Source organism: Dama dama, chromosome 19, assembly GCF_033118175.1.
Source record: "Dama dama isolate Ldn47 chromosome 19, ASM3311817v1, whole genome shotgun sequence".
NCBI lineage: Eukaryota > Metazoa > Chordata > Mammalia > Artiodactyla > Cervidae > Dama > Dama dama.
This window is the reverse complement of record NC_083699.1, coordinates 60891992-61036170: the sequence shown is the minus strand read 5'-3', so window position 1 is coordinate 61036170 and position 144179 is coordinate 60891992. Positions and strand designations below refer to the sequence as shown.

The 144179-nt window shown below is 39.9% G+C and overlaps 2 long non-coding RNA genes across 2 annotated transcripts; one reads left to right on the top strand and one right to left on the bottom strand.

Moving 5' to 3' along the window:
- The first annotated feature begins 6252 nt into the window (after nt 1–6252).
- Nucleotides 6253–21937, top strand: LOC133073973 (uncharacterized). Its single transcript, XR_009697068.1, has 3 exons — nt 6253–6387; nt 16323–16485; nt 21736–21937. It is a non-coding gene; the product is annotated as an uncharacterized LOC133073973 (long non-coding RNA).
- A 40520-nt stretch (nt 21938–62457) lies between these two features.
- LOC133073568 (uncharacterized) lies at nt 62458–118221 on the bottom strand. Its single transcript, XR_009697005.1, has 4 exons — nt 118122–118221; nt 101941–102037; nt 66608–66715; nt 62458–63563 (listed from the first exon to the last, which is right to left on the bottom strand). It is a non-coding gene; the product is annotated as an uncharacterized LOC133073568 (long non-coding RNA).
- Between the last annotated feature and the right edge of the window lie 25958 nt (nt 118222–144179).

Below are 144179 nucleotides of genomic sequence, written 5' to 3'. Positions count from 1 at the left end.
TTGAAAGAGACACATGTACCCCTCATTGCAGCACTGTTTACAATAGCCAGGAAATGGAAGCAATCTAGATGTCCATGCAGACAAAAGGATAAGAAAGCTGTGGTACATATACACAATGGAATATTACTCAGCTATTAAAAAGAATGTATTTGAATAAATTCTCATGAGGAGGATGAAACTGGAGCCTCCTATACAGAGTGAAGTAAGTCAGAAAGAAAAGCACCAATACAGTATATTAACGCATATATATGGAATTTAGAAAGATGATAATGATGACCCTATATATGAGACAGCAAAAGAGACACAGATATAAAGAACAGTCTTTGGACTCTGTGGGAGAAGGTGAGTGTGGGATGATCTGAGGGAATAACATTGAAATATGTATATTATCATATGTGAAATAGATAGCCAGTCCAGATTCAATACGTGATACAGAGTGCTCAGGGCTGGTGCACTGGGACAACCCTGAGGGATGGGATGGGGAGGGAGGTGGGAGGGGGGTTCAGGATGGGGGACACATGTACACCCATAGCTGATTCATGTCAATGTATGGCAAAAACCACTAAAATATTGTAAAATAATTAGCCTCCAATTAAAATAAATTAATTAATTAAAAAATATTTAGTATGTGTCTTCGTCACAGAAACTAAACATGTTCTGCTTTGCTTTTGTGCAGACCTCAATTACTAAACTGCTGGTAAGCAGTTAGTTTTCACAAAGTGTATTTGATCAAAAGACTATAAAGGCAAAGCTTTATTCTCTGACGTAAGTCCCATAAGCCTGGTTGGTTTCCACAGCATGTTATCATCATGATACGGACTTAAGGAAAACTTTTAGAAACATGGTAGATTAGCAACCTCTAATCATTCCTGGATGGAGCCTACTCTCAAATGCAATCCAAAACTGACATCACAGAGAATCTTTTGTAGAAATTTCTATTTTCGTGGTTACTCTTGCAGTGCAAAATATTTATGTGAACTGAAATTCTTCAAAGTGACTATTGAAAGGATATTATATCATGTCTTCTTACGTATGTCTTCATGGTCTCACCTCAAATTTATGGACCTTTTATGTTAAGGGATCCTTGAAAGAAACATCTGCAAAGGGAATTTGGGACATTGAAATGCCCACTGTAAAAAAGTAAAAATGTACCTTCTAAATAGAGTTTTCTAAATAATTGCATCAATTAAATAGAAACAAAAGTTCCTTTTCTGATGGTAAGAAAGTAGTCCTTTCTTTGATGGGTCCCTATATACCCACACATAACTGCAGGGCTCCAGGTCAGTTCTGCAGAGTTCCCAGGTCCAGAGAGCTAAACACCCTTCAAGAACTGTAAGGGAAGGGAAGGTCCTTGCAAGTGCCTCTTGAGCCCTGTCCATCATCTTGCTGTCTCTGCCTGCATGTGATGAACACCATTTCCCTTCCTTACTATAGTCTTTAGGACCTCTCCGGATTTATAACTGTCATACACTTTGATGTTAACTGTCATTTCTTGGCCATCAAGTTTAACATCATTCCACTTCAGTTGCCTGGTTCTGGTCTTTGTAGACCTACTTTGTCCTTATTGCCTATTTGTAAACTTCTCTAGTCCCCCATTTCCACTGGAATTTCCCACTATAATAGCTATTTAATGCCTCCTCCTGCTCAAAGCAGGTATAACCCGAGGTGACTAACCCAGAGGAAGTTCATCCTTCAGATTTTGACAAGATATATCCAGTGAGTGTGGGTCTTCCCTGATGATTCAGTGGTAAAGAATGGAGATGTGGGTTCAGTCCCTGGGTAGGGAAGATTCTCTGGAGAAGGAAATGGCAACCCACTTCAGTATTCTTGTCTGGAAAATCCCATGGATCAAAGAGCCTGGTGGGCTACAGTCCATGGCATTAAAAAATAGTTGGACAAGACTTAGTGACTAAACAACAACCCAGTGAGTGCGTATTATAACAAATGCAGATAATGATTTTTGAAGTTAGTAGTCATCTAACTAGGGCTTCCCTAGTGGCTTAGATGGTAAAGAATCTGCCTGCAATGCAGGAGACCCGGGCCAGCCTATACTGCTTATACGTATTTTTTATTTTCTTTTCCCTAGGACTCTACTTGGATGTGTTGTTGGACATGGGGGAAAGTAGGAGATAAATGGGGACAGAGGATTTGACATTCATTGTAGCTGCAACCAGTAGGGATGATTCTCTAGAGAACCATGTGGATGAGAAGCAATTCTTCTAGAAGTTGAAACAGTTCTAGATTACATGCTGAATTGTCTACCACTTTACCAAAGACATAGTAAAATACATAAATGTTATTTTTCTTCCTTAATTCTAAATGAATATATGTGTGTATATGTCTGTGCGCATGTATAATTCTGAGTATGTTAACAATTCTTATTTTCTCATAAAAATTAAATGAAATTTCAATTTTATTATTATTTTTTACTTTAGTGATTAACCACAGGGAATCCAAAGATCCGAGTCCCTGGGTCTGTGTTCAATTTTAACTGTAGGTTCATCAGTTCTTTATTTCTAAAGGCAAATTCTCCAATAACTTCAAGTACTAGAAAGAAAAGTCTGTACACTTGAGACTAATACCTATTGTAAATCAACTATCCTCTAATAAAACATATATATGTATATATATGTTTGCAAAGTTGAAAAAAAAAGTACTCACACAGTAGGAGCCAAAACTTCCTGTTTGGAAACAAACAGTATGACCATGCATGCCTGCTCACTTGTGTCAGACCCCAAGAACTGTAGGCCTCAAGGTTCCTCTGTCCATGAGATTCTCCAGGCAAGAATACTGGAGTGGGTTGCTGTTTCATTCTCCAGGGTATCTTCTCAACTGAGGGATCAAACCCATGTCTCTTGTATCTCCTGCATTGGCAGGTGGGTTCTTTACCAGGTGGGGTCATAATGGGGTTTTTAAATATAATTTTTCCTCCACTGACTTCTTTTCAAATAAAATTCAAATTAATCAGTATGACATTGAGGCATATTTTGGCTCAGTCTGCCCTGGGCCCCAACAGTGCTCATGCTGAAATCTCCATTTGTAATTGTTCAGAGTTCCCTGGAAATGAAAAATATATGTATACAATTGTTCTGAGTTCTCTGGAGAAAAAGAAATCAAATAGGTACTTATAACCTAAAATAAATCTTGTTGAATGAGTGAAAGTAATAACCACTAGCATGCTGAACATAAGCAGAAATTGTGTGATTGTTGGGAGAAGCAAAGGGTCCAAAGGAGACCTGGAGTTGGAGGGGATGGAGGAGGATGGAGAAGAAATAGGGGAGCTGAGCATGTGGTGTGATTGCTAGGGAGACTGGTGATGGGTACATCCCAGCCCAACCTCAGAGAGTGAGGGCTCTCTGCTTCCTGGGAGGGTACAGGGCCAGACAAGACAGCTAAGCCTGGACCAGGGGAAGAAGCAGAGTGTGGGTACAGGCCACAAATTTTCTGATAGTCAGAGATAGTGACAAGCTGGTCTGGGACACTCAGTCAGAAATATCTAGAACTATAATTTGATAAATCTGAAGATAGACTGTGCTGATTCATATCCAATTTATAACTTTAGGTGTACTCATGATTTTCTAGGAAAAGAAATGATTACACAGTTTAATTGTCTCATTTTCTAGTCTTTCTTCAATGTTCTTTCTTAATTTTTAAAAAAGTATCTTAACCTTTAGCCACCTCGTAACTGTCTTCATTTTGAGGTAATTTTGTCCTTTTCTTCCATTGCTTTCCTGAATTCAATCAATACTCATTTCATTTCTTTCTGACTGTTTTTTTTCTTTTTTGGTCCACTTTTGCTTTGAATTTTTAATTTTTGATTCATCCCAAATACTGGTAAGCAAGGCTTGCAGGAGACATCAGGGGTTGGGTGTCAGGGTCCAGCCCCAGCAGGACCAGGAATACCCAAGGGATGAGTGGCGTCGGATAGGAAGAAGACAGACAGACACACACACACACACAGAAGGTTGCGTAGAAGAGGTAGCCTTTTTTTTATTTTTAGGATAGCTCAGTTTTTATGGAATGGACGTTACCTCCCCCTTAAGTCACCACATATTACATCAGATATTGGTTTCGTGCTTCTGTCAATATTTTTTTTCCCCATGTTTTTCCTTAATGCATCTGGAGCTTTTCTGATTACAGATTTTTTTTCTTAAATGTCCTGTACATAGTTTTCTTGCTTCAATGGCCTAACATTTTCACTCTAACAAAAACAATGTTCCATAGATTCCAGATATAGTATGAATTCTTTGGGTAATAAAACAATACATGAGAAGGGTCACAGTAACATGTTTGACATTTCTAAGAATAGTACCATGAGAAAACCCTGATATTTTTCTTTACCTGAAACCACAAAATCTCAATTTACAATGATTAACTATTAAACAGCAAAAACACCTCTAAAGCAGCAAAACACCTCTATTAATAGTGAGATAATGGCAGTGAAGCTGGTTAATATAAATCTTCTATTGAAATCCTATGTACCCCACTTTCTAATTCTACAAAAATACCCATAATATCCCATGTTGTTTAAAGAAAGGGAAACAATGAACAAATAGCAGCAAAGAAATAGCAATAATGAAAACCCTCTCAACCAAGGAGCAAGTAAACTGAAGCAGTATATCTACTTCCAAATCTAAATGCCTCTACTCTTTTCTGTTCTAGAACATTATAATCTTTTAAGCAAGCAGCCAAACTATACCTGTGGCCTTTTCTTTTTTGACTTGATGTTTATGGTCGTGTCCTGAGCCAAAGCAATCATGAGCATTTCCAAAAAGGCTTGGACTTTTCCAGGGAGGCCTTATTACTATATATTATATTTCCAAAAATTAATAGAAAGCCCAACAACAGTGAGACAGAAGGAGGAGAGGGACATACCAGGCCCCTGGGACAACCTTGAGGGGAAGAACTGCCTTGCAGGTTCTTCTCTCGTCCCGTGACCTTGTCATGGCCTAGGCATGTCCTGGCGGCTCCCGACAGTTGGGATGGGGGATTCTGGTGGGTAGCTGTGGAAGTCAGGGCCACACAGAGAATATTTGCAAAGGCATTCAGTTAGGTACAAACCTGGCTTACTTGAGGAAAAGCACCGAAGCTACTATGGGTCTTCCCAGGTGGTGCAGTGGTGAAGAACCCACCTGCCAATGCAAGAGACACAAGTTTGATCCCTGGATCAGGAAGAGTTTGGAGTAGGAAATGGCAAACCACTCCAGTATTCTCACCTAGAAAATCCCATGGACAGAGGAGCCTGGCAGGCTAAAGTCCATGGGGTCACAAAGAGTTGGACATGACTGTGTAACTGAGCACGCACACAACTGAAGCCAGCATGGGTGAAGCAAGGGAATAACAAGATTATGCTTTTTAAATATTAAATGTTTTGTCTTCATAGCAACACTATGAGCAAGATAGGATTATTAGCTTCATGTTACAGATGAGGAAGTGAGACAAAGAACCGTTAAGTTATTCACCCAAAGACACACAGAAAATAGAGCCAGGGTTTGAATCTGTGTCATCTGTGGAAAGAGGAGGAGGAGGAGGAACAAGAGGACATCAAAGGCAAGGGGGTACCCCACCATGGAAAGTCTTGCAGAGGACTTCTGGGACTCTGGTTTTTACTGTGAGTGAGGCGGGACACCATGGGAAGATTTCAGTCAATAGAGTGACATATTTTGATTTACACTGTAAAAGGATCTGCCTGGCTGATGGGTATAAAACAGACTGCAAACAATAGTGCCTGCTAAGCAGCTTTAAAATAAATATGGGTGAGGTTACCAGATCGCCTGATAATCATGAAACCTGATTTTTTTAATGTAAAATCTATTTTTTTTAAAAAAAGTTGACAACTAATTAAGACCTTTTTATACATTGTGACTGCTGATCTAAGGACATGACTGCTGACCTCTCTGCCCTGTACACACATCTTTGCTTTTGTAGGAGGGGCTCTGTGGCCTGTATCTGCTCCTCTCTACTTGAAAACGGATGTGCCACAAGTGAATCAGCTTAGTCATCACTGAAGTGAGGGGAGCGACCTAGCAAAGAAGAGGTGTAGCAAAACTGTCCCCTGGGGGATTTCACTTCCCTTACAGTGTTTATTCTGCTCCCCCACCTCACCCTGCATGGACTGCCTGAGAGAAGCCCCTGGTGCTTTCTCTTCCTCCTGATCTACCCCTTGCCCTTCACATGCAGTCTCAGAGAGGGAGTGGCTGAGGCATCCCAGACTGGTGTTTGAGATCATCTCAGTTCTTTTTTTCCCAGCCTTGGAGACTCAAGATCCTGAGTTACAAGCTTCCCCCTCTGCCAGTGCTGCCTTCACATTGATACCTATGTTTTGCCAGCCTAAATGAGGTAGCTGTACAAAGCTTATGGGAAGAGAAGCATGCAAGGATTTGGGAGGTGATTTGTATTTCTACTTTTTAAATTGGAGTTTAGTTGCTTTACAGTGTTGTGTTAGTTTCTGCTGTACAGCATGGTGAATCAACTTACATATACATATATCCCCTCTTTGTCACCACAGAGCTTGGAGCTCCCTGTGCTGTATAGTAGGTTCTCATTAGTTATTTATTTTATAAGTAGTAGTGTACATATGTGAATCCAATCTTCCAATTCAGCCCTCCCCACCTTTCCCCTTTGGTATCCATATATTTGTTCTCCATTGTTCTGCCCATAGTCCGGATCCCCGATCGGGAAAGAAGACTCCTTGAGACAATGCAACTTGCAATAGGGGAATTTATTACTGACTCGAGCCAGGGCCTCCCGCCCTCACCAAGGGTGTGAGGACGAAAAGGCCCCGAGCCCCAGCTGTCTCCGGTATTTATTGGGTACAATCGGGTAGTTGACGCAAGCGGATTGGTTACACAGTTGCAAGGCAATTTTTCTTGGCCCAATCCTTGTGGGCTTTCAGCTTTCCCCTGATAGGTTCCCTTTTTCTTGCTAGGCACATGTTGATTGGCTGGCTCCAGGTGGCCTGATAATTATGTTACTCCGGGAAACCAGGCCTACTCCTAATCTAGGCTGCCTGTCATGGCGTTAGCCGTGACAGCCTCACATCCATGTCTGTGTCTTTATTTCTGCTTTGCAGATAGGTTCATCTGTACCGTTTTTCTAGATTACACACATATATATTAATATACGATATTTGTTCTCTTTCTGACTTCATTCTGTATGACAGTTTCTGAGTCCATCCATATCTCTGCAAATGGCATGATTTTGTGTTTTGTTTTGTTTTTTGTCTGAGTAATATGCTATTGTATATATGTTCCACATCTTCTTTATCCATTCCCCTGTTGATGGACATTTAGGTTGCTTCCATATCCTGGTTATTGTAAACAGTGCTGCAATGGACATTGGGGTGCATGTATCTTTTGTAATTATGGTTTTCTCTGTGTATATGCCTGGGAGTCGAATTGCTGGGTCATATGGTAGGTCTATTTTTAGTTTTTAAGGAACCTCCATATTATTCTCCACAGTAGGAGCCTTTTTATCTCCTCCAAACAGAATCATACGAACTAATGCAGATGAGCCCGTTAGCCACTAGTGTATAACCGGTATTGGTCTGAGAAGATCTCAGTGGGATTCCTGAGGGGTCTAAGAGCTTTGGCTTTTGCATCAATACCCAAGGGCTGAGGTTCTATTTAGAAGGAAAGTCCTTGTCTGTTCTTCATGTGTTTCTTTTTGATATGGTCACAAAAGCCACACATAGATTCACCTTAGGAAGTCTGCCACGAGCTTGGAGACTTTACCTTCTCAGCAGCTGATGTGAGAGTTCCTAAGGTAGAAATGACAGGTTTTGACAGGCTTGTGAGGAGGCTGAAAGTCATGGTCTAGATTCTAAGTGGGCTTCCTAGGTGGCAATAGTGGTAAAGAACCCACCTGCCAGTGCAGGAGACATAAGAGACACAGGTTAGGTCCCTGGGTCAGGAAGATCTCCTGGAGGAGGGCATGGCAACTCATTCCAGTATTCTTGCCTGGAGAATCCCATGGACAGAGGAGTCTGGTGGGCTGTGCTCCGTAACATGACATGACTGAAGCAACTTAGCATGCAGCACGCACAGGTTTTAAGTAGAGAAGGAAGTTTTTATAAAGACTGGGACCAAGTCCTATAGGACAAGCATGAAGTGTGACAGGAGACTGGCTGGGGAAGGGGAGAGATTTAGAGAAGTTCGTGTTGCCCGAGGTGGAGGAATTGAGTAAATGCTGTGCACTTTGGCGTGAGCCCCTTTCCCATGAATTCCCAGATCTTCGTGAAAACTAAAAACAAAATTTTGGCTACTCTTAGTGTGATAGAATTTCTTGTGAGAACTGGTGAAGTGCCTTGAGCATCAAGGCTGGCCTGGGGCAGAAACAGTCAACCTGCACAACCCAGGGGAATAGTCAAGTTCTAGGCTAAGGTATTTGACACAGGAGGTGACATGAACCAGGTGGACTCTTGCAGGACAGCTGTGCAGACAGATCTGGACTCTTCCTGCACTTCATTCCATCCTTCCCCCTGGCTCCCTGGAGGTCTCTCTCCTAATCCTAATATTTCTATTTCAAGCCAGTAAGCTCAGTTCCCAAATATTTGAGACTTTTTTCTGAGAGGTGGTCAAGCGTGAACATAGTGGAGAAGTTCAGTCTGGATTGAGATCCTGGTTTGGCTAGTTTTAGCAGTGAGTCCTTGCTGGAGTCTATCCATGCCTCAGTTTCTCCAACTATAAAACGTTATAATCAGGTTATCAATCTCATAGGGATATTGTGAGTATTAAACAAACTGACACATGTAAAGTGCTTAAAATTAGGCCTTGCTCATGGTAAGCTTTCACTAAAGTAGATCTGTTTGTTATTACTTAATACTAGAAAGAATAAGGGAGTTAGCCACAATACCAAACTTTTATTTTTTTGATCACTGAAATTTCTTTTAAATTTCAAACTAGTCATAATTCTGTTATTTAAAAATTTTTGATTTTGAGGTATAATTGACATATGATAAACTGCACATATATGAAGTAGGCATTCTGATAAATTTTGAATATATATATATGTATAATGTATGAGGTTATATACACCCATGAAACCATCATCAAAATCAAGAAAGTGGACATATACATCACCCCAAAAAGTTTCCTTGTGGTCCTTAATAGTCTGTCCTTCCAGTCTTCCATGCTCTCCTCTACTCCCTATTACCAGCGAAAAGCTGTTACCAGCTTTTGTTGCTGTCACCACAGAATTTTTTGCACTTTCTAGAATTTTATATAACTAGAATCATATGTGCTCTTTTTTGGGTGTTTTCTTTCACTAAGAAGGATTATTTTAATATCCCTCCACGTTGCTGTATATATCAATAGTTCATTCTTTTTTATTGCTAAGTGGTATTCTGTTGTATAGATACACCATAATTTACCTATTCATCTGTGGCTAGAAAATTGGGTTGTTTCTAGGTTTTTACTACAAAAATAGTTGCTATGAGTACGTGCATGAACCTTTTGGTGTGAACATGGTTTTTGTTTCTTTTATGTAAATACCTAAGAGAAGAAACAGCTAGATCATAAATATATTTTTACTTTTTAAGAAGCTGCTAAACTGCTTTCCAAAGTGGTTTTGCCATTTTTATATTCCCATCAGCAGTTTCTCTTCCATGTTACATATTGTCAGTCTTTTTTGTTCTAGTCCTCCTAATAGATGTATAGTGTTAGCTCATTGTGACTTTATTTGCATTTCCTTAATGACTAACAATGCTGAGTGTCTTATCATTTACATACTTGTTATCTGTCTTTTTTGATGAAGGGAAATGACTGCTCAAGTACTTTGCCCGTTTTTAAAAATTGGATAATTGGCTTTTATATTATTGATTTTTGAGAATTATTTATATATTCTGGATACTGCTTTTTTCAGATATATCTTTGCGAATATCTCAAGTCTGAAGCTTGACTTTTCGTTCTCTTGATAGTGCTTTTTATTTTCTTTTATCTTTAATGAAAATTAATTTTTTTTTCTTCCTTCGGCCATGCCCCATGGCATGTGGGCTCTAGTTCCCTTACTAGAGATTAAACTCGTGCCCACCCCTGCAGTGGAAGCTCAGATTCTTAACCACTGTACCACCAGGAAGGCTTCTTCTTCTTTTTTTTTTTAAAGCTTTTTTTTCTTTTTTTTTTTTCATTTATTTTTATTAGTTGGAGGCTACTTACTTTACAATATTGTAGTGGTTTTTTGCCATACATTGACATGAATCAGCCATGGATTTACATGTGTTCCCCATCCCGATCCCCCCTCCAGCCTCCCAGGCAGGTTTAAGTGAAGGCTGCTGAGATAACCCCATCGCTTTGTCAAGCTTTTCTCTTGGCCTGTTTGGAGTTTCTTTAGACCCTAAGTTGGATTCTGCAGGCACCATGCAGCCAATGAGGCCTTGGTTCACCTTTCCTAACTGGGTTTCTTCCTGACTCAGTTCAGCAATCATTTGGTTGGGATAAAGTTAGTTTAGTTCAGTTCAGTCACTCAGTTGTGTCTGACTCTTTGTGACCCTATGGACTGCAGCACGCCAGGCCTCCCTGTCCATCACCAACTCCCGGAGTTTACTCAAACTCATGTCCATTGAGTTGGTGATGCATTCCCACTATCTCATACTCTGTCATCCTCTTCTCCTCCCACCTTCAATAATTCTCAGCATCTGAGTATTTTCAAATGAGTCAGTTCACATCAGGTGTCCAAAGTACTGGAGTTTCAGCTTCAACATCAGTCCTTCAAATGAATATTCAGGACTGATTTCCTGTAGGATGGACTGGTTGGATCTTCTCGAAGTCCAAGGGACTCTCAAGAGTCTTCTCCAACACCACAGTTCAAAAGCATCAATTCTTTGGTGCTCAGCTTTCTTTATAGTCCAACTCTCACATCCATATTTGACTACTGGAAAAACCATAGCCTCGACTAGATGAACATTCGTTGGCAAAGTAATGTCTCTGCTTTTTAATATGCTGCCTAGGTTGCTCATTACTTTTCTTCCAAGGAGTAAACGTCTTTTAATTTCATGGCTGCAGTCACCTTCTGCAGTGATTTTGGAGCCCCCAAAAATAAAGTCTGTCAGTTTCCACTGTTGCCCCATCTATTTGCCGTGAAGAGATGGGACCAGATGCCATGACCTTAGTTTTCTGAATGTTGAGCCAGGTTTTTCACTCTCCTCCTTCACTTCCATCAAGAGGCTCTTTAGTTCTTATGGCTTTCTGCCATAAGGGTGGCGTCATCTGCGTAACTGAGGTTATTGATATTTCTCCCAGCTATCTTGATTCCAGCTTGTGCTTCATCCAGTCCAGCATTTCTCATAATGTACTCTGAATATAAGTTAAATAAGCAGGATGACAATACTCAGCCTTGATGAACTCCTTTCCCGATTTGGAACCAGTCTGTTGTTTCATGTCCAGTTCTAACTGTTGCTTCCTGACCTGCATACAGATTTCTCAGGAGGCAGGTCAGGTGGTCTGGTATTCCCATCTCTTTAAGAATTTTTCACAGTTTGTGGTGATCCAAACAATCAGAAGCTTGGCATAGTCAATAAGGCAGAAACAGATGTTTTTCTGGAACTCTTGCTTTCTCGATAATCCAGTGGATGTTGGCAGTTTGATCTCTGGTTCCTCTGCCTTTTCTAAAACAGCTTGAACATCTGGAAGTTCATGGTTCACGTACTATTGAAGCCTGGCTTGGAGAATTTTGAGCATTACTTTGTGAGCGTGTGAGATGAGTGCAGTTCTGTGGTAGTTTGAGCATTCTTTAGCATTGCCTTTCTTTGGGATTGGAATGAAAACAGACCTTTTCCAGTCCTGTGGCCACTGCTAAGTTTTCCAAATTTGCTGACATATTGAGTACAGCACTTTCACAGCATCATCTTTTAAGATTTGAAATAGCTCACCTGGAATTCCATCACCTCCACTAGCTTTGTTCATAGTGTGCTTCCTACGGTCCACTTGACTTCGCATTCCAGGATGTCTGGCTCTAGGTGAGTGATCATATCACCGTGATTATCTGGGTCGTGAAGATCTTTTTTGTATAGCTCTTCTGTGTATTCCTGCCACCTCTTCTTAATATCTTCTGCTTCTGTTAGGTCCATACCATTTCTGTCCTTTATTGAGCCCATATTTGCCTGAAATGTTCCCTTGGTATCTCTAATTTTCTTGAAGAGATCTCTAGTCTTTCCCATTCTATTGTTTTTCTCTATTTCTTTGCAATGACCACTGAGGAAGGCTTTCTTATCTCTCCCTGCTATTCTTTGGAACTCTGCATTCAAATGGGTGTATCTTTCCTTTTCTCCTTTACTTCTTGCTTCTCTTTTTTTCACAGCTATTTGTAAGGCCTCCTCAGACAGCCATTTTCCCTTTTTGCATTTCTTTTTCTTGGGGATGGTCTTGATCCCTGCCTCCTGAACAATGTTATGAACCTCTGTCCATAGTTCATCAGGCACTCTGTCAGATCTAATCCCTTGAATCTATTTCTCACTTCCACTGTATAATCATATGGGATTTGATTTAGGTCATAACTGAATGGTCAAGTGGTTTTCCCTACTTCTTCAATTTAAGTCTGAATTTGGCAATAAAGAGTTCATGATCTGAGCCACAATCAGCTCCTGCTCTTGTTTTTGCTGAATCTATAGAGCTTCTTCATCTTTGGCTGCAAAGAATATAATCAATCTGATTTCGATAATGACCATCTTGGTGATGTACATGTGTAGAGTCTTCTCTTGTGTTGTTGGAAGAGGGTGTTTGCTATGACCAGTGCGTTCTCTTGGCAAAACTCTATTAGCCTTTGCCCTGCTTCATTCTGTACTCCAAGGCCAAATCTGCCTGTTACTCCAGGTGTTTCTTGACTTCCTACTTTTGCATTCCAGTCTCCTATAATGAAAAGGACATCTTTTTTGGGTGTTAGTTCTAGAAGGTCTTGTAGGTCTTCATAGACCCATTCAACTTCAGCTTCTTCAACATTACTGGTCAGGGTGTAGACTTGGATTACTGTGATATTGAATGGTTTGCCTTGGAATTGAGCAGAGATCATTCTGTCATTTTTGAGATTGCATCCAAGTACTGCATTTTTGAGTCTTTTGTTGACTATGATGGCTACTCCATTTCTTCTAAGGGATTCTTGCTCACAGTAGTAGATATAATGGTCATCTGGGTTAAATTCACCCATTTCAGTCCATTTTCGTTCATTGATTAATGTTCACTCTTGCCATCTCCTGTTTGATCACTTCCAATTTGCCTTGATTCATGGACCTAACATTCCAGTTCCTATGCAATATTGCTCTTTACAGCATCAGACTTTGGATCTATCACCAGTCACACCCACAACTGGGCATTGTTTTTGCCTTGGCTCTGTCTCTTCATTCTTTCTGGAGTTATTTCTCCACTGATCTCCAGTAGCATATTGGGCACCTACTGAAAGTTCATCTTTCAGTGTCCTATCTTTTTGCCTTTTCATGCTGTTCATGGGGTTCTCAAGACAAGAATACTAAAGTGATTTGCCACAAAGTTAGGAATGCCCTTATATCTCTGGTTGGTAGAGCTGAAGAGTATTCCAATCCTAGGAACATGATGAGATAAGTGGAAATGAATATAAGGTTAAATTTATTAGGTTACTTTATAAGAGCTGTTTTACAAAATTCAAATGAACATTAGAATAGATATGGTTGGATTTCTAATGGTGGGTTATTTTTGTTACAAGTTTCATTTCCTTATCTAGTATCCAGCTACACACACCCCTCCCCCCACTTACTGTGTTGAAATTAGAAAAATAAAACTTTCCCTTCCCTCAAAAGTCTCAGTGAACTCCCCCAACCCCCCAGTAACAGGGTTGCAGTTTTTCCTGGCTTCTGACAACCCATTAGAATGTTTCAGAATGTTTTATCCTTCTTCTCTGAAGCTTTTAGCTACAGAGTTCATAGAATAGTGTACTCAAATACTCTGAGGCAAGTATGTATCAGAGTCCATGTTGGGCTTATTTATCTGAGGAAATGTCTAAGCCAGTACAGTTGAGATCAAATTGAGCTCTGCAGATGGAAGGAAAGTGAACTAGGTAAATAGAACACATTGGTACCTAGAATACCCTGTAGGTTCTTCCTTTGGCATCCTGCTGCATGATTATGGTCAAATCAAAGAAACCCTTAGAGGCTTTGTTTTCACCACTTAGAAACAGGAAAATTGAGCCCAGCTAGAAAGGATCTTGTGATATTTGCCCCAAGTAAAAAGATTGCCATTTTTCTTTTGTTGTGTTCCTTTACCTGCTGACACCAAACGAGGGATTTGCTTTAGTTGTGAATATGTTTGACCCATAGTATTTCTCTGACTCAACGAATCAAGAACATAAATTAAATCTTTGATTAAAAGTTTAACTTCATATTAAATGTCAAGTTAGGGGAATTAATGTTTAGTTACAAGCTATACATAAGAAAGGGTTGTTAAAAGAATAGGATTTCAAAGAAACACAAATCTTTATATTGACATATAGACTGTTGTATATTTTAAAGTCAACCTTTGCAGTTAGCATTTAATCCAATCATTTAACTCTAGTTCAAACTCTGAGACATAAAAATAAAAGTCACCCCACTTCCTTTCTAGATTCAGAAACTCATATCCCAGACTGGAAATAGACATATAAATATGAATAAATAAACATACATATACACATAGTGACTATGTCCCGCATAGGACAAGATAATTACAGAATGTAAGAAACTTTAGATGCCATTTCAACCCCTTAACTGCTTCTGAGTTTTAAAAAAGCTGTTCTTAACAAAAAGGAAGAAGAGTAAACAAAAACTTTCTTGCCTGACCAGGAATGTGAAGGTTTTATAATTATAGGCCCCCACACTATCCTCTGTCCTTGAGGAGGACATAGTGCAGGTATCACAATGGCTAAAAGCGTTGGGTAAAAAAAAAAAAAAAAAAAAACGCCCCGAAGATAAGGACTGAAAACCACAAGGAGGCAGACAGCATCTGGAGGCAATTATTCTATAATGAGTAGATCCATACACTACCCACACTTCTACTTCCAAAGTCATCATATGGGAGAAGGGAGAAAGCCAATGTTCCTGCTCTCCTGTCTCTGCTCCACCACCAATTTTGATTGGAGGAAACTGAGATCTAGCCATCATGAGAGTGGTGAGGCATTATCTCTCACCAGCTCACTCACTACACAGTCTTAGTGGTAGTGTTAGTTGGTCAGTCAGGTTTGACTCTATGATCCCATGGACTGTAGCCCGCCAAGCTACTCTGTCCGTGGGATTCTCCAGGCAAGAATACTGGAGTGGTTTGCCATTCTCTTCTCCAGAGGATCTTCCTGACCCAGGGGTTGAATCCCGGTCTCCTGCACTGCAGGCGGATTCTTTACTGTTTGAGCTATAGGGAAGACCTTAAGAAGTCTCTCTCTCTCTTTTTTTTTATTTGTTTTTTTATTAGTTGGAGGCTAATTACTTCACAACATTTCAATGGGTTTTGTCATACATTGATATGAATCAGCCATAGAGTTACACGCATTCCCCATCCCGATCCCCCCTCCCATCTCCCTCTCCACCCGATTCCTCTGGGTCTTCCCAGTGCACCAGGCCCGAGCACTTGTCTCATGCATCCCACCTGGGCTGGTGATCTGTTTCACCATAGATAATACACATGCTGTTCTTTCGAAACATCCCACCCTCACCTTCTCCCACAGAGTTCAAAAGTCTGTTCTGTACTTCTGTGTCTCTTTTTCTGTTTTGCATATAGGGTTATTGTTACCATCTTTCTAAATTCCATATATATGTGTTAGTGGAAAGACCTTAAGAAGTCTCTTAATCTGACTGAGTCTCAGCTTTTTTATTCACAAAACCAGATGATTGCCCAGGTGGTCCTAACGTTTGTCCAAGCTGTCAGACATGGAGATCCCAGAATTGGAAGCAATTACCATGAACATATGATGTAAAATATTAAATAATAAATATAAAACAGAGACTCTTAAAGTAGTCAGTAGGAAAAACAGTCACAACGTGAAACACAACATGAAACAAATGACCAAGATTTATTTTGTAACCTGGATGAGCTCAGCTAGCTAGCATCTATTTCCATTACAGCTTATTATTTTCACTTTGCAATACTAATCATCCTCTTGATTTGGTCAACTTAGTTATTAATGATCTCAGAGACAGAAAACTTTCCTGGGGAGATTATTGTTCTATTTTTATGGATCCATGGCTGTTTTTATATTTAACTTTGGTCAGTGACCAAAGAACATCTGGTATTTTACAAAATGTCACCTTTGAATAGAAATTTGGCAATCACGTGTTGAGTTCTGGAAAATGACATACTGTCTAACTAGAGTCCATGTGTGGGTTCCTGTAACAGATCTGAAAGGAAAGTGATTTGATTCGACCCACCCAGAAACCCCGACTGAGAGCTCTCCTCTATGATGACTTTTCTTATGAGTGGACATATGCTGCCTTCCCTAGCACCATTTCAAACATAATCAACCCATGGATACCAACTGGTACCTGGAGCTGCCTGCCAGGTGAGAGAGAAAGGATAAAGGGAGGGAGAACTGGATTCCAGAGCTGCAGAGTATCAGGGCAGGTTGGGACACTGTGGCTTAGTTCTTGTCACTCAAATATGAAGCATGGCCACCTAGATTAAAGGAAAGACATTACTGATGCTACTTTACCTGCTTTTACACTCTCTCTTTTTTTCTGGTGAAAGTGAAAGCATGCGCCTCAGATTGGAGCTTGAATCATGGTCTTTTAATTATTAATAGAATCACTCACCTTGTAGCCAGACTTACTGAGGCTTGGGTTCTTTGCATCTCAGTGCAGAAAGAATTCAGTTTGAGACAAAGTAATAGGTTAAGAAGTGGATTTATTTAGAGAAATACACATTCCATAGACAGATGAGATTCCTCTCAAAAGGCTAGAGTGGCCTTAGGGTGTAGGGGTCATCTTGGAAAATGAGAGCAGTCAAGGGAGAAACACATTCCACAGAAGGCATCTCAGAAGGCAAGAGGCCCTGAAATATGGGGTGATTGGTTTTTATGGGCCAAGTAACTTCATAGGTTAATGAGTGGAAGAATTATTCCAACTATTTCAACGAAGTTGGGGGGGGGGGGGAGATAAATTTCCAAGAACTGGGTCACTGCCTACTTTTTGACCTTTGATGATCAGCATGAGAACTGTCACAGTGCTGGTGGTTGTGCCATTTGGATGCTAATGTATTACAGTGAGCAAGTAATGAGGCTCAAGGTGTACTGGAAGTTGAATCTTCCACCATCTTGGACCTTGTTGGTTCTAGCCAGTTTATGTTGTATCCTCAAAAACTCTTATTCTTTTAGAGGTTGTGCCCTGTCCGCTTCCCTCCTGTTTCAAAAGCATTTGGAGTATCTTTAGCCTCTGGAGCTAGACTGCCTGAATTTAACTCCTTAACCTGCTCTTGCTCACTATGAAAGCTTGAGCAAGTTACTGATCCACTCTGTGTCTTAATTATCTCATTTAAAAAATGGAAATAAACCCTGCAAGACACATGGCATGGCCAGACAAACAAAAAACTGATGTGTGTAAAGCACATATTATCTTGCTTGGCACAGCATTCAGTAGACAGTAGTTCTCATTAGCTATAGCCATTCTTTCCTGAAAGACTGGAAGGGGAAACCAGGAGAGGCCATGTTTCTTTCCTCAGACACAGCGAGCTTTGGGCTCAGCAAACTCTTCATCACTGCTCCAATTTAATCTATGATTCTATCACCCTGCTTCAACCTCTGGGGCTTGGATGGCTCAGAAGGCACAGGTAGCCCCAGGGTTCTGAGGAACACCAAGGCTCTGTTGAAAATTTCTGGGCATATCCAAAAGCTGGTGGAATACTGGCACTGGATCAGCTGTGAGTCCCAGAGAAGCACCTGTTCCTTACCAATTTATCTTCCTTTGCAGTGACTGCTATAGACAGAATGTTTATGTCCCCCTAAAATTCCTATGTTGAGATCCTAACTCCAAAATGATGGTGTTAGGAGGAGGGGGGATTTGATAGGTGATTAGGTCACAAATAGCTGTGAAAAGAGAAGCAAAAAGCAAAAGAGAAAAGGAAAGATATTCCCATTTGAATGCAGAGTTACAAAGAATAGCCAGGAGAGATAAGAAAGCCTACCTCAGCAATCAATGCAAAGAAATAGAGGAAAACAACAGAATGGGAAAGACTAGAGATCTCTTCAAGAAAATTAGAGATATCAAGGGAACATTTCATGCAAAGATGGTTTCGATAAAGGACAGAAATGGCATGGACCTAACAGAAGCAGAAGGTATTAAGAAGTGGAGGCGAGAATACACAGAAGAACTGTACAAAAAAGATCTTCATGACCCAGATAATCACAATGGTGTGATCACTCACCTAGAGCCAGACATCCTAGATTGTGAAGTCAAGTGGGCCTGAGAAAGCATCACTACAAACAAAGCTAGTGGAGGTGATGGAATTCTAGGTGAGCTATTTCAAATCTTAAAAGATGATGCTGTGAAAGTGCTGTACTCAATATGTCAGCAAATTTGGAAAACTCAGCAGTGGCCACAGGACTGGAAAAGGTCCATTTTCATTCCAATCCCAAAGAATGCTCAAACTACCGCAAAATTGCACTCGTCTCACACACTAGTAAATAAAGTAATGCTCAAAATTCTCCAAGCCAGGCTTCAGCAATACATGAACCGTGAAGTTCCAGTTGTTCAAGCTGGTTTTAGAAAAGGCAGAGGAACCAGAGATCAAATTGCCAATATCCGCTGGATCATCACAAAAGCAAGAGAGTTCCAGAAAAACATCTATTTCTGCTTTATTGACTACGCCAAAGCCTTCGACTGTGTGGATCACAATAAACTGTGGAAAATTCTGAAGGAGATGGGAATACCAGACCACCTGACCTGCCTCTTGAGAAACCTGTATGCAGGTCAGGAAGCAACAGTTAGAACTGGACATGGAACAACAGACTGGTTCCAAATAGGAAAAGGAGTACATCAAGGCTGTATATTGTCACCCTGCTTATTTAACTTATATGCAGAGTATATCATGAGAAATGCTGGGCTGGAAGAAGCACAAGCTGGAATCAAGATTGCCGGGAGAAATATCAATAACATCAGATATGCAGATGTCACCATTCTAATGGCAGAAAGGGAAGAAGAACTAAAGAGCCTCTTGATGAAAGTGAAAGAGGAGAGTGAAAAAGTTGGCTTAAAGCTCAACATTCAGAAAACTAAGACCATGGCATCTGGTCCCATCACTTCATGGGAAATAGATGGGGAGACAGTGGAAACAGTGTCAGACTTTATTTTTTGGGGCTTCAAAATCACTGCAGATGGTGATTGCAGCCATGAAATTAAAAGACGCTTACTCTTGAAAGAAAAGTAATAAGCAACCTAGGCAGCATATTAAAAAGGAGAGACATTACTTTGCCAACAAAGGTCCGTCTGGTCAAGGCTATGGTTTTTCTAGTGGTCATGTATGGATGTGAGAGTTGGACTGTGAAGAAAGCTGAGTGCCGAAGAACTGATGCTTCTGAACTGTGGTGTTGGAGAAGACTCTTGAGAGTCCCTTGGACTGCAAGGAGATCCAACCAGTCCATCCTGAAGGAGATAAGTCCTATGGGTTCATTGAAAGGACTGATGCTGAAGCTGAAACTCCAATACTTTGGCCACCTCATGTGAAGAGTTGACTCATTGGAAAAGACCCTGATGCTGGGAGGGATTGGGGGCAGGAGGAGAAGGGGATGACAGAGGATGAGATGGCTGGATGGCATCACCAACTCAATGGGCGTGAGTCTGAGTAAACTCCGGGAGTTGGTGATGGACAGGGAGGCCTGGCGTGCTGCGATTCATGGGGTCACAAAGAGTCGGATACGACTGAGGGACTGAACTGAACTGAACTGAACTAGGTCATGAGGGTGGAATGTTCATGAATGGGATTAGTGCCCTATTAAAGAGATCCAAGAAAGCTCCCTAGAGCTTGCATGTGAAGACACAGTGAGAAGATGATGTAACTTGTACTATGTGCATGCATACTAAGTCACTTCAGTCGTGTCTGATTCTTTGTGATCCAAAGGACCATAGACTGCCAGGCTCTTCTGTCCATGAGATGTTCCAGGCAAGAATACTAGAGTGGATTGTCATGTCTTCCTCCAGGGAATCTTTCCAACTCAGAGATTGAATCTGCATCTCTTACATCTCCTGAATTGGCAGGCGGATTCTTTACCACTAGTGCCAACTGGGAGGCTATGTACTATGCACTGTGCTGTGCTGTGCTTAGTCGCTCAGTCATGTCTGACTCTTTGCAACCCCATAGACCGTAACCTGCCAGGCACCTCTGTTCATGGGGATTCTCCAGGCAAGAATATTGGAGGGGTTGCCATGCCTTCCTCTCAGGTATCTTCCCAACTCAGGGATTGAATCCACATCTCTTATATCTCCTCCATTGGCAGGCAGGTTCTTTACCACAAGTGCCACCTGGGAAGCCCATGTACAGTTGAAAGGTTGTTGCTGAATGATAAGACGCTGGGATTCTTGGCCTCCGGAGGAGATGAATTCAATCCGGGGCCAGAGATGAGGCTGGATCTCTCAGAGCTTTTGTGTAACAAAGTTTTATTGAAATATAAAGAGATAGAGAAACCTTCTGACATAGGCATCATAAGGGGGCAGAAAGAGTACCCCCCTGCTAGTCTTCAGCTGGATGTTATATAGTCACTAGCAGTCTGTTAATGAAAAGAAAGGAATGTCTTAAAACTCAGAATGGCACCAGGCCCCTCATCCATAAATTGCATTCTGTTATAATTTTGGCACCAGATAATTCATCTCAGGCCATGAAAGGATTGACTTGAATCTTGTAGAAGGACAGATTATCAAACAAATGGTTTTGTTTACATAGATTAGGGGAACAATATCTGAGTATAACATACTGGTCTGTCAAGTAGTTTCTGAGCCATATGGCGGAACTTACAGAGTCTGGGGTAAATGCATAGCACATTAACATAGCTTAAGACACACATTTCCATAAGAGAAATGTATTGGTTAACTCAAGGTTTTGAGAATAGTTAGCTTCAGGTGAAACCAGGTGTCATGGCGACACAGCATTTTAAGAGAAACCTCCTTTTAAATTTGTATAGAGAAGGAAAAAACAATATCGCCAGTTTGCTTCCTCCTGCAGCTTAAGAGAGATAAAAACGTCTGGCACTTGCAGCCTATTTCCTCCATTTGGAGACCCCTGGCCTTCCTGTTACCCTTTCATTATGTACCAGAGACCAAATCTGCAGCACCACTTTGTAGTTTGTACTGCCCAGTCTACAGAGCTGTGAGAAAGAAATGTTTGTTGTTTAATACAAAAAATAAATAAATAAAATAGTACCCATTTATAGAGCTATTGTAAAACCTGAAGGACTTAATATATGTTTTTTAAAAAGCACTTAGATCAGTGTCTGGCACAGAGTAAACTCTATGTAAATATCAGCTTTTATTATACTAACCTTCAAAACAGAAAAGTCCTTGGTAAATATAAAATGTCTTGAATAGTTTGTTTGAAAGATTATCAGACTTAAGTTTATTTCCTTGGAGAATTCTTAATCCTTTTAGCATCTTAACTTCATCTGCTTCTATTTGCCACCTGCTTTTTTATGGATGAAAAAAAGCAGATGCTTCTTAGTCTTAGTAATGGTTTTTCTCACTAAGGTGCCTCTCTTTTCCTATGCTTCGATCTGCTCAGGAGAAAAAGCAGTTTATAGGTCTGAAATGAACATTTTCCTTCTGTTATGCAGCTCAAACAATGAAACTTTCCCATTGAAGATGGGCTTTGTCCTGCTAACCAGACAGAGTTGTGTCTGCCTGGGGATTGACAGCAACTGTGTTGGTGCTGAGCCACAAACCAAACAAAACTCCAAGGGGTTTGGAGTTTAGACAATAGCTGAATTACAAGGACATCGTCCCAGAAGAGACCATGCTTATTTTTGCAGACCTGTGCAATAAAATGGCTGTCTTTGAAACCAGTTGCCCAGATCTTTGCTTTACTGGGATGAGCCTTTCCCTTGACAGTAGAGAATTCCCAACATGGGAGAAAACAGGTTCCCTATCATAGTCCCTGGTATAGCTTGGATGACTATAATCATGATGTTAAATAGGTGGGGACTGATTCCACCATGCTAAGAAAAACAAATTGGACCAGGGAAGGTAATGTTGTTTTGACCTGCAATTCAGGCAAACAAGGAGATTATTGCAAACTCAGATGGGTGGAGAGTTTCCCAGAAATGCTGAGTAATGGCCAGAGGATATGCTATGATCTGAGATAAATACCTTGCCAAATGTAAGGTCTCACAAGAGTAGTTGATTTCAAGTAAAACACCCATGTAACAGTCCTAGAACCAGCCCTAGGGTTCAAATGGCAACGTTGAGGGCCACTCACTGGCCCTCAAAGTATTCTCATCACTCATCAAAATCCCCTTCTCTTAGAAGATTCATAACCTCCAGAGAGAAGAAAAGAGTGATAAAACCAATTTTTATTAAGATGTCCGGGCCTGAATGTGAAGCCCCATCCATGCTCCAGTTATCCAGTTTGAAAGAGAACTGAAAAATAAAAGAGTAATTAGTCACCTCCCATAGAAAATCTCAAAGCAGAATTTCAGGCCATGTGTAATTCATCATATTATCATCACCTATGTCACCACCTTCTCTTCACTCACAAAGCTAACCCTGCAGCAGTTCCCTGAACAAACAGTCCAATTCTGCAAACTTGTAAGTGTGGCAATGTGCAAGGACCTGTGATGCGAAAGTAGCAGAAAGCAGCACAGAAATTAAGAGCATTGGTTAGAGCTTAGGTAAAATCCTGGCTTCACCCCTTTACTGGCTCTGTGAGCAGTTTCTCAACCTCTACTTGAGTTTCAACTTACAAAACAGAGCTGAAAAATTTACTCCTTATTTGGCTGCAGTAGGTATTTCATAGGATGAAGTTACTTGCACAGTGCCTGGTCTGGAGTAAGGGCTCTGTAGATGTTACCAGCATGTGTAACAAGTGGAACTCAAGGGCGTGTAAGTGTAAGTTTCTTAAAACCCACTGATGACTGCCTCATGAAGGCCTAGCTCCTGGTACAGTGTAGAAAATAAATATTGTTGAATGATAAAGTTATGAGTTTTTCCCTGCTTCATCTACATTTGACCCCTGCCTCTTCCATCACAAAAGAACTTCTATAGACAGAGGAACAATTATTATATAGGTGATGTTGGATATGGTAATAGGGCTAGTGGAGACCAATGTTTAAAGCAAGATCCCCAGTTGGAAAATAGAAGCCAGGAGTAGCCAATGTCTGGGAAGGTTACAGCTAGGAACCAGGATTTGCTTGAGACTGAGGTGGGGGCCAAGTCCAGGATATGTGAATTCTGTGTGCTTCTTTCTCCAAGGATTGGATATGCTAGTAACTCTCACAAGTTAAGCTCACCCCAGCTAACATAAAGGCTTCTCTCAAATTTTGGCAGCAACTGTCTTATGACTCATCCCAGGTAGGATATAAAAGATCATGCTAAATAAGCAGACATTTATGCTTATGTATTTATGGGCTTCCAACCTCTTTCCCCCTGGATTCATTCACCTTCTTCCTCCAGGGTCTCTTCATTTACTGGTATGATGGGAAACAGAGGGGTGCCTGGGATGTTCTGTTTCCTTACATGTTTGGACTTGGGATGCCATCTACATCATGAATACCAATAAAATCCAGTGTTTTCTCCTTGTTTCTGTGAAAATGTATTGCAAATGAAACAGATTAAGTTTGTGTTTCAGGTAAATAAAACAAATGGTCTACACCCAGACACGTGGAGGCAGGTAGTGCTCGGATGATCAACTTATTACCTGTTAGTCTTGGTCTCAAATTTCCTTCACTCTAGTCAACCTTTTTGATGCACTCTGTCCTGAACTCTTCTTACCAGGGATTTTTTCATCAAGAGGGACGTTACTAGCCTTGGGTTTCAAAGCCTTCAGCTTGGAGGAGGAGGAGGAGAAAATATCATGTGGAAGTACGTTTTTCAGTCTTGCAGATGGTTGAAGATTAAAAGGCCAACCTGAAATAGGTGTATTTTTCTTAAGAACTGAAATTGCTTGTTGGTGTTGGCAAGTGGCCTAGTACAAAAGGATGAAAGAATTTGTTCCAGGCAGCTTTCAAACCCAGAGAAAGTCAGCCTTTGCTTTGCACACACATGCCTCTGAGGCTTTGTGGGCTCCTGCCCACAGTAGGCAAGCAGTTTACTCTTTGGTGGCAGCAATTCAACAGGCTTCAAAGGGTTTCTTTGCTGCTGATTCCTTACTCACTGTGAGTTCTCTGACTTATGGAGGTCTCCCTAAGACATCGGCATTAAGAGCCAACAATGACATAGATGCCAGAGGAAAAAGACCCTTGGCTTTTTTCACACCCCGTTGTTCAACTTTTTTTTTTTTTTTTTAACTGCATGAGTGGTTTGTTCCTGCTTCTGTTTTGTGGCTCTCTAATCCTGTAACTATTCTTTCTTCAACTTGTTAAGTAAGCATTATTTACACCTTCTCTTTCCTGCCACTTCCTAACAACCACTAAATGTTCATGTTTGCTATCACTATTAGAAAGAATATTTATGTCTGTGTTAAAACTACATAACCTGAGGGCACTACTTCAAACAAAAGCAGTCTCTTAAAGATTTTGGATGGCTAGCTCATGCAAAGCAAGGTTTCCCAGTGAAATGAACAACTGGCCTTCTCTTTGATATTCTCTTTTAAATGCCATGGTCCTTCTCTTGGACTAGAGCAGTGGTTGTCTACCACTGGCTGGCAATTTTTCCCCCCAGAGAATATCTGATGATGTCTAGAGACTTTTAGTTATCAGCTGGGAGAGGGCCACCCTATTGGCATTGAGTGAGTAGAGGCCAGAGATACTTTTACAATACCCAGAATTATTTGACCTAAAATGTAAGTGATAACATTGAAAATCCTGGGGTAGAGGAAGCAGGGGTGTTTACCCAGGGGAAGAAAAAATTTTAAAAGAGTCCTTGAGGCTATATGCAAATGTTTTTCTCTTCTTCATCGTAGCCTTGCTTATTTTATAGATGTGATGGCCTCTCAAAACTCTTAAATGATGCTGAATATATGTATTTTTAAAATTTATTTAATTTTAATTTAATTTAATTTTAAACTTTTTATTTGTATTGAAGTATAACCGATTACCAACGTCATGGTAGTTTCAGGTGCACAGCAGAGTGACTGAGACATACATATACATGTATCTATTCTCCCCCAAACTCCTCTCCCATCCAGGCTGCCACATAACATTGAGCAGAGTTCCCTATGCTCGACAGTAGGTCCTTGTTGGTTATCCATTTTAAATATAGCAGTGTGTATGTGTCCATCCTCAACTGCCTAACTATACCTTCCCAATATATATTTTTAAAGCTATCTTTCCCTAAAATTACATATTTCATCAGTATTTGATTCACCTATTTTTTGTTGTTGCTGTTTGGATTTTTTTTTTTTTTTTTTTGGACTCTGTTGCAGGGCATACAAGATCTTAGTTCCCTGACCAGGAATCACACCTGTGCCCCCTGCAGTGGAAGCATGGAGTCCTAACCACTGGACCACTAGGAAAGTCCCTGGTTCACCTGTTTTAGATGTTCTGCAAGCCCCTGGCTTTTTCAAATGCTGAGTGATTCTAGGCTGTCTGTCTGCATCTATAAACGAGGGTCTATGTCAGCTCTGGCTGCACATAAGGTCAGTGGACTCGTCTCTAGGGGAGGAGCCTATAGTTTTCTTAGATTTCTTAGGGGATTTAGAGACACAGTAATGGTTTAATTGGCTCAGTATCAGGAGTTGGAATGGTTTCCCTTGGTACAAATCAAGCTTTCTGCCCCTACTACATTTCTTTAGGTGAGTATAGATTTTGACTTCAGGATCCTTGAGAAGAGTTGCCAAGGAAGAAAAGGTTGATACTGGGATAAAAGCTGCTGTCACAGAGAACTTAGTTTTCAAGACAGGAAAAAAAAAACCCCAAAACAAAACAAAAAAAACCTAGCAATACCATGAGTGGGTGCGGCTGACACACTCATATTGGCTCATGGGTGCTAAGGCTCAGTATGGTAAGGGAAGCGTAAGGACAATAGAAACATTGGACCAAAAGCCTGATATAGAGAAGATCTAACTTTGTCAATTCACTTTCTCATCTCAAGGGCAAACCTCTATTCACTGAACCCACTTTTTTATGGAACCAGAGTTGACCCCTGCCTATCTAGCCTGGATATCCCTAGTTGAATGGAAAGTATTGGGTTTCTCTCTGAAGAAGTCTATTTACAGCCTACATCTACATTTGGAAATCTGCACACACTGCTAGTGGTCCTTGAGGCACTCACCTCTCTCTTCCACAGTATTGTCAACAGCAAACTGGGAAGTCAGCAAGGTCCCATATGTGGAGAGGAAAATGTGGGGAGATTAAATAATTGCCCAAGATGTGGCAATGATGCTAAAATAGTCAAAGTTTTTTAAATGGTTTTACAGACAACCCTCAAATCTCAATGACATAACATAATCAAAATTTATTCCTTTCTCAAGTCACGGGCCAACTGTATATTTAGTGAAGATCATTGTGCAGAGATTCAGAGCCCCAGTCTCCTGCTATGTGGTGGTTTGGTCAGTTTCTCTGCTTTCTGAATTCCTTTGTGGATTCTGCATCTAAGCAGATGACAATATAAGAGCTTAAAGCAGGGTTTTCTAACCTTAGCATTATTGACATCATGGGCTGGATCATTGTTTGCTTGCTGTCTTGTGCATTATAAGATGTTTAGTAGTAATATCCCTGGCCTCTGCCCACTAGATGCCAGTAGCATGGTCCCAGCTGTGACAGCCAAAATGTCTCCACTCTAACCCAAAGTTCCTGGGGTGGAGTGGGGAGGCAAAATTACCCACCAGTTGACAACTCTGGCTTAAAGGATCATTCCAGAGTTTCTAGAGAATACAAAAGTGGCCATATTCCTTTCATTCAAATTCTGTTGGCTGGGTTCTATGCATGATACAGGGTGCTCGGACCTGGTGCACTGGGATGACCCAGGGGAGGGAGGTGGGGGGGTGGGTTCAGGATGGAGAACACATGTACACCCATGGTGGATTCAAGTCAATGTATGGCAAAACCAAAACAATATTGTAAAGTAAAATAAAAAAAAAAATTCTGTTGGCTAGAACTTAACATGTGACTATACCAAACTGAGAGAGAGGGCTGTAAAATGTGCCCAAGAGGAAGATGAGATCTTAGAAGACCAGGTGAGCAATGTGGAACCTTCCTGAAGAATATAGATCCTAGAAAGCATACCAAAAACTTCAGAGAAACTTGCAGAGATTCACTAAGCATTCTAGACATTATTGGAGACAAAAGCACACCTTTATCACATTTTTTTTTCATGGCAAAACTCAGCACCCTATATAGGTCTCCAAGAATAAAAAGATAATTCAATAAGATGCTAGATGACATATTTTCTAGATTGACATTTTCATTAGGTAACATCAGAAAGCAATCAACATTTTGCAATGACCCATGAGAAAGTAAAGCACATGCAAGGCAAGAATGAGGCTCGGGTGATGGGAATGTTCCATGACACTGTCCGGTCCTAATTATATTCCAGAAAGATGAGTAACTGCAGTATATATGCCAGGAGTGCAAGGAAGACAGAAATGCACTTTTGGAAGATGGAGAAGGAGAGAATCTTTGGATAAATGTCACAAATGTTGGAGCTTCAGAAATAGGGAGAGGTGGTGGAAGAAGGCTCTTATTCATTTACTACTGACAGTTTCAAACAATATCTTGGCTCAGTGTAAAGACATGTTGCAAAACTGATTAACAAATGATGTTATTTAGAATCCCACCTGAAGCACTAGTATTTTTGTATTGTGAAGCAGGTTAGTTCATACCTACTCCATAGAGAAAATAATGCATACTTTTTATAAGCATCATCTAAATTGTGGTTGGCTCCTGTTGGTGCATGAAAAACCTTTAAATATCCCTTAATTTTCCCTGCTTTACAATAGCCTAATGAAGTCAAAATGCTTCTTGAGTATTTTTTATTACATGGTTTGAGGGAAACGATTTCTCAGCTGCCCATTGTGGACATTTTTCTCCTAACTATGTAATCATATTGAAAAGAACTAGAATCTCTCAAGTTTCTACCAACTGGCACCAAACTGAACTCAGAAGCCAATGCCATCTCTCCAACCACATTTGGCTCCCCTATACCCAATGCCTGCTCTAAGTAAAAGATGACCATATGACATCTCTGTGCTATAAAAATCAATCAAATCCAGCCTAAGTCACTGGGCTGAAGAAAAGTAATGCATCCAATACATTCATATAAAGGTCTGTATCTTATTAAAGTTTTTGATAGCCTGTGTCTTACTAAAGTTAATGATTATCTTTTATTCATTTGTAATAAGTTTCTATTTCTTTGGGAAAAAACTATTTGAAGAGCATGAGCGTGCATGTGTGCTCAGTCACTACAATCATTTCTGACTCTTTGTGACCCTATGAACTGTAGCCCGCCAGGCTCCTCTTGTCCATGGGATTCTCCAAGCAAGAATTCTGGAGTGGGTTGCTCTGCCCTCCTTCAGGAAATCTTCCCAACCCAGGGGTCAGATGCATGTCTCTTAAGTGTCCTGCATTGGCAGGTGGGTTCTTTACCATTAGTGCCACCAGAGAAGCCCATGTGAAGAGTACACCAAATTTAAAAATAGAGAGAGAGAAAGGATGGGTAAAAAGAAGGGGAAAGTTAGATATTTTGAGCAGTGGCTAAGTCAGAGTGAGAGAAAGACTCATTTCCAGTTTTACACAACAGTCCTCTTTAGTTACCATTTCTAGGGAGTGAAAATAAGGTCAGACAGAGTTATCAAATAACACCAGATTATAACCAGAGGTAAGACTAAGGACTAAGTGTCTTTAGTAAGAAACAAATTAGTAACCGCAACTCATACATACATGCATACATACATTAATTCACCAAGCATTTATCATGAAATGCTATAGGCAAAACATTGTTAGATTGGCAAGTGAGGGATAGAAAAGATGAGAAAAACATAATACTTTTCCTCAACAAACTTGAAATACAGTGAAGATGTTAGACAAGTATATAACTGAACAAAACACAAGAGAGAAGAGGAGAGGGAGGGGAGGGAAGAGGAGGAGAGGGAAGAGAAAAACGAGTGTAGAAAAAGATACTGAAGGATTGAAATTTCCTGTATGAGCGAAGAAATGTGGTATAGTTGAGATCTGAAGAAGCAGTGTTTTAAGGCAAAATTAAGAATGTCTCCCCTCTCTGGGCAAGATCATATTTTGGATTATGATGAAATGGAAATTTAGGGTTCTAAGAAAAGAAAACCATAAGATTTTTACAAGACTTTTATTACCCATCAAATGCAGTGCCAAGCCATCCCCGGCGATTACTCACAAGGCTTTCCGGTCTCTGCCTGAAATCAAGCTTCTTCATTTCTCCAAAGGCTCTGGGCCCCTGGCCTGACCTGGCTTGCTCAGTGACCTGAGGCAGATGGCAGAAGAGGATTGGCCTTGTGTAGCAAGGTGCCATCCAATCACTACTCTTCTGCCTAATTTGGAATACCGTGAGCAGGTTTCTCATTCCTCTTCAGAGATACTAAAACTAAGCAAGCAGAGTTTATAAGTCAAGAAGACTTTTTAATAGGGAACTCACCAATACTGTGTGTTCTGTCCTTAGTGCAATATGCAGTCATCTCTGAGACACCTACAGTGTAATGGTTCAAAGAACAGATTTTGGAGTTAGATAGCTTGTATATAAATTTCAGTTCTACCACCTATTACTGTGTGGTCTTGGACAAATATATTAACATCATCAGATTCCTCATCTATAAAGATGAGATAATTGTAGTACCTACCTCATAGGGTTATTATGAGGATTAAAAGAAATTAGGAGTTTGGGATTAAAATATACACACTACTATATGTAAAATAAATACCCAAAAGGACCTACTGTATAGCACAGAGAACTATACTCAATATCTTGTAATGATCTATAATGGAAGAGAATGTGAAAAAAGAATATATATGTATAGAAGTATATATATGTATCTATATCTGAATCACTTTGCTGTGCACCTAAAAATCATCTATATTTCAATACATTTTTAAAATTAAATTAAAAAAAAGAAGTAAATAGATGCAAACAATTTATGATAGCATGCCACAATAAGAATTCAACACATGCTGCTTATTAATAACGTTGCTTTAGAAAAATAGCTAATAATAGTATCATGTTAATTCCCTATGTTTTGGGATTTCCTTAGTGGTCCTGTAGTTGAGAATCTGCCCACCCTTGTAGGGGACACAGGTTTGAACCCTAGTCCAGGAAGAACCCACGTGCAACTATGCCCATGCACCACAACCACTGAGGCCTTTGTGCCCTAGAGTCTGTTCTCCCCAACAAGATAAGCCATCTCAGAGAGAAACCCATGCACCTCAGCAAAGACCTAGCCTATGCAAAATAAATAAATAAATACAATTATTTTTTAAATTCCCTATGTTTCCTATAATAAGAAAAAAGTATGGGTGTCAGGGCATCTTCAGGTCCCATGGACGAAACTTCCTGAGCAGCTACCATCACAGTAAGCAAACACTGAGTCAGTAATAACCCATAGATCTTAAAATACAATGCTGTTTTCTCCAGAAGGCTGGCGTTGTGACCCCAGAGTCTGTTCCGCCGATGCAAGTATCTTATATGCCACCTGTCAGAGGAAGATAGTGGCCCTAAGCTACTTAGGGATGCTACTATTTCTCTGGCTAGTTCCAAGACGTTATTCCTGATTTTCATTATCCAAAAGAGTGACAACTTACCCCAGATTTGTTTTGTAGAAAGTTGATGAGCTCTCTTCCCTTTACATTCTTCCCTTCCCTTTACATAATTTATTCAGGGTATTGATAAAATATCAGAGAGAATTTGGTCACAAAGATGTGGATTTCTCTGCAAGTGTTATTCAGTCCCTCATGCTCTGAAGAGATGTTATTACTTCCCTTCTATCAAAGCTCTCTCTCTCTTTCTGTCTCCCTCCTCTCTATAATTTGAACCCATTAGCTCATTTCACATTATCATATTAATCGTCCAAGTGTTTTTTTTTTTTTTTGTCACTAGACACCAACCTCCCCACCAAATCAATTGTTCTCCCATGTTTAATGGATTTGTGTGTATGTGTTGGTAAATGTACTTTTGAAATGTGTATAATTTTTTCATGCTCATGTATTATTTGAGTACACGATTGATAATTGTGCTATATTGATATATTGTGTTACATTGTGTTATATATTGATATTGTGTTTCTTTTTTTTTCCACTCAGTACCATTTTTTTAGCTCTATACAGGTTGTTATATCTATGTCCCGTCTGTTGTTTCTAATGGCTGCATGATACTCTGTGGTATTCATCCACCACATTTTTATTATCTCCTTTCCTCCAATGGACACCTTGATTGCTTCCAATTCCCTCCCACCACCAAAACGGCTGCAATAAATCTTTATGGGCCTGTGGGAGACTCTCTGAGTATTATATCCAAAATCCAAATGGCTGGGTTCTAAAATTTTTTTAAAAAGTAACAAATCCAAGAGCTGTCACTTTGCTTTCCAGCATGGCTGCACCAGATGGAGCAGTCTTAGTTATCACACTCCATAGCACACATTGCAATCATAAGTCCCATCCCTGTATGTCATCAAATGATGTTCATGAAATCACATTACTACCTTGCATTAAATATTCTATTAATTCATACCCATTCTTTATGGACTGGGATACACAATAAGGCAGGGCCATAAATCTGCTTATTGATTCTCTTCCCTGATGTTTTCTTATTATTCTAATAACTGGATAATTTGTTATGGTTTTTCCAATGTCCTACCACTTAATCACCAAAATTATAGAACTTTATTTATCCTTTTTTTTGGTCACCCTCATTTATATTTCAGGTTAAACTGTTTTGAAACAGGTTAGGAATTCTTCTGTCAAACACAGTTTTCCTATTCTCATGGGCTGCACTTCATCACTTGCCAAGGCTCAGATGTTCTGGCATGAAAAGACATAACCTAAAACACTTTAAAACAATTTCTGTGGCCAATGGTTCACTTCCCCAGTGCCTTTTTCTCTTCCAAATGCTTCAATTTGCAACCTGGACTTCAAAGCAACACATTCCAGATTTTTTGGCTCTTGTATTGTTCATTCCCAAAGAGATCAGCAAAACAGCCAAATAGTTGGTGGGTTTGAGATGAGAGTCAGTTGCTGCTACTTTTTCAGAAGATGCAATCACCCCTTCCTGAGTCACTTTCTCTCCATATTAACTACTTGATATTGGCTTCAATTCCATTCTATTGCTTGGGGGTAATTTTTTCCTCCTGACTTCTACCTTGGATTTCTTCATCCTGCACAAGTGGGTATGATGTTTCCCAATTACAACTGTCCACATAACTCAGGATTTAAAATCACAGTTTGATTCATAACTTTACATGAACCTTATTATTCCAAATCCCCATTTGTGATGGTGGCAGAAAATTAATTTTGTCACTTTCAAATACTTACTCTTATCTGGTCAAACTCCAAATTATTATCTCACAAACAATACAGTTTACACAAATGCTTCTTTCTCTTTTTCTCCAAGCCAGTTTGGGGTCAACTGCCTGGGAGAGAACAAAAAGGAGTGCCTCACCTTCTCATATCTATTCTGAACTCTCTGCAGGTTCTCAGTCTCACATAATCTGGTCCTGGAACCAGCACTTGACCCTAACTAGCAGGTGAAAACCGGCTGACCTGTGATCAGTTCAGTTCAGTCCAGTTGCTGAGTCATGTCTGACTCTTTGAGACCCCATGGACTGCAGCATGCCAGGCCTCCCTGTCCATCACCAACTCCCAGAGTTTACTCAAACTCATATCCCTTGACTTGGTGATGCCATTCAACCATCTCATCCTCTGTTGTCCCCTTCTCCTCCCATCTTCAATCTTTCCCAGCATCAGGATCTTTTCAAATGAGTCAGTTCTTCCCATCAGGTGGCCAAAGTACTGGAGTTTCAGCATCAGCATCAGTCCTTCCAAAGAATATTCAGGATGGACTTTTTAGGATGGACTGGTTTGATCTCCTTGCAGTCCAAGGGACTCTCAAGAGTCTTCTCCAATACCACAGTTCAAAATCATCAATTCTTCAGTGCTTAGCTTTCTTTATAGTCCAACTCTCACATCCATACATGATTACTGGAAAAACCATACCTTTGACTAGAGAGACCTTTGTTGGCAAAGTAATGTCTCTGTTTTTTAATATGCTGCCTAGGTTGGTCATAACTTTTCTTCCAAGGAATAAGTAACCTGGAATGTTAAGTCCACGAATCAAGGCAAATTGAAGTGGTCAAATAGGAGATGGCAAGAGTGAATGTTGACATTTTAGGAATCAGTGAACTAAAATGGACTGGAATTGGTGAATTTAACTCAGATGATCATTATATCTACTACTGTGGGCAAGAATCCCTTAGAAGAAATGGTGTAGCCATCATAGTCAACAAAAGAGTACAAAATGCGGTACTTGGATGCAATCTCAAAAATGACAGAATAATTTCTGTTTGTTTCCAAAGCAAACCATTCAATATCACAGTAATCCAAGTCTATGCCCCAACCAGTAATACTGAAGAAGCTGAAATTGAACGGTTCTATGAAGACCTATAAGACCTTCTCAAAAATGTCCTTTTCATTATAGGGGACTGGAATGCAAAAGTAGGAAGTCAAGAAACACCTGGAGTAACAGGCAAATTTGGCCTTGGAGTACAGAATGAGGCAGGGCAAAGGCTAATAGTTTTGTCAAGAGAACGCACTGGTCATAGCAAACACCCACTTCCAACAACACAAGAGAAGACTCTACACATGGACTTCACCAGAAGGTCAATACCGAAATCAGATTGATCTGTGATAGCCATCTTCTTTCCAAGAAAATCTGTGTCTTTAGCTGATTCCTTAGCTTTTTCCCCAGGTAGAAGTCATTGAGCATCCTCAGGTGTTTCTCTGTCTCAGTGGTTGGCCAGGTGGCCTACCAACTAATACCAAAGTCTTTTAGAGTCACAAGTAAATTACAAAGTCTCACAAACTGCCAACTTGGAGGGAAATTGGGGGTGGCAAATTGGAGAATCTTTCCTCCCTTTGAGCCTAGCTGCCCCGTTTCCACATGGCTTGCAGTTTTAGTATTCTCTATCTACTGCTCTTTGAAGAGATACCTATCCAGTAACCATCCCTCTGCCACCCAACACACACACACACACACACACACACACACACTCACCACCACCACCACCTCCTCTCTGTTTTTCATTTTAAAGCCTTCTCCTGAAGCTTGGCAGAGTCTCCCCTAGGGCAGGGGATGGAGGAGAAGCAGGCTCTGATTTCAAACAAAAGCAATAAAACCTGATCTCTGTTAATTTGAAGAAATGTCCTGATTTTAAATAATCGAATCCAAATATTTTGAATTACTTCTTTTTACTGAATTTGTTGTTTTCCTAGTTGATAACAGATTTAAAATATCTTTGTCTATATTATCATGCACTTGTATACACTGAAGGAAGCATTTATGGAGTTTTAAAAGTCCATTTATTATGAAGTCTAGTATTTCCCCTTATTAGGAAAATTTATGAAAGATTTTTAAATGGGCAGAGACTACTAGGTGTTTCTACTTGTTTTCTCCTACTATTGTAAACAATTACCAAAACCTAGTGGATGAAAACACAAATTTATCATATGGTACTTCTGGAGGTCAGATTTCAGAAATAGGTCTTACTGGGTCAAAATTAAGGTGTTAGCACCCTCTGGGGGATCCAGAGGATAATCTGCCTTTTCCAGCTTTAGAGGCCACCAGAAGTTCTTGACTTGTAGCCTCTTCCTATTCAAAGCCAGCAGCATAGTATCTTCAAACCTTTGACTGTGACCATCTCCTCTGCATCCCTTTTCCACTTTAAAGGTGGGCTCTATTGCACCCACCTGGATAACCCAGGACACTTTTCTTACATAAAGTTATCTGATTAGCAAACTTAATTTTCTCTGCAATCTTAATTCCCCCTTTCCACATAACATATTCAAAGGTAATTAGGACATGAACATCTAGGGCAGGGGGCATTATTTTGCCTCCCACAGTATTTTTCAATGGAATGCTCATTGTTGTCTCTGTATTGTACACTCTGGAGTTACCTGATTTTATACGAATATTCTGCTTGTTTTTGACAAGGCTATTTCACAGCTCTGTAAAGTGGAAAAACTGAGAGCAATGCAGATAATCTTGTCTCTATAGCAATACAAACGAATTATATCTAATAGACATGTAATTTATCTCTTCTTTGTAGAAAAGTTAATTCCAAACAATATTTTATTGCTGGATATTAAGTAGTTCTATGTCAGTTAGTAAATTAAGTTTTGCATTGCTAATTACCTAAATATGTGTCTGTTCTTCAGAGTTTCCTTTGGATCAGTTTTAACATCTTGCTGATTTCTTATTATATTAAATCTTTGGCAGGTGTTCATTTTTTTTAATCTGTATAAGAGTAATGATTTTATCTTTTAAAAATTAAAGTTTAACATATATATGGAATTTAGAAAGATGGTAATGATAACCCTATATGCAAAACAGAAAAAGAGACACAGAAGTACAGAACAGACTTTTGGCTCCTCCCCCAGACTTTTGAACTCTGTGGGAGAAGGTGAGGGTGGGATGTTTCGAAAGAACAGCATGTATGTTATCGATAGTGAAACAGGTCACCAGCCCAGGTGGGATGCATGAGACAAGTGCTCGGGCCTGGTGTACTGGGAAGACCCAGAGGAATTGGGTGTTGAGGGAGGTGGGAGGGGGGATCGGGATGGGGAATACATGTAACTCCATGGCTGATTCATGTCAATGTATGACAAAACCCACTGCAATGTTGTGAAGTAATTAGCCTCCAACTAATAAAAATAATTGGAAAAAAAATGGATTTAGAGCCATCAAAAAAAAAAAATTAAAGTTTAACATCCTTGAAATCACCCAATAGCTGAAAACTATCTATCCAGATAATATACCAGAAGCTGATATTCTTTAGAATAACTTTATCCAATGTGTGCTCATTCTAACACTAATTCTGCAAGCATTAATAAATGTTCTGTGAAAAAATGGTTTAATTAAAATAATTTGCCTGAAGTTTTTTATTTACAGAAATTCTCACAGGGCTAGTATTCGATGTGAAACATTTTAGATAGTTCTATTTCAGATTACTGGACTTTTGTCACATTGTAAACTAAAGCCAGTCAATTTCAAGGGAAACCAACCCTGAACACTCACTGAAAGGATTGATGCTGAAGCTGAAGCTCCAGTATTTTGGTCACCTGATGTGAACATTTTCATGGTGATGTGATGTGAACTTTTCATTGGAAAAGTGCCTGATGCTGGGAAAGATTGAGGGCAGGAAAAGAGGGTGTCAGAGGATGAGATGACTGGACAGCATCACTGATACAATGGACATGAAATTGGGCAAACTTTGGGAGCTGGTGAGGGACAGGGGAGCCTGGGGTCTTGCGGTCCATGGGGTTGCAAAGAGTCAGACACGACTGGGCTACTGAACAATACAAACTAAAACCAGTAGCCAAGCCTCTCATACAATTATAATGTTCACATCAAAACAAAAATTTATTTTCTCAGTTTCTTGGCCTCAATTTAACCAGCTTCAAAGTGCTCTTGTGTGTGTTTGACTAAAATCTGCTCCAAATCAAGAGGATTAAAAAGTGTATCTCAGAAGTGAGTCTATCTCTGATTTTCATTTAATCTGATTTTTTTAAGATATTCAAGAGATTGACATTGGAATTAGAGAGCCAAATTATTGATTTATAATACATCATCAGTGACTCAAATGTTGTTGCTCTTTAACTGGGCTTCCACCTTTCTGCTAACAGAGGGCCTGCCTGGTAGCTGATAGGCAGGTAACTCCTTGGTGACCATGAATCAGAGAGGGGAGATACGTAGTCTTTCAGATCAATAAACACCACCATTATTAAATGTTTACCATTTGCCAGGCCTTGTGCTTAACACTGTTCATAACTTCATTTAATATCTGAGCCTGCAATATCATTATCTTATCAAGGAAGAAACCAAAGTATGGAGTCAGTGAGTTATTTGTTCAAAGTCACATGACACATGAGTGGTTGAGCTGGGATCGAAGCCCACACGTATCAAGCATCACAACACTTAATCCTTTAGCTGATTGCTGCCAGATGTATTTCAGATTTCACAATTTTTAAGATTTTGGAGAAGTAAACAGTTCATTTACTGTCTGTAAAAACACCCCTAGCTAGGGGTTGGGAAGCAACTTGTGATCAAACATATGAATATATCTATAACACAAAATATTCACATTGAGATAAATGGAGGTTATAAATTGCCTTATATCAATTCATGTCACCTTTTGTCACTAAAAGAATTCTAAAACAGCTTCCATTTTTAGAGATTTCTTAAATTTTGGAATTGTTCATAAAGGATTCTGGACCTAACTTCTTTTCAAGTGCCCAGCTCTATTCACTAAAGTTAGTATCCCTCTCTTTCCTCAATAGACAGAATACTGGTGATCCTTACTCTTTTATTTTTGGGTTTGTGAGCCACCAGTTTTATAATACCAGGTTCCTTTTTTTGTCAGGGTTAAAATGCAATTAGCTTGTTAGATAAGCTCCAGGCCTCTGGTTTCATTCCCCCTTTTCACCACTGCCCCACACTCAGTGCTCAAGCAACTGGACATGTCAAGAAGGACTTTTATTGAGCCACTGTATTAAGGCTGTTGCCTCTTTTGCCCAGTATCTTCTTTCTTGGGAGTCTGCTTGCCTCTGCATACCTGGTACAGTGGATGACCAGGAGCAGCTCCTTTCTGAGGCCCACCCTGCCCTGAGAGGGTGTCTGGTGGGGAGTTTAAACAGATCAGTCTCCCACAGCCCTAAGGTGATACACACCAGCCCTCCCTTTTACTTGACAAGCTCTTGTACTGACTTTCCTTGGCATCAGTGTGGTACACTTGAGAAATCAGAGGCATTAATCTAAGCTCAGAAGAAAATGGACAAAACAGAACTTTAATAAATGTAGCAGACAGAGGCCTCTGCATCCTTGTCCTGAGCCACAGGTCACCCCATTGGAATTTGGGATACACGTTCACAGAAGCAAATGTATGTGTTCTGGTCTTGTACTTGATGTATATTTCTCATACGAGCTTCAGAGGAAGATGGCCATAAGCAGACTGTTTAGTTAGGTCCCTGGACAAAAGCTGTTTCATTATCATTGAGACATAATTTATAAGGATAGTTCTCTAGGTGTGGGCTTTCTTAAGTCACATTCCAGACCTGCTCTCTCCTGTTACACCTTGAATTTGAGTGTTTTTATACTTTCTCAGGCCCACATTTATAGGAATGTTTTGGGGTTTATTCTGAAGATAGCTCATTGCATCCATTTATATGTTGTATTTCACTAGTTTAGTTCTCAGAGGGTAACTGTGTACTACAGTTGGTATTCAAAACCCTGAACAAATGGAATGGCACAGGTACCAGCCAATCAGGACAGACAACAGCTACAAACAACAGAACGGGTGGTGTTATCCATGCTAGTGGAAACTCAGCCCGACTTGTGTGTGTCTGTATAAGAAGCTAGCCTATGATTCTATCCTAGTTTCTACTCCTTATTTGGCCTATTTGTGAACTATGTCTTCAGGTAATATGGAAGAAGGGCAGTCAGAAAATTTCTATGGCAATAAAACCATTCTAACATATGCTGCAGTGAGAAGAAATAAAGAACAAGTCAATGATGGTGCTAATTATTCTTTCTACCCACTTATGCATAGTAAGAAAGGAGCTCTTTTCTAGTAGAAGCTGATACGTCTCTCTGAAAGGCAGGATGTGGCCTCTAAGAATTTACATTTACCTCTAAGAGGATGGGTCCTAAGAGACTGCATCAAGCCTTCAGCTCACAAAAGAATTGTTTTGACCATTCAGATCATTCAGTCCAGAAAGCTCCAAAAATACATCTCCTAAACCTGCTGACTATAACTGTTACCGCCTGAGCTGGTCCCCAACACATGTCTTCCTCCCTAGTGTCACTCATGCCAATAGAATGAGACCAAGTTTGATCCAGAAGCAAAGGACAGTTTCTCTCTTTGATCAGGTAAAATGGTGAGGTGTGAGCCCTCACCCTAGAGCACTTGCTGTTGCCTCTCAAATGCTATGGGTGTGGCTACTTTATCAGGACACTGGACAGCCTCAGCTGGAAGGTGGCTGAGCTCTTGCAGGGCTGTGCCGTTCATGCTCGAGATCTCACGTTGGGGCACAGCGTCTCTGCACACCATCACTGCTGCCATCTTGAGTTTCAGTATCGGGCGCAGCTGTTTTGTGAGGAACTCTGGCCTGAAGTGTTGGCGTCAAGGCTTCTGCATGTGACACCCTATAGGCAAGTGAAACTAGAGGAAGCACTGAGTAAAGAAAAAAGGTTATAACTTATTTTATTATCTATTTTTATTCCCGAGGACTGTTAAGGGGCTTTATCAGTTACAAATCTCTGTCTTTTGTCCTGCTCCTTGTTCTTGAGGGGTACTGAGGGGCAAAGGGTTCATATCCCAAAACTAGTTCCTGCTGATTTGGCGTTACCGTTGTTGTAACTGTGGGGAGAGGAGCAGAACTTCTCCCAGCCTTTAGATAAGTTTGACTATCACCAGGCCAGAGCTCAACTGTTCATGTCCCTGAGCACCATCATTTGGAGTTTCATAGTTATTAGCAGGGAAAATATTGGTCATTAAGGGCCCAGGAAAGACAAAAAACCAAGTGATGCTATGGAGAGTTTGTTTTTCCCTACTCCAAATTGGTTCAGTCAAATTTGGCTGAAGAGTTTAACGTGGAGCCCCACAGTTGCTATTACCTTTTTTATGGTGACAGCGTGATATATGCTTCCTATAGCCAAGGTCACTAGCACCCTTAGGAGTGCAATGACTGTAATTAGTAGTTTTGGGTTGAGTGTGACAGATCCAACCATCAGTGAAGTTCGATCTGTCCTAAACATCCCTGGTCATACTTTTTTGTTTTTTGAAGCGAAACTTCAAGTCAGAGGGAGGTTCACACAAGTCATTAAAACATTGCCTCAGGTTGTCTCTCTGGAAGTTTGAGTTCAGGGGCCCTCCTTCACTCAAGTATGATGTGCACTCAGAGTGATCCCCTTAAACCTCAAGGCAGAAGGGGTGATTAGGGTCACCAAGTGGTGTCCATTCCACTTGGAAGTAAGCTGATCTTGTGGGCTGCATATTTTCCAGGTTTTTAGTTTCATCCAGTCTCCTGGCCAGAAAAGATGGTGGGCCAAGTTAGTGGGTGCAGGCAGCACCTGGTTACCATATTCCATGAGAGTCTCATGTTTTCCTCTACCTGGAGGGCATATTGAATTATTCCATTTCAAGAGAGTTAAAGTGTCCTTTCTCTCAGGCTTGGAAAATGAGTCTACCACATAAGTTCAAATACACTTTATTCCTTGGGGATAATCACATATGGAGCAGGGCAATTGAAAGTAACTTACTCTAATTTTCTTGAGTCTCCTGGCATAGCTTGGTTAAGGTTTATTTTAAGGTCTGATTGGATCTCTCTACTTTCCCCAATGATTGAGGTCTCCAGGCTGAGTGCAAGGTCCATTTTATGCCCAGGGTACTTGTTATCCCTTTTGTCACTTGAGACATGAATACTGAAGCATTTTCAGTTTGTAGGGATCTTGGGAGCCCAAACCTGCATATTATCTCTTTCAGTAATAATTTAGCCACTTTGGCTGCCATTTCAGTTCTAGTGGGGAACACTTCTACTCACCCTGAAAATATATCCACTAGCACCAGGAGATACCTGAAGTTGCCCGATCAATCTGCCAGTCTTTCCCAGGATATGTCCCTCTAGTCAGATGGATCTTATGTGGAGGCCTCCGGTGTCTAATATTAGGGCTGTTCATTGTACAGATGGAGCATGTCTCAACTTTCCGATTGATTACACTTTTCATGTCGGGAGTTACCAGGGCCTCAACTGAACAATTATACAGGGGTTCCTTCCGTTAGTGCATTCCTTGATAAACTTCCCTGATGGCTTGACAGGCTGCAGTTTGGGGAAACAAATATTGCTCACATTCATTAACTAGCCATTCAGGGTCTCCTAGATCTCTTTCGAAGCCCTGTTTCTGGGCTTTGTCTAATCATTCCTTTATGCAGACTGGGAAGTAATTGGTTGGATCTGGCCTCTTAGGTAGGATCAGAGCTCTAAGGTTGAGGTGTGGGCTATCAGCATGGCCTTTGTGCAAAAGTCCCTAGGAGGTAGGCTTTGTGCCTCTATGACTTGGGTTTGGGAAGTCACTGCATATCCCACTGATCTTTTTCCCTCTTTCATAAAACTGCTCCCATCTGTGAACCATTATGCATCAGTGTTTGGAAAAGTCTCACTTCTCAGGTTGGGGCTACTGGAATAGATCATGAATGTGGTTTCTTTACAGTCATGCTCCATCCAGGACTTCCATTTCTGTGGGTAGCAGGGTGATAGGATCTAACACGTGACAAGTTTTTATGGTAGCCACTATGTTGTCTAAAAGCACAAGTTGAACTTCAATTGACCTTCCAGGGGACAGGCATCTGTTCCCTTCAAAGCTGAACCTTGTATGGAGTCCATATAGTGACTGGCTGACCAGATGTTAACTTTCAGCCTCCTTCAGCAGGGTTGTAATAGCTGTTACTGCCCATAGGCAAGGAGGCCATCCCTTAGCAGTCTGAGCTAATTGTTTAGAGAAATAAGCAACCAGTGCAGTAAGGAGTCCATTGCTGACTTTTTCTTTCAGTTCATGACAAGATTATACAGCAATTGAGAAGAGCATTTAGAAATTTTTTCAGCAATTTGTCACAATAATTTTAATTTTCTTGAAGCTATTCATAAAAAGAGAGGGGTTTATACTTTGAGTATTCATCCATTAGCAGTGAGAATTTTAAAAAACTAATTTTTTTACTTCAGGTAGTTTGAGGAACACTATCCTAACTTGAGGTTTTCCAGTCGCCCAAGCAATGCTCTTAATCCATAATTATGTGATGATTAATTCTGACCTTCCAATTAGCAATGCCTAGAGTGCAAAATCAAGTGCAATGTCCAGTAAAAATAATCCATCACTGAATATCAGTATAATTTTTGTTTCTGTTAGCTTTGAAAATTTCTCATTTTAATTTTCATAATCATATAGGATGGGAAAGAAAATATTACCTACATTTTATATGTGATTTTACTGAATTCAGAGATAATGTGCCCTCTCAGTGACGACAAGCTGAAAAGGGCCAGGAGAGGGTAGAAAGGTTGCTTACTGAGTTAGCAATGTTGAAGAAATTGCTTAATCTCTCTGAGGTTTACTTTCCTTATCTGAAGCAAACAGATAGTAATACTTACCTTGCAAGTTGAAGTCTCCATGAAAAAAAAAGAGAGAAAAAGTGGTAGTCACTTTAAAAATTGTGTTGTTTGTCCTTGTCAAAGATCTCTTCATTAGAACTACAGGTAAAATAATGGTATCTCACAAAAGTAGGATAGCTTTTCCAGGGCCTGGCACTAATCAAATTTTCAGTAAATATTAGTGGGATGAATGACTAGATGAACAAACACAAATTTTTTCTTCCGTACTGAATCCTTTTTGATGCTCATAGAACATAACCAAGAGGAACATAATCCCACCAACTCTGTTCCCTATTACTATGTCACTTACTATTCCTGGGACTGTGTCCAAATATACCTGGATTTTGGATACTCAGCTTTGCAATCTTCAAACTCGTTTTAATTAAAGAACTCATTTTTCCAAATGAGAGCTCCACTTTTAAAGCAAACAATAAATATCTTGGTGACAATGTGGTTTGGTTCCTGACTTACTTAGCCTCCCTTGGGCCTCATGATAGCCTCTGAGACACCTTCTTAGACCCCTAGGGCACAGGCTGAAAACTACTGTCTTTCTAATAGTGGGCGGTATGAACACTTGGCAGTAGAAGCAGGCTTAACGAAAGTTACCAGACTGGCAAGAATTTTGCAAGTTAGAAAAAAATAAAAGGCAAATTTATAGACATTTAGGAGCATAATTATCTCTCCTGAAAATCTCTAAAAAGTGATGGCCAAAAATCAATTATTACATTTACCTTTGAAAGTCCAATCTATAGTGAGTCACCCATAACCTTCCTTTGTTCCACCCAATTATGCTTGCTATTTGCTTTAAGAGAAGTGCAAAATTTCCTGTTGAGTACTGTGGTTTTAGTTGTTTGGTTGATTTCGTGATCATCCAGGGGTCAGCTTTACTGGAATTCAAAAACAGGAAAACACAAGAAACCAATCAAGAAGTTACAAAGTTCTTGATAATCTTTGGACCTTACAAGGGTCAGGTAGTTGGAAATACTGATCTGATGAATCAGAAGAAGTGCACTTTTGGGGAAGTAAAATGAGATCTCTTCAGCAAAAAATATTTGAAAGAACATGTTATAACCTCAGGTTAGGTTCCGGGCAAGACATCAAAGGCCCCAGGAAATTTGCCTTGGCTACAGTGGTTGGTACTGCATGGGGAGGTTGGGCAAATGAAGACTCTGAAAAGGCAGAGTTCCAAGGGCTCATCCACAATTCAGAGTGGGTTCATATTACTCTTAGGTCTGCTGTCAAGATGAGGAGTTTAGTTTTAGCCGTGTTGAATTCATACAGAAGGTGGGGGTATGTAATTCATTCAAGAAGGTGCCAAAAGGTTGAAAGAATCTTTTCACAGCCATTTGTTCTAAACTTCCTATCCAAATTCTCTTGTCTGCATGGTAAGAGATGCCCCCTATGTGCTGCCAGTTAGTAGCATTTGAACTAGCAACTACTGCACCATGGTACTGTCATTCCATTTGTCCTCCACCATACATTTCTCTCTCTCTCTTTAATTGAAGAAACTTTAATATACACATTGGAAGGTTTTAATCTCTCTGTAGACATTTCTTGGGTCCTGGAGAGAATGGAGCAGGTGGGTAGGAAGACACAAAATATTCTAAGAAACCTAGGAGAACATCTTTTTAATGTCTGAGATGATAGTTACATTTGATTTCATTTTTCCTCTGCTCCAAATGATCTTTTTTTCTTCAAATCATGTGGATTTGTACATCTTAGAGCAAAGCTGTACAAAATGACTTGTGACATAGAGACAGATAATACAGGAGTTCATGATTGCCACATGACTTTCATCTAGAATAATCTCAGTGCAATTTGCAAGATCGGTATCACCTTCTAGCCATGGGTTATAAGTTAAATAATAACACTTTTGCAGTAGCCATTTAGAGAGAGATAACTTCAACATTTCAGATACAGACTCTAAAATCATATGTCTGAACATCAACTCTGATGTTAGTAAAGAAATTTGACAAATATATCCTTGATTTGAAGCCATAGGATATTTCATTAAGACTCTGAGGGTCTGGGGACCATTTTTTTTTCCACCTCATATGTAAGCAAAATTTAGTCCCAGAAATGTTAATGGCTGTTATAACTTCTGTTACTAGATCCCACATTTCCATATTACTGACTCTTTAACTAGCCATTAAGTCAAGCCTTTATTCTAGTGGGATTCTTTGCAGAGATAAGACTTTCCACAGTCTTTCATAGCACTCAATTCTCTATGCCCACATAGAGAATCAAAAAGCAGGTAAAATTAGACATATTCTAGGTCTAAGAAAATTGAGCCTGTTTTCAGTATGTGGGAATTTCCAAACCGAGTCTGTACTGTTCATGCATTTTCTGCTACCCTTAATTAATATTAAGTTTTGAGGGGAAGATATTTTTAATTATAATATTAGTTGTCTTTTTGGATTATTCTTATTTCAACTAGAAAACCTTTAAACTTCATGTGGACTCAATAAAAACTCCAGATGTTGCTAGCTCTGTCTTTGGGAGTGTTACAATTTTTAAATCATTTGCTTTTGATTACCTCCATGGAAGAGGTAAGATGGGGTGAGAGTGAGAGATTTGTGGGTCACAGGATCATGATAAAATATTCGTTTCCATATGGACAGCTAGAAAATGGACACTGGGAAAAAGTGATAAATTGCTTGATGGAATATCTTTTTTTTTTTTGATGGACTGTCTCTTGTGGAAGCATTGTGTCTGTTGGGCATTTAGTAACATGAGAGGAAGTCCACTCAGGTGGAACAGAGAAGAAATTCTTAAAGATCATATCAGATTTATTTTCATTCTCTTAGGCCAAGGGACAGAAGCCCAGAAGGGAAGAAGCAAACTGAGGTTTCCTCCACTAGAGTGAAGCAACTCATGTTGCAAATTATGCTACAAATTATTTATTACCATCATATAAAAAGATTTATGTACTTTTGATGAAAGCCTAGGATGGGCTTGGGATCACAGGGAGGTGAAATCTTTGGGATTCCTATCGACCTTTATGCTCCCCTCCTTTGGATCATAGTCTCTAAACCCAAGAAGATACATTTTACCAAAACTGACTCATCTTGAATGATAATGGGTATGAACCCTCCAAATTATGACTTTCTAATGGCTTTTCACAGCCATTACTAAAAATATGATAATTGTATTATATTTCCAAACTAACCAGGGTTTATACTGTTAGATTTCAGTTTGTAATATGAGCATTATGATCATGAAAGACAATATTCTCCCTATAACTTAACTTCAAAAAATATTCAGATATCACAGTTGTCTGTGTGTAGTTACTTTAGTGGCTTAGGGTCCTGGATTAATTATAGCAAGATCAAAAGTTTGATCTCAGAAGGTCTTTCTCAATTCCATGTCATTGCCAGGGTAAGAGCTGCTTAGCCCTAAACTATGTAGTTTTTGCCTTCTTATAGACCAACAGTCCTATAATCAATGCCCATAATTCTGGCTAGAGGTTTTACTTATGGATTCATTCAACAAATATTTGTTGAGCAATATGCTCCATACTATGCCCAGTACAGGGGATTAGAAGGTAAATAAGAAGAAAGGAAACAAATATTTGAGAGGATAGGCTGTCCCAGACATTGTGCTAACCAATTTACACATAAGAGGTCTTAACAGTGTACACATTGCTATCCCATTGACATTTTTTCTTTAAAAATAAAAGTCATTATTTTGAAAGTTAAAAGAATAATATATGATCATTATAAAGAGTATGGAAAATATAGAAAGATACAAAGAAAATTAATGTCATCCATAATTACAATCCCTAGAGGAAATTATTATTAACTTGGGGAATCTTTTGGGTATATGAATTAAGACTGTTCTGTGTTTGAAAAACTGTAGTGTGTTTTGAGGAGATTTTTTTTTTGGCAGAGTTGCTGGAGGGGATTAGAAACTGAAGCCTTAATGCCAACTTTGCTGTTTGTATGACTGCGAAATTCATCCTCCTCCCCACTCTCACGCCCATCCCACTTCATCCTCAGCTAGACAATTGCTCATCTTCCTTTAAGTCTAAGGACGTATTTGTTTTGGGAGTTCTTCCCTTACATTCCTCCCACATATTCACCCATAAGTTAGGTTCCCCATTCTCTGCTCTGGGGCACCTCAACTTCTTTTATGTAGCACTATTATAATTATAACAAAACAATCAGCTCCTGTTCATTTAATGCACACTTCTCTTTTGGCAGAAAGTGAAGAGGAACTAAAAAGCCTCTTGAGGAAAGTGAAAGAGGAGAGTGAAAAAGTTGGCTTAAAGCTCAACATTCAGAAAACTAACATCATGGCATCTGGTCCCATCACCTCATGGGAAATAGATGGGGAGACAGTGGAAACAGTGACAGACTTTAATTTTTTGGGCTCCAAAATCACTGCAGATGGTGACTGCAGCCATGAAATTAAAAGACACTTACTCCTTGGAAGAAAAGTTATGACCAACCGAGATAGCATATTAAAAAGGAGAGACATTACTTTGCCAACAAAGGTCCATCTGGTCAAGGCTATGGTTTTTCCAGTGGTCATGTACGGATGTGAGAGTTGGACTGTGAAGAAAGCTGAGTGCCGAAAAATTGATGCTTTTGAACTGTGGTGTTGGAGAAGACTCTTAAGAGTCCCTTGGACTGCAAGGAGATCCAACCAGTCCATCCTAAAGGAGATCGGTCCTGGGTGTTCATGGTAAGGACTGATGAGAGTGAAGCTGAAACTCCAGTACTTTGGCCACCTCATGCGAAGAGTTGACTCATTGGAAAAGACCCTGATGCCGGGAGGGATTGGAGGCAGGAGGAGAAGGGGACGACAGAGGATGAGATGGCTGGATGGCATCACCGACTCTATGGGCGTGAGTTTGAGTAAACCCCGGGAGTTGGTGATGGACAGGGAGGCCTGGTGTGCTGCGATTCATGGGGTCACAAAGAGTCGGACATGACTGAGCGACTGAATTGAACTGAACTGAACACTTCTGTTTTATTTATTATTATATCTTCACTCCCTAACAAAGTGTCAGGTATATAAAATATTCTTTGGATTAACTGAATGAATGAAAGGTTATGGTATAAAGACATTTTGGTTTTATAGGCATAAAACCTATGTCTTTGGGATAAAGACATAAAGGTTTTATAGGCATTCTGTCAGGACCAGAGGCTGTGAAAATAGGCTAGGAGCCACTGCTCTAAACTCGCACGCATACGTTCCTGGGGCAGAGTGTATGTCAAGATGAGAAGCAATATGACCAATATGGAACTTTGGGGAAGAGAATAAAGAATAGACCAATGAACCTAATTTACATAATGGAGTAATTTCTGAAATCAGTTTTTTTAAATTGTTTCATTTTCCTGTTGATATATACTATAAATTCCAAGACAGGAATATTCTCATATATACACAAATACACACACATAAAGATGTAAAATTAACATTTAAAAATTATATTTAAGAATGCTTAAAGATTTTCAAATGCAAGAGTATCTGAAAATAATATTATAACAGTCATAATCTCATACAATCTGTCAAATACTTTACCAGTCATAATCTCATACAATCCGTCAAATACTTTACCAACAGCAACATAGAGAACCTAGAGATACGGGAAAGAATAAACTTCTTATGTGAGAAACACTTAGGACATTAAAAAAAAAGTAGTCTTTAAAAGAACACTTTTGAGCAAATACTTTCTTGTGAAATCTTTTGCTTTTTGGCTGCTTTCTAAACCAGATGAGAAGTATCAATTGGGAGGCCTAAAGCCTGCTGCTGTTCTGCCCTCCCTACTGTCATTTGCCTTAGCATTCTTCACACTTTGTGAGTTTAAGAAGTGTCAGAATCAACAGAGCCATTGCAGTTGCCTGGTCCAGCTCCATTATTTTGCAGCTGAGGAAAACATAGGGATGATGCTAAGCACTCATACTAATTGCTGGCAACTAGAACTCAGGCCTCTGGAGTCCCTGTCCCTTCAGTGTCCTTTGCCTGAATCACACAGTCTTCCAGGACAAGCAGTCTCTGTATGTGTTTTGGGAAAGGAGGGTGAAGCAATGTCCAGAATTTGAGACTGACTAGTCACTTATGTGACCATGGCCACCATTAGGCCTAAAGGACCTAGACTCCCATGAATTTTAAAAAGCCAAAGGGAGTACAAAGTTCTAGCACAGAAATTGGCAAACTTGCAGTGCTGCTAAGTATCTGCAAAAGAGCTTCATACAGCTTGATGGACCTCAGATCTGTAGTCACTATTCTGAAATGAAAAAATAAAGTTACAGGAAAGGGATTTGGAATAACATTAACTCATTATTTAAATTGGATTTACAGAATTGGAGCGTCACCAAATTAACTTTTGGAGGGTATATTTTTCACCTTCTTTATAGAGTAATTTAGGAATATCTGCAATAATAAAAGTAATATTAGATGAAAACAGAGGACCTCCTCACATGTGTACCACTCCCATTAAATTCATAAAAGAAGATAAGATACAGAAGCCACACTTTGAAAAGAAGCAGTTGGATCATTTTACCATTTCAGTACATTCTGTGGGATTTGAGATACAGTTGGAACTCTTGTAAAACATGCAAATGACTGTAGGCTCACCACATATGACCTAATGAAAATGAAAATGTGAAAATAAGGTAGCCTATGATGAACAGCAATGCACTGAACCAGGTTCTCTTGTGCTGAGGAAATGTGGAGAGCAGACTTGCATCTTCCTATGAAGTAAAAATAGAATTGAAGCTGGGCCATGTGCCTGGCCAGCTCACCCCTGAAACTCAGCGCACCTGGGCTCTTGCTTTACAGAGAAAAGCAAGGAATAATATAATCTTCATAATCTCTGGCCACAGAGATCTTCAAACTCATTCTCAGTCTGTCAGGGTGCTAATCTTCCAGAAAGTCTTTCCAGAGTAACCTGGCCTTCCTCCAAATTGCCAACACAGCCTGACTTCTGTGTTCCTTCAGCTGGAATTCTCTTGCACACACATCTGGCTGCCTGGTTTGTTTGTTTCCCCACTAATTTAGAAGTTGCTTAACAAAAGTCTGACCCTTGGATATGATATTGGCCCATAATTTTCCTTTCTGTGTGGTATTTTTTCTGGTTTTGATACTGGGGTGATGGTGGCCTCATAGAATGAGTTCAGACATATTCTTCCTCTTTAACTTTTTGGAATAGTTTCAGAAAAATGGGTGTTAACTCTTCTATAAATGTTTGATAGAATCTGCCTGTGAAGCTACTGCTGCTGCTGCTGCTGCTAAGTCACCTCAGTCGTGTCTGACTCTGTGCGATCCCATAGATGGCAGCCCACCAGGCTCCACCGTCCCTGAGATTCTCCAGGCAATGTGAAGCCACTAGTCCTGGATTTTTGTTTGTTGGAGGTTTTAAAATCACAGACTCAATTTCAGTACTTGTGATCGATCCGTTCATATTTTCTATTTCTTCCTGTCTCAAATCTTGGGAGATTGTACCTTTCTAAGAATTTGTCCATTTCTTCCAGGTCGTCCATTTTATTGGCCTGTGGTAGTCTCTCATGATCCTTTATATTTCTGTGGTGTCAATTGTAGCTTCTCTTTTTTCACTTCTGATTTTATTGATTTGAGCCCTCTTCCTTTTTTCCACAGCTGCCATCCCCCCTTCACCCACCGTTCCCAACCCGCCACCCCAGGAGACCCTCCAAGACCAGCAGGTAGGTCTAGCCCAGATTCCTATGGAGTCACTGCTTTGCCCTTGTCCCTGGTGTGCACAAGACCTGTGTACGTCCACAAGAGTGGATCTCTGTGTCCCCCAGTCCTGTGGAGCTCCTGTGATCAAGCCCCACTAGCCTTCAAGGCTCAATGCTCTGGTGGCTCCTCCTCCCAATACCATACCCTCAGACTGGGGAGCCTGCATGGGGCTCAGAGCTCTCACTCCTATGGGAGAAATTCTGCAATATAATTATTCTCCATTTTGTTGATTGTCCATCCAGGTGATATGGAGTTTATGTTGCAAGTGTACCTCTGGTTTCTTCTTTATGTCTTTGGATGTAGAATATCTTTTTTTTTTTTTTTGGTAGACTCCAGTCTTTCTTATGGATGGTTGTTCAACAGTTAGTTGTGATTTTGGTGTGCTTTGTTGTGTATATTGATTGATGAGTGGTCTGCTCCACTTTACTCAGTGGTCTTCATTTCAGTCAGTTCGGTCACTCAGTCATGTCCAACTCTTTGCAACCCCGTGAACTTAAGCATGCCAGGCTTCCCTGTCCATCATCAACTCCTTTACACAAACTCATGCCCATCAAGTCAGTGATGCCATCCAACCATCTCATCCTCTGTCATCCCCTTCTCCTCCCACCTTCAATCTTTCCCAGCATCAGGGTCTTTTCAGATGAGTCAGTTCTTCACATAAGGTGGCCAAAGTATTGGAGTTTCAGCTTCAGCATCAGTCCTTCCAATGAATATTCAGGACTGATTTCCTTTAAGATGGACTGGTTGGATCTCCTTGCAATCCAAGGGACTCTCAAGCATCTTCTCCCAACACCACAGTTCAAAAGCATCAATTCTTCAGCACTCAACTTTCTTTGTAGTCCAACTCTCACATCCATACATGACTACTGGAAAAACCATAGCTTTGACTAGATGGACCTATATATGTGATCTATATAAGGAAAGCTGGATTCTACAGTTCAGTTCAGTTCAGTCACTCAGTCGTGTCCAACTCTTTGCAACCCCATGAATCGCCACACACCAGGCCTCCCTGTCCATCACCAACTCCTGGAGCCCACCAAAACCCATGTCCATTGAATAGGGGGTTATTGTACTTTCTCTAAGCTCATTTAAAACTATGGCTTCAGTACAGACCTTGAGGAAGTGAGGGTTGTAGGAATAAAGAGTAAGAAGAAGATGATGTAAAAGAAACTCATTTACATGATCTATATTTATTCTCTCATATGATTTTAACCCATATAAAGTGAGGCCTGGCTATTCTTACTTTGAAACCAGGTGCAACCAAAACATTTAAATTATATCACTCTGACTCAGAAAGCTTTCAAGAATTTACTAGATCCTTTGTTGTAATTATCTGAAAGCTTTCTAAAAATCCTCTTTAGGCATCTTTTCTTCTCCCCAAGTTTTGTATCACCAAGGCACCTTTCTTCAAAATCTAATGAATAAAATTCTCCATCTAGTTATATGTTGATAGATTAAAGAACAGGTTACAGCTACAAAGAGGATCCATGTACATTATCTCACTATTTAGCTTGATGAATACTTATTGTTCTAAGTGCTGTGGGTACAAAAATAAATACAACACAACCCTTGCCTGTTGACAATGAAACTGGCAGAGCAGGCAACATGATTAAGGGAGGCTGTATGGCTGGTAGTAAAGACATCTAAGCTAGACCTGGGACTATCTAACTCTCTAGTTGTCTATCCAAGAGCTTGTTTTTCACAAATTGAAAAGATTTGAGCTATTTAGAGAACGAAAACAAAATATTTCTAGTTATACCCAATTAAATCCTTAAACTAGCTTAAAAATAAGTTACAGCCAACTGGAATTGGACATAGCTTTCTATATAGCATCTTTACTCAGCTGAGCCTCTGTCCAATAGAACTTTCTGAAAGGACGAAAATATTCAGTGCTGCTCAATATGGTAATCACTAGCCACAAGCAGCTACTGAGCCTTTGAAATATGGTTAGTACAACTGAGGAACTGAATAATTTATCTTTTCATATTTTAATGAATTTAAATAATAGCTACCTGAGGCTCTATCGTGTGGCAACATTGGGGATGACATGAGAATTTTCCATTTTTTAGTGGAGGAGAATATTCTTAACAGATAGAAAAGATATCTCACCCGCTTTAGTATTTTGTGACTTGGAGGTAAAAGTTCAGTAGAAAGAGAAACAGACACATAAAGATGCTGATAGGCAGAGCCCAGAAGGATGCAGCCTTTCACAAAACAAAATACATGAATGAAAATGGCCATCCTACAAAAAAAAAAAAAAAAAGAAATGGCCATCCTACATGCTGATCACTGGTAGCAAACAGACAGTTATACTTGTACCTGAGGGGAAAATAAGCTTGTGCTTATAGAAATCTGAAACTGCTTGTTTATTTTTATCTATTCAAGCCTAGACATATAACTGAATACTAATAAACTCTGTGGCCTAAAATTAACTGGTTAAATGTGGGAGGGAGAGAATTTACTCTTTTTCTCCTCTTAATAAGGGACAAGCAAACAGGAAACCTTAACTCTTTGGCCAGTACACACCAAGTAAATATTTCAGCCCTTAAAGATTCAGGTGTCTGCTCAACAGGTGGCAAAATGTTCTTTCTTAATTCTCATAATCCTCTGACTTGTATGTGGTAATATATATGGATTTTTCTAATAAAACACAGCTGCTTTTTCATATTCATCTTGCATTTCCACACTATTAAATATCTAAACTGCTCAGTGTGATAAAATTCCACCATTAGCTGTGCTCCTACACTGAGTCTTCCCAGGAAATTTGGTGACCAGGGTCCTAATAGTTTAATGTAAAATAGAAGTTTATAATGGAATCACTGACACTGGTTTTAATTCCAGTAGCCCACTCTGATACCATGAAGCAGAGGGCATTCAGAGGCCAAGATTCAAGAAGCTCTAAGGATGTCATAATTTTCTCCCTTAATTATAAGGAATTACTCTAGAGATACAAGACACATCATACAATAATACAAAGGTGTTGTGCTTAGTTGTCAGTTGTGTCCGACTCTTGTCAATCCCATGGACTGTAGCCTGCCAGGCTCCTCTGTCCATGGAGATTGTCCAGGCAAGAATATTGGAGTAGGTTGCCATGCCCACCTCCAGAGGATCTTCCCAACCCAGGGATTGAACCCAGGTCTCCTGCACTGTGGGCATATTCTTTACCATCTGAACCACCAGAGAAACCCAATACAAAGGTAGCAGGATGTGAATGTTTAAAAGGGAAATTATTTCATGTTTTAATATGGAAATGTCACTACCTGTTTCCTGTTTTTCTTTGCTTCTCTGCATTGGGAGGAGTGATTCAACCCATTCTAGGATGGAGAGAACTTTGCCCTCCATCTGTTCCCATCACTTTCCACCCCTAAGAAGGAAAGCAAACATTTCTCCTTCCCCCCAGGAAGAGTCTAATGACTAAGCCTTCCTACCCTGAAGAGAGAAACTAGTGTTTAGTTGCCAGTAATTTGGGCTCTGAATTTCATAGCTATTAAAGACTATTGCATGAAATAAAAGTAAATAGTATAGGTCCTTTGGGCTTGATAGAAGGTCTAGGGCTGGAGCTCTGGAGAGTACTAAAATTAGGGGGTAGAGGCAAGAGAAAAAGGGAGCCACTGGATGGGGAGAATTGTCTGGGAAAAGGATGAGCTGGAAAGGGTGGAGAAAAGGGGCACTGACCTGGAAATAGAGGATGAATAATTGGAAAAAAGTACTAACTATGAGAAGAATCATAGTCCTCTCCATCTTCCACCTAGTGTTGGTATAAATGAGAATCATCCCAAAAGCTGTATCTAGGACCTTAGGGGGAATTTTTCTCCATTTGTACCAAAAACTCACTAAATTGACTTCCCAGTGGAAACAACAACCATTCTTGCCACTAAATTTTTCTTTGTTATTTGAAATGACAATATATGGACTACCTTGCCGCTCTCTCTATCCCAGGACACCTTAAGCCCAAGGGGCTTCCTGTATCCTTCTTTGAGTCATGGAGAGGAATTTTAACTTTACTTGGGAGGGTTGAATTGTACAAAGTTACTTCCCAAGCTGAGACATTAACTTTTAAGTGGAAAGTTCTACAATATAAGTAGACTGGATCACTGAATGCCTCTCTAGTATCCATTCCCTCTCCCATCTTCTCCAGAAAGATTCCAAATATTTATTAGTATCAATTACCCCTATTCTTTTCAATCCATGTTACTTAGGAAAAACTGACCTTATCTCCAGTCAGGGATCTGTTCTTACTAATTAACATGGAAAGGACATTTAGTTCATGATTGGAAGAGATGCTGTTACTCTCTCCTGCTGAACATGTATAAAGAAACATATCACTTTGATTCCTAATACCATTCCATAAACACAAGAAAAACCAACCTTAGGTTGATGCAAATTGCTTTGACCCAGAGAGAAATGGAAAATATTTTCATGTTTGAAGACATTTTTGAACCACTAAATCAGCCATTTCAGAAACATATCTTACCTATGGATTTATTCATTTCCTTATTATTTAAATCAATTTACTTGGAGTCACCTAGTATTTGGAGCTGAAAACTGGCATTTAAACCTTATTAGAAGAATTCAGGGAGCTGATGAGAAAGCTTACTTCTTTATTAAAATAAAACCCAGTACTTTCAGTGATTAGCCAGAAAGAAAAACAATTTAGTGTAAAAAAAGATGGGTAGCTAATTGAAACTTTCCCAAGGATCTCACCTTCTGCATGGAGTTCTCTGAGATAAGACAGTGTAGCTACCATCACTTTGCCCTAGAGATATGTAAATTCCCTCGTAAGGTGAGATGTCAACACCGTCAATCTCAAACTTTAAAGAAAACTTTGTTATATGCCTTGGGAGAAAAATAGGGAAATGAACAAAGAAAATACCAATAAATAAAGTTTGACTTTTAAAGTACATAATGATGCCATAGCTAGCTGGTGCCTGGGTTTGCAGACCTTATCATGTTTCTTGTCCTAATATCTGATCTGATCCAGCTTCATATGTGATCCAGCTCAGGTTTCCAACTTCTTCCCTATTAGCCTCACCATGGATGTATCTAGGTGGGCACTGTAAACTCTGCCCACTGGAGTTCCTTCTTCAGCTTTTGATAAACTTCAGCATTAAGAGTTCTATTCAGAACTCACATCCATCTCTGGATGTGTTTCTCAAGTCTGACCCAAGAACTCTCCACAATAGAGTCAACAAGGATGACTACATAAAGAGGAAATTCCTGACCCTTCTGCAAAGGGATTATGATGGATATGGTAAATCTTGTGTGGCATCCAGGAATCTGCATTTAACCAACTTCCCAAGTCGTTATGATCAAAATGGAAATGGAAAACACTGTTCTAGAAATATCCTTAACTTTCCCCAAAATTAGCAGTGGCTATCAGTTATACCATCATGAAACAAACATCATATAAATACAATTCCTCAAAAATGCATGCATGCATGCATGCTCAGTTGCTCAATCATGTCTGACTCTTCGTGACTCCATGGGCTGTAGTCTGCCAGGCTCCTCTGTCCATAGGATTCTCCAGGCAAGAATACTGGAGTGGGTTGCAATTTCCTCCTCCACAGCAATGCATATTTAGTGGTTATTTTGAACTTTCAAATCTATCTTTTAACTACAATTCTACAAACCATTTTCCATTAATTTTTTTTCCTTAAGCCAATCCAAACATACACTTTTACCCAGAAGAATAGGTACAATACTACAGAATATTTTTTATTCTTGCCCTTAAAGCATTCTAGTTTAAGTTCAAATATACATTTCCATTTAAGAAGAGAATGTAATAAGAAGAAACAAATAAAAACATATCTCTGAGACCAAATGTGGACTGTCAGTGAAAACAATTTTATTTTTTCAATAAACTCAAAAAATTGCTAAACATATTCAGAATCAGGATGCTAACACATTAGCACTTAAAGATGACTAAAAATAAAAAGGAGAAGTATTTCAAGAAGTAACCCATCCACATGTCAAGGTCACTCCTACCCATAACAGAATAAGAAAGTCCCTCCTGTTCCAGAATACCTTCTCCACCCATTTAGTCACCCATTTAGCCACCCACTGTTTTCCGTTTCCACATCACATTTCTTTAATTTATTAAGTTTAGAGCTGTTGTAACTTCAAATCATTATGTAGAAGGAGAAGCATATTGTGAACTCTTTCACTAGAATGTATGTAACAATTGCTTAGAATTACTGATGTAATAATACCCAGGTCAGAAAAGTTTCAGATACGTTTCAGTGGATAGGAAGTTGTCTTTAAGTTGTATTCTATTTATTTGATGTCATATCAAATGAATCACAGTTAGGGCAATAGGGAAGTGAAACAGGGAAAGGAGAAAAGCAATAGAGGTTTGATAATGAGCAATTTATACTGTATCAACTGAGGCTTATCTCATGGGGGACCTCAGAGTTTTCTCAGCCAAGGGTTAAGAAGCTGGGGTATTTATTCATTGACTCCACCATTGTTTGAGGGGTGCTCCAGGGCACTATTTCCTCCACACACTTCCAGTGTTCCACGTGTATAGATCTCAGGGACTAGAAGGAGAAATCAATCAGTACATAAGAAACTGATGCATACTGAGGGTACACGGGTTGGGTTCCAACAGTGTCTGCTGCAGTCTACCCTTTGCACCACTTAGATTCCCTTGGGTCCTGTGTTAAATTGACTCAGTCCCATCACTGATTCCTCAAGAAAGTGATTGATTAGAACTTAAAGATTTAAAAAAGACTACACTAAGGTTGATAGGGCAAGATACAGTCTCCATTGGTACAGTTGGTCCCAAAGTTGTAATCAATAATCATCATCTCCATTCTCTACTACTTGTTAAGCAATTTGACTTGTCTTGGTTGCTTGATGTGGTAGCCTAGACCTTCATCACTGAGGGATCTGAGTCTAACCATGCTCTTGTTAGATTGACACTGCTTAAATAGCCTATTTAAGATTATCACCATATATGAAATCAATAAAAAGTGATCCAGTGGATTTCCTGAGTTCCAGATTATTTTCCTCGCTGCTAGAATTAAATATTAGCTATCATATCTCCTATCTTCTGATGGTAGTGAGGACCAGTTACCCTGCCACTATAGAACTCATTTTTTGCCAGTTGGTCAGCATGAGAAGTCCAAAATGATGATGTGAAAGTCATAACATTAGAATAGGGACTCTCAAAGAGAGGACTGAGGAGTCCTGGAAGTTCCCAAGATTATATTTCAGGAGTCTCATGAGGTTGACTATTTCCAACTACATATCCCTAAGAAGCCATATTTTCTTCATCAGCTTTAACCGAAACATCATTTCACAATAATTTGAATGCTGAAGCAGATGTGAGAATACACCTGTCTTCTATTAAATCAGAGATTTTCAAATATATAAAACAATGCCATTTTACCATTACTTTTTTTCCTTAGGGAATATTTGTTCTTAATTAAAGTGTGTCATTCACTTAAATGTTTGCAACTATTATTTTTAATACATTGATAAATACTATTAAAATTCTTTAGTGGGCAAAGAATCTGAACAGACATTTTTCTAAAGAAGACATACAGGTGGCCAAGAGACACATGAAAAGATGTGGTGGGAATGTAAATTGGCCTTGGAAAGGAGATCATCTTGCTAGTCAACAGCAGCATCATCATCCCCTAGCAAAGTGCTCTAGCAACTGTGGACAAGGAATGTTGCCTGCCCTTACAGTAAACAAAGAATATTGCCTACCATCCCAGTTCTACAAATCATTAAACACTGCAGCTGCCATTGACAGTACACCCTGAGGAGAATTTAAGATGGAGAAAAACAGAAAGCATGCTATGTTTTAGATACTGGCCCTAGATAGTTAATATCCATAGTTAAGGAATAATTTCAATGAGCCAAGACTCTTGAGTCTTTCTGTATGTAAAAAAGAAAATCATTAATTTGAGATGTTTGTTCTTGTGATAAGCAGTAATCTTTTTATGTTCAACTACATTTTTTTTGTTCCAGCCAGCCCAAACCTCCTATATATCTTGGCTTCTCCCTTTCCTCTTAAGAGCTGTTTCTCTGAGCCCTCTGAGAGGCTGTCTTCCAGGTTATAGTCCTCAGTAAGGTCCCTGAATAAAACTTAACTCAAGAAGGGGCTTAAGATAGCAGAATAGGAGTACATGGTGCTCTTCCCCAACAAACACATCATGTTGAACAATTCTCATGGAAAACTAACTGGAAACTGGCACAAGAATTCCTGTACAACCAAAGCTATAAGAATGACCTCCATGTAACCGGGTAGAACAGGGGGAAAAAAAGCATTTGGTCAGGAGCTGTGCTTCTGTGAGGGATCAGTAATAAAGAGAAATTAACATAAGGCACTAACAGGAGAAAAGTTTAATGGCATATATACTTATATATGTGGAAGAGACCCAGGAAAACTGAGTAACTCTCCAAAGCGGTCGAAGCCAACACTGTAAATGCCATCTTCAGCTAAAGAAAAAAAGATATTGGGTGTAGGGAGGTAATTATGGGAGATTACCAGGAAAAGCATAGCAAACAAGGTAGAATTTAAATTCATGCCTTCTCCAGTGGTAACACTTTCTACAAATTTAGATTTCCTCCTCTTCCTAGTTCTTAGGAAAAGGCAATTTCTCAGTTTCCAGAGCTTCACTTATATCTGCTGTTTCTTAAAAGTAACCAGCTTAGAATAATCAGTGTTGTGCCAAAAAAGGCATATTTTAGGGTAGCAAAATCTGTTCCTCTTCATTAGATATATATGTTGTAAACACTGCATCCTATGGCTTGTCTTTTTGCTTTCTTTTTAAGAGCAAATGTTTTAAATTTTGATGAAGTCTAATTTTATATTTTTTTCATTGTTTGTGCTCTTTGAAGTCAGTCTGAGAAATCTTTGCATACCCCAAGGTAGCAGAACTTTTCTCTTGTGTTTCTTCTTGATGTTTTATAACTTTAGATTTTAATATTTAGGCCTTTGATTCATGTCAGGTTTATTTTTGTGTATGTCATGAGGTAAAGATTGATGTTTATTATTTTTTTTTTTTACTGATATCCAGCACCAATTTTTTGAAAAGATTTTTTTCTTCAGTAAATCCCCTTGGCACCTTTGCAATAAAGCAATCGACCATTTATGTGTGTTTATTTCCAGATTATTCTGCTCCATATTTATATGTAGTCAATGCCAAATTGTCTTGATAACTGCAGCTTTGTAGTAAGTCTTGAAATCAAATAGGGTAAGTCCCCCAACTTTGTGCTCTCTTTAATAAATTGCTTAGGTTATTTTAGTTCTTTTGCATTTCCATATATAATTTTGAATTAGGTCTCCAGTTTCTACAAAAAAGTTTGCTAGAATTTTTATTAGTCTTCCATTGGCAAATTTGGGGGTATATGAAAGCTTACTAATTTCAATCTTCTAAATCATAATCATGGTATACATCTCTATTTGTTAGTTGCTCAGTCATGTCCAGCTCTGTGACCCCATGGACTGTAGCCTGCCAGGCTTCTCTGTCCAAGGAATTCTGCAGGCAAGAATGCTGCAGTGGGTAGCCATTCCCTTCTCCAGGGTATCTTCCCAACCCAGGGATTGAACTCTGATCTCCTGCATTGGTGGTAGATTCTTTACCATTTGGTCCACTAAGGAAGCCTACATCTTTATTTAGGTCTTCCCAAATTTCTCCTTGTGATGTACCATGTGTACTTGAAAATAATATGTATATTGTAGTTGTGTGTAGCAACAATATGTGTTGACAAAAAATTAATCAGTTGATCTAAGAAAGAAATGGACATTTTAATTCCAGTCAAATTGAGGAATATAACCCCGGTCAGCATTCGAGAAAGCTCTGAGAATTGTTCCATTTATTAGAAGTCAAGGTACAGTTATATAAGTATTTAATATTTACAATAATGCTATGTGTTAGATGGAATTATTTTACAAATGAGAAACTGAAGCTGAGAAAAGTAATGTCCTTCAATGAATAAAGACAAAGCCACGATTCTAACAATAACAGATGTTAGATCCTGGACTGGCAGCAGCTTTGTGGGATAGGTTTTACCTGCATCACAGACTCGTTTTCCACAAATGCTCTGTGGAGCTTGTCCTTCAGAAATCTAAATTCTGTTCCCAGACTGTCCATAAACTGGGTGATCAAGGAGGTGTCGTTCAGTCCAATTTCAACTCCCTGGCACCCAGACAAGGACTGGAACAGGGTTCTCATGGGACTCAGGATCACCTGTTGTGCCCGTCCTGGGTGCTCCTGTGCCCCACCCTTTAGAATGAGTAAGGGGAGGCTCTGCAGCATCCCTTTCACTTCATACTGCAGCTGGCTGGGCACAAGCTGGCGGTGGAACAGCAAGGATAGCTCAATTCATAAGGCCCAAGAGAAAGCTCTAATCTTGCATGTGAAAAACTCAAGGCCCCAGGTGGTTTCCCTTGGGACTAATGTTATTTTAGAGTGGACCATTTTTCTGGTTTACAGTATTCTTGGTTACAATTTATATTGACTCAGCTGCAAGCAGCACTCTAGCTGACACAGCTGTGTTGTCAGCTGAAGACTGTTATAAATGTAATGGTATATAAGCTTTGGTCTGGGTCTGTGTGGAAAATAAGTGAGCAAAAGCCCCCTCTTCAAAATTACATAGGAGCCACAAATCTACTGGTAGGAGACTATTACTAAACCTAGATGTCATCTGCTGTTCAGTGCTTTACTAGCCAGGCTTCAAATTGTGCCACTCAAATTATTCCTTCTCATAAATACCCATTCTACTAACTCATGCCCCTCCACCCTGCTTAATACACATCTGTGAGGTACACGGGGTGCAACAAGAACACCTCCATTTTGTAACAAGGTAATTGAAGTCTAGACAGAAACAGTAACTTGCCCAGGGTGAAGCCAGACCAGAACTCAGAAGTAGGAAGTCCTTGCTGGGTGAACTTTGCAGTAGAGTGTAGCATGGGAGGTGAGACTCTATGGCCATGTTGGCTTGTCTCCTTATTCATACTGTAGGATGAGAACAGCAGGGATGTTCAACCTTTGAGAAATAAATACTCTTCTTTCTCTGAACTTTCTGGAGATCATGTGTTTGATTCCTGTGGCTTCTGTAAATAATTATCACAAACTTACTGGCTGAAAGCAACAGACGTTCTTTCTCTCACAGTCCTGGAGGGAAAAGTATGAAATGCAAGTGTTAGCAGCACTGATTTCTTCTGGAGGCTCTAAGGGGGAATCAGTTCCAGGTCTCTCTACTAGGTTCTGGTGGCCACCAGCAATTATCAGTGTTCTTGACTTCTAGATACATCCCTCTGGTCTCTGCCCCTGCCTTCACATCACCTTCTCCACTGTGCATGTCTGTCCTCTGTGTTTTTCATAGGACACTTGTTACTGACACTTGTTACACCCAGATAATTCAGGATAATATCTATATTTAAATATCTATTTATATATCTAATATTTAAAACCCTTAAAATAATAACATCTGCAAAGACTCCTTTCCCAAATAAAATCATATTCACAGGTTATAGGGATAAAGACATATACATATCTTTTTTGGTGGAGTGTGGGCAGCTTTCACCCCACTACAGATCCCCTGTGCCTATGCCTTTGAATGTGAATCATCTTGATCTTGCCATAGGCTGGAGCTGAGTATAATACCAGAGTTCAAATTAATTTAAGTAAGAAAATGCTTATGGAGTTTCTACTAAGTGAAAAGAAGTTAGGAGTTGATAACTTGTTTTTAAGTTACCAACTTAAAAAACTTGTTTTTTTAAGTAACCTCTCACTGTCCACCTAACTGGAATCTACTAACAGGTATACAAGTAACTGATCCAGGTCACTAGTGAGGTACAAGTGCAGTAGCAGACATTATGCCATCATCCTCTTGGAAATGTAGTTAGCATATATGAGTAGTTTTAACAAAAACAAAAAGTCACCTAAAATCCCACTCACAGTTAAAGGAAATGCCATCATTTCCTTTGACTTTGGTGTGGACTCACAGTAATGTCACAGAGAGATCACATTACAGGAAATGAGCAGAGTTAAGACTTGTCAAACTTGACCCTTTGAAAGGATTTTGCATGGTAGGTATCAGAACTTTGGCCAATTTCAACTCTCTGATTGCTGTGGCCAGACACTCTTATAGGAATGTGGAGCTCAGAAAAACCATTCACTCTATCAAGTAATCAACATTCTAAATAATTCCCAAAAGGCATTATGTTTGAAAATTTTTGAAGAATCTAAAGAAGGGGCTCAATAAATGAGCTCTATAGAAAAATTATTTCCAATATTCCTTCTCATGAAGTGTCGGGACCAGCTGGCAAAGAGAACAGGTCCCGACCGCAACAGCACGGAAGCCTGAGAAAAAAGCTGATAGTAAAGAATGGGGTTGAGAGGACTGAAATGCTCTTGAGGCAAGTCTGTGATTTTATTGAGTAAAACAGCTACCTTTATACTAGTACAAGCAGAAAACCTAGTTCATAAAAAATGCCATCTGGTTTTTGTCACATCAATACAATTCTTTGTCTTAAGTGATGGCAGAAGCTTACATATTGTTTTTGACATTCCAAGATAAACTACTAAGTTAAGGTCACTACTATGTTTTTCTCAAGGAAGAACAAAGGAGACCCGGCAAATGTTTTACTACTTTATCATGGGGTGGTGGGACAGGGAATTACCTCTTTCAAGGCTTTCCCAGGGCCTTTTTGGGCCTTGAGCAGGCCGGCTCCCCCATCTCCCCCTTTTTTATTTATTAAAAAGCCGAGCTTCTCTACTCATTTCTCGAGAAAAAGGGAAACGAGATTATTTTTTTCATAATACGGAAAACTTCATAATTCTTTCAGTAACTAAATTCATAATACATTGTAAAAAACATGGTCCACAACAAAGAAAACAGAGTACAATACCAAGCACTATAAGCAGGGTTTTCCACCAATCACTCCCAAACCAGGATTTAACTTGCTCCCAAAAAGAAAGGGAGGAATCTTGCATAGAAAGTATTTGATGTTGAAGATCATTTACAGCATCAGACACATTGGAAGATAAATCTGGGATATACACACAACATTCTACTTTTATTATAGCACAGGTAATTCTTCCTGACTCATTGGCAAAACCCACCATGGTAAACCATTTACAACTGACAAAGGCATGGCAGTGCATACCCAACAAGCAGAGGTATTATAAAAATCAGCATAGGAATGAGCCCAAGAGAGAAAAACATTTCCTTCAGTGTTAGGAAAGGTTTGATTCATAACAGCGCATGCTAATGCAAACACTAGGTAGGATAGGGAAGTGTGTGGATTGATTGTATCTGCAGCAATGTGTCTTGCTCCTTCCACGAACTCATGTAGTTGTTGATTTGTTGGCAGAACATTCCTCTCTTGTATCCGCAGCCTCTCCATTCCAGCAGTCAGCGACCGTCTCCGTCTGGCGTACCAGCCTCTCCGGGAGCCAGCGTGGTGCTTTGGCATCCTGTGGAAAAACACAAACATATCCCTGCCCCCATATCAAAACAGGGTCAGGGCCATGCCATTGATTAGTAATTGGATCTTTCCAAGTTATGCGGGGCTTGTTAATAGCAGCTGGGGACCAGAATCGCTGTGCTGCGGTTTTGCCTTCAGAGTCCAAATTTTAAAAATTAAGAATAAAAAGAGCATGATATAAGTAATTATATGGTGTAAGAGGCTATAACTCCCCCTTCTTTAATTTTAAAAGCTGGTGTTTTAATGTCTGATGAGCTCGTTCAATGATGCCTTGGCCTTGGGGATTGTAGGGGATGCCTGTTTTAAGAGAGATGGAGAGACGGGAGCAAAAATTAAGAAAAGCGGCAGAAGTATATCCAGGTCCATTGTCCGTTTTGATGGTCTTTGGAGTTTCTATAACGGAGAATGCTGCAAGGCAATGTGTGATACAATGTCGAGCTGCTTCTCTTGTTTGTAAAGAGGCAAAAATATATCTAGGAAAAGTATCTATATTAACATGAACATATTTCAATTTACCGAAGGAAAGAACATGAGTAACATCTATCTGCCATAAATGGTTGGGAAGGAGGCCACAGGGGTTCACACCATAGTGAGGAACAGAAAAAAATTGAGGACAAACAGGGCAGCGTTTAACTATTTGCCTAGCGGTTTCACGGGGTATTTTAAATTGTAATCTGAGGGTATTGCTGTTTTGATGATGTAATAGGTGAGAACGTTCTGCGAGTTGGGTCTGGGAAAGGAAAATATGAGTGGCGGAATCAGCTAATGTATTTCTAGAAGTAAGTGCTCTAGGTAAACTCGAATGAGCGCGAATATGGCCAAAAAAGCATTTGTAAATCTTTTGATGTAAAAGAGCTTGTATATCACGAAACAGTTGCTGAATCACTGAATTAACAGTATAAATAAAAGGAACAGTTTCTAATTGGTTAAGAGCTCTAATAACATAATGGCTATCAGAAAAAACATTCAAAGGTTCAGAGGCAAAGTGTTGTAAAACAGCAAACACGGCGCATAATTTTACTTCTTGTGCAGAGGAACAGCCTGTAAACCAGGAGGTAACAGTATCATTAATAACATAAGCAGCCTTTTCATTTGATGATCTATCGGTGAATATGGTGACTGCGTCTGTAAGTGGCTGCGAAACAACTACGGAGGGAAACACAAAGTCGTGTTGACTAGCAAAGTGTAGCAGCTTATTAGCGGGAAAATGATTTTCTAATCTGCCGGCAAAATGAGCTAGGGCTGCATTCCAGGAATCACTGAACTGGAATAGCCAGTTCTGTTGTTCTTTTGTAAATGGTAAACAGATAAAGTAAGGGTCTCTCTCCAATAATTTTCTGGAATCCCAACGGCCCTTAGCGATAAGATTACTGACTAGATCAAAATAAGGGGTGAGTACCCCAGCAGGGGAAACAGGCAAATGTATCCAATAGAGAGGGGAATCTTGAAAAAGAACAGCTGTAGGGGTATGTTTAGAAGTATATACAAACCCCATTTTTTGTATAATCACAATGAGAGCTTGTTTGAGCAGCCAAAGCTTTTTCTACTATATTTAAAGCTTGGCATCCTTTATCAGTCAAAACCCGAGGCGACGTGGGGTCTGAAGGTCCTTTAAGAATATCAAACAGGTGTTTTAATTCCCCAGTAGTGATTTTCAAATAGGGACGAATCCAATTAATATCTCCTAATAATTTTTGAAAATCGTTCAATGTTTTCAAATTATCTTTATGAAGTTCCAATTTTTGAGCTTTAAAAGTCTCCCCTTCCAGTCTAAAGCCTAAATAAGAATAAGGTGGGCTATGTTGAACTTTCTCAGGAGCTATTTGAAGGCCATAGTGCTGCAAATCAGCCTGCAAGCTGGAAAAGGCAGATAAGCATTTCAAAGCTTACTTGCAGTCCATTTCTTTTATTTCTGTCCGCAAAAGTTCCACATTGTTTTCCAAATTTTGTTTTTCATAACAAATAATCTCTCTCAGAGAGGCAGGCCCTAGAGACCTGCTTCTAATCATTAGGAGGTAAATATTGACTATTTAAATTCTCAATGATGGACATAGTAAAAGGAGCAGTTGGTCCATACTGGGCACAGGCTTGTTTTAATTTTTTAATTTGTTTAAATGTCAGGGGTTCATAATACCTTCGTTGTTGAGCGTCTTCAAGGACGGGGAAAAGGATAGGAAATCCTTTTAAAGTTTCTCCCTGTTGTCTCCCCTGGCGAATTGTAAGTTGGAGGGGGAACAGTTTGGAGGTGTTTTTTACAGATAATGCCTGTGTGGGAGCCTCAGACCCCTTTTGTATATCAGCAATTGGTGGGTCTAGTCCTGCAATAACGGACGGAGGCTGCGATGGTAACTGATTAGAGGGACATAAGGGCTGGCAAAAAAGCTTTAAGTTAAGAGTATCAAGATGTTTAGTCACAGTTGTAAGCAATTCTTTAACCTCCGAAAAAGGGGATAATTCCGCTTGTGTTTTAACAGCGGTTTTTTTCAGCAGCAAATAACTCTCAAGGATCTTTTGCTTGTTCAGCAGGGTCTAATTCAGAATCAGAGTCAGAGGAACTCTGTACAGGGGATTTTTCTGCTGTATCATAAACATGCTCCAAAGGAGGAGCAGTAGGCAAGGTGGGAGGTTTACCAATTATATTCTTTAACGCAGTCTCCAATTTTTTACTTTCATGTTCAGGGTCCAAACAGTCTCTGATAAGAGTCCATAATGAGTAGGCATCTAGCGGTACCTTCTCAGCCCCATGTAAAGAATAATACTGCTGAATTTGCTCCCCTACCTTCTTCCAAGTTTCTATATTCACAGTCCCATCCTCAGGAAACCAAGGACAAACTTCTTCTACAAACAACAAAAACTTTTCTAATGTATGTTTAGCAACAGTAACTCTTCTCACCTTTAACATAGTCTTAAGCATAGTTACAAAAAGCTCTCTACTACTACCTTGACCCATTGTTTATACTCTCGACTAAAAAACCCTCTGCACCCTGAAAAAATCCGTACTCACGTTTCTTTTGGGATCCCCTCTGTACTCACATTTCGGGCGGCTGCGACCGTGTAGTCCGATCGAGTCCCTGATTGAGGCGCCACCTGTCGGGACCAGCCGGCAAAGAGAACAAGTCACGATCGCAACATCACGGAAGCCTGAGAAAAAAGCCGATAGTAAAGAATGGGGTCGAGAGGACTGAAATGCTCTTGAGGCAAGTCAGTGATTTTATTGAGTAAAACAGCTACCTTTATACTAGTACAAGCAGAAAACATAGTTCATAAAAAATGCCATCTGGTTTTTGTCACATCAATACAATTCTTTGTCTTAAGTGATTGCAAAAGCGTACATCTTGTTTTTGACATTCCAAGATAAACTACTAAGTAAAGGTCACTACTATGTTTTTCTCAAGGAAAAACAAAGGAGACCCGGCAAATGTTTTACTACTTTATCATGGGGTGGTGGGACAGGGAATGGCCTCTTTCAAGGCTTTCCCAGGGCCTTTTTGGGCCTTGAACAGGCCAGCTCCCCACAATGAAGCTAACAAGCCCCTAAAAACAAGGACCAGTTCCCATATGGCTGTCCATTCTCTCCTAATCAAGAAGTCTCCCCATTTCAGTAACATTTTCTATCAATAGGGATTTCAGGATTAATGCACTAAGCCAAGACCCTAAACAACCAAAATTTGTAAGGTCACCAAACAAATTGTTTTAGAAATAAAGAAGTGCTAAATGCTTTTAATTCCATTCCATATTTCATTCTGTTACCTCACGTATGACATTTGGTGTATTTTTCTTCCTGTTATTTTGAACCCTCAGTTCAGGAAGACTGTGCAGTTTTATTGATATAAGCAGATGCTGTTTGATGTTTTCTTAATGTAGCAACTTCTGAAAGACAGTGTTTGTGTGAACAGAAGAGAAGAACTAATAATTTATACCTTTATGGATGCATGCTCCTCAATTTTGCAAGAAACATTAGAAAAGGTTTAACCTATAATTCTGGAGTAAATCTTAAAAGCAAGACTTAAGGAAAACAATGTGTTCTGCCATCATTCTGCTGGCATGGGCCACAACTGAGATGAGAGCCTGGGACTTCTTGGTTTAAGCTTTGCAATAAGAGAAAGAGGCAGGGATGGGAGTGGAGGGCTGGGAAGAGACGAGGAGAGAGAATATGAGTGAATGAACAAGAATGACAGAATCATTTGAATTAAGTAAACGTCTGGCTTGATTCAAGCCCCAGCTTGCCAAAGCAGTCAGCCAAGGCTAGGTGTTTCAGAGAGAGGTATCAGGATGAATGCACCCACAAGCAAGATCTTGATTCAGATTCCAACTTAAAATTGCATTTCCAGACATAAGAGGGGGGTGGCCTCCTGGTTGATTCTCCCTGCTCTTGTCATGACCAGAGTTATTCCGGTTCTCATACATGCTTAATTGGTTGGTTGCATTTGGTTTAAGAACACAAATTCGCTAGATGTTTATATCCTCAGAATGGTTGTGGGAAATCCAGGGCAGTGTTACACCAGATGGGAAGTTGCCTTATAGGTATCATTCTTTCTATAGCAATGCATTGCTTCCCCCCAAAGCAAGTCTGTTTATGCTCTTCACAGTCTCCTTTACAATGCTTTTTTTTTGCCCTTCTCTCATATATGCAAAAGGCTTCCAAATTGTCACCTGAAGATTTCTTTACTTAGGATGGCTTATCCCTAAGAAAAGTCATGAGAATATGGGAGACTTACCCAGATTCTGACTACTTTTCCCATCTAGGGTGTGTTCCAGACACTGTCATTATACTTAAAGCCACAGGAGGAGCATTCTTACGCATGTGGCACTGCGGCTTTATTTACTTAATAACCCTTGGCAATATATCTTTTCAAATGCTTAGTTTTCTTGCAACATTTTTCAGATGCTTTCATGCCCTCAGATTTGATTATTCGGCCCACAAAGTGTCTGTTCCTTAGACCTATCTGGGACCTTTGCTTTCCATCTCTTGTGTCTAAGGGAAAATCAGTAAGTCTTGGGTCACAAGGAATGATTTCTTTTGTCAAAAATTATGCTGCAGAAAATTGGAATAGGCTATCAACATCTCTCTCCTTATTGTATCTTGAGGGCCAAACTAACCCACACAGAATAAAACTTTTTAAAAGATCAAGCTATAAGTGTAAGCAAGAAATACTTGAAAGAGGTATAGGGAGTAGTGGAAGGTGGTGGTTTCATTTGAAGAAATTGTCACATACCATTTTGGTTAAGGCACCTGTGCTTCCTTTTCCTCTGGTGTGTTCATATTGGTGAGTTTTTCTCAGAGGGCAAGTGTTAGCCTAGGCAAATGTCTTCTTGGATGACCTTTAGATTCAAGTAGCAGGAAGACATGACTGCTCAATTTACATGTGAAGATGATAGCAGTGAGAAGGTAGTCCAGAACTGAGACTAGTTAAAATAAAATTGTGAAGGTGAGTTTTGAGGTCAAACCCAACTTCTCTGTTTTTGTAGCCCGCTTCCCAAACTTTCTTGGATCTGCTTTATTATAGCACGCTTTTATTACAAATAGGAAGTTGCCCTATGGTATTTTGTCCACATGCTAAAGTAATCAGAATCAAAGCATTGGAAGAGCTAGTTCATCTCATGTCCATTGTACCCTCTTATCTGACTTCTATGTACTTTGGAGGAACACCCACTGCTCCTGCAAATCTCTCTCACACAGTGTGCAAGGCAGGACCCAAGAGTCTTGGGTGCATCTCTCATAGGTGAGAGAAAACTGAGGGTCTACATAGAAGCTCTCTCTTTATCCAGGCTGCTGAGAGAGCCTTATGAACCTCAGGGGTAAATTTTTAAAACTTAAGGCAGTGGTGAAACCTTAATGCTTATCAAAAACCAAAGCAAAGCAAAACAAAAATCTACCTTATTTATTAATAACTTTCCTAAACTGAGATGGAGTGATTCTTTATGAAAAGCCATAGATTGTGAAAATTAGTTTGGTGGGTGGAGTTCAGCATTTTTTAAGTTAAAGAATAGAATAAAGGAAAACATCAAAGTATACAATAGATGATATAGATAGATTTTCAAAGGGACTTTTTAAAATGTGTGTGTCTGTGTGTCTTTGTAAGGCAAACATTTTCTCCCTGATCACAATCAGAAATAGTAAAAAACAAACAAACAAACAAAAATCTTGGCATTTTCTACTCCAGGGGATCATCCCAACCCAGGGGTTGAACCCACATCTTTTGCATCTCCTGCACTGCAGGCAGATTCTTTACTGCTAAACCACCAGGGAAGCATTAGAAAGAAAACAAAACTGTTGAGATAGGAACCTGGCTTGAGAGTGGACTGATAACTAGAGGGTTCAAGGAAGCCGGTTTGGAAGAGTAGGCTTGTGATGGAGAAAGGTGGATGATTGGGTAGGTACCAGAAATAGGATGATCCTTTGCAATTCGCCAAACTCACACAAACACCACACCATACAACACCCACATACATGATTTTTCTATCCCTAACATCACTCTCCTAAATTCCTGAAAACTCCCCAACCGCTGCCCCTGATATAACTGCCATAGACTCTACTGTTGGTTTGAAGGAGTCTTCTTGGAAAATAGCAGTCCAGATTAATGTCCTCAAGAAGAAGATCAAGAACACCCCGAGACTTCTGATTCTTTCCTGGGCTGGTGTAAACAGTTAACGAAGGGGTGATCAACCCAACTATTCTTTAACATAGCATCCTATTTTAGTGTCTCCACTTTGAAATATTTAGATGAATAACTTTATAGATAGACAAATCCCCCCTTTTTAAGTTAGGTAATAAGCAATTATAATCCAAACATGAAAAAACCAAAAGTTTGCTGTTCTTAATCACCTATATCACTTGTTCTACAAACACTGGCAACGGTCTCTCCTAAGGAAGCATCCAGTCAAAACACATCCACTGCACAATTCTCTCTAAGTTGTGCAAGAAGTATGCTTGTGTGGCTCCTTCACCCCGTGTTTGATCTCAGATGGTACCTTAGAAAGGCTGTAGTCCAGGCAACTGAGCTAAAGCCACAAGCATCTCTTCTAAGTCTCCTCATTTGGGTGTGCTTGACATTTTTTCACCTTTCTTACTAACATGGAAACCTCACAGAGTGTGAGAATGAGGTTAAGAGATTTGGGGAGAGGGGAACTGAAAAGCACTCAGCTGTGGAGACAGTACTGGTATGTTATCAGTGAGGGTAGGCGGCTGTAGCGGCTCGCTGGGTCTTGTTAGCTGCATGGGCTGCTCAAACCCTCCCCAGCACCCTTCCTCTTCCTATGGGGTAAGAGACCACTTCTTTCCTTTCTTTGAAATTCTCTCCTGCCATTGCTTCTCTGATCCCTTACCCTAGGATGCTTTCCTGTAATTTACTTGCACTAAGGTGGCTGTTCAGGGCACCTCAGCTGGGAAACCTCCTTCAGTGATCTTTGCTTCTTTTATTACCATCTGGAAGTTTAATTTCTGCAACTATTTGCCTTACTTTTGGTCTACCTTGTGACATATTTAATTGTTAGCACTTCAGTCCCAGGGGTTCAAAGAGGGCTGGCTGCTGGAGTGCCTGTATCGTTCTGTTTCTTAATCTAGGTGGTGATTTCAAGGGTGTGTTCACTTTGTGATAGTTCACTGAGCTGAACACTTGGCCATTTCTGCATTTCCTGTATGTATATTTCAGTAAAAGGGTTTTAATATTCCTATCTTGTCCACTAGACTATATCCTGAAGACAGTAGTCTCCATTTATTCCCTAACTTCCAGCAAATGCTTGACACTGAAAGAGTTATAAGGAGGCCTTGATTTAAATGTTAGTGACCCTTGTTATGGAGGCAACAAGGTCCAGTAGAATAACACATCTAGAAATATGGAGACTTGGATTCCAGTCTTGGGCCTATCGTCATTTACCTAAACTAATTTCAGTAAGTTATTTGGCCTCTGTAGATGTCAGCTTGTACAACTATAAAATAGACCCCACTGTACCTGCCTTCCTGATTTTACAAAGATTCTTTCTAGGGATTAGATGAGGTCATGGTATAAAATTATATAAAAGTGGAAAATGTCAGACAAACATGGGGTTGGTTTTCTCAGGAGCCCCCTGCTTGCATCCATGTCTCCTGATCTAGACTAGATTGCAGGCATCCAGGGATGGGACTTTGTACCTGTCTTTGTGCAGTAGCCATTTTATATTATGGAGGATCATTTTAAAGGAATGTCCACTCTTCCCCCAACCTGGCTCCCCAAGTCACCTCAGAGAGCCTTGTGAGTAGGCTCAGGGAGAGGGGTGTTCTGAGCATTCGGGACATGTTTCAGTGAACTGCCAGAATTTGAGCATCCCAAGAGCTGCTTCCATGGAAATGTGCTCTGCCACATAGCAGATCCCTTCTGTGTCTGGATGTTGGAAAGAACTGGGAACACGCATCCAAAATGGCCTCTCTCAGAATGCTATGGGTGCAGGCTTTCAGATCCACAGTCGATAGACATCAGTGTGAGACCCACTTTTAGCCACGCTGCAGTTCAGTCTCACAATCTGAGGCCAAGCCTGGTCACTCCCACCTTCTATGCTATCCATCCACTCCCCTTTAGGCACACCCTCCTCAGGTTTATTCCTCACCCTCTTCACTTCTGTACCCACTTCACTCTCCTCCTCACTCCTGACTTCACAACTTGACAGCTGCTACTCAGCCTTCTTTCCTCCCCACCTCTTCCTCACCAAACCTCCCCACTCTTTGCTAAGGATCCTGATACACAGTTTTCACATAATTTATGAAATTGTTGTTCAATCGCTCAGTTGTGTCAAACTCTTTGGAATCCCATGGACTGCAGCATGCCAGGCTTCCCTGTTTTTCACTATCTCCCAGAGTTTGCTCAAACTCATGTCCATTGAGTCAATGATACCATCCAACCATCTCATCTTCTGTCATCCCCTTCTGCTCATGCCTTCAATCTTTCACAGCATCAAGATCTTTTCCAATGAGTCAGCTCTTTGCATCAGGTGGCCAAAGTATTGGAGCTTCAACATCAGTCCTTCCAATGAATATTCAGGGTTGATTTCCTTTAGGGTTGACTGGTTTGATCTCCTTTATGTCCAAAGGACTCTCAAGAGTCTTCTCCAACATCACAGTTTGAAATCACCAATTCTTCAGTGCTCAGCCTTCTTTATGGTTCAACTCTCACATCCATACATGATCACTAGAAAAACCATAGCTTTGACTATACAAACCTTTGTCAGCAAAGTGATGTCTCTGCTCTTTAATATGTTGTCTAGGTTTCTCATAGCTTTCCTTCCAAGGAGCAAGCATCTTTTAATTTCCAGGAGGGCTGTAGTCACTGTCTCCAGTGATTTTGGAACCCAAGAAAATAGTCTGTCACTGTTTTTGCTTTTTCCCCATCTATTTGCCATGAAGTGATGAGACTAGATGCCATGATCTTAGTTTCTTGAATGTTAACTTTTATGAAGAGCCCCACTCTAAGCAGAAACCACAGTTTGAGCTGCATAGTCATGTATGTGTATCCCTACATAGTTTCGTCCAGTCAGTTTCATTGCCAATTTGTCCTCTGATCAGAGCTATATCTTCTATCAGTGTCAGATAGACAGTGGAGGCAACTTACAAATAAGTGTTGTGAGAATAAAACCATCAGGGTGTTGAAAGAATTCTTATGCTAACCTGACTCTGAAAACAGAATGAATGAGGTAACTACATTTTAGAGTCATTGTGCGTTTGCCTGTTGAATCATTCTCTGAAGTCTTTCTGATTACAACATTAACTATGAATTCATTTTCCATCTCTATAGGAAACCATGATACACAGTAGTGTGAACAATGCCTGTATTTAACTCATTTAGAAATGCTGGAATTCATGTTTTGGCATGCTCCAGCAATAACAGACTGAGAGATGCTCATTTGTAGACAAGCCTGCCTTGGAGGCATGAATAGGTCCTAACAATGCCCACTGTTAGGATCAGCCATTGCCAGAGATATGTGAAATGCAAATAAATAATTTTGTCAAAAGGTTTGCAATAATGTCCTATTCCAATGTAACCCTAGAAAAATTTTGATTAAAATAATTGTATTGTCATCCCTGAATGTATAGTCCTTACTTTAAGGTCTTTATCAAACAAAACCACGGAAACTCCTTTGATTCTTAGAAATAATGGCTATTTCTGCAGAGGGAACTGGTGGTTTCCAGGACCATGTCCATGGGTAAGTTGTAAACCACAGGGTGGAAGCTCTACACTATGAGCTGGGTAAGGTGCCAGTTTCACTGAACATGGACATGAGCACATAAGAGCAAGTGCAGGTCACTACCTCTCTGAGTTGCCTCTATTTTCATCTCTAAGATAGGAGGAACTAAACTTACTTCTTAAGGTGGAATCAAACACTGGGCAGAATACACATATGTTGTAGGACTCTGCTGCTCCCAGGGGATAACAGGGTCAGGGTAGGGGGTACCCCAAGGAAGAGAATGATGATGAGCTTGCCTGCTCTGATTCTCCCAGGAGTGAGTGGGATGCAATTTTGCATCTACTTTTATAAAGGGAATTATAGGGGAGAAATATTAGCCTCAGAAGAAGAGAGCAGAGTTACACCACTCCTCAGTTCATGGCTCCCAGTCATCACCATTCTGGCCAAGGTCTTCTCTCAATTTGTTAGGCTTTGTTTTATTTATTTAATACATTTCCTTTTCATATCGGACTTCTATTTGCCCCACCTCAGATACTAATATGTACTTGGATGTTTATTAATACATTTGAAATTTCATGATGCTATATCATCTTTGTACATATTTTAAGTATGTATGAAAGTATATAAATATATATGATACATGACAGTGAACTATGGAGTTCTTTCTTTTTCTTCTTTTTTTACTCAGTTCTATGCTTTTAAGACTTGCCCACGTGCTTGATAAACAGTATTCCCTATTCACTTAGTCATTCCCCAATGATGAATACAGAGATAGACCATACAACCTAATGGTTAGGAGTGCACATGTGGGAGCCAGACTACCTGGCATCATTCCCACTTACCAACTGTGTGAACTTAGACCATTTACTCCACCACCCCATACCTGTGTTCACATTTCTAAAACAGAAATAGTAAGAGTGTCTATTTCATGTAGAGTACTGAGAACATGCAAAGGACAGAGCCCAAAAAACATCCAGCAAGCGTTAGCCATCACCATCATCAATTCCCACACCCAGTGATGCATAGAACACCCTCATATGCATCCCTTAATGGACCTGTGCCTGAGTTTCTTGGGGGAGTCTACACCCCCCAAGAGAGAGGGATGGCTGGGTCACAGGGCGTAGGCACTCTTAATTTCACCAAGTATTGCCAAATTACTCTCCAGAATGACTGTACCAGTCTACATTCCCACCATCAGTCCCTGAGGGATCCAGGGAAAGTTTTCTTAGCCAGTGAGAGCACAGATTTTAAGTCTCCTCTCTAGTGCACTGACATCATCTGTCTGGGAAACTTCTGTCCAAGTTGGGTGGAGAAACAGCTCTAAGACACGTGGCTAGTTTAGAAGTCTCTGCTGTCCTGCTCTCCAGAGCCCTAAACTCTGTGGTAATTATCAAACAGTAGGCTTACGCCTTGGAGGTGGGTGGATATCAGAATCATTCTGGAGGGGTGCAGTGCTTCACGAGGGGATTCTGACTCACACACCCTAGGAGAATATGCACCACTCACTCCCTAACCCCAAATAAGAGTCCCTGCCCCTGGGAGCCACTGTGCTTATGGACAGACTTCAGCACAGGACAAAAGGTGGGGAACCACTGGGGGAAAGGCAAGCCTGCGATGACCCAGGGCCCTGGAGTTTTGGGAGGCTGCAGGTTGCTGATGCAACCTAGTGGAGTGGGAAGGTCCCTGGAGTGGGAAGGTCCCCTTGTCCAGAAAATTCTCCTACTGTCAGACATGTCTCTATAGCCTGGATAATACCAAAAATGTCACTACTCCAGTCTTTTAAATTAAGTCTATATTTTCTCTTGATGACTATGCTCTATCAACACATTACCTGGGCTCTGTTGCCTACAGCCCTACCTGCTTGTACCCAAAGTGTAAGCATCTAAGGCAGGAGTCATTGAGGGACTTAGAGGTTTGGTAACAAAGTATGATTAATGTTTGATAGATTTGGTAGATAAGTGTCTAGGCTCCTCTCTCAGGGACTGTGAGTACAGCTCCAGAGGAGATTCTGAGGCCCATGGAGGGGTGTCATTTAAATTCATCCTTGTGCACACATCATCATAAAGATAATAAACCCTATATTTAATAACTGCCAGTTTGAAAGCTGATATTGGGGGGTAGGGTTTGGGCACAGGAGGAAAAGGCAGAGACTAGATTGCAAAGATAGGCGAGGTTGGGATGAGGAAAACCACAAGCACTAAAAGAGGCTGGGGCTTGAGAACTGTGTCCAGATGCCAGAGAAGGAGGTTCTGTGCCAGTTTCCCCTCATCCATGATTTCTCCCTTACAGCATTAGCCATTCCCATCCCACTCCTACATCGGGAAAATGGGGCTGAAGCCAGACCCCATGGCATCTAGGGGAGGGAAGGCATCTTATATTTTGTCTCCCCAGTTTGGTGCCAGATTGTTATTGATAAGTGTCTTTGTCTCTTCCCTCTGGGACCAGGCCCTGTGGTTCCAGTGTCCATGGCTCTACAAATGAGGTTCCTCAGTCCCCTTGCAAAGGTTTGCCCTGCCCCAGAAGAGACAGACCCAAAGGGGAAATTTAAGCCAATCTTACACAGTCAACTGAATTCTGGCCCAAATTACTGTGGCCTCTAGTCTATCCCTGATTTGACCGCCCCCCACCCTACAATTCTGAAAATTGGGTCTCTCAGACTTGATTCAAAAATATTTATGAAGCCCCTTCTGTGAATGAGGCACTCTGGTCTTTACTGGAGATGCAGTTATGATAAGTTACTTGACCTTGCCTCATGGAGATTACAGGCTAGGGTCCAGTAAGTAGAAAGTTGTAGTAAACTGTGATGAACACTGGGATGGGGAAATGGAAGCATGTAGGAGGATAGCTAATCCAAACTTGGGGAGGAGGAATGGGGCAGGATAGACTTCCAAGAGGAAGTGATAGCTAAATCCTGATGCAAAGTGCAAGTAGAAGTGAACCCAGCAAAGAAGATGACTGTGAATATGGGTGGGTCAGAGATTTTGAAGAAAGCAACAGCAAGTTCAAGGGCCTAGAGATTAAAGAAAGCAGGACAGGTTCAAGGGTTTAAACATAATTTTATATGGTTAAAGCCACAGAGGATCATGGAAGAAGGGCAAGAGATGTGACTCAAATAGTAGGGAGGAGGTGGGAGGCTTAAGAAGGAGAAGATATATATGTAATTATGACTGATTGTATATAATTATGACTGATTTGCATTGATGTATGGTAGAGACCACCACAAGACTATAAAGAAATTATCTGCACCCCCCCCGGCCCCCCGCCAAAAAAGGTGACATGGCAACTTTCTCAAATCCACTAAAAATGAACATGTGTAAAAAGGAAGACAGATTGTGTCTTGCCTCCTCCAACAAGGGAGGAGACAGTAGGCAGAATCCAGTTCAGTGCAGACAGCAGAGTGCTGACTTTGGAAATTTACTGGTTTAGTGAGTAAAACAGGTTTACCTGCTGGCTGCACCTCTTAGGCAAATCACTTCTCTTCTCTAGGCCCCATTTTCCACATCTATAAAATGGAACTAATAAAACCTTTCCTACAGGGTAGCTATAAAAATTAAAGATGATATGTCAGGTTACTTTTATGTAAAGAAAAAGTAACCTAACATACAGTAATTACTCAATAAATAATAGCTGCTGCTAAAAAAAAGTAAGGAGGAGCCAGATTATCATGGGCCTTATAAGCAGAAAGATCATACACATTTATTGTCCAAATTGAAGACCCAACAGTTATAAACTGGGAACGTTCTGACAAACAAATCCACATCATCACTTTATTTATAAATTAAGAGATTTAGCTCTAATAGAATCCGGGTCTGTGTTTTCATATACTGAGCCCCAGCTGCCTGAAATCCATCCTGTACACAGGGTCTAATTTGTCCTTGCTGAACTTCTCCTAGGAGAAAACCTGCTTTTCTGCATATTATATTTGGATTCATATACTGCCCTCATTTCTGGGTAACCCATATATATATATGCCCAATCCCATAGTTATAACCTCCTGATCCTCCTTCTACTAGACCAGTTGACCTCCTTTCCAGAGGCCAAGATTGTTCTCCTATATGTGCCCTTTAAATGTGGGTGGAAATGCTTTTATATTCTGCCCTTCTTGTCAATCTTATCCCAGGGCAGTTTAACCAGGGGCTTCCAGAAGATATGATTTCTACAGTCTTGAAAAAGATACTCTTGTCATATGTCTCCTAATGAAATAAACCAACTTTCCACACTAAGATTGCTTCACTTTTTACTAACACCTAAATATACACTGGGGCTGCCACAATGGCTTAGTGGGTAAAGAATCTCCCTGCAATTCAGGAGACATAGGAGATGTGGGTTCAATCCCTAGGTCAGGAAGATCTCCTGGAGTAGGAAATGGCAACCCATCCAATATTCTTGCCTGAAAAATCCAAGGGACAGAGGAGCCTGGCAGGCAACAGTCTAAAGGGTCGCAAAGAGTCGGACACAACTGAGTGATTGAGCACACAAATATACACTGAGTCAGTATCAGAAGGCTAGAGTTCACAACCAGGCCACCCACTTACTAGCTCTATGAAGTTAGACAATCTGCTTGACTTCTATGAGATACATTCTCCCATTTGCAAAATAAAACAGTGCCAGCCAGTTTCATGCAGTTGTTAGGAAAGAACATGGGTGATAGAACCTAGCTCAGTGTCTTGATTTGTGATTTGTGGAAGAGGCTCAATAGAGCTTTCTTTCTTTCTTTTTTAAAAGAACTTGAACTTGGCAGCAGCCATGAACAAGCACCACAGAAGGAAACAGCCTTTAAAGATCAATTGCATTTCTTAGGTTCAAAGGTACAATAGCAATTATTTATATTCTTCAAACTCAACCGTGCTTATTCTAACCCTGTTCTCCGCAGTTGCAGGTGAAAACCTCACCTTTGTATTCCCTGTGTTTACCAACTGTGGATGCTTCCATTAAGTGGAGCTGTGATAAGTACATAGAGCATCTGTTCCGTTATTTTTTTCTTCCAGTTTCATTGAGATATAATTATTATACAGCACTGTATAAATTTAAGGTGTACAGCACAATGATTTGACTTACATGCATCATGAAATGATTACCACAATAAGTTTGCGTGCCTGCATGCTCAGTCACCAGTAATGTCCAACTCCTTGTGACCTCATGGGATGTAGCTTGCCAGGTTTCTCTGTCCATGGGAAACTGGAGTGGGTTGCCATTCCTATTCCAGGGAATCTTCCCAACTCAGGGAACGAAGCTGTGCTTCTTGCGTCTGTCTCCTTCATTGGCAAGTGGATTCTTCACCACTGCGCCATCTGGAAAGCAGTGAATGTCAGTCATCTCATATAGATAAAATTAAACAAATAGAAAAAAAGTATTTTTCTTGTGGTGAGAATTTAGGATTTACTCCCTTTCATATATAACATACAGCAGTTTTAACTATATTTATCACGTTATACATCACATGCATCCCTAGTATTTATCTTATAATTGAAAGTGTACCTTTAACTGCCATCATTCAATTCCCCCTCAACAACCTCCACCTTCAATAACCACTAATCTGATATCTTTTTCTGTAAGTTTGCTCGTTTTTTAATGGAGTATCATTGACCAACGACACTAAATCAGTTCTTAACTATGTCTAGTTGCACTTATCACCATACAAAGATACTACATAATTATTGACTATATTTCTTGTGCTGTATGCTTCATACTCATGACTCATTTATTTTTGCAACTGAAGTTTATATCTCTTAATCTCCCTCACCTATTTCTCTCTTCCCCTCACCTCTCCCCTCTGGCAGCCTTCTGTTTGTTCTCTGTATCTATGACTATCTCTGTTTTGTTATGTTTATTCATTTTTTTTTTAGATTCCACATATAAGTGACAAAATACAGCATTTGTCTTTTTCTGTTTGATTTATTTCACCAAACATAAAATCTTCTAGGTGCATCCATGTTGTTGCAAATGGGAAGATTTTGTTCTTTATTATTGAATAAGTAGTATTCCATTGTATGTATGTATATATATATGTGTGTGTATATGTGTATATACACCCCACATAAATATGTATGCATACCACACACATCTTTATCCATTCATCTATTGATGGGCACTTAGGATGCTTCTGTGCCTTGGCTATTGTCAATAATGCTGCAGTGAACATGTGCATATACCTTTTTGAATTACTATTTTTGTTTTCTTCAGATAAATACTCAGGTTAAAATTGCAGACTCTTATGGTAGCTCTATTTTTAATTATTTTAGGAATCTCCATACTGTTTTCCCTACTGGCTATATCAATTTACATTCCCACCAACAGTGCACAGTGTTCCCTTTTCTCCACATCCTTGACAACATGCTGTTTGTTGTCTTTTTGATGAAGACATTCTGATAGGTGTGAGGCAGTATCTCATTGTGGTTTTGCCGTGCATTTCCCTGATGATCTGTGATGTAATATTGAGTATCTTTTCACGTTCCCACTAGCCATCTGTGTGTCATCTTTAGAGAAATGTCTTCTCATGTCCTCTGTCCATTTTTTAATTGGGTTGTTTTTGTGATGTTGCGTTGTATGAATTCTTTGTATATTTTGGATATTCACCCCTTTTCAGCTATGTTGTTTGGAAATATCTTCACATATTCAGTAGTCAGGCTTTTCTTTTTGTTGATAGCTTACTTTCCTGTGCAAAACTTTTTAGTTTGATGTATTTGTTTATTTTTGCTTTTAATTCCCTTGCCCAAGGAGACATATAAAATTTTTTTTAACTAAGGTTGATGCCAAAGATCATACTGCCTATGTTTTCTTCCAGAAGTTTTTTTTTTTTTGGCTGTGCCTTGCAGTATGCAAGATCTGAGTTCCCCAATCAGGGATCAAACTGGTGCCCCCTGTACTGGAAGCAAGAGGTCTTAACCACTGAACCTCCAGGGAAGTCCTCTTCTGGAAGTTTTATGATTTCCAGTTCCTTTGAGTCTTTAGTCAATTTGAATTTATATGTGTCTATGGTCCATCCTAAAGGAGATCAGTCCTGGGTGTTCATTGGAAAGACTGATACTGAAGCTGAAACTCCAATATTTTGGCCACCTCATGCGAAGAGTTGACTCATTGGAAAAGACCCTGATGCTGGGAGGGATTGGGGGCAGGAGGAGAAAGGGATGACAGAGGATGAGATGGCTGGATGGTCTTACCAACTCGATGGACATGAGTTTGAATAAACTCTGGGAGTCTGTGATAGACAGGGAGGCCTGGCGTGCTGCGATTCATAGGGTTGCCAAGAGTCGGACACGACTGAGTGACTGAACTGAACTGAACTGATGGTGTGAGAAAGTAGTTTAGTTTGATTCTTATGCATGAAGCTGTCCAAGTTTTCCAACATCATTTATTAAAAAGTCTGTCTCTTTTCCATTGTATATTTTTGCCTCTTTTGTCATAGATTAATTGCTCATATAAGTGTGGGTTCATTTCTGGACAGTCTATTCTGTTTCATGGACTTGTGTGTCTGCTTCTGTGCCAGTACCATACTGTTTTGTCTACTGAAGCATCATGGAATAATTTGAAATAAGGGAATGTAGTACCCTCAGCTTTGTTTTTGTTTCTCAAGATTGCTATGGCTATTCAGGGTTTCTGTGTTTCCATACAAATTTTCGAATTATTTGTTCTACTTCTGTGAAAAATGCCTTCTGTATTTTGATAGAGATTGCATTGGATCTGGGATTGTTAGGGATTGTATGGTCATTTCAGTTCAGTTCAGTTGCTCAGTTGTGTCTGACTTTGCAACCCCATGGACTGCAGCATGTCAGGTCTCCCTGTTCATCACCAACTCGCAGAGTTTACCCAAACTCTTGTCTATTGAGTCGGTGATGCCATCCAACAATCTCATCCTCTGTCATCCCCTTTTCCTCCCGCCTTCAATCTATCCCAGCATCAGGGTCTTTTCAAATGAGTCAGCTCTTCACATCAGGTGTCCAAAGTATTGGAGTTTCAGCTTCAACATCAGTCCTTAAAATGAACACTCAGGACTGATCTCTCTTTTTTAAAATTAATTAATTAATTACTTTTACTTTACAACATTGTATTGGTTTTGCCATATATTGACTTGAATCTGCCATGGATGTACATGTGTTCCCCATCTTGAACCCCCCTCCCGTCTCCCTCCCCATTCCATCCTCCAGGGTCATCCCAGTGCACCAGCCCCGAGCACCCTGTCACATGCATCAAACCTGGACTGGCGATTCATTTCACATATGGTAATTTACATGTTTCAATGCCATTTTCCCATATCATCCCACCCTCGCCCTCTCTCACAGAGTCCAAAAGACTGTTCAATTATTCTGTCTCTTTTGCTGTCTCGCATACAGAGTTATCATTGCCATCTTTCTAAATTACTTATATATGCGTTAATATACTGTATTGGTGTTTTTCTTTCTGGCTTACTTCACTCTGTATAATAGGCTTCAGTTTCATCTACCTCATTAGAACTGATTCAAATGAATTCTTTTTAATGGCTGAGTAATATTCCATTGTGTATATGTACCACAACTTTCTTTTTTTTTTTTTTTAATTTTTTTATTAGTTGGAGGCTAATTACTTCACAACATTTCAGTGGGTTTTGTCATACATTGATATGAATCAGCCATAGATTTACACGTATTCCCCATCCTGATCCCCCCTCCCACCTCCCTCTCCACCCGATTCCCCCGGGTCTTCCCAGTGCACCAGGCTGGAGCACTTGTCTCATGCATCCCACCTGGGCTGGTGATCTGTTTCACCATAGATAGTATACATGCTGTTCTTTTGAAACATCCCACCCTCACCTTCTCCCACAGAGTTCAAAAGTCTGTTCTGTATTTCTGTGTCTCTTTTTCTGTTTTGCATATAGGGTTATCGTTACCATCTTTCTAAATTCCATATGTATGTGTTAGTATGCTGTAATGTTCTTTATCTTTCTGGCTTACTTCACTCTGTATAATGGGCTCCAGTTTCATCCATCTCATTAGGACTGATTCAAATGAATTCTTTTTAACGGCTGAGTAATATTCCATGGTGTATATGTACCACAGCTTCCTTATCCATTCATCTGCTGATGGGCATCTAGGTTGTTTCCATGTCCTGGCTATTATAAACAGTGCTGCGATGAACATTGGGGTGCACGTGTCTCTTTCAGATCTGGTTTCCTCAGTGAGTATGCCCAGAAGTGGTATTGCTGGGTCATATGGCAGTTCTATTTCCAGTTTTTTAAGAAATCTCCACACTGTTTTCCATAGCGGCTGTACTAGTTTGCATTCCCACCAACAGTGTAAGAGGGTTCCCTTTTCTCCACACCCTCTCCAGCATTTATTGCTTGTAGACTTTTGGATAGCAGCCATCCTGACTGGCGTGTAATGGTACCTCATTGTGGTTTTGATTTGCATTTCTCTAATAATGAGTGATGTTGAGCATCTTTTCATGTGTTTGTTAGCCATCTGTATGTCTTCTTTGGAGAAATGTCTGTTTAGTTCTTTGGCCCATTTTTGATTGGGTCATTTATTTTTCTGGAATTGAGCTGCAGGAGTTGCTTGTATATTTTTGAGATTAATCCTTTGTCTGTTGCTTCGTTTGCTATTATTTTCTCCCAACTTGAGGGCTGTCTTTTCACCTTACTTATAGTTTCCTTTGTAGTGCAAAAGCTTTTAAGTTTCATTAGGTCCCATTTGTTTAGTTTTGCTTTTATTTCCAATATTCTGGGAGGTGGGTCATAGAGGATCTTGCTGTGATTTATGTCGGAGAGGGTTTTGCCTATGTTCTCCTCTAGGAGTTTTATAGTTTCTGGTCTTACATTTAGATCTTTAATCCATTTTGAGTTTATTTTTGTGTATGGTGTTAGAAAGTGTTCTAGTTTCATTCTTTTACAAGTGGTTGACTAGCTTTCCCAGCACCACTTGTTAAAGAGGTTGTCTTTTTTCCATTGTATATCCTTGCCTCCTTTGTCAAAGATAAGGTGTCCATAGGTTCGTGGATTTATCTCTGGGCTTTCTATTCTGTTCCATTGATCTATATTTCTGTCTTTGTGCCAGTACCATACTGTCTTGATGACTGTGGCTTTGTAGTAGAGTCTGAAGTCAGGCAGGTTGATTCCTCCAGTTCCATTCTACTTTCTCAAGATTACTTTGGCTATTCGAGGTTTTTTGTATTTCCATACAAATTGTGAAATTATTTGTTCTAGTTCTGTGAAAAATACCGTTGGTAGCTTGATAGGGATTGCATTGAATCTATAGATTGCTTTGAGTAGAATAGCCATTTTGACAATATTGATTCTTCCAATCCATGAACTCGGTATGTTTCTCCATCTGTTTGTGTCCTCTTTGATTTCTTTCATCAGTGTTTTATAGTTTTCTATGTATAGGTCTTTTGTTTCTTTAGTTAGATATACTCCTAAGTATTTTATTCTTTTTGTTGCAATGGTGAATGGTATTGTTTCCTTAATTTCTCTTTCTGTTTTTTCATTGTTAGTATATAGGAATGCAAGGGATTTCTGTGTGTTAATTTTATATCCTGCAACTTTACTATATTCATTGATTAGCTCTAGTAATTTTCTGGTAGAGTCTTTAGGGTTTTCTATGTAGAGGATCATGTCATCTGCAAACAGTGAGAGTTTCACTTCTTCTTTTCCTATCTGGATTCCTTTTACTTCTTTTTCTGCTCTGATTGCTGTGGCCAGAACTTCCAACACTATGTTGAATAGTAGTGGTGAGAGTGGGCACCCTTGTCTTGTTCCTGATTTCAGGGGAAATGCTTTCAATTTTTCACCATTGAGGGTGATGCTTGCTGTGGGTTTGTCATATATAGCTTTTATTATGTTGAGGTATGTTCCTTCTATTCCTGCTTTTTGGAGAGTTTTAATCATAAATGAGTGTTGAATTTTGTCAAAGGCTTTCTCTGCATCTATTGAGATAATCATATGGTTTTTATCTTTCAATTTGTTAATGTGGTGTATTACATTAATTGATTTGCGGATATTGAAGAATCCTTGCATTCCTGGGATAAAGCCCACTTGGTCGTGGTGTATGATTTTTTTAATATGTTGTTGGATTCTGTTTGCTAGAATTTTGTTAAGGATTTTTGCATCTATGTTCATCAGTGATATTGGCCTGTAGTTTTCTTTTTTTGTGGCATCTTTGTCTGGTTTTGGAATTAGGGTTATGGTGGCCTCATAGAATGAGTTTGGAAGCTTACCTTCTTCTGCAATTTTCTGGAAGAGTTTGAGTAAGATAGGTGTTAGCTCTTCTCTAAATTTTTGGTAGAATTCAGCTGTGAAGCCATCTGGTCCTGGGCTTTTGTTTGCTGGAAGATTTTTGATTACAGTTTCGATTTCCTTGCCTGTGATGGGTCTGTTAAGATCTTCTATTTCTTCCTGGTTCAGTTTTGGAAAGTTATACTTTTCTAAGAATTTGTCCATTTCATCCAAGTTGTCCATTTTATTGGCATAGAGCTGCTGGTAGTAGTCTCTTATGATCCTTTGTATTTCAGTGTTGTCTGTTGTGATCTCTCCATTTTCATTTCTAATTTTGCTAATTTGGTTCTTCTCTCTTTGTTTTTAATGAGTCTTGCTAATGGTTTGTCAATTTTGTTTATTTTTTCAAAAAACCAGCTTTTAGCTTTGTTGATTTTTGCTGTGGTCTCTTTAGTTTCTTTTGCATTTATTTCTGCCTTAATTTTTAAGATTTCTTTCCTTCTGCTAACCCTGGGGTTCTTCATTTCTTCCTTCTCTAATTGCTTTAGGTGTAGAGTTAGGTTATTTATTTGGCTTTTTTCTTGTTTCTTGATGTAAGTCTGTAATGCTATGAACCTTCCCCTTAGCACTGCTTTTACAGTGTCCCATAGGTTTTGGGTTGTTGTGTTTTCATTTTCATTCATTTCTATACATATTTTGATTTCTTTTTTGATTTCTTCTATGATTTGTTGGTTATTCAGAAGTGTGTTATTTAGCCTCCATGAGTTTAAATTTTTAACAATTTTTTTCCTGTAATTGAGATCTAATCTTACTGCACTGTGGTCAGAAAAGATGACTGGAATGATTTCAATTTTTTTGAATTTTCCAAGACTAGTTTTATGGCCCAGGATGTGATCTATTCTGGAGAAGGTTCTGTGTGCACTTGAGAAAAAGGTGAAGTTGATTGTTTTGGGGTGAAATGTCCTATAGATATCAATTAGGTCTAGCTGGTCCATTGTGTCATTTAAGGTTTGTGTTTCCTTGTTAATTTTCTGTTTAGTTGATCTATCCATAGTTGTGAGTGGGGTATTAAAGTCTCCCACTATTATTGTGTTACTATTAATTTCCTCTTTCATACTCGTTAGTGTTTGCCGTACATATTGTGGTGCTCCTCTGTTGGGTGCATATATATTTATAATTGTTATATCTTCTTCTTAGATTGATCCTTTGATCATTAGGTAGTGTCCTTCTTTGTCTCTTTTCACAGCCTTTATTTGAAAGTCTATTTTATCTGATATGAGTATTGCGACTCCTGCTTTCTTTTGGTCTCCATTTGCATGAAATATTTTTTTCCAGCCCTTCACTTTTAGTCTGTATGTGTCTCTTGTTTTGAGGTGGGTCTCTTGTAGACAGCATATATAGGGGTCTTGTTTTTGTATCCATTCAGCCAGTCTTTGTCTTTTTGTTGGGGCATTCAACCCATTTACATTTAAGGTAATTATTGATAGGTGTGGTCCCGTTGCCATTTACTTTGTTGTTTTGGGTTCACGTTTATACAACCTTTCTGCATTTCCTGTCTAGGGAAGATCCTTTAGCATTTGTTGAAGAGCTGGTTTGGTGGTGCTGAACTCTCTCAGCTTTTGCTTGTCTGTAAAGTTTTTGAATTCTCCTTCATATCTGAATGAGATCCTTGCTGGATACAGTAATCTAGGTTGTAGGTTATTCTCTTTCATTACTTTCAGAACGTCCTGCCATTCCCTTCTGGCCTGGAGGGTTTCTATTGATAGATCAGCTGTTATCCTTATGGGAATCCCTTTGTGTGTTACTTGTTGTTTCTCCCTTGCTGCTTTTAAGATTTGTTCTTTGTGTTTGATCTTTGTTAATTTGATTAATATGTGTCTTGGGATGTTTCGCCTTGGGTTTATCCTGTTTGGGACTCTCTGGGTTTCTTGGACTTGGCTGGCTATTTCCTTCCCCATTTTAGGAAAGTTTTCAGCTATTATCTCCTCGAGTATTTTCTCATGGCCTTTCTTTTTGTCTTCTTCTTCTGGAACTCCTATGATTCGAATGTTGGGGCGTTTCACAGTGTCCCAGAGGTCCCTGAGGTTGTCCTCATTTCTTTTGATCCTTTTTTCTTTTTTCCTCTCTGCTTCATTTATTTCCACTATTTTATCTTCTACCTCACTTATCCTATCTTCTGCCTCCGTTATTCTACTCTTGGTTCCCTCCAAAGTGTTTTTGATCTCATTCATTGCATTGTTCATTTTTAATTGACTCTTTTTTATTTCTTCTAGGTCTTTATTAAACATTTCTTGTATATTTTCAATCTTTGTCTCCAGGCTATTTATCTGTAACTCCATTTTGTTTTCAAGATTTTGGATCATTTTTATTATCATTATTCTAAATTCTTTTTCAGGTAGATTCCTTATCTCCTCCTCTTTTGTTTGACTTGGTGGGCATTTTTCATGTTCCTTTACCTGTTGGGTATTTCTTTGCCTTTTCATCTTGTTTAGATTGCTGTGTCTGGAGTGGGCTTTCTGTGTTCTGGAGGTCTGTGGTTCCTTTTTATTGTGGAGGATTTATCCAGTGGGTGGGGTTAGACGATTGGCTTGTCAAGTTTTCCTGGTTAGGGAAGCTTGCGTCAGTGTTCTGGTGCGTGGAACTTGATTTCTTCTCTTTGGAGAGCAATGGAGTGCCCAGTAATGAGTTTTGAGATGGGTCTATGTGTTAGGTGTGACCTTGGGCAGCCTGTATGTTGACGTTCAGGGCTATGTTCCTGAGTTGCTGGAGAATTTGCGTGGTATGTCTTGCTCTAAAACTTATTGGCTCTTGGGTGGTGGTTGGTTTCAGTGCAGGTATGGAGGCTTTTGGACAGTCACTTATTACTTAAAGTTCCATGTAGTCAGGAGTTTTCTGGTGTTCTTAGGTTTTGGGCTTAAGTTTCCTGCCTCTGGATTTCAGTTTTATTCTTCCTGTAGTCTCAGGACTTCTCCAACTATACAGCACTGATAATAAAACTTCTAGGTTAATGGCGAAAAGATTCTCCCCCGTTAGGGACACCCAGAGAGGTTCACAGAGTTACATGAAGAGAAGAAAAGGGAGGAGGGAGATAGAGATGAGCAGGAGGAGAAAAAGGGGGACTCAAGAGGAGAGAGACAGATCTACGCAGCTGTCTGTTCCCAGAGTGTTCTCCGTATCTCAGACACCTACAAAGATTCACAGAGTTGGATTGGGAAGAGAAGGGGAAAGGAGCAAATAGAGGTGTCCTGAGGTAGAAAACAGAGAGTCAAGATTGGGAGAGAATAATCTTCAGTTTAAAAATAGGGCTTCTCTTCCTTTTTTTTTTTTTTTTTTTGTAAGGTTATAGTGTATTGAAAATGAATATTAAGGAGTAGTAGAGGAGTACTAGAGGACTTTAAAAGAAATAAGAGAAAAAGAAAAATAGAAAAAAGAAGAGAAAAAGGAAAGAAAAAAAAAGAAAAAAAAAAAGAAAGGAAAAAAAAAATTTTTTTTTTTCCTAATTAAAAAAATCGTAAAAATCTATGAAAATGAAAGTGAAGGAGTAATGGGGGAGTAATAGGGAATTTTAACGGAAAATAAAAGAGAAAAAATAAAAAAAAAAACAAAAAAAGAAAAAAAATTTTTTTTTTTTCTTCCTTACTTAGGGAAAAAAAAAAAAAAAGTAAAAATATATCTAGGAATTTCTCTGGAGCTGTTGCGGTCAGTGTGGGTTCGGCTCAGTTTCAGATAGCTCCTCATTCCAGCTTACACTTCTCGATATCTAGAGGGCCCTTCCGGTGTAGTCTGTGTTTTGTACGGGGATTTTAATCTGTTGCACCAGTCCCTTCTGAGGCGGTTCCCTTTGTTTATTTGGCTTCTGTTTGCCGGTCTCTTCAGAGCCTCATTTCCGCCCTGACACAGGTGGGCGGAGGTGGACTCTTATTTAGGTAGCTAGTTCCGTCGCTCTGCGGGGAGGGGCTGGTGCCGCGGGGATGGGCTGGCGCTGCGGGGAGGGGCTGACGCTGCTTTCTCCGTCTGCGCTGCTCAGGCTCCCGGCTGTTCTATATGGAGCGCGCCCCGCGCTGCGCGAGGTTCCAGCCCTCCGGTGTTCCACAAAAGCGCGGAACGAAAAGCTGCGCCCGCTCTCTGTGCCTTCCCCGTCAGAGCGGTCCAGGCAGCGAGGGGCTTGATGAGCGCCCTCTCCCCAGGTGTGGCGCGCCCACTCCCTTCCACGGACCCAGTCTCAGTTTCCACTGGCGCCAGTCGGGTGCGCACGCCTTCTGCCCTCCGCGTCCCCAGCCCCAGTCCCCGCCCGCGCCGGTCGGGTGCCTGCGCCCTGTGTCTCGCCGCGACCTTCCCCTCCCCCCTGCCTCCTGCCTCCGGCGGGGCTGGGCCGGTCCGTAGCCTGCGAGCTCTTCTCTGGACTTTCTCGGTCCCTTTGTTCTGTGAACGGCCGGCAGTGTGTTCCGGCTGGTTAATTTTCTCTCTCTCTTTTGGTCTCCCACAGTTCAAGTTGGCAACTCACAGAAGCTCCCTCCGATTGTCCTCAGGACACTCAGGCCCGGACCCTACCCCAAGCAATGCCGCCTAAGACTCCCCGCGACGGATCGCCGTCCTTAGCTCTTTTGTCTCACTTTTTATCTTTATATTTTGTCCTACCTCCTTTCGAAGACAATGGGCTGCTTTTCTGGGCGCCTGATGACCTCAGCTAGCGATCAGAAGTTGTTTTGTGAAGTTTGTTCTGCATTCAGTTATTCTTTTGATGAATTTGTAGGAGAGAAAGTGGTCTCCCCGTCCTACTCCTCCGCCATCTTGGCTCCTCCCCCTACCACAACTTTCTTATCCATTCCTCTGCTGATGGGCATCTAGGTTGTTTCCATGTCCTGGCTATTATAAACAGTGCTGCAATGAACATTGGGGTACACGTGCCTCTTTCAGATCTGGTTTCCTCAGTGTGTATGCCCAGGAGTGGGATTGCTGGGTCATATGACAGTTCTATTTCCAGTTTTTTAAGGAATCTCCACACTGTTCTCCATAGTGGCTGTACTAGTTTGCATTCCCATCAACAGTGTAAGAGGGTTCCCTTTTCTCCACACCCTCTCCAGCATTTATTGCTTGTAGACTTTTGGATAGTAGCCATTCTGACTGGCGTGTAATGGTACCTCATTGTGGTTTTGATTTGCATTTCTCTGATAATGAGTGTTGTTGAGCATCTTTTCATGTGCTTGTTAGCCATCTGTATGTCTTCTTTGGAGAAACATGTTTAGTTCTTTGGCCCACTTTTTGATTGTGTCTTTTATTTTTCTGGAATGGAGCTGCAGGTGTTGCTTGTATATTTTTGAGATTAATTCTTTGTCCATTGCTTCATTTGCTATTATTTTCTCCCATTCTGAAGGCTGTCTTTACACCTTGCTTATAGTTTCCTTTGTTGTGCAGAAGCTTTTAATTTTAATTAGGTCTTATTTGTTTACTTTTGCTTTTATTTCCAATATTCTGGGAGGTGGGTCATAGAGGATCCTGCTGTGGTTTATGTCAGAGAGTGTTTTGCCTATGTTCTCCTCTAGGAGTTTTATAGTTTCTGGTCTTACATTTAGATCTTTAATCCATTTTGAGTTTATTTTTGTGTATGGTGTTAGAAAGTTTTCTAGTTTCATTCTTTTACAAGTGGTTGCCTGGTTTTCCCAGCACCACTTGTTAGGACTGATCTCTTTAGAGTGGACTGGTTGGATCTCCTTGCAGTCCAAGGGACTCTCAAGAGTCTTCTCCAACACCATAGTTTAAAAGCATCATTTCTTCAGTGCTCAGCTTTCTTTATAGTCCAACTCTCAAATCCATTCATGACCACTGGAAAAACCATAGCTTTGACTAGACAGTACTTTGTTGGCAAAGTAATGTCTCTGCTTTTTAATATGCTGTCTAGGTTGGCCATAACTTTCATTCCAAGGAATAAGCGTCATTTAATTTCATGGCTGCAGTCACCATCTGCAGTGATTTTGGAGCCCAAGAAAATAAAGGCTGTCACTGATTCCATTGTTTCCCCATACGTTTTCCATGAAGTGATGGGACTGGATGCCATGATCTAAGTTTTCTGAACGTTGAGCTTTAAGCCAACTTTTTCACTCTCTTTTCTTTCACTTTCCTTAAGAGTCTCTTTACTTCTTCTTCACTTTCTGCCAGAAGGGTGGTGTCATCTGCATATCTGAGGTTGTTGATATTTCTCCCAGCAATCTTGATTCCAGCTTGTGATTCATCCTGCCTGGCATTTCATGTGATATATTCTGCATATAAGTTAAATAAGCAGGGTGACAATATACAGCCTTGACAAACTCCTTTCCTCATTTGGAACCAGTCTGTTGTTCCGTGTCCAGGTCTAACTGTTGCTTCCTGACCTGCATACTGGTTTCTCAAGAGGCAGGTCAGGTGGTCTGGTATGCCCATCTCTTTCAGAATTTTCCACAGTTTATTGTGATCCACACAGTCAAAAGCTTTGGCATAGTCAATAAAGCAGACATAGATGTTTTTCTGGAACTCTCTTGCTTTTTTGATGATCCAGCAGATGTTGGCAATTTGATCTCTGGTTCCTCTGCCTGTTTTAAAACAGCTTGAGCATCTGGAAGTTCATGGTTCACGTATTGTTGAAGCCTGGCTTGGAGAATTTTGAGCATTACTTTACTAGCTTGTGAGAAGAGTGCAATTGTACGGTAGCTTGAGCATTCTTTGGGATTGCCTTTCTTTGGGATTGGAATGAAAATGGACCTTTTCCAGTCCTGTGGCCACTGCTGAGTTTTCCAAATTTGCTGGCATATTGAGTGCAGCACTTTCAAAGCATCATCTTTCAGGATTTGAAATAGCTCAACTGGAATTCCATCACCTCCACTAACTTTGCTCATAATGTTGCTACCTAAGGCCCACTTGACTTCACATTCCAGGATGTCTGGCTCTAGGTGAGTGATCACACCATCGTGATTATCTGGGTCGTGAAGATCTTTTTTGTATAGTTCTGTGTATTCTCGCCTCCACTTCTTAATACCTTCTGCTTCTGTTAGGTCCATACCATTTTGGTCCTTTGTTGAGCCCATCTTTGCATGAAATGTTCCCTTGGTATCTCTAATTTTCTTGAAGAGATCTCTAGTCTTTCCCATTCTATTGTTTTCCTCTATTTCTTTGCACTGACCACTGAGGAGGGCTTTCTTATCTCTCCTTGCTATTTTTTGGAATTTTGCATTCAAATAGGTATATCTTCCCTTTTCTCCTTTGCTTTTCACTTCTCTTCTTTTCAAAGCTATTTGTAAGGCCTCCTCAGACAGCCATTTTGCTTTTTTGTATTTATTTTTCTTGGGGATGGTCTTGATCCCTGTCTCTTGTACAATGTCACGTACCTTCGTCCATAGTTCATCAGGCACTCTATCAGATATAGTCCCTTAAATCTATTTCTCACTTCCACTGTATAATTGTAAAGGATTTGATTTAGGACATACCTGAATGGTCTACTGGTTTTCCCTACTTCTTCAATGTAAGTCTGAATTTCACAATAAGGAGTTCATGATCTGGGCCACAGTCAGCTCCCAGACTTGTTTTTGCTGACTGTTTAGAGCTTCTCCATCATTGGCTGCAAAGAATATAATCAGTCTGATTTTGGTGTTGACCATCTGGTGATATCTATCTGTAGAGTCTTCTTTTGTGTTGTTGGAAGAGGATGTTTACTATGACCAGTGCGTTCTCTTGGCAAAACTCTATTAGCCGTAGTTGTAGGGTCATTTTAACAATATTAATTCTCCATTTATGAAGATGATATATATTTCATCTATTTGTGCCATCTTCAATTTCTTTCATCAGTAACATACAGTTTTCCAACTATATGTCTTTTTCCTCTTTAGTTAGATTTATTCTTAGGTATTTTATTCCTTTTGATGCAGTTGTAAATGAGATTGTTTTCTGTATTTCTCTTTCTGATAGTTTATTGTGAGTATAGGAACACAGCAGATTTTTTTGTGTCTATATTGATTTTGATCCTGAAGCTTCACTGAATTTATTGATAAATTCTAGGAGTTTTTTGGGGGCATCTTTAGGATACTCTATGTAAAGTATTATGTTATCCACAGACACTAACAATTTTACTTTTTCCTTTCCAATTTGTATTCCGTTTAATGTTTTTTCTTATCTGATTTCTATAGCTAGAACTTCTAATGCTTTGCTAAATAAAATTGGCAAGAGTAGGCATCCTTATCTTCTTTCTAATCTTAAAGGAATACTTTAAATTTTTCACTGTTGAGTATAATCTTTGGACTTGTCATATATGGCACTTATTATGTTGAGGTATGTTCCCTTAACCCATTTTGTTAAGAGTTTTTGTCATAAACAGATATTGAATTTTGTCAAAAGCTTTTTCTGCACCTGTTGGGATAATCATATGGTTTTTATTCTTCAGTTTGTTAATGCAGTGTATCACAAAATTATTTGTGGCTATTGAACTATCCTTGCATCCCCAGGATAAATCCCACTTGATAATGGTGTGTGATCTTTTTAATGTATTGCTAAATTCAGTTTGAAAAATATTTTGTTGAGGATTTTTTCATCTATATTAATCAAAGATATCAGGCTGCAGTTTTCTTTTTTTGTGGTGTCTTTGTCTGGTTTTGGCATTAGGGTAATGTTAGCCCTGTAGAATGAGTTCATTTCCTCTGTAATTTTGTGGAATAGTTTGAGAAGGATAGGTGCAGTTATTTTCTTAATAACTGATTTAATTTCATTACTGGTGTAAATACTGGTACAGATCTGGGACCTCCATACAAGGTAGGGCCTGGCAACCAACAGGAATGGGAGACAGACACACCTACCAGACTTCCCATTTACTTTACTAATGTCCACCTCATTTACTTCTTCTTCTATAGTTTTATCTTATTTCTTCATTTGGAACATATTCTTCTGTTACCTTATTTTATCTAATGTGTTATTTTTATTTGTATGTATTGGGTAGGTTGGCTACATTTTCCAATCTCAGATAAGTGGCCTTATGTAGAAGGCCTACCATATGTCCCAGCAGCACACTCCCATATGGTCACCAGAACTATATGCTCTAGGGGTGCTCCCTATCTGGGTTATGGGGGTCCTTCTGTTGTGGCAGACTGACTACTGTGGACAGTCTGTTAGGTGTGTCTGACTCTTGTTCTTGTTGACTGCCAAGCCCTGCCTTTTATAGAGGCTGCTAGACATTGGTGAGTGGGGCTTGTTCAAGATGTGGCTGACTGTGGATCCCTGGGGGATCCTGGGGCTAGTGCTGACCTGCTGGTGGCTGGTTGGGGGCCAGGGGTCCCAGACCTAGTGTCAGCATGTTGGTGGGTTAGCCCAGCCCAGTTTTTGATGGCTGGCTATGGGTTCTGGGGTGTCCCAAGCTGGTGTCAGCCCACTAATGAATGGAGCCAGATTCCAGGGCAGCTGACTGAGGGGCCCAAGGTGTCTTGGAGCTTGTGTGTACCATTTGGGAGGTAGAGTTTGAGCTGGAGTCCAGGGGATTCTGAGGCTGGTGTCAGTTGGCTGGTGGGTAAGGTCAGAGCACAGAGAGTCCTGGGGCTAGGGCTAGCCCACTGGTGGGCGGGACCAGATCTTGGGGTGGCTGATTATGAGAGCAGGTGTTCCAGATAAATGTTAGCCTGTTGTTGGATGTGACTAGTTCCTGACACAGTTGGCTATGTGACCTGGGATATCTGAAAGCTGGTATTGACCTACTAGTAGGCAGGGCTCAGGCCCAGAGGGTCCCAGGATGTTGTTAGCCCACTAGTGGACAGAACTGGGTTCTAGACTCTCTGGTTGCAGTGTCTGGGTTTTTGCAGAGTTGATGTTGGCCTACTGGTGGGCAGAGACAGGTTCTGGGCCCTCTGGTGGGGGGGCCAGATCCTAGGGTAGCTGTGGTTTCAGGAGGTCCTAAAGCAGCCAGCCTATTATTGGTGAGTGAGGTTATATCCCCACCCAGGTAGCTCTTGCCCTGAGGCATCCCAGTATTGGTGCCACAGGTTGGTGAGCCGGACCATGTCCCAAGCTAATAAGTTAAAAGGAGGATTCCAAAATGGCACTTGCCAGCATTAGTTTCCTCATGGTGGAATGAATTGCCAAATTTGGCTGCCACCGGTGCCTATATTCCCATGGTGAGGTCCAGTTGCCTCTTGCCTCCTCTTTGGAAGGCTCTCCAAGATCAGAGGTGGGTCTTACTCAGGCTACTTTCAAACTGCAGTCTGCCCCGGATCTCAGAGCATGCAAAATTTTTGTGTGTCCTTTAAGAGTGGAATGTCTACTTTCTGTATTTTTCTGGCTCTCTTCAAAGTAAGCCCCACTGGCCTTCAAAGCCAAACATTCTGGAGGCTCATCTTCCTGTGCAGAACATTCAGACTGGGAAGCCTATGTGGAGCCCAGACCCTTTGCCTTTTGGAGAGAACCTCCAAAAGGGGCATTTGTAATTATCCCCCTATTTGTGGGTCACCCAGAAGGGGTATTGGCCTTGACTGTATCACATCTCCACCTTCCTACTTGTCTCATTGTGGTTCCTTCTTTATATATTTATTTATAGAATGTCTTTTCTGCTAGTCTTCAGGTCTTTTTCATCAATAGTTACTCTGAAAATAGTTGTAAATCTGGTGTGCCCATTGGAGAAGGTGAGCTCAGGGTCTTTGTACTGCACCATCTTGGTCACTTCCAAGCATTTATTCTTGATTCATGCCCAAAGCCCATTAACCAAAGATGAGCCCTAGAATGTTAGCCTCCAGGGAGTGGTAGGTACACAGAGGTCAAAAGCACGTTGCAGGTAGCCTGATCCTCTTCACATCTACTGTACTGACACAGGTGCATTTAGCTCTTCCTCTAACCAACCCCATGCCATATTATCCTGAACCACCAGGCTCTACATAGCCCCTCAGCAAATCCAGCCCCTAAGTGTAGGGCCCAGGATCATAGCCTAGTTTCCATTTTGCTTTGGATTGTGCTTGCCATAGCACCACCACATCATGGCTGATCATCACTGTTTCATCATTATCTTGGAAGTGCTATATCTGCTAAAGGGGACTTTCATTTCCAAAGAAACTTGACCTGTCTAACATACCTCAAGATTGAATGCAGGAGAACGGGACGACAGAGGATGAGATGGTTGGATGACTCATGTCCATCACTGACTCAATGGACATGAGTTTGAGCAAGCTCAGGGAGTTGGTAATGAACAGGGAAGCCTGGCATGCTGTTGTCCATGGGGTTATAAAGAGTTGGACACGACTGAGCGACTGAACTCAACTGAGAAAACAATCCGTAATACTAGACCTTGCTTCTTCTCCCCTGGAGCCTGATAGCCTTGGACTTTCAGTTCACAAGGTGCTGCTCCACGCCCTGAGTCAATCTTGTCTTTGGATAGCTTGGTGGTGGTGAGCAATATGGTTTATAATGAACCCTAACTACACATATGATCTGGCTTTCTGATGGTCGTCTTCTTCCCTTGAGATTCCCAGGATTAAATTAGAAGAAGTTGTTTTGAAGAAGAGTTAATAAAAAGAGAACCAAACTGACAAGAGAGTGTTAACTTTGAATGGTGCCAACAAATCACTTATACAAGTGATTCTACACCCTTTAATGTTCTACCCTTTGCCTGCTAATCCAGGGGCCAAATTCACCATGCTGAATAAAGGAAACAGCAATTACCCCAGGACACCTTCCTCACAAGGAGCACACACCAGTCCTTTACATTACCTGATCTTGTCTTGATCTTCCCAGAGAACAGTATAAAAGTAAGGCACATTTACTGAGAAATAAAATTAGAATCAAATTAGAGATTTCAAGTGGATGAAAAGCCTGCTCATATTCCATATTTAGTACCTCATATTTTCACAAATATGAATCTAGGAACACATAAACTTATATATGTATTCATCATGTCTATGTGCATGCATGCTCAGTCATGTCTGGCTCTCTGCAACCCTGTGGGCTATAGCCGGCCAGGCTCCTCTGTCCATGGGATTTTTCATGGAAGAATGCTGGAAAGAAGAGTGGGTTTCCATTTCCTCCTCATTCATTGTACATAATGCTTTTAGTTAATCGTCTCTAAATTCTATAGTACACTTACTACTTACTCTCAGAGAGCTAAACCACAGAAGGTAACTAAACTTTTATCTTGTTCTCCAGAAAAGAACAAACAAGCATAATTTCTTCCTTAAGAGAACTGAGTTGCCTACTAGAACCCATTGTCACATGGTTGAATCCATTTTATTCAGTGCCCCATTCTTTATCTGCTTGCCTACCAGGAAACTTCCTTTCTGTTTCATTGAGGCCCATGGTAACTCCATGGATCATAAAATGAGCTTGTGTCTATGATAATATTTGTGAACTGAATCTACTTTCACAAGAACCTGTAGGTATATCCTTCCAGTGACGACCTTGTCTTGAAGTTCCACAACCCACGTGCTAAGTTGTTTCAGTTGTGTCTGAGTGTTTGCAACCCCATGAACTGTAGCCTGCCAGACTCCTCTGTCCATGGGATTCTCTAGGCAAGAATACTGGAGTGGGTTGCTATTTACTTCTCCAGGGGATCTTCCCAACCCAGGGACTGAACCCACATCTCCTGCAGCTCCTTCATTAAGGTGGATTCTTTACTGCTGAGCCTTTGCTAAATCCTGAATAACAATCTGATCCTACCAGCCTGAAGTCACAGCATGATAATCAAAGCCCCATCTGTTTTAGGTCGTGGGACATAGTCCCAGCATAATGATATAGAAGCAGTGGTAGGCACAGAACTGGATCCCACTTCACACAAAGCAGCCTCTGGACAGATATTCTCCTAAAATAAAGTCCCCAGGACAGAGTTAGTTAAAGACCAGGATACCCATTCAGAGCGTCTTCCCTGGTGGCTCAGTGGTAAAGAATATGCCTGCAGTGTAGGAGATGCAGGAGAGGAGGGTTCAATTCCTGGGCCAGGAAGATCCCCTGAAGGAGGATATGGCAACCCACTCCAGTATTCTTGCCTAGAGAATCCCAAGGACAGAGGAGACTGGTGGGCCACAGTCCTTAGGCTCGCAAAGAGTTGGACACAACTGAAGTGACTTAGCAGGCAGCAGACACCTATTCAGAAAGGTAGAATATCAGGTCCATGAGGTGGGAAACTTCTTTCCCACTCACTGCCATTTCCCAATGTCTAGTCTAGAAGTTGGAACTTAGTATTTGTTTGATAATACTTGTATGCGTGAATGAAAAGAATATTTGAAAGACTTACAGATTAAAAAAAAAAATCTAAAGCACAAATCATAACAAAGGAATCTAATTTCTTCTATTTCAAGAAGAGAAAAATTTAAGAGAAATTTAACATTAAAACAGTCAAAAAACTTAATTAGAGAGGGAGAATAGGGGGAAGTACTAAATAGTATAAAAAATTTGATTCAGACTGCTTGGGTTCAAATCCTGGCTTTTATATTTACCAGCCATGTGAATGTGACAAGTTAAACCTCAATTTTTCTTTAAGCCTCAATCTTCTTATCTGTAAAGTGGGAATAATAATAATGACTGCTTAATGGAACTGTTGTGGAAATTACATGAGCTAATCTATAGAAATGACATAGCACCCTGGCAACAGTGTTGGCCCCCATCATCATTAGCCCTTATTAGTAGTAATACGGGGGGTCTTCCCAGGTAGCTTATTTAGTAAAGAATCCGCCTACAATGCAGGAGACCCCGGTTCGATTACTGGGTTAGGAAGTTCCCCTGGAGAAGGGACAGGCTACCCACTCCAGTATTCTTTCCTAGAGAATCCCCATGGATGGAGGAGCCTGGAAAGCTGTAGTCCACGGGGTTGCAAAGAGATGAACATAATTGAGTGCAGCACAGTAATAATACAGTAAGTACTATTGTAATCTTGTGTACTAGCACCAGTTGTTTGATGATGGCTTCCTAGAGGGCTGTATGGAAGAGTATATCACTAAGCATCTAAGCTTGGAAGGAAAAAAGTGTAATGTCTACCCTGGGTGCTACACGAAGGAGTAGTGGATCACATGCCATATGTTTGCAGTTCTTGACCTAGTCTGTAAATTTTTCAAAAATAGAGACCGTGCTTACTCATCTCTACAATGCCAGCACCTAGCAACTATTTGACACATACTAGTTCTGTCAATAAATCTTTTTTTCAAGTGTTTAGCCTTGTCAGTGACTGACTTAATAGCTTTTCTCTGCTGTAATTCCAAATGATAGATTATTGCATTGATAGCATTTTGTATCAATGTAAATATTGGAGGAAACTCTGGTCTTGGTCAAGTGGTGGTGGTAATATTGAGAATGAACACAGGCCCTATCAAAAATGTTCCACATTCCATAAATTCAGTACACTCTAAGAGGGATTCATGCTATACCAGGATTCCCCCACATGGCACCACATGTGGACATTCTGTTGATTTATGTGTGTCTCTCTCTTCAAAAGTTCTTTTCTCAACCCCATTTGGAATCTTATGTAAAAATTCTTTGAGAGTATTGTAGTCTTGTAGCAATAATCTGACAATGACTCAGCTCCATTTCACAATTACATACTGTAAAAAGCAACACCCAGACCTTCCAATAAATTCCTCAGCTGTCTTCTCTATGACCGAGCAGTGGCTTTTTCTATTAGCACATAGATGTTTGAAGACTCAGAGAGCAGTCCAATGTTAAAAAATTATCCAACACTACTCAACTTACTTTGGTTTTTATCTCTAAATATAAATTTCAGGTTGCCTCAAATTATACAAGTATTCCTCACACACTACTAGGGTTATAGAATGAATATTCCTTACAGAAAGTCCTAGGAAAGAGACAGTGTAATTACAATGAGATGGTGTTCAGTAAATAGAGGTCATAGCGCATTGAGGTAACACCACGGCTTTGGATTTATGTGAAGGTTGTTCTTATATATCTAGATCCAGGGGAAGTGTGAGGGTCTCTAACTATGAGAAAAATCAGTCTGACTTTTCAAGAAGAAATAGAACCATGCAAAGTAAAGTCAGATGAGGCCATAGCATAGAAGAATCCTACTCTGGACATCCTACTTAAAATTGCAAATACCCTGCCTGGAACTTCCAATCTTCTTCACTTTGCTCTATTTTGTTTTTTCCCATGGCACTGACCTCCTTCTAACAGATATTTACTTTTTATTGCTGTTCTCTCCTCACCAGAATGTTAAGTTCTATAAGGGGTAAGGACATGTAAACAGAACCAGAAGCATACCAAGCAGGGAAGGTCAGCTTGTTAAGGGCAAGTATTAGTTTAGTGATTCAAATAAAGTTATGATCAAATGGTGATATCTAATAGAGATGGACTAAGGATTGAAATTCAGTGAGTCCTAGGGTTATGAGCTGCTCTGAAGCTTTGAAGTCAGAAGTAAGTCAGCATGAGTGGGTGCCCAGATGTCTCCTGACCCTGGAAGATACCATCAGCCTACCTATCTGATGCTTTCCATTCCCCACTCTTAACTGCCATCTGAAACTCTATTTTGTTTATAATGACATTATGCACAGCTTTGGATGGGGAACCATTAATTTGGTCTAAGACAAGTATGACCATCCTTTTCCCAGTTTCTCAGCCTTTCCATACAGACCAGCAGGAACTTAACAGTAAGTTAACTAAGCATATTCTTAAAAATAAATATTAGTTTTTCTGATACACACATAAATGGTTATCATGGTTCTTCCCTCTTCTTCCTGTCTTGAACATAGAGCATAAGAAACGGATTTGCACAAGTCTACCTTGGGTGTCTGAGAGACAATCAAGAGAAATTCAGGTTTATCAGTCTTTACTTCATAAACACTGAGTGAACACTAACAAGGGTCTATCTTAGGATCTTTTATTGAGTAAGAATTGTCCTCTTTTTAAAGTCCATTCTACTGGTCATTTACCTATTTATTCCTAGATTTATTTCACATCATTCTCTGCAAATGATATTTCTAAACTTTCTTGCCAGCTGATGTCTAGCTAAGTATAGTCCATTGGCAGCATTAGCAAGAGTTTAGGGAATGAGAGGAAAGGAGAAGCCAGGAAATTTCTCCTCCTTTTCCTCTGCTTTAAGCAGTATCTCCAGCACTGGCTATGTCTTCTCCACATCTCAATTCCTGCTGATAATTCCTCTTCCATGGTCCCATCTTCCACCAAGAAGCCATCTTGCAAATCCAGCTCCAGGAGGCAATTACTCCTATGCTCCAGTAAGCATCATCTCTGTCTTTTGTCCCTACAGCCCTATGAGTGGTAGTATCTTCCTGCCATTACTAATCTTTGGGTTACTACTCCTTGAGATAACTTGTGCATGCGTGCTAAGTCACTTCAGTCATGTCCAACTCTTTGCAACCTCATGGACTGTAGCCCGCCAGGCTCCTCTGTCCATGGGATTCTCCAGGCAAGAATTCTGGAATGGGTTGCTGTGCCCTCCTCCAGGGGAATCTTCCCGACCCAGGGATCAAACCTGTGTCTCTTATATGTCTCCTGCCTTGGCCAGCAGGTTCTTTACCACTGGTACCACCTGGGAAGCCCTGTGATAGCTTATCTAACTTCAAAAGTTTTCCAGCCCCTTTGTAACGAGTTCCCTGTATTAAATTATTAATATTGGACTACCTTGCATGGGCTGGGCTTTCCTGACTGATAGAGCATGTTAGTTGGATTTTAATTTTCTTGGCAAGTCACTTTCTGAATTGATTCAAACCTTAAGAAATAATTAAAGCTTCTTTACCTTATGGACTGGAGATTTGAGTAAAGTCCACCTTCCTTTTTTAATATATATGATGACTATATCAGGTTAATGTCTTTACTCTCTCTCTGTCCACACTGAGGTCACAGTTACCCTATAAAATCCATGGTCCCTACCTGCCTGGGATCTGAGGATTACTCCAAAATGACTCTCCCACACTATACTTGAAATATTCTTTCTTATTTGATCTCCAAGTCACTCTATCCCAATGAGTCTGTACCCTGATTCACCCTCTCTATCAAGCCCCTTAAGAGTGATAGCATACTTAAATTGACTACGTATCTTCTTGAGATTTACCTTCCCAGTTGCTTTCTTGGATAAGCTTACCTTCTGCCATAAAGCAAATGATGTACTGCTCTGCATCCAATCAGGGTTCTTTCGGAACCAAAAGCAGCCTGGCTCTAAGAACCTCTGGAAATAAACCCTGCAAAAAAAGATTCAAACTGTGTGTTTATGTGCAAGTGAATGCACATGAATACATATTGCAGAATAAATTTAAAAGTTCTTCCTGCTAATGGGCAGAGGATAGGATGGAACTTTTAGAAAATAACTTCATTACTTCAACAAATATATATTGACTTACACCTTGTGTTTAGCCCTGTTCCATATGTGAGGGATACAGCAGTCAACAAGCAGGAAAAGCCCTGTTCTCAATCCTCACAGAGCTGCTTCTGACTTTTCAGAATGGTAAAGAGAGCCTACGGCTAGCAGATCACGTTCTTAAGGTCATTAAGGCAATGTTTTCACAAGAGGCAAGCTAAAGCCTTGATATCAAAAGGAATGTCTTTTCATTCTGTGTGATTATATTGTGATGTCACCCACCAAAATGAATGTTTATCCTGGCAAGGGGTGCTTCCTTGCTTCTAAGGCAAATTAGCAAGAAAATAAATGAGCACACAGGTGAGAAGTAGACCAAAATGAAATGGAGCCCCACTTTTGCTTTATTTCACTGACTAGCATTCAGACCCTCCACCTCTATCGTCAGCAATACCTGAGCTAATAGGCATCAGCATACAGTCCAGGACTGAGACATCCATGTATGCTAGATGCAAGAAGGGTTTGGGTGGTGAGGAGAAGGGAGACAGAACATCTTTTTTATCTAGGGAGAATAGAACCATTAGAGATGAGACACACACACAAACAAAGACAAAGACACAGATGGGTCTAGTGGTAGCAAGAGATATAGTGTCTTTATGGAATTCTCTACTTTTTTTTTTTTTTTTGAATTCTCTACTTTTGAATGCTTGAAAATATCAGAAAAGCAGCTACACCTGAAAAGATGCTCTTTAAGGTTTCATTTAGTACTAATGCTCCACAATTCTAAGAACTAAAGCAAGATGGAAAAAAAATCTAAATTTCTTATTTGGATTATATTTTATTTGATAAGTCTCAACATTCCTTAAGGAAAAAGCCCTGTATTTTTACTAGAGCTCATAAAGAAAAAGTGTACTATAATTTTCAGAAGCAATTGCAAATTTTAACACCTTACACTTCTCAAGAAAGATCTGAGTTTAGTCAACACTACCAGGAGCTGGTGTCAATAATCAAGATAAAATTTCCTTCTAAAAGCAAAAAAGTAATTTCTGTATTAAACTGAAGCAAGATCTTTGAAATAGTCTAACAATACTAATTTTACTTTTATGCTCTGGTTTAACCTTCACATTCATCCTATGAGACAGATAGAATTTGAAATCCTATTTATAGGTGTGGAGATTGGGACTTGGAAAAGCTGAGTAACCTGTTCAAAGTTACCTGACCATTCAGCAACAGAGCCTGGATTGGAACTTGCACGTCTTGGTTGCTGTCTATTTATTTCACAATCCTGTAGTTCATCAGATAGACTAGAGAATGTCATAGTAGCAAAGGAATAAGAAAAATCCTGAATTCAGCTTGCTTTAATAATCTTGAAGGAAGCTGCAAGTGTTCCAGGACCTAATGCAAAGGCACTTGAAGATGGCACACACATTTTGCTTATTAGCAAGCTGATTAGGCTCATCCTCATGGAACTAGTAGGAGAGAATGCTCAAGAAGTTTCAGCTCTAAAGGCCTTTGTTTCCCAAGTTCCTTATCTTTGAGTTAGGAGGTAAGTAGCAACAAAACTGTGCCTATCACTTCCTACAGAATCTTTGCTCTCTTTTTTCATATCCCCTCACCCAGCTTACAAAAGGAAACATAAGGGGATTTACCATCCTCACTCAGTGGGCCCATCATTGGGAGCCTTTGCAGTCCACAAGTATAATGGTCCCTGATCAGTTATTTGGAACAGATCCATTTTCCACATTTTTGTGAACTTTACTGCTAACTGCCTTATCAGAGGGGCAAGAATTTAGGCAGCATAGCCCACAAGTTTATTTTTCTTAGTTAAAAGTAACAACATAGCTAGACAGTAGTCTGGGGCTAGGGTGGTGAGTGGAAGGAAGTAGAAGAACACAAAAGAAACAGGAGAGAGAGTGGTCACACTCAGCTCTAGGGAGCCTTAGATTTATTTTGTTGTTATTTTCTAATGCCTGTGAACTAACAACTGTTAATGGAATTTTAAGTTCATTTGAGTCCAGCAATGTTGAATCTACAATGAAGATCAGTCCTATTCTAAATTCCAAAACTCCTACCTGTAATATTGATACATTTCCCCAAACCTTATTAGTGCCTCCAACAGACTGATATATGCTACAGGTTCTTTGACAGTGTTGGTTCACAAACATTAATGTGGAACTTGAGATCAGTGGTTCCCAACTTGAATTGCATATAGGAATCCCTTGAGAGCTTTAAAAACTACTGCTGTCTGGACCCCAACCCCAATAGTACTTCTGATTTAGTTGGGTTCAACAAGGCTGGACATCAGATTTAAACTCCCACAGTCTTGTAGACAAGACTGCAATCCTTCTGCTGTAGAACACCAGATCTGAGATCCAGACACCACCCTGCCTACAGATCAGAGGATTCCGTGGGCAGGATTAGTTAGGGTTCCAGTGAATATAACCATGTGAGGCCTTCTGCATTTCTGCAAATCCACTTTTAAGTGATGACCTGGGCTTGAAGACAGAAGTCCACCCTATCAGACCCACAAGCTACACTTGCCAACAATACAAAACCTCACAGATTTGAGTCAAAACTACAAAGACTAATTTAAGTCTTTCCATCTCCTTCCAACCAATAGGTAGAATTATGCAGCCAAGGAAGAACCCTTCTTGATCTGCTCCTTTCTTCCTGGACATGATTTTCAGTCAAACTAAACTTAAACATGAGAGTACATCTTCTGCCCTATAATTCAGGTTGACCTGGAAGTTATTCTGTCTCTTCCCTTATTTTGTGTCAACCACATGCATCTGACACTCAGAGGAATATGACTGGGAATAATAGGAATAATTCAAAATTTTCAGAATTAGAGGTACAGCCAATTCAACTTTAAAGGTTTTCTAAGATCATGCATTTAGCAAAGGGCCTAACATCTCCCCCTCTAGTACCCTTAGGAATATGTGAGTAGTAAATTTATTATCCATGTTACATAGAAGTCTTTGTGGACTTTTCCAGAGTCTCAAATCTAATCATGGTTAAGTCAACAAAAGGATTGCAGCTTTATCAAGAGTTTATTTTGCAAGATTGCCACATAGTTCTGCCAGTATCCTGTTTTTCCCACTATGCTGAGCTCAAAGATCCCATTAAATAGAGTTGAACTCTTCAGTTATGCAGAAATATAAACAGACTGCTCAGTATGATTTGGAATTAAATGTTCATTTGGAAAAAAATAATGTTCAAATACTAAACAGTGTTAACCCCCATAACTCGAAACCTGGATGTAATAGAAGAAACTCTAAAATTTCTCCAGTAAGTAAAAGGTGTTACATATTCAAAACTCAGACAACACACACACATACACACACTTTACCACTTTCTGTATCTTAGTCTTGGACTCTGCTTGATAATCCATGATGCCTGAAGAGTTTCTTGGTGGATAAACCATGAAGAACAGTGTATACCCATTACAGCATGGGACAAACCCAATAGATAGCTTTGTAGAATCAAGTCTAAACCATTCTTCTGGTACACAATTGGTTCAGCCTAATCTGAATATATGGTATTTTGTAGGCTTAGTAACAAGGTAGTTTGATAAAAACATTACAGATAGAGTTGGACATTTCTACTATGTAGATTTCTGTAGACTAGAGATCTAATTCTTGGTCCTAGGTGGGCCAGACTAGTGTGTCCACATACAGTTAGATCCAATCAACTACCTTAGCCAAGACAATATAATTCCCATTTCCATGTAAAATTATGACTGAAATGTCAAGGAGAAAATCTTTTGTATATCTCAGAAGTCTGCACACTGTCTTTCTACTGACAGACAGGAATTCAAGCCACATCTCCTCAGGTGCATTTCTGACAGTGCAATGATGAGTGATTTAGGAGGAGATGACGGAAAGGGAAGAGGGTTGTGGAATTTACTCTTCTGAAAGGACATTAATAACCCAATTCCACATTGCATTTTTGTTCACTCACATTATGGCTATAAAAGCAGTGTGATTAGGCCTTTGGCTGTAACCACCACATAACTGGGGAGATGATATTTTCCAAAATGGCTGTAAAAATATCTCCTATCCTTCCTACTCTTCTACTATGTGATATTGCCACTCCCCCATCAAAAGGAAGGTCCAGTTCCTTTTTGTTTGAATCTGGGCAGGGCTTATGGCTGCTTCTATGAGTAAAGTATGGAAGAAGTGGTGCTGTATAATTTTCAAGACTGGATTACAAAGGCAATATAGCTTTTGTCTTGTTCACTAGAACACTTCCACTTGGATCCTGGGACTACCAAGTAAAAAGTTCAATTGCCATGAGGTCACCACAGTGTCTCAGAAAGCCAAACCACATGGAAAGGCAACAGGTAGGTACCATATTCAACAGCCCAATTGGCATTCTCAGTGAACAGTCAATACCAAGTGCCAAACCTGTGAGTATCTTATCTTGATCATCCAGCCCAGTCTAGCCTCCGGATGACAGCAACCCCAGTGAACCTGATTTCATCTGCTAGAGTGACCCCATGCCAGAACCATCCAGCCAAGCTCCTCTCAAACTCTTGATCCAAAAAATAATGAGCAAAATAGCATGGATGTTTTAAGCCACTAAGTTTGGAAATAATTAGTTATGCAGCAATAGTAGCCAAACAGAGTTATTTCCAAGTTACCTCTACTTCCCACTATTCAGACTGCTTCAGAATCTCAGAAAATCAGAAGTTTCTGGCACCCTCAGGAAGAGTATCTTTTATGAGACACTTGATCTTGAACTTTGTAACACCTTGGTATTCCTAGAATTTGCAAACAACTATGGACGGAGGTTCATGACATTGTAGAGGAGACAGGAATCAAGACCATCCCCATGGAAAAGAAATGCAAAAAGGCAAAATGGCTGTCTGAGGAAGCCTTACAAATAGCTGTGAAAAGAAGAGAAGAGAAAGGAAAAGAAGAAAGGGAAAGATATTCCCATTTGAATGCACAGTTCCAAAGAATAGCAAGGAGAGATAAGAAAGCTTTCCTCAGCGATCAAGGCAAAGAAATAGAGGAAAACAACGGAATGAGAAAGACTAGAGATCTCTTCAAGAAAATTAGAGATACCAAGGGAACATTTCATGCAAAGATGGGTTCGATAAAGGACAGAAATGGTTTGGACCTAACAGAAGCAGAAGATATTAAGAAGAAGTGGCAAGAATACACAGAAGAACTGTGCAAAAAAGATCTTCACAACCCAGATAATCAGAATGGTGTGATCACTCACCTAGAGCCAGACATCCTGGAATGCAAAGTCAAGTGGGCCTTAGAAAGCATCACTACGCGCAGCACTGTTTATAATAGCCAAGACATGGAAGCAACCTAGATGCCCATCAGCAGACGAATGGATAAGGAAGCTGTGGTACATATACACTATGGAATATTACTCAGCCATTAAAAAGAATTCATTTGAATCAGTTCTAATGAGATGGATGAAACTGGAGCCCATTATACAGAGTGAAGTAAGACAGAAAGATAAAGACCAATACAGTATACTAATGCATATATATGGAATTTTAAAAGATGGTAACGATAACCCTATATGCAAAACAGAAAAAGAGACACAGATGAACAGAACAGACTTTGGTACTCTGTGGGAGAAGGCGAGGGTGGGATGTTCTGAGAGAATAGCATTGAAACAAGTATACTATCAAGGGTGAAACAGATCACCATCCCAGGTTGGATGCATGAGACAAGTGCTCAGGGCTGGTGCACTGGGAAGACCCAGAGGGATCGGATGGGGAGGGAGGTGGGAGGGGGGAACACATGTAAATCCATGGCTGATTCATGTCAATGTACGGCAAAAACCACTACAATATTGTAAAGTAATTAGCCTCCAACTAATAAAAATAAATAAAAAAGGAAAAAAAAAAGCATCACTACAAACAAAGCTAGTGGAGGTGATGGAATTCCAGTTGAGTTATTTCAAATCCTGAAAGATGATGCTTTGAAAGTGCTGCACTCAATATGACAGCAAATTTGGAAAACTCAGCAGTGGCCATAGGACTGGAAAAGGTCAGTTTTCATTCCAATCCCAAAGAAAGGCAATCCCAAAGAATGCTCAAACTACCGCACAATTGCACTCATCTCACTCGCTAGTAAAGTAATGCTCAAAATTCTCCAAGCCAGGCTTCAGCAATACATGAACCGTGAAGTTCCAGTTGTTCAAGCTGGTTTTAGAAAAGGAAGAGGAGCCAGAGATCAAATTGCCAACATCCGCTGGATCATCGAAAAAGCAAGAGAGTTCCAGAAAAACATCTATGTCTGCTTTATTGACTATACCAAAGCCTTTGACTGTGTGGGTCACAATAAACTGTGGAAAATTCTGAAAGAAATGGGCATACCAGACCACCTGACCTGCCTCTTGAGAAACCTATATGCAGGTCAGGAAGCAGCAGTTAGAGCTGGACATGGAACAACAGACTGGTTCCAAATAGGAAAAGGAGTATATCAAGGCTGTATATTGTCACCCTGCTTATTTAACTTATATGCAAAGTACATCATGACAAACTCTGGGCTGGAGGAAGCACAAGCTGGAATCAAGATTGCCAGGAGAAATATCAATAACCTCAGATATGCAGATGACACCACCCTTATGGCAGAGAGTGAAGAGAAACTAAAAAGCGAAAGAGGAGAGTGGAAAAGTTGGCTTAAAGCTCAACATTCAGAAAACTAAGATCATGGCATCTGGTCCCATCACTTCATGGGAAATAGATGGGGAAACAGTGGAAACAGTGTCAGACTTTATTTTTTGGGCTCCAGAATCACTGCAGATGGTGATTGCAGCCATGAAATTAAAAGACACTTACTCCTTGGAAGGAAAGTTATGACCAACCTAGATAGCCTATTAAAAAGCAGAGACATTACTTTGCCAGCAAAGGTTTGTCTAGTCAAAGTTATGGTTTTTCCATAATCATGTATGGCTGTGAGAGTTGGACTGTGAAGAAATCTGAGCACCGGAAAATTGATGCATTTGAACTGTAATGTTGGAGAAGACTCTTGAGAGTCCCTTGGACTGTAAGGAGATCCAACCAGTCCATCCTAAAGGAGATCAGTCCTGGGTGTTTATTGGAAGGACTGATACTGAAGCTGAAACTCCAATACTTTGGCCACCTGATGTGAGGAGTTGACTCATTGGAAAAGACCCTGATGCTGGGAGGGATTGGGGGCAGGAGGAGAAGGGGACGACAGAGGATGAGATGACTGGATGGCATCACCGACTCAATGGGCATGTGTTTGAGTAAACTCCAGGAGTTGGTGATGGACAAGGAGGCCTGGTGTGCTGTGACTTATGGGGTCTCAAAGAGTCAGACATGACTGAGCGACTGAACTGAACTGAACTGAGAGGTCTTGATAAGCAGTCACGTTATATAATCAGGCAGAGAAAATTATATTTACTAGAACTCTTCTAAGAAAGATTGCTCCATGTATTTTGGAAAATACACTTGATCAACTACATAGAAGAAACAAGATGAGAATAGGGCAGAGTGAGACATTCTGTTCATGTTCAAGTAATAATAAACGGTTGCTAAACTTCCTTCTAAGGGGGAAAGATACTATTCATAGCAGACCTTTTTGCTTTGTCAAGTACCTAGCTAAGTAGAGATTACAAGTTTAGGAAAAGAACTGAATAACTAAGCAAAATAGAGGAACCTGGGCCATGTTTGGAAAAAGTGAAAAGGGGAACACCCTGTTTTCTGAATAGCCAAAATTAGAACTTTGGGGAACAGAGATATTCAACAATATTTTGAAGGAGTATGCTATTGAATGTGTAAGGAAAATTTTATCCCCTGTCATTCTTACCAGAATTTTGGTAAATATTGCATTGCTCAATCATTCTCTTATTTCAAGTGATTTAGAGAAATATGGTAATTTTGAGTTTAGCAAGGAGATGAAAAAGACTGCATATAAGGACCAGCAGATATCTAGGTTACCCACATACTGGTAAAGATGTAGCAGTGACAAAATATATATTTTTGAAAAGAAAACTGAAAAAATAATTTAGTTTTTTGCCTCATGGAAGACTTATTTTAAAGGAAGTCTTGTACACACACCGTATCCTAAAAATTGAGAGAGAGGACAGGCACACTCAGGAATTCCTAAGCATGATCAGTATTTCCTTCTCCTGATGTTAACTGTTATTTAGTTTTGAAGGAGAATAAACTTGAGGGGATAGTTAGACTGTAGATATACAAAAAGGGTCATGTACCAGAGTCTCCTAAAAATGGCCCAATTCTCTTACCACCTACTGGCAGTGAGTTTTGTCTCTTGATATCTCTTTTCAACACTTTCAAAATTATCATCTCACCTGTCCTACTTTTGAGAATAAGCTCTAATATGATCCTAATCTGATGAAAAAAGCTTCACTAAATTGTTAATAACTGGTGATAAGTGAATGTATTTTATGTATTTAGCCCCAAGGTCATTTGCATTTATAACCTCTGTGAACTTTATCCTGCAATCTTGAGTGTGAGAGAGGTGTACCATTCTTTACTTTCTTTAAACTAAATCCAAGTTTGAACTTCCTTCCTCCTGCAATTGTAGAAAAACTGAGCTTCATTCATTATTGATATTAGTGGGGAAAAGTCTTTTTAGGCTCCATCTATAATCTAGGAGCCTGATGTGGTTTCTGAAAGAGGAAAATTCACCAGCCTTCAGTCCATCCTATCTCCTGATATACATTGTGCAGGTTGCATTGCTCTCTGAAGTCTTGTGGCTCCTTTCCTTTTCTATATGAAGGTGGAGAAAATGTAACTAAGGCAGAAGCCCTGTGTCAATGTCCAGCCTCCTTAGCTGCAGCTTTCCTGAGTCCTGCCTCCCACCTGGATCTCTTTCATGGTGCAGGGTTCCCCATGAAGAATTTCATTCCCTCCACTCTTAAGGAGTCTCCCTTCTCAAAGGACACTCACTTCTCTCCCATTTCCCTGGTGTATGGTCAGCCCTCTATATCTTCATGTTCCATATCTGAGGATTCAGCTGTAGATGGAAATTTTTTGGAAAAAGCAAATCCATAAAATTCTAAAAAGCAAAACTTGAATTTGCTGCACCAGCAACTATTTACATAGCATTTACATTGTACTTACAAATATTTATATTTTGTTAGATATGATAAGTAATCTAGAGTTAGTTTTACAAAACTTTGGGAGAATGTGCATAGGTTATACGCAAATACTACCCTATTTTATATAAGGGACTTGAGCATCCACAGATTTAAGTATCTCAATGGGGGTCCTGCAGCCAATCCCCTGAGGGATGACTCATCCTTTCAAGGAGATCACCTCTTGTGGACATAAAAGCCAGAAAGAGCGATGTTCACAGTCAGATTTGCTTCCTGCACCCACAACACAGTCCTTCCCTGAGGCAAGGGAGAGACTCAGAGAGCAAAACTACCCTCCTGGGGCAGTTACAGAAAAACAAACTGAAAAAGAAAACACAGATTAATATTTCAGTATTTCAACAGAACACTCAATCAAGTATTCAACAAGATACTACAGAAGTAGTAATATTTTCACTCAAATGAATGGTACTTTTAGAAATGGATCCTCTAGCACTCCTCAGGTCTGGAAGAGGTCCCTCTTCAGAAAGGCTCTGCTCAAATTCAAAGAACAATGCACTTGAGAAAACCCTGAGTTTAGGGATGTTATGACTGGAGTCACACCTTGAAAAAGGAGACATGCCTGGAAGGACACAGTCCTGAATTGTGTCTGAGCAGTAAACATTCAGGAAGACTTTTTCCTGCTCCAGCCCCTGCCTCCAGGAGAATATCAGCAGTAATTTTGGTTAGCTAGCCAAAGGCTTGCACTGCCCCACCTGACTCCTGCCAGGAGCAGCTGCCTTTGAAAACAGCAAAAATAGCTTTCTGTGTTAGGAGGAAGCAACAGGACCCCTGGCACTGAGCAGACCTCACATTTCCTTCTTGCCACTTGTTTACAGGCAGCATGGTGTAGGGAAAATGAGGTCAAGGAGCTGCTGTTGTTGCCTCTTTAAGGTCCAGGTGACCAGGGAGATGATCTTCAGAACAGATACCTGATCACTGCCCTCGGTACCCATAAGACTTAGACTCTGACATGTGGCTTCAGAGGGGTTCTGCCAAAACCCCCTGTTATCCTGAGAATGGCAAACTTAAAAGTTTAAAATGATGTAGATTTTCATATCTAAACAAGAGAGGTTTTCTAGCAAAGTACAGGTTATATTTCCATAGGATACTCTTTCTTTTTTTTCACTTGGATCGAGCAACCAAAAACCTAAGCCCTTAGTCTCTGACTTATTTCTTTTAGTAACCTCACTTTACAGATGAGGTAAACTGAGGCTCAGAGAAATTAAGTAACTTATTTCAGGTCCTACAGGTAGTAAATTATGTAATTCAGAATTACTAGCTATGATTTCTGAATGATTTGATTCATTTGTGGCCTTTTTGGATATATATTTTACGAAAACATTTTTGGTTTATTTGTTATTTTAAGATAAATAGTTGAAAAAGCCTGAAACTTCCTAACATTAACAGAAGCTACATCACTGTTAAGACAACCAGACAGGTCTTTATTAAATTAGCAAATTATTTGTCTCTAGAAGACACCAATATATCACAGTTGACAAGAGAAATCTAAACAAGCCTCCTAATTATTTTGCAAAGAATTGCTTTCTGTTTATGAGCTGTTAGCTTAATTTAAGCATTAGTGTGTCTACTGGATGTGTTTGTGTATGTGTGTGTGTTAGAGGTGTCCACAGGGTAAACAAATAAGCTTAATATAGAGCTGAGAAAAGCCAAAGAAAAAGCACATTGTATACAAAAGAACTACTAGCCTGTTCTGTAGCTTTGAAAAACATTGTGGCCAAACAAAGTGTTCTGCCAGGGGCAACATGGTTTAGTGTTCTATCATCTCAATATGAGCAGGTTATTTTCAGTTTCTGTTGGCCTTCAAGGCCCAGTCTAATAAACCCCATTCTTGTGTACCCGTGTTGTATAATAAGACTAACAGTTCCATTTGGGAAGCTAAAAGGGAGGAGCTAATTTTTAATTCCTCTCATCAAAGTGTACATTTTTCAGAAAAATTCTTAGTCTTGAACAATGCCTCTAAAGAGGGAAGTAAAAGGTATATTTTCTTCTGAGAAGTTGTAGCATTTTTATAGCACTTGTTTGAGTTGATTTAAGGTTTTATTACGACTAAGTAATAATGCTGTGCTGTGTGCTTAGTCGAGTCCTACTCTTTGCAGCCCCATGGACTGTAGCCCACCAGGCTCCTCTTTCCTTTTGGGGATTGTCCAGACAAGAATACTGGAGTGGGTTGTCGTGCCCTCCTCCAGGGGATCTTTCTAACCCAGGGATTGAACCCAGGTGTCCCACATTTCAGGTGAATTCTTTACCATCTGAGCCACCAGAGAAGCCCGAGAATACTGGAGTGGGTAGCCTATCCCTTCTCCAGGGGTTCTTCCCAACCCAGGAATTGAACTGGGATTTCCTGCATTGCAGGCAGATTCTTTACCAGCTGAACTACCAGGGAAGCCCCAAGTAATAATAACCACTGCTAATTGAATGTTTACTATGCATAAGTACCATACAGGCATGATTTCATTTAATCACTAAGGAAGTCTCAGGCTATCGGCAGCATTTTTCATCATTCAAAAACAGAAACTGGGTTTCAGAGATTTTAAATAATTTGCTTTAAAGAACCTTGTGGAATGTGATGGAGCTTTCTGACCTCAGCTCAAGTCCTTCTGACCCAAACCCTAACCACTACACATATTGCCTCCCAACTTGACACTAGGGAAAGGATAAATTATCCACATGGCAGAGGAGGGAGTTGACACCTGATGACCAAGAACAAAGCTGTGATCCTTGGAAGCTGTGACACTTGCTCCTTGGAAGAAAAGGTATGACAAACCTAGACAGCATATTAAAAAGCAGAGACATTACTTTGCCAACAAAGGTCCATCTATCAAAGCTATGGTTTTTCCAATAGTCATGTATGGATGTGAGAGTTGGACTATAAAGAAAGCTGAGGGCAGAAGAATTGATGCTTTTGACCTGTGGTGTTGGAGAAGACTCAAGAGTTGCTTGGACTGCAAGGAGATCAAATCAGTCAATCCTAAAGTCCTGAATATTCTTGGAAGGACTGATCTGGAAGCTGAAATTCCAATACTTTGACCACCTTGTGTGAAGAACTGACTCATTTGAAAAGACCCTGATGCTGGGCAAGATTGAAGGCAGGAGGAGAAGGGAGCAACAGAGGATGAGATGGTTGGATGGCATCATCAACTCGATAGACATGAGTTTGAGTAAGCTCCGGGAGTTGGTGATGAACAGGGAAGCCTGGCATGCTGCAGTCTATGGGGTCGCAATGAGTCGGACATGACTGAGTGACTGAACTTAACTGAACTGAGCTGAGCCATCCGTCCAAGTTAGAGGACAATTGTAACTTTGATCTTTGCTCTGAAGGGAACTTTCCTTTATGGTGTGTTTTTTTCCAGCTTTCAGCTGCGTAATTTGCTGAGAGGGGGAAGATACTAAAATTTAATTGCTTTGCAGAAAACACCTCTTTTTTTCATCTCTTGGGGCCTTGGGAAAACAGTAAAAAAAAAAAAAAAAGCCACATAAAACTAGATCACATGTAAAAACTTCTTCTGAGCTAATCACATAAAGATTATTCTGTCCTAAAGAAAAATCACACTGAAGTTCAAATGTGTCTAAAATGAAAGTATCTACAGAAACTTTTTTACTAGTGACATTGATGGCTTTAAATCACAGTGGTCTTCACAAAAAGCTTATTTGAATGTTCATGAAAAGTAAAAATGGTGGCACCCAAAATTGTGAAATTGTGATTAGTTTTTCCACTTGGCATTAACATGGGTGAATATTGTGAACATAATGAGAAGCAAAACACAGAAATTTCAGGGGAATACGTAAATATGAGTCCATTTATATAAAATTTAAATATGCAAAATTAAATAATATATTTTATAAGAATACAAATATATGCAGAAACTACTGAGAACTTCATGAGAGCAATACTCTCCAAATTCAAGAGCGTGAGGGGAGGGAGGGAGGTATAATCTAAATAGGACACACAGAGAGCATTAACTGGGTTTGTCAAGTTTTTTTTCTTAAGTCAGGAGATGACTGAGGTGTTTCTCTTTCGCTGCTGACATCTTCTGGTTTTTTGAAACATTTCATGATTTTTAAAAATTTCCCTGTTTTCCCTGAGATCAACACGCCCCCTCCAAGTGAGCAAAGGTCTGTTCAGCCGAGTACATTGCTTTCTTTTGACCTGAGAACTCATATCTCAGATTAAACACTAAAGACAGCTCACAAGATTCTGTTCTGGAAGAATGTGGAGCTGTCCTAAATCTGCAACCTGGGCCCTCTTCAACAACATTCAGAAGTTCACTAGTGTGGATTCCATGACTCTGCACTCCCTCTGTCCTGGGAGCTGGTGAAGAAGGGGTGCTGACTTCCAAAGACAGGCAGATTTGGGTTTCATTTCTAGCCTTACCACTTTCTAGCCTTGATTTCATTTGTAAAATGAACCTAATAGGACAAACCTCCTCACTGGACTTTTATAAAGATGGAATTAGTTACACTTACAAAATAGTGCCTGGCATGCAAAAAACACTCATAAAAAAGGTTGCCATGGTTTATGTAAATCACCAGTCTAGGAAAATCCGATTTGATTCTTTTCTTGATCTTACTTTCTCCCAGCTGTCTGACATTTTTGAATTTGCTTTGTAACTAAATATTTTCATTCAAATCACTTTCCTGAGACTCATGGTAACATGCCTAATTCATTGTTTGGATAGCCCACTTTCCAATTATTTCTGAACTTTTAAAAAAAGAAATTAAAATGTTCTACTTATTCATGTTTCTTTCATTTTTAAAAGTACTAGTTGAGGTCATGAGACCATTACCTCAGAGTGCTCAGACATTATTAAAACAAATTATGCTGGGTCACTGCAAGGGGAGCCCTAACACTCATTCCAACAGAGGAGGCTGGGAGGCCCCCTGAGAAGGAGTGAAAGAATGGCTCTTTTGTCAGCTCACACATGACATTATTTAGAAATAGCTTATTTTGCTAATATGACCAGATGTCTCCTAGTCATATATAAAAACATTCTAACCCACACTGATTTGCTTAACAAGTGTCCACAACAAGGTAGTTAACAAGACCAAAGGACCTGTGTCTATTTAAGGGTAGACTTTGTTCAAGAATTACATCGTCTGCTGACAACAGCTCTTCCTTATAAGTACTAGAACCCTCATGTTAATGGGAAAAGTACTTATTTGAGCCAGAGGTTGGAGGTTTGAAATTTTACTCTACCACTTCCTGATGACGTGGTATGAGTATACTGTTTAATTTCTAGGTCTCTCTTTCTTCATTTGTAAAGCGGGGATAATAATATGCCTCCCAAGGAGTTCTGATAAGATTTGAGTGAATACTACGAAAGCATTTGGAACAGAGACAGATACATAGCAGGCATTCAACAAATATTAGGTGAAGTATTAGTTGACTTAGTAGATCAACTTGGACATATTATCTTCATATTTCAGATCCTAGTTTCAAGATGACAGGTATGATAATGGAGTGGAAAAAAAGTATTAGACTTTGAGTCAAGAAACATAACTAAATTGTACTTATTACTCACTCTGTGGCTTTGTACAGATTCCTTAACTTTTATAAATTCTATTTACTTAATGTATAAATTGGGGCATAATAATATCCTCTCTCCACATCCTAGGATTTGGAGAGAAGCAAAATTTGTGTTTCCCCAATCTTCAGATTATGTATTCCTTCTGTTTCTAAAAGTAACAAGTACTGTTAAGTGTATGTTTTGTTTCCTCAAATTACTACCTTCTAATGGAATGGATGACCTTCAAAAGAATCCAGTGGAAGAATTGTAGCTAGATTCTGGAATTCTGTCTGAGGGGACACTTTATATGCAAAGGCAAACAGAATGCTAGTTCCTCCACACAGAACACTAGTAACAGCCATGGTTAAGATAATCATCCATCTCTGGAGAAATACCACCACCTTCCTGACCTTGTGCTTTTCAAGTTCATTAAGGTGGAATAATTCCATAATAATTTAAATACCAGAACTACCTTTACTGAGCCTGAGTAATAGTTCCTGAACACTCTACAAATCAAATTGTATAGCCAGTTGGCTACATTATTGGGTAAAGGATAAGGCTCATGAAAGCCTGACTTCTTTAACAGTTCAGACACAGTGAACTAAGTGGTATTCTAGAACATGGTGTATGCATGAAGGTTTACATAATATTGCCTGGAGAACAATAACTTGAGTTAGATTTTTGTTTAATTGAATAGAAAATATGTAATTTATTTTCTTCCATTGGAAAAAAAACTTTAATTTCTAAATAATATGTTAATACATTCTTACTTGAAAATAGTTTAAACCCATCTAACTTCTTGTTTAATGATAGGAAAATTATATCTCATTGCTGTCTTTATTTGTATTTCTTTGGTTAGTGGTAATATTGAGCATCTTTCCAAGAGTGTAATAATGATTTTCTCTTTAATAAGTTATCTTCTGGTATATTCATAAACTCTACTTATTCTATTCTTTCAACCTTTTTTTCATTTTCCAACATCAATGCTACATGTTTAGTTTTTAAGTGTTTCAATATTTTGGAGTAGGCGCTCATCTTCCAGTTACATAGATCTTTTTGTGAATTTATCACACAAGGAAATATTTAATTGCATATGATACCTGTGACCAAATGACATCTGCTGCTCTCCATTTCTTAGAGATGAGGAAGTAAAACCACAAAATTTATAAAGCCAGATCTAAAACTCAGATCTTTGGATTCAGTACATTTCCTTCTGAAGCTCTGAAGTTATACACAGGTCCCATAGAAGCCTAGACTATTTGGGGGAAATTAATTTAGGCAAGAATGATCAAATTTAAGAACCTCATTTCACAGATGAGTAAAGTAAGGTATGAAAAAATGAAATACCTGTGACCTGATACAAGAACAGAGGCATTCAGGCTCTAGTTGGGATTCTCTCCACTACTCCATGTAAGTTTCCATAATGGCAGCATTTCATAAAAAATTTCTAATGTTTTATCCCTATTAGTTACCTGGAAGAGGAAAGAATTCAGAACTTATTCTCTTAACTCATGAAATAATGGGAAATACCATTGTTAAAGTTGAGACAGGACACTTGAAAATTAAAGCTTGCCAGTATTTTATTTATATATCTTTGTATTCACTCTGTGAAAAGACAAAGGGAATAGAAATATCCTTGGTTAAAATGAGGGCTTCCCTGGTGACTCAGATGGTAAAGAAGCTGCCTGCAATTCGAGAGACCTGGGTTCCATCCCTGGGTTGGGAAGATACCCTGAAGGAGGGCATGGCAACCACTTCAGAATTCTTGCCTGGAGAATCCCCATGGACAGAGGAGCCTGGTGGGCTGGTGGGCTACATTCCGCGGGGTCTCAAAGAGTCAGACAGATGATACATTCTGTTCATCAACTGTCTGTCTATAGGGTATTTCAAGCATTTCATGACTGGTGTTGCATATATAATAAGTAAGGATTGTTGTTGTTTAGTTGCTAAGTCATGTCTGACTTTTTGTTACCCCATGGGCTGCATTAGCCAGGCTTCCTTGTCCTCCACTATCTCCCCAAGTTTACTCAAACTCATGTCCATTGAGTCGGTGATGCCATCCAACCACCTCATCCTCTGCTATCCCTTTCTCCTCCTGCCCTCAGTCTTTCCCAACATTAGGGTCTTTTCCAATAAGTTGGCTTTTCACATCAATTGGCCGAAGTATTGGAGCTTCAGCTTCAGTATCAGTCCTTCGAGTGAATATTCAGAATTGATTTCCTTTAGGATTGATTGGTTTGATCTCCTTGCAGTCCAAGGGAGTCTCAAGAGTCTTCTCCAGCACCACAATTCAAAAGCATCAATTCTTTGGTGCTCAGTCTTCTTTATGATCCAGCTCTCACATCTGTACATGACTAGTAGAAAAACCATAGTTTTGACTGTACAAACCTTTGCTGACAAAGTGATGTGTCTGCTTTTTAATATGCTGTCTAGTTTGTCATAGCTTGGACAAATATATTTGGGATGAGCAGTCATAACTATCTTTAGGACTTCTCTGGAACAGAAGCTGATTTAAGGTCTTTCTTTTATTGGGATCCCCCACACCTTTGTTTTTGGTATTCTGAGCTAGGAAATAATATGAACTTTGTGTTTTTAACAGCCCTCTTATTTCATCCAATCATACTTTCCTTTGCCTGGGTAAAGGATGAGAATACATTACCTGTGTCTCAACTTCAAAACTGTTGTAACTACTCTTGGAAAACAAGTATAAAAAGTTGTCCTTAAACAGACACCAGTACAGATCTGCAGGGTAAGTTGCAGATAAGTTGCAGATAAGGTAAGCAAGGAAAAAGGGGTCCTACAGGGTCATGAGCCAAAAAACCTGAATGAATAATTTCTGATTGTTCCTGGGTCCCCAAATTGGCCATCTTCCAGCCTGTATGTATTCTGTTTGCAGTCCCTGGGTAAATTCTTTAAGCTTTTTGGTCGCATTTTCCATTTCAATTTGTTTTAAATAATAGGTCAGAACACATGTCTTGAATAGTCTAAGATCTAAAGCATATGTTTGTACAATGAGACCGCAGAGGTAGAACTACAGAACCTAAGCCAGTTTTATTTTTAGCAGAGACTTTAGATGTCTGGTCAATACATTTATTTGTAAAGTATTATTTGTTCATCCAATATGTCATGCTGTCAAGAAACATACCAATGAAGAAGACCAAGTTCCTATTCTCCAGGTGTATATAATCTTGTTGGAGAGCAAATGTCTCAATCATAAATGCCTTTTCTCCATACACAGAGAATACTAGTTTAAAGAACTAGATGTTCAAAAGAGGTAAGGGAAGTGAAATCAGGGGAGTACACTTTCCCTTTTAAGCTACTCTTTGTTTTTTCTTTTTAGCTACTCTTAAGCCAAGAAGAATCTTTACCAGTTACCTTCGGGCCCTTAAATAAGAGCCATTGACCTGTCGACTGTATGGATGACTCAGGTCTACTTTATATAAAACACTCCTTTGTCCCCTATAGTTGTGTGATTCTCCTATTCATGCACATACTTTCTTGGCTCTAGAGCAGAAACATAGACACAAAACTCATTTCTCAGGTAAGCCTATCTTTTTCTTTTGGTGAGGAAGGTTCCATCTGCTCAGATATTCCTCCCTTTAACTTTGTACAGGTATCTTTCTTCATTAACTTGGCAGGTACTTTCCTGCTCCTTCTGGAGATTTCTGCTCCTAAAACAATTATACTCTTCCTCCTACCCTTCCCAAATTTCTAGAAGAGGATTGAGGAAGAAACCATGTTGTAGGAAAACCCTGAATTAGAGCTCTGGACCCCACCAATTAATAATTTGAATTTCAGTGTTCTTGATTATAAAATAGACAATGAAATAGTGTGTGTTTGGTTGCTCAGTCATGTTCTACTCTTTGCGACCTCATAGACTGTACCATTCCAGGCTCCTCTGTCCATGGGACTTCCTAGGCAAGAATACTGGAGTGAGTTGTCATTTTCTCCTCCAGGGGATCTTCCCTACCCAGGTTATAAAGTCGTTGAAAGTTACCTGCCTTGGCAGATCGATCAAATGATTGAGGTATATAAATCAGGTGCTTCTATAAATATCAGCTCCTTTTCCTAATTTAACCTTAAATTCTTCCTCTAGGCTGTAGATCATTCCATTCTGGTCTGGTCCACCTTTCTTACTTTTTAAATAAATTTCCATGGCTCTAGCCCATGAGTACTACTTTGGACCAGTTCTTTATCCAAGTGAAGCTCAGGTTTTTCCACTAGCACCATCACTCATTGTTGTAAACTTTACTACTTTTTCAGGGGACCGCCACTGTGAACCTCCTACTGCTGCTGCTGCTGCTAAGGCACCTCAGTCGTGTCCGACTCTGTGCGACCCCATAGACGGCAGCCCACCAGGCTCTGCCATCCCTGGGATTCTCCAGGCAAGAACACTGAAGTGGGTTTCCATTTCCTTCTCCAGTGCCTGAAAGTGAAAAGTCAAAGTGAAGCTGCTCAGTCGTGTCCAACTCTTTGCAACCCCATGGACTGCAGCCTACCAGGCTCCTCTGTCCATGGGATTTTCCAGGCAAAAGTACTGGAGTGGGGTGCCATTCTCCGTGAACCTCCTACAGGTCCTGCTAAACAGGTAAGTTAGTTTACTAGGGCTGCCAAAATGAAATCCCACAGACTGAGTGGCTTAAGAAACAAAAGTTTATTTTTTCATAGTTCTGGAGGCTAGAAGTCCAAGATCAAGGTATCAGCAGGTTTGGTTTCTTCTGAGACCTCTCTTCTTGTCTTACAGATGTCCATCTTTCCACTGTATCCTCACATGCACATGGTCTTTACTCTATGCATGCATATCTCTGCTGTCTCTTTGTGTGTCCTGTTCTCATTTCTTTTAAGGACATCAGTCAGGTTAGAGTCCATCATCATGACCTCATTTTAACTTAATTGCCTTTTTTAAGGCCCTCTTTCCAAATACAGTCAAATTCTGAGGCACAGGGAGTTAGGGCTTTAACTTCCACATATGAATTTGGGGGCAGGAACATCAGCCCGTGACAACTGGTTCTTGGCAAGGGCAGGGACAGAGCCCTGATTTGCATGCAGCATGGTGTAAGTATTCCCATCATAGCCTACTTCAAGCCATCAGTCATTTAATAACAGTGCACAAATATCCTGAACACTTAAGAATCAATCTCACAAGCTGCTTAGAGCTGGTTCTGGCACATAGATGATACAGATTCCAGCCAAATGCCCCTTCTTTTGTTGAAGGAAGTATCTTTGTGTTCTGTAACCATCATCAAACTTCACAGGATGTTCTACTGTGGCTTTTTTCCAGCTGAGAGACATCTCTAGTTTGTAGCCCATTTGCAGTGCAGATATTATTGATATAACCTTGAGCTCAGTAAATTCCTCAGCCCTTCAACGGTTAGATTACAAATCCATTCACCTCATCAAGATGGTAACCCATTCTTTCTACCCACTCCTCCCCCCCCCCCTTTTTTTTTTACCATGTTAAACTCACTGATACTTATTTAAACCGTAAAACATATATACAGATAATTTCACTTGGGGTCAAAGAAGGGAAAAAACCTGTTAAAATTCTCCCCAATTCTCAGATGCTCTTTTGAGAGCAGTAGGGTAAAAAGAGAGCGAGTCAGGCTCAGGAGAGGCAAACATGAAAAAGGCTAAGACGTGTGCTAGCACAAAAATGATAGCCTTTATCTTTTACTATCCATGCACAAAACTTCATGACTGTTCACAATACTAAGTGAAAAGAGTCTAATATTTTACAATAATTAAAAAATTTTGCAATCAGGGAGAATTCTAGCCAAACACGGCACCAAAAAGAACAAATCCCCTTACTTATAATTTCTCATCTTATTTTGACAGCTTTGGAAGAGTAACAGGAAGAATCTCTTGATGAAGAAATTCCCAACAGGGTTCAAGTGAAAATAATTTCTTGAATCTATTTTGTGAGACAATTTCAATTTCTGGGTTTAATCATCCTAAATTAGATTCATTTTAGAGTCGTTTGTATAGTGAATCTATTTGACTTTCCACTTTGATTATGAAATTAACCAGATAATTCTCAGATTTCTATTCTGCTTAGCATGATTGCCAGTCACAATGATCTTTTCATCCTGGTGTTCATCTGCAGTGTCATCCTTTCCTACATTAAATAGTATTGACCTGTGTAAACAGTACAATATCATGTAGAAATGTCATAGAAGACATTACAGCTTCTACTTTTTTCTCTTGGATTATTCACAGCTTTCATATAATGTTGTTGTTCAGTTCCAAGTGGTGACCAACTCTTTGTGACCCCATGGACTGCAGCACACCAGGCTTCCCTGTCCCTCACCATTATATTTCATATAATGAGGACTTTCTAATAGCCCTATTGAGAGACCTATATGGTGAGGGTGGGCAATGACCTCCTGTCAACCTCAGCATGTTAGTGAGCCCTCTTGGAGGGGGATCCTTAGGCCCAGTCAGGTCTTCAAATGGTAGCAGCCCCAGCTCTCATCTTGACTGCAAGCTCATGAGCAGTTTCAAGCCAGAACTACCCAACTAAGCTAACGCTGAATTCCTGAGCTGCAGAAATTGAAATAATAAATGTTTTTTGTTTTAAACTGCTAAGTTTGCGGGGGTAATTTGTTATGCAGCAATAGAAAATGAATATCAGGTAGGCATTTAATACCCAGTACTCAGAAAGCCAGTGTTTATAAACACTGGCTTATATGCTTATATGTTATATGCTCAGGGTCAGGAAATGCAAAAAAGTCTCCATTTTAATCCCTGTGATATAGTTTATTAGGTTTCTGAAACTCCCTAGCTTTTGAACTGCTCTCCTACATTGACAAGTTCTCCACCTTCTGGATCTTGATGAGAATCAGAGAATTTTCTTCTACTCAGAAAATGCAAGATACCTACTTTGTCAGTACTCTGGCAGCTGTTGAACAAGTGTCCCACACATGATTCATCAGGTGCACCAGTTCATCTAGGATCTTGAATTAAGGTCTAGTGATGCAAACTGGAAGACAAGGAGAGGTAGAGGAAGTGTCCAATACCCACGGCAGTAATGGTGGTATTGTAAGTTACAGCATCCACTGTGGACCGGCAGCTCTGACAACAACGTTCTTCCTCATTAGACTGGTTTGTTCTAGCCACAGAGATTCTGTGAACCACCTAATATTCCTTAATAAACTTCTTTTGTGTTTTAAGCATCATCTACAGTATGGGTTCTACTTCATAGTAGCTAACAATGGAAATCAAAAGGATGCCACAAAATTGCCAGTAGGAATTGCCTGAGAGAAAAGATGACCTCATTCTGACCAGTTGAATCTGTCTTCAAAGACACAACTTAATTTTCAGGGAGAAGCTGAGTCAGGATATGGAAAGAAAAAATGTTGAAGGGCATAGTTTAGTTAAAATAAACCATTGCAGGTATGCATCAGTGAGCCAGGAGTTTGAAATCCTCGAATACTGGTGATTTATAAATGAAACATTCTTTTTGTTCAGTAGTTTTATAATTATAGGGTTTTGTTGTTGAGCTTTTAAAAAATATTTATTTACTTCTTTGCCTGTGTGGGGTCTTAGTTGTGGCACATGATATCTTCGTTGCATCATGTGGGATGTTTTGTTGCAGCACAGACCCTCTAGTTGTGGTGTGTGGACCCTGTAGTTTCAGCACCCTGCAGGCTTAGTTGCTTCACAGCATGTGGACTCTTAGTTCCCCAACCAGGTATCCATCTGTGTCCCCTGCATAACAAGATGGATTCTTAACCACTGGACCACCTGGGAAGTTCCTGTAGGTTTTTCTTTTCTTTTTTTATTCTTTTTTTTAACTTGAGGAAAATTTGTTTGCAATGTTATGTTGGTTTCTGCCATATGTGAAAGGTTTGAAACAATTTTTCAAATTATTTGTGTTATTTGTGTTATATAGCACAGGGAACCCTATAGGTTTATGAACTTGCTAAACACAGGGAGTTCTATAGGTTTATAAACTTACTAAAAATTATTTCAACCCTTTCATGTACTTCAAAAAAGAGAGGCATCAAGAACTGAAGAACAAAATTAATTTTAAAGCCCTACGAGTTAAAGCAAGGACTCAGAAAATGACATTTTATTGGCACACAACTTAAAGTACTTGGCATTGAAACCAGCTGTGAAAGCATGAGACAGTCATAAATATTAGCTCTTAATACTGCTTCCCAAATAATTAAAAAGGCATATCCATGACAGAATTTGGATTGCTTGTTTCATCTTTTTCCTCATATGTCTTTGATTAATACTTGAGTTTCAAATTCTCATATTCTGGTATTTTTAGGCTGAGAAACAGATAAATAGGAAAGTTAGAGAAATCACCTATATGAAGAATGAATAAAAATGCAGAATCACAGCTTCCTGTATGTTAAATTATCCTTGTTTTGCCCCAGCGTTATTCGACTTACCCTTAGTAACCTGTCAGCTCCAAGTTCAGCCCCTCTACGTGGCCTTAGCAAGTCCTCCAAATCTTGCCCTACATTTTGGCAAAAAAGTATACCAGATTATCTTACCTTTCATTTTTTTAATCTTTTGGAAATTCTTACTTTTAACTGCATCAGTTCGAATTGGACATGGAACAACAGACTGGTTCCAAATAGGAAAACGAGTACATCAAGGCTGTATATTGTCACCCTGTTTATTTAACTTATATGCAGAGTACATCATGCGAAATGCCAGGCTGGAGGAAGCACAAGCTGGAATCACGATTGCCAGGAGAAATATCAATAACCTCTGGTACGCAGATGACACCACCCTTTTGGGAGAAAGCGAAGAACTAAAGAGCCTTTTGATGAAAGTGAAAGAGGAGACTGAAAAAGTTGGCTTAAAGCTCAACATTCAGAAAACTAACATCATGGCATCCCGTCCCATCACTTCATGGCAAATAGATGGGGAAACAGTGGCAGACTTTATTTTTGGGGGCTCCAAAATCACTGCAGCTGGTGACTGCAGCCATGGAATTAAAAGACACTTACTCCTTGGAAGAAAAGTTATGACCAACCTAGACAGCATATTAAAAAGCAGAGACATTACTTTGCCAACAAAGGTCCATCTAGTCAAGGCTATGGTTTTTCCAGTGGTCATGTATGGATGTGAGAGTTGGACTATAAAGAAAGATGAGTGCCGAAGAACTGATGCTTTTGAACTGTGGTGTTGGAGAAGACTCTTGAGAGTCCCTTGGACGGCAAGGAGATCCAACCAGTCCATCTTAAAGGAGATCAGTCCTGAATATTCACTGGAAGGACTGATGCTGAAGCTGAAACTCCAATACTTTGACCATATTATGTGAAGAACTGACTCATTTTAAAAGACCCTGACACTGGGAAAGATTGAAGGCGGGAAGAGAAGGGGGTGACAGAGGATGGGATGGTTGGATGACTCAATGGACATGAGTTTGAGTAAACTCCGGGAGTTGATGATGGACAGGGAAGCCTGGCATGCTGCAGTCCATGGGGTTGCAAAGAGTCAGACATGACTGAGCAACTGAACTTTTAACTATACAGAATATATGCATACATTGTGGGTACAAAAATCCAAATGTTATATATAAATTAAAGCCTCCCTTCACTGCTACTCACAGTCCTCTGTGCATGCCTGTAATCTTCCAGACCTTTTTCTATGTATCTATTGGAATATGTAGACACAGCTGTAAGGCTCAGCCTCTACCCTGAGTTGCAAAAAAAAAATCCCTTATATTTAAAGTACTCATTCATACTCATTTTAATAGCATGAAAAAAATTACTTCAGTCCATCAGTTCTTTCTGTCCTCTCTTCTGCCATGGCTGCATCTAAATTTGGTGTTAGTTAGAAAAGCATCTGGTCCTTTAAGTCATCTGTCCTGTAGGCATTTGTGGAGAAAACCCCTGTTCCCACTCACCTAGATCTTTAGAACTGAGACTGCCTTTGCCACATCAAGATGGTATAGTAAGACAGTCTACCTGTATTGCCTATAAAGCAAGAGAATTTCTGCATTGACTTCCAAGGTCTCTGCTGCCTGAACTCCCTTGGGCCTTTCATCTCCTGGGCTCTGCCTGGGAGCGATATTTTCTCACCAAAGGAATCTTTACTGTCATCACTTGCCTCATTAGCCCTTCTTCTCAGTTCAAGGTGGAGTTTTGTTGTTGTTTTGTTTTTTTAAGCTGTGGAGTAAGGTGGGAGAAGACAGAATTCTCTCTACTCCCTTAAGAGAACTTACACTTTCAAAAACCAGCCTTAGGAAGAAATATGTATGTGACATTTCTGCTGCTGCTGCTGCTAAGTCGCTTCAGTCGTGTCCGACTCGGTGCGACCCCATAGATGGCAGACCACCAGGCTCCCCTGTCCCTGGAATTCCCAAGGCAAGAACCCTGGAATGGGTTGCCATTTCCTTCTCCAATGTGACATTTCTACCTTCTGCCAAAATATTTCTTTCTGCTAGGGTAATGAGCCTGGGATGGTCAAGCATGGTATAGGAAGGGATGAGGACAGACTGAAATTATTAGAAGGATATTGCAAAAAAAAAGAGGGAGGGGGGAGAGAGAAAACAAAATCATTTTGTACTTACTTTATGAAAGTTATATCATCCTATGTGTATTATTCCATAACTTGCCTTTTCTTTTTCAGTATGCCTTAAAGATATTTCCATGTTTCTCTATATAACTCTACATTATTCATTCAACGGCCATTTATTGAGCCTTCGTTGTGTGCCAGGGGCTGTGTATATTGCATGGAAAAACAAGCGAAGTCTCATTCTTGTTAGTCTTACTCATTAGGAAGAAAAATAACAGTTAAATGTACATGTGCATGAGAAATATAACATGAAATGATGGGAATTAAAAAGAAAATGGGACAAAAGGATAGAGACAGGGGTGGCTTTTTAGACAGAGAGAACTTCTCTGCGGAGGCAACTTCATTCTTTTCAACTGCTTCATGATATTGCATCCCCCAGGGTGTCCCTGGTGGCTCAGGTGGTCAAGTATCTGCCTGCAATGCAGGAGACCCAGGTTAGATCCCTGGCTTGGGAAGATCCCCTGAAGAAGGGAATGGCAACCCACTCCAGTATTCTTACCTGAAGAATCCCATGGACAGAGGAGCCTGGAGGGCTAAAACCCGTGGGTTCACAAAGAGTTGGACAACTGAGTGACTAAGCATGCATGCAAAGAAGATAGTGAGGTTTGTTTCCCATTTTTATTATCACAAAGCATGTTGTAATAGTTACCTCCTTGTGCACATGTACAGTGGTCTTTGAATAGATACTGAAAACTAGAATTACTTGGTCATACTTGCAAACTGCTTTCTGAAATAACCATAGGATTTATACTCCCATCACAAACTGCTTATTCACTATAACTCTCTTAGTTAATTCTATCAAAATTGCTAATTTTGACAATCTCATATGTGAAAAAAAATGATACCTTGATTTTTCAGTAATTGGCACTTCCCTGATTCTTACTTAGGTTGAATATCATTTCATATGTTTACTAGACATTTAAATTTCCTGTCTTATAGAATGGTTTTTTGTATCCAGTGTCCATGTATCTACAGGATCTTTGGTCTTTTCCCTTTGATTTTTTGGAGCTGACATGTTCAGGGTAATAGTATTTTACCTCATATATGTAACAGATATTTTCTCCCATTATTTGTTCGTATCTTTGTTATATGAAGCTGCTTTTATTTATATAGTCAAATGTATCTGTATATCCTTGTAATATTCATACCTCCATCAGCCTTTTTGATTTTGAGTTTGTAAATTTAAATTCAGCATACATTTCTTGAGTATTCAGTATGTGTAAGACACTGTGCTAGGCAATTTAGAAGATATAAAAATAAGAGACTGGCCATCATGGGTCTCACACTTTAGTGTTGGAAATACACGTGCACAAATCTGCCAAGTCCTGTAAAAAGAAGCACTTTGGTGGAGCAATGCCTAGCTCAGAACAAGGCACCAGGAAAGCTTTCACAGAGGCAGTGACATTGGAGAGTGGGTAACCTTTTGAAAGGCAGGACTGGGAATGAAGGAGAAACAGCAAAAGCCAGGCAGAAAAGGCAGCAGAAAGGGCTGGGGAAGAATTTCTGGGGAAGCTGGATAGTGGGTATATGGGTAGGAATAAAAGATGTTAACATAGTGGAAGATCAGATTGAAAAGGTAGTGTGGAACTATCTTAATCTTTTACTCATAAATAAGAAATATAGTAATAAGTTCTACGCTTCCTAGTTCCCTTGAAAAGTAGCCATTAACTAAAAGAAGACTAGTGACTCTGAGAAGTGAAGTAAAGATTTGGAGTGATTGGATGAAAATAGATAGCCTTGCCCTCTGGCTTGACCACAGCTTGCAGATGGATCACTCCATGATCCTCTGGCATGTGTGTGAGGCCTGCCAGTGTGTCTTCTGGTTTCCGCTGGCCAGAGCCCTTGCCTGACAACAGCTACAATTTGCAAGTCTTATGTCTGTTTTACCATCCTACGGAGGTAAGAGTTGGACCGTTTGTGCATAATGACCTCACATTCCTCTGGAGAAGCTGCCAATGAAAGCATGTTTTGGATAGAAATCTTAAAAAAAAAAAAGTGAAAAAAAAAAATTTAAACACCCAAGACGAATTTGGCATAGGGGTGAGATTTCACATCCAGCTCTTCTCTGGGCTCTGCCATTTAGTCATCCTCCAGGATGCAGGGACTGCCACGGGGAACTGCTGCAGGGAGTGATTAGGTCTCCTTGAGCTGCATCAGCAAACACGCCTTTGATAGGCAGTTGGAAAGTAATGGGATTTGGGTTTTAAGTTCTAAGGGAATGGTGGAAAATGTTGCAAACAGCTGACCTCCCTCGCCCCTGCTGAAATGGCTGCCTTCCTCTGCACTTTTTATGTTGCTTTGGGGAGAATGACAAAAGACAGATGCTTCTTGCTGGAATGCTAGTTGTTTAATCATTCTTTCTAGTCCCAAGACAGTTACTGTAGTTTCTTGGAGCTAACATCTTGGGCCGTTCCTTGGTTTTCAATATCTTGTAAATGTGTTGTGTTGTGATTTTCCATTGCATGGAAGATGAGAAAGTCTGTGGGTGAGGTGTTTTTTGTTTTTTGTTTTTTAAAGGTGTTATGTAGAAGATGGTGTCCTTGAGTCAAAGCCTTCAATTGGGAGTGCATGAACCATAAGCAAGCTGTAAGTTCTTGTGTTCAGACACAAATATACAGCTTGGTCCCTCTCCTATCTCCCACAGCACATCACTCGAGTCTACAGAGACTCTTGTCCTTTCCAAGGGTCAGCAGCAACATATAAAGTTCACCTTTCTAGTAGCATGACATGTGTACACAGTACCCACAGAGGAGGAGACCTGCTTCCTCTCCCTTCCGTGGCCCCCACTGAACCCCAGGAAGCTGCACAGTAGACAAGATGCCCTTAAGAAACAAGGTAAGACTCTTTTGTTAGCCACAAACCACCCTGCTCAATAGGTCTCTGTTTCCATAAAGATAACATAGAGGAGAAGCTGAAAAGATGTGCATTTTCATCATCTTAAGGAAGAAGGTAAATGATTAATCTCATAATCTTACACAACTGTTTTCCCAGGAGGATCGCATTCTGAACAATAAGCACGTCATAATAGCAATTTGGAAGATGATTCCTTTCTTCTCCTCTAAGAATCTTAACGTTTTCTTTAGTGAATCTTGTTTAATTTTTTCTCTGATCTCGAGTCTATGTATTTTGCTCTCTCTCGTTAAATTTACGATTTCTCTTGATTAGTCCCCTAGCCTTCTTCTGCTTGTGGAGAGGTGATCATTTCTTTCCTCTATGTGATTACCATACCTCTGAGGAGCTCTCTCCTCCATGTGTGGTAGGTTTAGAGTAGAAAGGAAATCTACATCCCAGGTGTACCTGTGTGGGGTCTCTGTGTCTTAGATAGAAGAAACATTTCAGGGAAGGATACTTCATTCAGTTTTTTCTACACACCAATGTGTACCTAAGGGCCTTTCAAAAGCCAACAGAATGAATAACAAGACTTTTTGTTTCTATAACACCTTTCCCAAGGACATTTGTAAATATAGAAGGATTGGCCTCAAAACCTTCTCTTCAACTGTATTAAGAGCAAGAATTATTTTCATATTTCATGAGGGGACACCAGAATAAGGAGAAGTACCTCAACTCTGCCAGCTTTACCCAGCTCAGAAACCAAGTCCCACCCTGTAGAGATGAGTGACATTAACCAGCCAACCCACTGCTGCTCCAACCTGAGGCCCCGTGCCTCTCTTTGGTGCTCCACTGTGTATAACCAAAGTTCTTGGCTCCTTGTTTGATCTTAAAGTCAGTGTTGGGTGAATCAGTCAGAAGATTTGGACATTCTGTTCAGAAAATGTTATAAATTCATCAAGAAATGCTGGATCTGCAAAACTCTCCTGGCATTCTCAATAGAATAGCAATCTTCTGTCCCCAGATGACTTCAAGAAATGTGGGACTTGTGTGAGGAGATGATACAGACAGTTTTCATTGCCTTGAAAGAGACACACCCTGTCACAGTTCCCTGTCTTTATCGACAGCGTTCTCTCTTCCCTGACTTGTCCACCTGTAGCATTCCTATGCATCTTTTAGAACTCAGTTTTATTGCTATCATCTCCCTCATCAAGGCTTCACATGATTTTTTAACAAAGTCTGCTTTTTTAACAAAGTCTCAATTTTGTTTACTAGGATGAGTGCCTAGAGAAAGGCACTGACTTTAGCCCAGTTCCATGGAAAACCTCATTAATGTAAACATGATCTCTGGCCCCTTTGCCAGAGATTGGATCTGTAGCTTTGACCAATCAGACAAGAGAGGAAGCTTATGAGAGCCCTAGGTCCTTGTGAATAAGATGGGGTTTGAGGAAGAAATGCTTGGCCCTCTTCCTCTGGATGCTGTGTCTGATTGTGGCCTTTAGATGGTTGCCATTGTCTCACTTCCAGCCTGAGGATGAAGCAAACGCTGGTGATAACAGAGCAGAGACAAAGATAAAATCCAAGTTCTTCAAGGCTTTGTAGAGCCATTGAAATAACCAGACTTGAGGTTGGCCCTATTTCTGGATGCCTTCTTATACAAGATAGTTCAGTTCAGTTCAGTCGCTCAGTCGTGTCCAACTCTTTGCAACCCCATGAACCGCAGCAAGACAGGCCTCCCTATTCATGACCAACTCCCAGAGTCCACCCACACCTATGTCCATTGTGTTAGTGATGCCATCCAAGTATCTCATCCTCTGTCGTCCCCTTCTCCTCCTGCCCTCTGTCTTTCCCACCATCAGGGTCTTTTCAAATGAGTCAGCTCTCCACATCAGGTGGCCAAAGTATTGGAGTTTCAGCTTCAACATCAGTCCCTCCAATGAACACCCAGGACAGATCTCCTTTAGGATGGACTGGTTGGATCTCCTTGCAGTCCAAGGGACTCTTAAGAGTCTTCTCCAACACCACAGTTCAAAAATATCAATTCTTTGGCTCTCAGATTTCTTTATAACCCAACTCTCACATCCATACATGACCAATGGAAAAATCATAGCCTTGACTAGATGGACCTTTGTTGGCAAAGTAATGTCTCTGCTTTTTAATATGCTGTCTAGATTGGTCATAACTTTCCTTCCAAGGAGAAAGTGTCTTTTAATTTCATGGCGGCAATCACCATCTGCAGTGATTTTGGAGCCCAAAAAAATAAAGTCAGCCACTGTTTCCACTGTTTCCCCATCTATTTGCCATGAAGTGATGGGACTGGATGCCATAATCTTAGTTTTCTGAATGTTGAGCTTTAAGCCAACTTTTTCACTCTCCTCTTTCACTTTCTTCAAGAGGCTTTTTAGTTCTTCTTTGCTTTCTGCCATAAGGGTGGTATCATATGCATATCTGAGGTTATTGATATTTCTCCCGGCAATCTTGATTCCAGCTTGTGCTTCCTCCAGCCCAGCGTTTGTCATGATGTACTCTGCATATAAGTTAAATAAGCAGGGTGACAATATGCAGCCTTGATGTACTCCTTTTCCCATTTGAAACCAGTCTGTTGTTCCATGTCCAGTTCTAACTGTTGCTTCCTGACCTGCATACAGGTTTCTCAAGAGGCAGGTCAGGTGGTCTGGTATGCCCATCTCTTTAAGAATTTTCCACAGTTTATTGTGATCCACACAGTCAAAGGCTTTGGCATAGTCAATAAAGCAGACATAGATGTTTTTCTGGAACTCTCTTGCTTTTTCGATGATCCAGCGGATGTTGGCTATTTGATCTCTTGTTCCTCTGCCATTTCTAAAACCAACTTGAACATCTGGAAGTTCACGGTTCATGTATTGCTGAAGCCTGGCTTGAAGAATTTTGAGCATTACTTTACTAGCGAGTGAGATGAGTGCAATTGTGCGGTAGTTTGAGCATTCTTTGGGATTGCCTTTCTTTGGGATTGGAATGAAAACTGACCTTTTCCAGTCCTATGGCCACTGCTGAGTTTTCCAAATTTGCTGGCATATTGAGTGCAGCACTTTCACAGCATCATCTTTCAGGATTTGAAATAACTCAACTGGAATTCCATCATCTCCACTAACTTTGTTTCTAGTGATGCTTCCTAAGGCCCACCTGACTTCACATTCCAGGATGTCCAGCTCTAGGTGAGTGTGAGTGATCACACCTTTGTGATTATCTGGGTCATGAAGATCTTTTTTGTGTAGTTCTTCTATGTATTCTTGCCACCTCTTCTTCATATCTTTTGCTTCTGTTAGATCCATACCATTTCTTTCCTTTATTGAGCCCATCTTTGCATGAAATGTTCCCTTGGTATCTCTAATTTTCTTGAAGAGAAAGAGAAAGAGAAAGAGTCCCATTCTATTGTTTTCCTCTACTTATTTTCATTGATCACTGAGGAAGGCTTTCTCATCTCTCCTTGCTATTCTTTGGAACTCTGCATTCAAATGGGCATATCTTTCCTTTTCTCCTTTGCCTTTTGCCTCTCTTCTTTTCACAGCTATTTGTAAGGCCTCCTCAGACAGCCATTTTGCTTTTCTGCATTTCTTTTTCTTGGGGATGATCTTGCTCCCTGTCTCCTGTACAATGTCACGAACCTCTGTCCATAGTTCATCAGGCACTCTGTCTATCAGATCTAGTCCCTTAAATCTATTTCTCACTTCCACTGTATAGTCATAAGGGATTTGATTTAGGTCATATAAGATAGTAAGTGGCCTTACTAACTGTCAGAGCCCTAGTTTCCATTTCATGCAGCAGCTGTGAGCTTCCTAATGTGTCCAGTGATTTTCCTTAACGACAAGCCACATCTTCAGTCACAATTGAGTATTCCTCCTTTGATTGCTATAGCACTGTGTATATACCTCTATTAATACATCAATTCTGGATTTTAATGATCCATTCATAAGTCTGTCTTCTTTACCGTGAAATCTTCAAGCATCATATTTTACTTAATATTTGATTCACATTTTACTTATTTATTTTTAGAATTTAGTGTTATGACTGACACATATCAAGTAATTAATGAATATTTTATGAATGGAGGAACAAATTTACTCAGAATATGTCAAGTGAGTGCACATAGGCAGCCTTGGGTGTAATCAATTTAAATAACTCCTTGAGATTCTAGCCCTTTACACCCTGCTTCTAGAACTGACTGTTTTTTCCATCACCTGTTCATCCATCCATCCAACCCACAGGAATGCCAGGCACCATGCCAACCTCTAGGAATTCAGAGAGATACACTGTCCTCTATTGGCATAGATTCCATTCTTCCCTCCACAATGTAAACTGGGGGCCCTCTGGCCGTTTGATACCATTTCAGATGTAAACTCTGTCTGGGGATGTGTGCAAAGCTGGCAATGGATAGAAATAGCGCTCTCAGTGTAAACATATAGGCTAGCACTGACAAGAAAATGCTCAGTGATCTGCTCAGAAAGACAGGTGAACACATATCCAAGAGAGAATAGCAGAGGGTGCTGCTTCCCATCTGAGCACTGTAGTACATCTGTGTGACTCTCACTGGGCACAGTGTGGGGCATCTGTGGGACTCTCCCTGGGGACACAGTGTGGGACATCTGTGGGACCTCACTGGGGACACAGTGTGGGACATCTGTGGGACTCTCACTGAGCACAACTGCTGAGTTGTCTTCCTGGCCTTTTTGGCTGTTTAGTAATGGAGAGAGTCTGCAGTTTCCTAAGAAGAAAACACTCTCTACAAATTTAAGGATTTCTGAATATTTCTAGTTGATTCCCTGTTTCTTCCTTCTCATTCAGAAAATTACAAGTTATAAGCTACTGGGAAGAAGGCAGGAGAATGTCACACTCTACATCTAGCCAGAACCTTCAAAGATTATAGAGTTCTTCTCTTTATTATTAGGGTATATCTTAAGTGTTCAGAGTTCAGTTATAACTATTGGTAGGCTGTGAACTTCTAATCATCTTTGCAGTTCTCAGTAGTGCTTAAGAGTTCCAATCTTCTGGAAAAATCTTTTCCTTTAATGTCCAAATAAAATAACTCAAGCTGTAGCCAGTGTAGTTTGGGGAAGTACAATACCCTTCCCAGCATTTTGAAAATGCCTAATCAGTGCTTGCCTTCCTCTGTGGTTTCTTGTCATCTCTCTCCCACCTAATTTTTGGTCATCCTTGGTCTTATCACAAGGCCTTCCAACTGCTGCCCTCTTTGTTCTGTTTACCCCAGAATGTGGGCAGTGTTCCCTTTTCATTCATTTCTAAAGCACCAATAATCATTAAGTCTATTGTGGATAATAGATTTTAACTAAATATTAACAAAGAGGCATCTTTAATTCTAAAATTCTTTAGCTATCCCTTCAGAGAGAACTTATGACCAGCCAATTCTCTTTTTGTAAATAAAGTATTAGTTGCTCAGTTGTGTCTGACTCTTTGCGACCCCAGGGATTGTAGACTGCCAGGCTCCTCTGTCAAGGATACTGGAGTGGGTTGCTATTCCCTCCTCCTGGGGATCTTTCCAACCCTGGTCTCCTGCATGGCAAGCAGATTCTTTACTACTGAGCCTCTAGGGAAGCCCCTTTTGTAGCTAAGGCCTATTCTGTTTCTTCTCTTACCCAATTCTTCATGAGATTGATAAATTTATATTTCTGGATCCCAGAAAAAAACACTTTCAACTTATGCTGATCATTTCAGTTCCCTTTGTTTTGGTAATTCCAATGCAATCTACAGCCTGAGCCCTACTTTCCCTGTCTGAACTATTGGTATATTTCCCTAAAGAGGGAAATTTTCCTCTCATGTCTCTTTTTTTGCATCCAGATTGTAAAAAAGACTAAAGTAAGACTTAAAAGAGTAATTTTTAAAATCTCTACATTACACTTGTTTCTGTCTAGATGTGATCTATCTGGCATGTGAGGTCCTTGGCACATGGTGGAACTCAATCTTTTTTTTTTTTTTTTGAAACTCAATCTTTAACAACAGTAATATTCACTCTTTCTTTGAAGATAGCAATTAATCTCAGAATATTTCATGTGTTGCTTCCCTTTTCCATCTTGTGATCCTTTTAAGGATTCCCATAAATTCTCTGGAGAGGGAAATGGCAACCCACTCCAGTGTTCTTGCCTGGATAGAGAAACCTGGTGGGCTACAGACCATGGGGTCGCAAGAGTCAAACACGACCTTTCAACTAAACCACCACCACCAGAAATTCTCTCTTGAACCCGAACTCTCAATACAAACAAAACAAACTGTAAAGTCCACTTTGTGAGTGCTCTCATCAGCAAGCAAAGCAAGTCCACATTCCAGCTGGCTTCTGAGTAACACCCAATCATCTCTTTACTCTGAGAGTCTTAGTTTCCTCTTTTGTAAAATGAGGAAGTTGGCCTACTTTTTCTGTAGCTTCCTTCCAGCTTTAGAAAATCATGTATGCCTCTTAAAGATGATGGGGGAGGAGATAAGGGGTTGGACCCAAGAAGTGGAAAAGGCCAGCTAATCTTATTTGTAGCTCTGACCTTCTGCTGCCATTAACACTAACATTTGATAAACAAAATGTTTCAACTAAAATTAAGTGATGGGGTAATATAATTCAAGTATGAAAAAAATTTTTCTCCTGAATTTTAATTTAAACCATTTCCCTTTTCTTCTATAATTGTTTCAGAACTACCCAAGAAAACGCAAGAATTGGTCTTAGGGAGGGACAGTTTTGTAGAAAAATTAAAGAAAAAAATTCAAGATTACTGTCTGAGGTAAGATTTTAGCTTGCTTAGAAATGTTAAAAAAAAAAAAAAATTAAGTTGAAGCACCATCTAGTGGCTCTCAATTGTGTTTTGCCTCCAATTTCCCTCAATTTAGGACCACAATTAATTTGTTGTGCATGTATATGTACATGTATGTTCAGAAAAGAAATAATGCTTTTTTTTTTTTATCTTTATGTGTAGGTAAGATGTTGAGAGGAAATAGTTTAGCTTTTTACTCTTCCCGGAAAATCAGGGCAGTGAGAGTGGAATAGACAAACATGAACTTGGGTAAATCTCTTCAGGCAGTGATGGAGTCTCTTCTGTTGAAAAAGAACATAATAAAATCCCATAGATTTCAGTTCCTCTGTTTTTCTGCTCACATCCTCTCTAAGAGCCCACAACAGTGTCTTTATCTTCCCAATCTCATAACGCAGACTTGTCCTCACATGTCTAGGGATTGGCTGACTATTAGGTCATCTTTGCCCACCCCCAGCTTCCCACACCCTTTCCTATCGTAAGTCCACAGCATTCTTTGAGTTTACACAAGTAGCAATTCTTTTGCAACTATCTTAGAGATGACTTTCTTGCCTATGATTACTATATTCTGAAGTTACATCTGACTGATTACCTCTAAGGGAAGAACGAAAATAGACCATAACAATGCACATGAATAGAATATAACTTGCATCATAATCCAGGCAAACAAAAATAGGCCATAAAAATGCACATGAATAGAGCATAATCCATGTTGCAAGACCAAGAGCAAATCTTATGATTGGTAAGCTAGATATTTATATCAATCAGATTAAGTTCAACTGCACATTGGGTAAAACTGAAAACAACAGTGCCATGAACAAAATAGTTTATTCTCTCTCACACAAAAATTTAGAGGTAGGTAGTCTATGGCTACTTCATGGTCACAAAGTGCCAGGATCCTTCTATTTTTCATTTTCACCTTCTTAATAAGTTAGGTTCCATCCTCAAAGTTACTTAAGACCCACTTTGGCTGGTGGACTTCCAGTCATCATACCAGAGTTGCAATGTAGGAGCTAAGAATAAAAAGCAAAAAAGGGCCTCTTCTCTTTCTTTAAAGAACGATTCCTAAAATATCACACAAGATGTACGTTTACACTTGTGAAAACTTTTGTGGGTGGTCATACTGAGTTGCAAGAGAAACTGAGAAATATCTTTTAGCTAAGTATGTCTCTACACTAAATAAAAGTGGAGTTTTATTACTAGGTATGTGTCAGAAACCTAATGTGACAATGCTATGTATCAAACAACCGCAAAAACCTCTGTGACAATTGCTCAAATGTCTGAGATCAACTGAAAGTCAGGTGGGCAGCTCTTCTGACCTTGACTAATCTTCACACTTCTGGAGGAGATGACTGACAGCTATTGAATTGCGTGGGCTGGCCTTGACAGAAAGTGGGGGATGATCCTGGGGTATCTCAGCTTTCTACATCTTTCTCATCCTCCACAAGACTAACTCAGTCATGTTCTTATGGAGTAGCAATAGAAACTTTTAGGACCTCTTGAGACCTAGGCTCGAAACTGGTACACTGCCACTTCTGCCTCATTTTATTGGCTAATTTATGGAAAGGATTTTTATGGAAAGGATTTTCCATAAAGACTTTTTATAGAAAGAAGTCTAAGGTTATTGATAAATTACATGGATAGAGGGAGGGGAGAAAATTTGGAATCATGAATACAATCACTATGAGATGAAAGGGGAAATGAACATTGCACCAGGCAGCTAGCAATCTGTGCAAACAGTATTTTTGAGGCTGTAACTGAATTGTACTACTAGACTTTCTTCCATTTTATGCCCTATATTAAAAGTGAGGGAATTATAATTTAAAAAGAGAGAGAAAAGAACTAATATAAGTTATATATGACATTATTACTAATTTATTTCTTGGCTCATGTTTGGTTACTAACAGGGTATTAACCTTCACATTTGTCTTATTATTTACTATAGGCAGAGATTGGATATATATATCCAAAATCTGATTTTATTTATTCCAAGGCAGCTGCACTGCATTCTTTAGCTTCCATAGCAGTTACTGTGGCTATGTGACAAGCACTAGTCAATGGAATGTGAGCAGAAGCAATTTCCACTAAAATCCTGCATCTATCTCTGTCTCTCTCTGTCCTCTGTCTCTTTATCTCTCCATATTTCTCCTATTCACTTGCTGAACAGAAAATACTCTGAGAAAGGCAGAGCCATAGGATAAAATTCTAGCTTACAGCAAAATTCCCCCTACCACCTGCCCTAGCCCCACTAGCCTGTACTGGTATGTGAAGTGAACAAAAATTAAACTTTTGTGCATGAATACACTGAGATTTGGGAGTGGTTTGTTTCAACCACTAGACTATCCTACTTATATTAGTATTCTCCAGGTAGTATGCATTCATTTTCTCCCTTAGAGTTTTGCTTAAAATAAAAGTAATAGCCCAAATCACCTGCCACTTTACACAATAAATTTTTCCTTTATATAAAAGGACACTTTTAAACTACAGGCTTGCCATAAATGACAATGAAGATAAGGTTCCAGTTTACAGTGGCCCTAGAAGGTTTGAGTTCCACCAAGTACTCTTACTCTTACCACAATTAACACATTGTGTAGTGCAGACAAGAAATCCAGACACTGCAGCTCTAAAAGGTGAGGTGACATTCAGCACTGTCTCTAATGACTAGCAGTTTCTTATGTGGAATCAACTAATAGTTTCTTCAAAAATACAGGTACTACTAAAAACAACTCCTGGACATTTATTTAACGATCAAAGTCTTATGATAATGTTTTCTTTCTAATGAATCTACAATTTTCACTTTTCATTTCCTACCTGCAATCATTTGTTCTCTGGAAGTAGATGAATCCCACGAAGACCAGGATAACCAACAAAAGAGAGAATTTCATGCCGAAAATGATCAGTAAGTCTGATCCTGGAAACCCCAGGGTTCTGACACCTTTAAACATAGATAACGCAAGCAGAGGTGAAGAGCCATTTCAAAAATTCTTCTAATGAACAAATCAGAGTCTATAGTTTAAAAGAGCCTTTTAAAATATTCTTGAAAGTTCACAGATCATCATAATAAAAACACCTTCTAAATTATAATTTGAATTCTGCTAGTGTATTGTTCTTTCAGGACTGAATTTAGCAATGGTATCTTTGCTTTTGTACATGGTATCTTATTAAATATTTATTAAAATATTTACTAAAATATTTTCTGAATGTATAAATACACAGTAAGCATCTTTAAATCTTCCCAATTTTGTAAGAAAAACGTAAATGTACTTTCTGACATGTAAATGTTAGTCTTTGGGCATTATTCTTAGATATTTTGAGTGCTATTTGATAGTACTTTCCCCACAGTAAAATGGTTTTGTCACTGAGTTGCTGTAATACCATTAGTAGGGTATTTTATATCTTCCTGCTTTCATTTATTCATCTGTGAAATGCCCCCCAAGAACTGTTGAAAAGATAAAATGGGAATAGTTGAGGTCATCATTCTGGTCTTTTCTCCTACAAAAATGGCACCCAAAAGACTGTGTGAAGTCTAAGTACTAATCTAACTTTTCATTCAAAAGGTCATGTCATCCTGTTAAATAATCTGCTCACGGTCTAAATTAGCAGCCTATCTCCTAGCAGGCTAGTGCTCAAAATATTTAAGAATAATGCTCAAAGATTAACATTTACATAGGAAGTCAGAAAGTACATTTTACTTTCTTCTTATAGAATTGGCAAGTCTTAACAATGCTTACTGTGCCTTTATTCATTCAGAAAATATTTATTAAAAACATAACATGTACAAGAATAAAGATACCATTACTAAATTCTGTCCTGAAAGAATGATACACTAACAGAATTCAAACTGTAATTTAGAAGGTGTTTTGATTATCAGGCACTATCACGAAAGAAGACACGTCACAACCTTCAAAAAGCTCACAATTCAATTGGAAAGTCAGATCTAGACAATGAAAAGATAACCTTTAAGAGAAGAAAGCAGTGCTAAGTGAGTATTATAGATAGTAAATCATCTAAGGAATAAAGAAGCTTAGTCAGCTCTAACAGGGAGCTCATAGTGGAATCTGAACTGAGTCTTGCTGGTAAAAGAATTAAATAGGCTAAAAGCTGAAGAAAAAGACTTTTCAAGGGAAATAAACAATATGAGCAAAGATTTGAAGAAGAAGGAAATGGCAACCCACTCCAATATTCTTGCCTGGAAAATCCCATGGACGGAGGAGCCTGGTAGGCCACAGACCATGAGGTCGCAAAGAGTCGGACACGACTGAGTGGCTTTGCTTTTTTTTTTTTCTCTTTTTTTTCCCCTTTTATTTTTATTAGTTGGAAGCTAATTACTTTACAATATTGTCGTGGTTTTTGTCATACATTGACATGAATCAGCCATGGATTTACATGTGTTCCCCATCCCGATCCCCTCTCCCACCTCCCTCTCCACCCAATCCCTCTGGGTCTTCCCAGTGCACCAGGCCCGAGCACCTGTCTCATGCATCCAACCTGGGCTGGTGATCTGTTTCACCCTAGATAATATACATGTTTCAATGTTGTTCTTTCGAAACATCCCACCCTCACCTTCTCCCACAGAGTTTGCTTTTTAACTTCAATCATACCTGGAGCATAGAGTGTAATATATAGAGAAGTCAGTGATGATGTGAATTTAAGTCTGCAATTATTTGTAACTGCCACACAGTGTGTCAAACTCTGGGGATGTAGAAATGAATAGTATGGTTCCCACTCTCAAGGGGAGCTAAAGAGCCTCTTAATGAGTGTGAAAGAGGAGAGTGAAAAAGTTGGCTTAAAACTCAACAGTTGAAAAACTAAGATCATGGCATCTGGTCCCATCACTTTATGGAAATAGATGGGGAAACAATGGAAACAGTGACAGACTTTATTTTCTTAGGCTCCAAAATCACTGCAGACAGTGACTGCAGTCATGAAATTAAAAGACGCTTGCTTCATGGAAGAAAGGCTATGACAAACATAGTGTATTAAAAAGCAGAGATATCATTTTGCTGACAAAAGTCCATATAATCAAAGCTATGGTTTTTTCAGTTGTCATGTATGAATTTGACAGTTGGACCATAAAGAAGGCTGTATGCTAAAGAGTTGATGTTTTCGAACTGTGGTGATGGAGAAGACTCTTGAAAGTCCCTTGGACTGCTAGGAGATCAAACCAGTCAATCCTAAAGAAAATCAACCCTGAATATTCTTCAGAAGGACTGATGCTGAAGCTGAAGCTGCAATACTTTGGCCACCAGATGCGAAGAGCCAACTCATTGGAAAATACCTTGATGCTGGGAAAGATTGAAGGCAAAAAAGAGAAGGGGGTGGCAGACGTGAGATAGTTAAATAGCATCACCGACTTGGTGGACAAGAGTTGACCAAATTCTGGGAGATAGTGAAGGACAAGGAAGCCTGTCATGCTGCAGTCCATGGGGTCACAAGGAGTTGGACATGATTTAACAACTGAACAACAACAACAACAACATTCTCAAGGAGCTTACACTGTACTGGGAATCAGAGAAATGGGTAGTTAATTAAAAGGCTATGGAAGTACTCAGAGGCATGCATGAGGCATTATGTGAGCCCAAAGAAGGAACACTTAACCAAACTGCAGGGTGAAAGAAGTTACCGCAGAAGAATTATATCAAATAGTCTTAAAACTTCAATAGGAATTGATTGAACTGAATAGAAGAGAGTTGGGAAAAGAAGTACACTGTGAAGAGGTAGAAATTGCTTGTAAAGAGGAGAGGACCAAAAGAGAACACTTTTGAGGAGCCCAAAGAGGCCCACATGCTTAGGGTGGGGTGTCAGGTGGGGTGTCAGCCTGCTTAGGACAGGCTGGAGACTAGCAAGATATGAGGCAAGCAGAGCAGCAGGCCGAAAGGGTTTAACTTTCCAAGTGGCAAAGAGAAGGCCCTGGGCACACTTAAGTAGGGGAGCAGCCTGTTTTTCATCTTGGAAGTCACTGGTCACAGAGTAGGAGAATGGAGGAAGGTAAGTTAGGGCCAGAAGATCTGTTACAAGGGCAATGAAATAACGCTGGAGAGAGATGATCACGTGCTCAATTAGTGCAGTCAAAAGAAAGAAAAAGGTCTGGATTTAAGAAATAATTTAAAGCAGAATCAGTAAAAGATAGGAACTGATTTTCATTATGAGAAATAAGAAAGAGTGCTATTGTAGGATGATGTCTTTAATTTTCTGGCTTGAGTCATTTATCATGAGATAAAATACAACGTGTGGAGCTTCAGAAGAGGTGTTAGTCCCTCAGTCCTGTCTGACTCTTTGCGACACCATGGACTGTAGCCTGCCAGGCTCCTCTGTCCATGGAATTCTCCAGGCAAGAATACTGCAGTGGGTGGTGCCATTCCTTTCTTCAGGGGATCTTCTCAAAGCAGGGATTGAACTTGGGTCTCCCGCATTGCAGGCAGATTTTTTACTGTCTGAACTAAAGTAGAGGAATTACGGTTCAGAATATATGCACGTTGAGGTGCCCCTGATGCATTTGGGTGAAGCTGGTCAGTTAGAAATTGATTTTGATCTTGGGTAGCTAAGGAGAGGGGCTTCCCTGGTGGCTCAACGGTAAAGAATCCACCTGCAATACAGGAGTCCAGGCTCAATCCCTCAGTCAGGAAGATCCCCTGGAGAAGGAAATGACAACCCACTCAAGTATTCTTGTCTGGGAAATCCCATGGATAGAGGAGCCTGGAGGGCTACAGTCTATGAAGCCGCAAAAGAATCAGACACAACTTAGTGACTAAAATGACAACAATGAGCCAAGGAGAGAAATCTGGGCTCAAAATATAGATTTAAGAGTCAAGAATCAGATGTGGCTGAAGTCATGGGTCCCGAAGAGATCCCTCAAGGAAAAGAAGTAAAAATGAAAAGAGAAGAGAGTCAGTGATGGAATGCATTGAAATACCTTCTTCTTGGAATGAGTAGTTGAAAATGTATCTATTAAAGAAGACTAATAAGTTGACTATATGTTAATAAGAGAACAAAGTGAATATGGAATGAAAACAGATGAAAAGGGAGGAGAGACCACATCAAATATCATAAAGAAGCTAATTAATAACAAGGAATAAAAATTTTATATTTTATTTGGGATCTGAGAGAACTTTAGTACCTTCTGTTAGAACATTTTATGTGCAAAGAGATGCATGTGAGGAGCAGATGTGAGGTGGCATAGAAAAGACAGTGAATATAAAATCCTCCTTTTTTTAGACTTTTAAAATTGAAATGTAGTTGATTTACAGTATCA